We start from the raw sequence: 142,227 nt of genomic DNA on the forward strand, positions 1-142,227 counted from the left end.
TGAAGAAGATACTTAACTCTGTTAGAGGCTCCCACACATTTTTCGGAAGTAGCTCCCGAAGAGCGATTGGCAGAAGTCGTTGCATAAAAACATGGCAGTCATGACTTTTCATTCCATGCATTTTCAGCCCCTTTAGATCAACACATCTAGACAAGTTTGACGCGTACCCGTCTGGAAACTTTATTTTCTGAATCCACTCAAGCAAAACTCGTTTTGAATCCCTATCCAAAGCATACATTGCCTTTGGAAATCTCCCAGTTGCCGGATCTTTAGCTAACCCTGGCCGATCACAGATGTCGTTCAACTCTTCACGAGATTTTGCATGGTCTTTTGTTTTCCCGGGGACATTGAGAACGGTATTAAAAATGTTATCGAAGACATTTTTCTCAATGTGCATGACATCGAGATTGTGACGTATTACATTCGTTCTCCAATAAGGCAAATCCCAAAAGATACTTTTTTTATTCCACCCATGATCTTTTGACAGTAATGCATTAGTAACTTTCGCACCAGGCTCAAATGCCTTCTTAAACCCCAGTCGATCAATCTCTGCTAACAGTTCATCTCCAGTTCTCACCCCTGCAAACCTTTTCCCGACCTCTCGTTTCCCTTTACGGAAATCAGTAACATTTCGACGGAATTGGTGATTCGGAGGCAAAAACTTGCGATGGCAATCAAACCACGATTGTTTACCGCTTTTATCCAGTGTGAATGCATCGGTGTTTTCCATGCAGTACGAGCATGCTTTTCTACCAGCAGTGCTCCAACCAGACAACATAGAATAAGCGGGAAAGTCATTTATTGTCCACATAAGAGCCGCTTTTAGTTGAAAATTCTGACGCTTATGAACGTCATATGTCTGGACTCCACATTCCCACAGTTGGTTCAACTCTGCAATCAGCGGCTGTAGGAAGATATCCATTAGGTGTTTTGGGTTTCTAGGCCCCAGTACCAAAACCGTTAAAAACATAAACTCATCCTTCATGCACATGCCTGGGGGGAGATTGTACGGCGTCAAAATGACCGGCCACGAGGAATACTGCTGCCCAAAATTGGTAAATGGCTGAAACCCATCGGAGCATAAGCCTAATCTGATATTTCTCCCTTCATCGGCAAACTCAGAATGCAGTTCACTAAAACGTTTCCAAGCCGGAGAGTCGGACGGGTGGCACATCTTATCACCATCCATCTCGTGGTCTGCGTGCCACGTCATATGCCGAGCAGTGGCTTTCGAAGCGTACAACCTCTGTAGCCTCGGAGTTATTGGAAAATAGAACATTTTACTATATGGCACGTTAGCCTTTCTTTTTGTGGATTTTCCGTGGGTCACAGGTTTCCACCGCGCATAATTGCAAACTTTGCAGCGCGTTAGATCCGCGTCCTCCCCCCAATAAATCATACAGTTATAAAAACAACAGTCAATAACCTCAACCGGCAACCCCAAACCTTTCACCAGCTTCTTAATTTTAGCAAAATTCGTTGGCATCTTGTTGTCCTCCGGGAGCAGCTCCTGTATCAATCCGCATACGTCGTCAACTAAAGCTACTGAACCCTTATGTCGACACTTGATCTCCATCACTTTAGCAGATGCAGAAAATGGAGAGTGTCTGCTATTCCCATGCCATATGTCTTCTTCAGCCGCACGCATCATATCATAAAAAATTTGAGCTTCAGCATTCGGGAGCTCATCTTCAGGAAACGTTATTTCTGGACCGGCCGCATCAAGAATCATTCTTTGAGCGGAACTGAACTCACCTGGCCCCTCATCTTCATAGTCGAACTCAACATCCTGCTCCGGTAACTGTGCAAGGGGAGGGGGATTCAAAACGCTCCCCTCGCCATGAAAAACCCATACTTGGTAACCTTTCACGAACCCATTCTTCAATAAATGGAATTCCACCTCATCGACATCCCGATAGCTTGTATTTCGACAACCTCTCTTAGGGCAGGGGCATTTTATCTGTACCCCACTCATACAAGCCGGATGCCGTAATGCAAACCGGACAAACTCCTTCACATGCTCCTTATACCCTGTGGTTAGCAGCCCGTTTGTGTGGCTCCTGTACATCCAACTGCGGTCCGTCTCCATTTCTGTAGCGCGGATAATTAGAGGTGGGGTTTTCACTCGAGATAAGCAAAGTCAATGTAATTGACTGCTGAAAAGGTAGGGCCCTATCCCATTCGCAAAACAGGCGCCCCGTAACTCGGCCACGATATATGCCTAGCAACGGAGAAAAATATTCGGCAGCCTTCCGGCGTCGTTCTCCTTTAGTGCGATATTTAGTATATGCGTTGTAACGCTAATTATATATTCCTCGAGGAATAAGCGTTACAAAACATATACTAAACATCCACCCGGAGAACAAACGCTGGAAAACAACCGAATATTTTTCTACCGCTACTAGACATATATGGTTTTTCGTGATCGAGTTACGGAAGCACAAGTTTTGCGAACTGTACAAACTGTACAATCCCGTGTCGTTCAATCTCTTGAACACACGGGACGGGAACTCTACGGCTAGGTTTACGATTTTATTCGGTGGGAATAAAATCGAGGTTTATTTAGGTTGAATATTGTAAATAAAAGCTATTTCAATTAAAATAAATCAAAATAAGCGATAAAACCTACTTGTTGAAGGGCAGAACCGCAAATAGAAGGTGAAACGCTCGGATCACTTGGAACTACGGTGCGCGGCTATCAAGGGCTATCAGCAACTGTTAGAGAATGCAAACCTATCATATTAAATAAAAACACGTATTAATAACAAATTTCTACTAAAAATTCGGCAGCACTTCCCCTAAAAATGAGCATCACCCATTTTTCAGGGAAGTCCTACAAGCAAATCACAATAAACAAAACTAACAATACATAAACTATGTTACCACAACTAATTAATTTATTTTAATAATTTTAATCTAATTTAACCTAAACAATTTTAATCTAATTTAACTTAAAAATATTCAAATATAAGTTAAAAATTTAATCTAATTTAACCTAACAAGTAAACAACTATTTAAACAAACATATAATTTAACTAAACAAAAAATCAACATATGTTATTGTAATAATTTAACCTAATTTGAATATAAATTACAAAACATAAAATTAATTAACCACAAAACTAATATATATAAATTAATTTAACCTAAAATAGAAAATTAACCTCAAAACTAATATAATTTACATTAATTTAACAAAAAACTAACCTAAAACAGAAAATTAATCTAATTTAACCTAAATCAGAAAATTAAAATCATTCAATTAACCCTAAAACTGAAAATTAACCATAAACTAATCTAATTTAACCTAAACTAATCTAATTTTCAATAATAATACTATTTATTAAACTAATTAACTAAACTAATAAAATTAATAACAATTATTAATTTGATTAATTAGCTTACCGGAAATAGGGAGGAGAGGAAGCGACGGCGGCGGTAGGAAGCGAGGGCGGCGGTCGGCGGCTGGAGGAGTTGTTGGCCGGCAGAAATAAAGGTGGCAGTAGGAGGACAACCGCTGGCGGCGAGGAGCAGGAGTGGCGAGGAGGCGACGAGGAACAGTTGACGGCGGCTGGCGAGGACGGCGCTGAAGAGGAGATTGGAGGGAGGAGAGTAACGGCGGTCGGCGGCTGAAGAGGGAGAAGAAAGTGAAAATGAAAATGATAGGTTAGTTGTTTCATTTATTACGATAATTAGCGACGGATTGCGAAATCCGTCGCTAATTATTGTAATAAATGAAACGATGCGTTTAGGCATCTAATTTAGCGACGGATACATTTATTCCGTCGCTAAATTAGATGCCTAAACGCATCGTTTTGAATATCAGGTCCATTAGCGACGGATTTAGAAATCCGTCGCTAATTTTGGACTAAATCTTTTGGCGCCTTCAAAGCCCGCCATTTTAGCGACCCATTAGCGACGGAATTTCCGTCGCAAAAATGGCGGGCACGCTCCCGCCAAGAAATTGAAGGTTTTTGCGACGGATTTGAAGTCCGTCGTGGATTCCGTCGCAAAAACAGCAAATTAGCGACGGATCAGACGTCCGTCGCAAATTTCCGTCGCTAATTTGCTGTTTTCTAGTAGTGGTTTAGCATAATTTAGGGTTTAGGGTTTAGCATGATTTAGGGTTTAGGGTTTAAAATTTAAAATATAGGGTTTAGCATGATTTAGGGTTTAGGGTTTGGAGTTTAGGGTTTAGAATTTAGCATGATTTAGGGTTTAGGGTTTAGTATGTTTTAGGGTTTAGTATGTTTTAGGGTGTAGGGTTTAGAGAAATAAGATTTTAAGTGTTAGGTTTAATGTTTTTATTAAATCAAGTGCTAGGTGCAATTTATTTTTTTTTGTAAGTATTGTCCGCAAATAAAAACAAACATAAGTATTTTTGAGATTATTTTAACAAAATCAAGTATTTTTCAACTTTTCCCTAATTTAATTGGTGATAATGTAAAATGGTCCTCTATATTTTTAGGACAATTAAATTGATCCCTATACACTATCCCTATTGCCTCCATCCCCTATCATTTAGGGGAGAAAAAAAGAAAAATCGTCCCAAAAATGGGGACGACTTTTGTCCCTAACTTTGGAGACGATATTTGTCCCCTTACATAAGGACCACTATCGTTCCCATTTAATAGGGACTAATTGCATCCCCATTTAATATGGACGGTTTTCATCCCCATAACTATTTATCGAGGACGACTTTCATCCTCAATTTTATTTTATTAAGACAATTTAATTTTATCTCCTTTCCTATTTATTAAGAACGATTTTAATTCTCATTTTTATTTAACTAGGACGATTCTCGGCCCTATTTTTCATTTGATAATGACTTATTTTCATTTCTATTATCGAAGATATCTAGAAGAGTAATTCCATTCATATTATTTAAAGAAAATACAATAGTACAAACAAATAATAAAGACAAGTATATTATAAGAATCAAAATTAAAAATAAAACTGTAAACATTTAATATATGCTTAATTGCACCAAAAATCACCAACTTTTGCGTGTTTTTGGTATTTAACATAATTTTTTTTTCTTGGCATACAAAATCATCAACTTTCATTGTTTGGTATATTCGTCCTCATAACTGTTTTCTTTGAAAAATTAAGCGCAAAACGACGCCGTTTTAGCACAAAACGGCCCCGTTTAACATTCAAAACGGCGCCGTTTCACATCCTCTGAACAAATATGCGAAAAAATGAAAGTTGCTGATTTTTTATGCCAAGAAAAAAAGATTATGTTAAATACTAAAAACACGCGAAAGTTCGTAATTTTTTATGCAATTAAGCCTTAATAGTATTATACCATCACTATTAAAAAGTTATTGCAGATACAAGTATGTGTACTAAATTATAATGTTCAAAAAATGAAAAGGTACTGATAATATTAACTCCATTAGCAGTCTTCATTAAAATGAACGATAAAATCACATGTCATCCTAAAGAAAAAAAAGCTTAATAATAAAGATTTTTTTCCAAAAAAACTGCCCCATAAAAAACTTATTCCTATTTAGTGTCTTTTGCTTGAATCCGCAAGTCATACTTGCGAATTCAAGCAAAAATCCCCTTAAGACAAAAAAATTTTGACCCCTGACGAGTCAGGGATCAAACTGATTCCCACATGGAAATCAGTTCTAATTCCCATGTGGTAATCAGACCAGACATGCTCCCACATGGGAATCAGACGCCTTTATTAAAGGTGTTCGCAAGTATGACTTGCGGACATCTTTCTTTATATTGGCATCCGGATGTGCATTTTCAGCACAACCGGATGTCATGCCACACAAACATTTTTTTTTCTTACTATGTAATATTTTAGAAAAAAACTATTCCCTTATTTATTTTTTTTGTTTAAATTTACAATTTTATATTTTACAAATATCGGAGCAAGGCGTTGAAATAATAGGGACAGCGTACGATTTGCTTGAGGACTACAAGAGGTTAGTGAATATTTTATTTATTTTAGTTTGAATATAAATTGTTAATTAGATGTTACAAATTAATTTCAATTTAAGTAATGTTAGAAAATTTATTGTAATTGTGAATACTAAAATTAATCAAATATAGATAAAATATTAAATTTTTTAGTATATTATTTTAATATTTAAGAATATTAGAAAACTGTAACTGTGAAAATTATTAATTTATTATATAGTGTCTATAAAATGGTAAGTATTATAATTGTTAAAAATGATATTAAATAAAAATTGCTAATAAAGTGCTAGAATCAGGTATACTTTAAAAAAAAAAAAGAAGTTATAATTCAAAAAGTGTAGCATAGTGGATAATGATAAAAATTAATTGCATTTTAGTAAAATGTTAGGAATTAGTCGATGTATGAGTATTTTTCTATTTTATTTAACTTTAAAAATATTAAGAAATTATAATCGTTAAAAGTGAAATTAATTTTATATTTTTAGTAAAATATTAGAAATAATTGTTATAATTATTTATTGCTAGTAAAATGTGATTAAATGATGATTTGTATATAAAATCGTTACCATAATTTGTGAACAAATACTAAAAATAGATAATTAACTTTTTGTAAAAAAATGTGTAGTAATGTCGACACTCAATGTATCCTTTCTGATATGGTTCGATGGGCAAATTGTAAACTCCCCCCGTGGAGTAGAATATCACGGTGGTTGTCGAGTGGAGATGTCACTCAGTGAACGAATGAAGTTCGATGAATTGGTTAACATTTGTAAAAGAGCAGTTTGTAGTGGACCGAACTCCACTAACTCAGAAGTGGAGATTACATAAATTTTATTCAGACTGCCTAAATTTGTAAGGGGTGAAGTAGATTCGTACGCACTCTTTTTAGTGCAGGACAATAACCATTTATTTGGAATACTAACCGATCACTGAGATGTCCGAATCTACGAATTATGGAGTTTTACGTTGAGTACCAAATTTTGGCTGGAACTGAAATTTTGCTGGATCAATTGGAGTTAAGCTATTCGAGTGAGTCAGAATGGGACAGTGAGTCAGTAAGGAGCAGTGACGAGGACGAAGACGAACACTTTTACGGGAGCGACGAAGATGATGCAGGAGACATCGACGCCGAGTTAGAAGTGGCCAATTTGGGAGAACAAACTCAGTACCAGTCGCAGCTCCCTGAACACGTTCGTCGTGTAAATGTTGACGATTTTGTAGTTGACTTGAATGAGGGTGAGACCCCAAATTTTACTTGGCAGCCTGGAATGGAGTTTCAAACGGGGATGACCTTCAAAAGCCGCGATGCTGTTCAGACCTATGCAACCGCTTATTCAATGGCTATGAGGAAGGAGCACCAGTTTCATCGGACTACCCCCAAGACAATCGTGTTGGTTTGCCGACACAACGAAAGCTGCGGATGGTGGTTGCGAGCAACTAAGCTACAAGCAAATCATACATGGACCCTGACAAAATATAAAGGGCCACACATGTGCGATCATTTTATGATAGGTCGCGACCATCGAAACTTTAGGTCCAGTCGAATAGTAGAATTTATCAAGGACCAGGTGTTGGAACAACGCGACATACGCATCAAGACGTTCCTAGCTGGTATTTGGGAAAGATTTTCTGTAATGCCTACATATAAAAGAACTTGGTTAGCTAAGGAGAAGGCAATATGCAGCGTTTACGGGAACTGGAATGACTCTTTTGCTGAAGTTTGTAGCTTCATGGCCAATGTGAAGTTCACAAATCCCGAATCATTCTAGCATGCAGAAGGTACGTTTTTAAGCACAATCTGTATTTAATTTTTCCATGCCAAGACAATTAGGTGCCGTCACTAATTATGTTAAAATTCTATTTAACAGGCGATCCAATTCACACAAACCAATCGATAAATCCCCGAGTGAGAATGTTTCGCAGAATGTTTTGGACCTTCTACCCGATGACAGCTGGATTTGCTTTTTTAAAGCCTGTGCTATTCGTCGACGGGACTCATTTGTACGGAAAATACACAATGACCATGTTGATTACGTCGGCAATAGATGGAAACAATCACATAACTCCACTTGCCTTTGCACTTGTCGAATCGGAGAGCGCAGCAAGCTATGAATATTTTTTGAGTCATCTACGGGAGCATGTTATCAAGGAAAGAAAAGTGGCAATTATTTCGGATCGCGCTGGTGGAATAGTAGCTGTTTTGAAGCGTCCGGAGTGGGCCGGTGTTTCTCACATGTTTGATAGGTGCATTTTACACCTATAATTAGGAGTTGTTTTCGCTTGCTTTTAGTATACTTTGAAGCGCTTTTTCCCCGTATTAGTGTACTTATTATGTGTATTAGCGTTTCGGGTAAAATGAAGCAACGTGAAGTGTTTTGAGCTTAAAGAAGGAAGAAATCAAGTATCGGAATAGGAGCGAGTTGAAAGAGCAAAGAAACGAGCGAGAAATGAGACTTTAAAGGAAGGGCTCAATCGAGCCCTTCACTTATGAAGGAAGGCTCGATCGAGCCCTATGAACAAAGTTGTCCAGAAAGTTCCTCAAGGCATAAGGCTCGATCGAGCCCTCCCTCTTAAGTGGATGGCTCGATCGAGCCCCTTAAAAAGAAGCTCAGAATTTGAATTTTGAGACAAGACAAAACTCAAGGGCTCAATTTCCATTTTAGGCCCAACACTCCTTAGAAGGGTGTCCTTTGTTTACCTCATTTGTAACCCATATAAATAGCACCTTATCTTTTTTAGGGTATAGACAAGTTGTAGACATTTTGATTGTTCTCTAGTTTTTACCTCTTTTAGATTTGCTACCATCTTCTTGGAGATTCCTCCATTGTTGGAGCTTGAATGAAAGTTTTGTTTGCTTTGTGAGAACAAGATCTTCATTTTATTACAAGCTTACTTATTGTGAATCTTCATTATCTTTATGGTTGTTTGTTCTACTTATTTAATTAAGGTAATTCTTCTTACTTGATAATGTTCTATTTTTCTTATTTTTCAATTGCTTGTGTTAATTTAAGTATGAGTGGCTAAATCACCTTGTTAGGGGGTTGGTATGAATACCTAGGGTTGTATGATTTGGTTGGCTCTTAGTGGTGTATGTTTATGTTTCACTCCTATTGCTTATTACTTGCTTAGGATTAGCTACCTTAAGCATGTTTAAAGTTCTATTGATACACCGAGAGGTGGTTGATTAGATTGAATAATAGGATTGAAAACCTAGGTTTTAGAGCGCCACGAGAGTGGGTTTGAACCAAGGTGGCTCTAGAGTGGATTGATTAATCGTTACTTAATAATTTGGTTTTGCCTTGTAACACGAGAGTGAGCTTGGTGATGATTAGATGATTAGTTAGCGGTTTTGGCATTCCTTGAGGCTCGAGAGAGCGGGAATGACGTTTTAGACCTCACTCGGCCCTTTGTGACTTCCTCTTTGACCAACCATGAAATGCATAACCTAGGTGGGATTGCCAATCCCTTGACGTTTCCCTTTTATTGAATTAAAATCTTGTTAATTAGTGTTTCTTTATTTCTTAATTGCAATTTCGTGCTTCGTAGAATTCTTAATTAGTAATTGGATACTTGAAACTTCAACCATTTGTGTTTCGCTAAACGAATGGAATCATAACTAAAATTCATTCTCATCAATTGCTCCTAATTCACTCCTTGTAGGTTCGATCTCGTATTTACCGAGTATTACGAGATGGGTTTAACCTAAACAATGTTCTGCATAAGGCATCTGGCGAGTAATTTCAATACTCATTTCAAAGATAAGGATTTGAAAAAACTGGCAGAAAAAGCAGGTAAAATCATTGCGCTTCAATAATCTATGTTCGTATATTGCGATATTATGGACAAATTGAATTTTTTTAACATTTGGGCGATGTACAGGACGTGCTTACCAGAAAAAGAAATTCACACGGTATATGAAAATTATGAAGATCAAATCGCCTGATGGGTATAAATATTTGATGAATAAGGAAGTATTGAAGAAAAATCAGTGGGCAAGGGCGTATAACGTCAACGGACAACGTCAAAATGCAATGACAATAAATTATGTTGAGTCTGTTAATGCGACGCTCAAGAATATTAGAGGGTTGCCTATCACCGTAATGATTGAAGCTATTTTTCATAAGCTTGTCGAAAAATACATTTCCCGTTGGAAATTTTATAAGTCATTGATCGACAATGACATTGAGTACACGCCAATCTGCATCCAATTATTGCGAAAAGCAGGAGACAAGTCTCGTACCCATGTTGTCCAGCCGTATGACATGACCACAATGATGTGTGAAGTGGTGACTAAGAAGAATAATCATAATCAAGCCGGCGGAAATATTCATACAGTAAACCTCCATAAAAAGAAATGCACGTGTGGTAAGTTTCAACAGCTGAAGGTGCCTTGCTCTCATGCTATGGCGGTGTGCTCAAAGGAGAATATGAACCCTCATGACTACATTGGGTCGCACTATCGGAACCAAAACGCAATCCAAGCTTGGAGTCACGTTTTTCATTCATTACGTGATCGTGAGCGTTGGATAAAACCGAACGACCTCCCCTTTGTGCCAAATCCTGAATGGGCTAGAAAGAAGGGACGACCAGTCAATCAACGGTTTAGAAATGAAATGGATCAAACTTATAGAGAGGATCGTAGCCCAAATTTTTGTAGTAAATGTGGTAATAGGGGCCATAATGCCAGAACTTGCACTAATAGGATTATAGATGCCTAAAATGATAATCTGCCATGTAATGTCATTGTTTTCCTTTCATGTAATTTTCTTTTTTTTCCTTCATGTAATTTCATGACTTTCCCATTATGTAATGTCATTAGTTTTTTGTTAATTTAATGTATTTATTTTACTTAATGTAATGTCGTTATTTTCAGTAATCAGATTGTTTAAAATGAAGGTCCCCTTTGTCAAATGTTTATGTTATCAAAGATATTAATTATGTTCATATTTTTTGTAGCAATGGCTGCCCCTGGTGGTCACTATCAGCCTGACTACTTCCAGCCTGGACCTCTAAATGACGAACTTCTGACTCAACAATATAATCACATATCGTCTTACACTTGGGATCACCCTGTAAGTATCACTACTAGAATTCCTGCGATTAGCGACCGAAATTAGCGACGGATGTACAATCCGTCGCTAATTTCGATAATACCGACGGACTTGGCGACAGACATACTGTCCGTCGCCAAGTTCTCAAAATAAATTGGCGGGAGCTTCCCCGCCAATTTTTTCCCCCGGTTTTAGCGACGGATTGTAGTAATCCGTCGCTAATCTCTAGAGGAAAATGAAACGCAGAGTTTCATTGTTACGTTAGCGACGGATTTTCACAATCCGTCGCTAATGTAACAATGAAACTCTGCGTTTCATTTAATGTCTAACATTAGCGACGGATTTAATATCCGTCGCTAATGTTAGGCATTAAACGGGCAGAAGCCCTTTCCTTTCCCCATTATTTTCTTTTCCTTTCATCAGTCCTCCGCCGCCGTTCACCTTCCCCATTTCATCAGTCCTCCGCCGCCGTTCACCTCCATCTTTTCTTCAGTCCACCGTCGTCCGAGCCCGCCGCTCACCACTGCCAGCAGAACCACCGCCGTTCACCTCTTTCTTCCAGACGAAGCCTGCCGTCCTCCACTGCCAGCAGCTTCCTCTCCGCCGTTCGACGCCGGCACCGTTTTCCGCCGTCTTCCACCATCCGCTGCATTAGAGGTAAGGTTTTGTTTATTTATTTATTTGTTTATTATATTTCCAGATTTAATATTAGGTTTAAATTAGGATGTAATTAGATTTAAAATTAGGTTTTTAGATTTTAATTAGGTTTACTGATTTAATAAATTTAGGTTAAAATTAAGTTAAAAGTTAATTAGGCTTTAATAAATTAGGTTAATTGTTAATTAGGGTTTATTAAAATTAGATTAAGTTTTAATTAGATTAATTTTTAATTAAGTTAAATTGAAATTGTTTGCATTAAATTTTGAAATATTTGATATGTTATTATTTTAAATAATAATTAATTATGTTAACTGTTAATTAAATTAGTCAATTTTAGATAATTAAATTATACAATTCAATTTAAGGTTTAGTTAACAATATTTAATTATTTTTTAGTTTGTGGTGTAGTTATTAATTAGGTTATGTAATTAGTAATATTTTATTAATTGATGAAATTCAAGTTAAATATTAGATTATATATGATTAGGTTAATTAAATTGTTAATTTATTGTTTAAATAAATTATAATTTAATTAGATTAAATGTTTTATTAGAGTTAATTGAATTGTTTAATTTGATTACGTAATTTATTCTTAATTTGAAAAATTTTAGATGCAATGGTTTGTTGGTTATGTTGGAATATGTAATGTTTGCTTACAGGACTTCCCTGAAAAATGGGTGATGCTCATTTTACGGGGAAGTTCTGCCGAATTTTCAATAAGTATATGTAACTAATAGTATAACTTTAATTATTTAATTAATAGTGTTCTACAAAACTAATATAAAACTATCGTATTAGGTTTGTATGTGTCTCGCTGACGGTTTCTGATAGCCGCTTATAATAGCCATTGTTGTCTGTTTACATCGCGGCTACCGTATTCATATCTCTTCTCTCTTGCGGTTCTGCTCTTCAACAAGTAAGTGTTACTGCATTTTTGTATTTCATTTTAGTTTGTTAGAGTAAATTGAATAACTGTTAAATTTAATTAACAAAGATTTTATTCCCACCGAATAAAATCTTACCTAGCCGTAGAAACCCGTCCCGTGTGTTCAAGAGATTGAACGACACGGGATTGTACGTGTGTACAGTTCGTAAAACTGCTGTCGTCTGCGTAATTTGATCACGAAAAAACATATATGTATGGATATGGTATAAAAATATTTGGTAGTTTTCTGGCGTATGTTCTCCGGGTGGCTATTTAATATAGGCTGTGTAACGCTTATTCCTTACGGAATATATAATTAGCGTTACACACCCTATATTATATAATGCACCTGGGGAACGACGCCGGAAGGCTGCCGAATATTTTTTCCGTATTCATGCATATATCGTGATCGAATTATGGGGCGCCAGTTTTGCGAATGGGATAGGACCCTACCCTTTTAGCAGTCAATTACATTGACTTTGCTACATTGAGCTTATGAACCAGTACCTAATTGTACGTCCTCCAGAAATGAATCCAGACCGCAGTTGGATGTATACGAGACATGACAGAGGCTTCCTGCCGCCTGATTTTTTCCCTAATCTTGAAGTGTTCGTGAATTTTGCTGTACAACATCCCGAGTGTATGAGTGGGGAAGAGATAAAATGCCCATGTTCTAGGACAAAATGTAGAAATACAAATTTTCGAGATGTCGAAGTTGTGAAACTACATGTCTTGCAGTCTGGGTTTGTTCCAGATTACTATGTCTGGATTCACCACGGTGAGGTGAATGTCCCTCCTGTAGTTCAGCAGCCGGCTAATGAATACGATTACTATAATGAGGGAGGGGGAGATTTAAACTATGGTCAGAGAATGGTTATTGATGCTGCTGGTCCCGAAGTTTTTGAGGAAGAGACCCCGAATGACGAAGCTCGGAAGTTTTTTGATATGATGAGTGCGGCAGAAGAAGAAATATGGCCCGGAAATAGCAAACACTCACCCCTGTCCGCATCTGTTGAAATTTTGGATATTAAGTGTCGACATCAGGGGTCGATATCTTTGATTGATGACACCTGCCGTTTATTACAAGAACTGCTTCCAGAGAACAACAAAATGCCGAAAATTTTTGCTAATATCAAGAAGCTGGTGAAAGGTCTCGGGTTGCCGGTCGAGGTTATTGATTGTTGTTTCCACAACTGTATGATTTACTGGGGGGCGGACGAGGATTTAACCCACTGTAAAGTTTGCACATTTCCTCGGTGGAAACCTGTAACGAAAAGCAATTCGGCCAAAAGAAGGGCTAACGTTCCGTACAAAAAAATGTTTTATTTCCCTTTAACTCCGAGGCTGCAAAGATTGTATGCTTCCAAAGCCACAGCTAAACATATGACATGGCACGCTGAACATGAAATGGAAGACGAGAAGATGTGTCATCCTTCTGACTCTCCGGCTTGGAAACGGTTCAGTGAGTTGCATACAGATTTTGCTGACGAAACAAGAAATATCAGGCTAGGCTTATGTACTGACGGGTTTCAACCATTTGGTAGTTTTGGGAAAAATTATTCTTCCTGGCCAGTTATTGTGACGCCGTATAATCTGCCTCCTGGCATGTGCATGAAGGATGAGTTTATGTTTCTAACAATACTTGTCCCGGGACCCGGTAATCCAAAAAACCATATGGATATTTTCCTGCAGCCGTTAATAGCGGAGTTGAATCAGTTGTGGGAATCTGGAATCCGGACATATGACATTCAAAAACGGCAGAATTTTCAAATGAGGGCGGCGCTTATGTGGACAATTAATGACTTTCCCGCTTATTCAATGTTGTCCGGTTGGAGCACATCAGGAAGATTGGCATGTCCGCATTGTATGGAAAATACTGAGGCTTTCACGTTGCCCGAGAGTGGAAAACAATCGTGGTTTGATTGCCACAGAAAGTTTTTACCTACAGGTCACCATTTCCGTCGGAATGTTACCGAATTCCGAAAAGGCAAACAAGTTAGACATCAATTTGGAGGTGTGAGGACTGGAGATGAAGTGTTAGCAGAGGTGGACGGTTTGGGGTTTAAGAGGGCCTATGAGAATGATGCTAAGGCTACGAATGATGAACTATCTAAAGGCCGTGGTTGGAACCGAAAAAGTATATTTTGGGATTTACCGTATTGGAGGACAAATGTGATCCGGCATAATCTCGATGTCATGCATATTGAGAAAAATGTATTTGACAACGTTTTCAATACCGTGCTCAATGTACCTGGTAAGACGAAAGATACGGCAAAATCTCGGGCAGAGTTGAATAAAATTTATGATCGTCCTGGCCTGGTACAAGATGAGGAAACTGGTAGATATCCAAAGGCTTTGTATGCTTTGGACAGAGATTTAAAAAAGATTTTGTTAGAATGGATTCAAAAGTTAAAGTTTCCGGATGGTTACGTGTCCAACTTGTCTAGGTGCGTTGATTTAAACAGTTTAAAGATGATGGGCATGAAAAGTCATGATTGTCATGTCTTCATGCAACGACTTTTGCCAATTGCTCTTCGGGAGCTTCTTCCGGCAGAAGTGTGGGAGCCTTTAACAGAGTTGAGTATATTCTTCAGAGAGTTAACCGCCACATCGCTGAAAAAGGCAGATCTTCAGAGATTAGAGCTTGATATCCCGAAGATACTGTGCAAGTTGGAACGTATATTTCCGCCGAGTTTTTTTGATTCGATGGAACATCTCCCCGTACACCTTCCATACGAAGCTATGATGGCAGGACCTGTTCAGTATCGTTGGATGTATCCGTTTGAAAGGTGATATATTTAAAGTTCTATTTCGTCAACCGATAATTAGGTAAATTAACTAATTATATGATTATGCAGATACCTGAGAAAACTCAAAAATAAGGTTTCGAATAAAGGCAGAGTGGAAGGAAGCATTAGCAGCGGATATCTACTGGAGGAAACAGCAAAATTTGCATCTTTTTATTTCAAGGATGGTGATCCGATGGTACCATGTCGGATGCAAAGAAATGAAGTTTGCGAAATGGACGTTGATGATGATTTCGACAGATTAAATATTTTCAAACCAAAAGGGCGACCTGTAGGTGCTTGTCGGAACAGATATCTGGATGATGCTGAATATGTTGCTGCCCGAAGCTACATCCTTTTGAATTGCCCTGAAATCGAACCTTACAGAGAGTAAGTCTTAATATACAAATTTAAGTTCAGTATTGAAGAATTTGATACAAATTGTATTAATTCGCTCGTATTCTTGTAAAAAGAGTTTTTGAAGGCGAGTTGTATGAATTCAACCCCGAAATTACACAGACCGAAGTTGTAGTCAAATTGGAGAGGGAATTCGCCTTTTGGTTCGAGCAATATGTAAGTATGAATGTTGTTTTACCGTCGTAGTTGTATATTATATTATCGTGTTGATCCGTATAATAATTGTGCTACAGGTGAAAGACCCAACTGTCAGTACCAATCCCTATATTCTAAGTCTTGCAAAGGGACCGCTTAGATCGGTCAAAACATTCAAGGGGTATTGTGTGAACGGGTTTAAATTCAATACTGAAGAATATATCCGTCGGTAATTGGCTGATTAGCGACGGATATTAGCCAATTAGCGACGGATATTTCCGTCGCTAATTGGCTGATTTCTTGTAGTGGAATTATAATTATATATTATTATTTCTATATTAATTTGGTAATGTGTTAAATAAAGCTCTGACTTTGTATATAATTTTTCTTTCAGGAGGACGTAAGTGTCCTAGGTTCGCGGACTAGTGCAGGTTTGCCCTCCTTTGATGCGATAGATTCACGCATCAAGGAAGGAGTCCTCCGGACAGGGCTCTCTGGTTTCATCAGGATGCGACAGTAGCGGCTCGATATGTCCATTATCACAACACTAGTGGAGAGGTGGAGGCCTAAGACGCATACATTCATGTTTCCAGATGGGGAGTGCACGATCACCTTGCAGGATATAGCGATCCTTACTAGACTCCCCATTGATGGGACGGCTGTGACTGGAGACAGGGTGGACGACTGGCATGATAGGGGTGTTACCCTGTTAGGGAGACCGTTAGAGATCTCTCACTCAGAGGGTTCAGTTTGGGTTGGGTCCAAGTGGCTGTAAGTGAGTTCGGCGATTTTACTAGTTTACCGGCCCATGCTACACCTGAGCATGTTGAATGGGCGGTTAGGGCGTACCTATGGATTGCTCTACAGACTTTGTGCTTCATAGACCTGAACAGTGGTCATTTGGGTTTGAGAATTCTACCCCTTTTAGCAAATTTACATGATTTACGGACTATAAGCTGGGGATCTGCAGTTTTGGCCCACTTATACCACGAGATGTGCATTTCTACGCGGTTGCACAAACGCCGACGTAACATAAGAGGTCCTTTGTGGATTGTACAGCTATGGGCGTTCGAGAGACTGAGGCCACTTCGACCCCAACTGCTGACCCCAGCTATAGCAGAGGATCTACCTTTGGGTGACAGGTACGTACTTACTAGTATTTATTTTTTAAATCAATATATTTATTCGTCAATGTATTTTTTTTAACAGGTGGGGCGGGCGTAGGGATCGTCAGGCAGTCCCGAGGCACAACATCCACGCCGTCAGATTAATTTTGGATGGCATGCGATACGAGGATGTAAGTTTTGTAGTAATTTCAGTTTAACTTTACATAATTAACCACATTTTGACAGTGTATTTAATTTTGTTGTCCAGATCCAGCGGCAGCCATATTTTGATGATATTCTCAGCTCGATCCCTCGAGAGTACCTCGATGGAGCACATATATGGTGTGCGCGAGTTCCACTCATTTACTATAACATCATGGAGTGGCACCAGCCAGACAAGGTGCTTCAGCAGTTCGGGCTAATTCAGCCTATTCTGTTGCCCCCCTTGCAGACTGAGGAGCTTCACAACGTCTGCTACCGGGGTTCCGCGAGCTTCGCATATGAAATGGACTATTGGGTGCAACTTTGGAACAATAGAAACGCGTTTGTAGTTCAAGGCCGGCAGCTTCAGCACCCACCCCATTACCATTCATAGTACATGGAATGGTATAGGCGTCGATGCCGGAGATGGATTACACTTCAGGGTGCAGAGGCTGGCACTAGTGTACGTATTTTGTAAATTAAAAATATTTACATTTCATTTGTTTTCATTAATAATATTAGTGACGGTTTATTGTCTATTGTCACAGCGCGATTTGCAGGAGATAACCCATGTTACGGGGGAGGCCAGTTCGAGTGCCGCTCGCAGGATTAGGTTTGGTGCACGGAGTTCTCAGCTTGCTACCATGGAGGATCGCAGGGACGTCACACTTCCACCTCCTGAGCCAGCCGACCTACCATACCAGCTGCCTCCGCTCCCTCCTTGCCAGGTCGATTTAAGCTCTATTAGAGGACGGAGTCGACAGCCACGCAGAATGCCTCCACAGCCTCGTCCAGAGCATGTGTACCCTATCCCAGAGCCATTACTTTTTCACACGGACGTGGGGGGTACCTCAGACATACCGCAGGCGGACTATTGGGGAAGACAGCATTACGGGTCAACCTCCAGGGCGACACCCCAGGCATCATATCCACAGGTTTGAGACAATTTAATATACTATTTCACTTGATTAACTCGTATTTTATGCTCTTACGCTTAATGCCACCTGATGTTATAGTTTCAGGTCCCGCCTGCGTCGATGCCGTATGTTGACTCATTTTTTGGACATACGACATTTACGACCACTCAGGATCCACCAGGGCCATCTGAGTCACAGGTTTGAGTTACTTTATTATATTTATTAATTTATAATTTACAATTTTAGTTTATAATCTAATAAGTTACGTTGTTCAGGTTCCGCCGGCGCCGATGCCGTATATTGACTCATCTTTTAGACATACGACATTTGCGAACACTCAAGATCCTTCTGCGCCATCTGATTCACAGGTTTGACCAATTTTATTATATTTTTAATTTATAATCTTTTATTTCGGTTTATAAATCTAATCAATACATTGTTCAGGTTCGCCCGCCGTCGATTCTGTCTTTCCATTCATATCTGGGAGAGATGGGATATACTCCAGTAGGTACGCCGGCTCAGCCAGAGTCAAATCAGTCATGGCCTGCACCGCCGACGCATTCAGACGTCCCCTGGCGTACGTCGACAGAGCCGGATTTTATTGAACAGTTGTTCTACTATCCCGCCACACCTATTGTAGGGCAGGCGTCAGCGTCACATCAGGTACCAACTTCAGGGTCGCCTCAGGCTCAAGATCCTTCGCAGATGTATTTCTCGACTACGGAGACGTGGTGCTCCGGTGCAGATCTGTCTGCTGATCCGTTTTCCGGTCATCGGTTTCAGCATTTTACGCCTCCAGGTTTTACCTTATATCCGGACATCACCTCACAGGATCTCCGAGACACTACGCCAGCTCTAGTTATTAAACAGCTGCACCAGCCTACAGACGATGACAGTGACGATCCAGAAGACAACGACGATTCTGATAACAGTGACGAGGGTGACGGTGGCGACTATAACCTATGACTGATACCTCGCGTCACCGACGGACTCAACAGGGTTATGGCATGAGGACCCGAATGCGGCGACCGGTCCGATATCGTGATTAGTTTTAATATTTGTAAACAATTTTAAAATAATTTTGTTTATTTAAATTAGGCCTAATATCTTAAAAAACCCCGACCTTTTAGCCCCTTTTCAATAATACCCTGACGTTGCAAATTTGTCAATTTTACCCTATTTTGCATTTTTGTGTTTCAATTGTACCCTGAAAAATTAAATTAACGTCTTTTGCGTTTGAAAATTTGTTTAAAACATTCTACATGTCTCGCATATATTAATTGTATATTTTTAAAATTTATTTAAATTTAGTTAAATTAATTAAGAATTTAAATTAGTGTTAATTTGATTATGGTTTTTAGTTAGTTTTTAAAAATAAAGGACTTATTTGTACTTTTTTGAATAAAAAAGAATTTAATTTCATGTTTAGACTTAATTAATTGAATGATTTCATCATTTAAGTAAAAAAATTAACAAAAATTAAAATATTGGGGTACAATTGAAAACGGAAAATTCAAAAGTGGGTAAAATTGACAAATTTTCAACGTCGGGGTAGAATTGAAAAAAACGTTTAAAGATGAGGGGTTTTTGAGTGATTAGGCCTTTAAATTATTACAAATGTTATAATTTGTATTTAATTTTATTAACTGTCAATTAATAGGTATTTGTTAAAGTAGATTAATATTTAAATTAGACTTTTTTTTAATGTATTCAGATTAATGATTGGGCATTAAATGCCCAATCATTAATGCCAATCACCAATCATTGGGAGACAAAACTATCTCCCAGTGATTGGTGTCAGCCCTTAATCACTTGATTAAGGGTTAATCACCCTTAATCGGGTGATTAAGGGATTTCAGCATGAATCCGCAAGTCAGACTTGCGGATTCAATCTGGAGGTACTAAATGGGAATATGTTTTCATGGGGCAATTTTTTTTGGAAAAAACCCTTAATAATAACTTCATAACAAATGACACTATTAAATATATGATCCAAAATTGATCAATTATTCACAGACAAATGAATCTATTTACACAACTGACGAAATTAACTTTACTTGAAAATTGAAATTTATTATATATGCCAAGTATTTCTATTTTTTTATAAATTCATTTTTGCATCTGTATCAATGCAGAAGAGAATATAAACTCCAATAGCATGTACAACTTTACCAGGATCCTGTTGCTAAGAAAATCAATTACGGTAAAATGGCACAAAATAAATAAACAAATACAGTTTTCTTAAAATAAACTTACAAATTTATTTAATTTAACATTTTAATTAGTATTAATTAGGATTAATCCGGATTAATCTTTTTAATTAGATAATCTGTTGCTAAGAAAATCAATTACGGTAAAATGGCACAAAATAAATAAACAAATACAGTTTTCTTAAAATAAACTTACAAATTTATTTAATTTAACATTTTAATTAGTATTAATTAGGATTAATCCGGATTAATCTTTTTAATTAGATAATCCACGCTCCTTTTTTGTCAAAAGGGTGAATTTGAGCCGGTTTTGCTAAATTGCTGCTTGAAATGGTTTGGTTTTGCTAAGTTGCGGTTTAAATTGTACCAAAATCGTTCAAAATGACTTATTTAATATTTCGTATCAAGTTGAGGGGGTGAATTGATCATTTGTTCTATTCTAATTGTTTGGGAGATTTAAATGAGTAGTGACGAGAGAATTTTCAAGCTAACAACAGTCTTACAAAGCTTTAGTTTTCGAACTTAATTATTTATTTATTTTCATTTTTTTATAATTATAATTTAAGTGCGCGATAACTTTTTAAATAGTTAAAATTTGCCATTTCCGAGGATGATATTTCATGCTTACCAATTTATGTTGGAATGTAGTTAAAAAAAATTTATATATTACATTTGAATGGGATCGAATCACTTTCGGAGAAAAATACCTTTTCGCCGCATATTCATAACTAGAACTCTAAAATCTCTAATAACACTAGAATAATTACATATGAATCATGGTTTATATGTAATTGTTCGTTTACATTAATCGCCTCACTAATTTTATTCAATGACGGATAAATTCGATATAAATTACAGTTCGATTATACACGTAAATGCACGATTATATTTATATAAAGAAAACATTTAGAGTGAAGCATTGATCTTGGAGCAGGTTGTGTTTTTGCCAAGAAGAGAAGAGCTGAATCCAAGTGTTGAAGAAGCAAGATCAAACTGTAAAAAATTATCCTCTATTTGATGGCCGCCGATGACGACGGAGGTAGTTGCTCTTTCTCCACCATCAATCACGCCCAAACACATAACCCATTTATTCATTTTCACCATAGAATTTCCTCCCCAAATCCTCCAATTTGCAGCACCCAACACAAGATCAATCGCCGGCACGTCGGGTCCGAATCCGTTGTTATCAATCACAATGGAATTAAAGCAGGCTTCAAATGGCCCTAAAGGTGGTGGTTCTACGCGAGGGATAAATTTCTTATCCATCTCCTTGGCAAAAACATTCACAACAGCTTTATAAATAGAACTCTGCAATACCATATAAGGATTCACGGTGCTGATTTTGGTTCCTCCGTTGCCTTCGCTATCGATTGACAGTAGAGTTTTGTTGAATTTGACTTCTTTTCCCGCGATTTTGATGGACTCTACTCCGATAAAGTACTCCACCGATGCTTCGCCCAGGAAAGAAGACCCGGCCGTGCTTACTGGGTTTTTGAGAAGTGGGGTATAAGTAAGAACATTATTCGGAAGAGATGGGTCAATGCCGAAAAATACTGCACCGTCGGGTTTCGTAGAATTACTCAAGCAAACGGAGAATTTCTTCGCGAAGGCGAAATCACCCGAGAATTGAGCAGGAAGAGAAATGTTACTATTTCCCAACCCAGCCAATCCTGTAACTCCATCAGCAAAATTCTCCAACAGGGACGTCGAACTGCAAACAAAAGGAAAATCAGGAACCGAAACGGGCCTGTCGGGTTTTTTACCGTTAAATGACTGAAGAGAAACAACATCCTGACCGATCTGACCACCGGTAGTTTCGCGTATCACAGGGTTATCCGGTGAATGGCCACATGTGTTATTGTGGCAACTGATATGTATCACGTTCATTCATAACCACCATTACAGTAGTGGGTTATGAATTGTCCTTTTAATTAGCCAATATATTAGGCCTTAGTGGGATAAGTTGATTTACTTCCTATAGTTTAGCTTGATTAGTTATTTCTTAATGCATTATATAAAGTCTGTAATATTATTCAATGGGGATTATGCAGTAAAAAGACTTCTAAACTCTCTGAGATCTTCTAATCTTCTTCTACTTCTAAAATTCATCATATCAATTAAGATGTCAATCCATTTGTTGACGAGGATAAACGAGCTACCAAATCATATTCAAATTTTTATCCTTGAGGACAAGAATCTTTAAGGGGGAGGGAATGATATGTATCACGTTCATTCATAACCACCATTACAGTAGTGGGTTATGAATTGTCCTTTTAATTAGCCAATATATTAGGCCTTAGTGGGATAAGTTGATTTACTTCCTATAGTTTAGCTTGATTAGTTATTTCTTAATGCATTATATAAAGTCTGTAATATTATTCAATGGGGATTATGCAGTAAAAAGACTTCTAAACTCTCTGAGATCTTCTAATCTTCTTCTACTTCTAAAATTCATCATATCAATTGGTATCAAAGCCTGAGATCCAACAATGGACACTCGCGGCAAATCTAATGCTGAATTTCGTAATGATGTTAATGAAGCCTTGGCTCGACATGAGTCTAACTTCGATCAAATTAACGCTGCTCTACAATCAGTGTTAACTGAATTACAAGCATTGCGAATCTCTCGAGCTAACCAAATCGCCCAACCTGAGATCAATCCTTTTTCCTCTGGCGAAACATCTCATTCTCCAAACACTATGCGATCCCATATACCCAACGACCACCATCACCGCCTCAAACTTCACTTTCCAAAATTTAATGGAGAGGACCCAACTGGTTGGATTTTTAAAGCAGAACAATACTTTGAATTCCAAAAAGTTGGGCCAGAACAACAAGTGCAATTGGCTTCCTTTCATCTTGAAGGAATAGCTCTTCAATGGCATCGATGGTTGACAAAATTCCGTGGTCCGCTCATTTGGGAAGAGTTCGCAAAGGCTGTACACATACGTTTTGGGCCAACGGATTATGAGGACCCGTCTGAAGCTTTAACTAGGCTCAAACAAACTACATCTGTGGAAGTTTATCAAGAAGCTTTTGAGAAGCTTTCCCATCGCGTTGACGGTCTGCCCGAAACATTCCTCATCGGTTGTTTTATTGCAGGTCTTGATGATGATATTCGCATAGATGTTAAGATCAAACAACCTAGCACTTTGGCAAGTGCGATAGGAGTTGCACGGTTGATTGAAGAACGCAACCAATTGCAGAAAAAGCCACATGATCAACATTGTTCGCAACCCGCAACAACAACGACATCAAAGAATAACTCCACTTCAGCTCCTGGAGTATTAGGTCCTCCACCAGTGCATAGTGGAAGTTCCACTGGCAACGCTAATCCAACTACTTTTCGACGATTAACTAATCAAGAGGCAAGGGAACGTCGAGAGAAAGGAATGTGCTACTATTGTGAGGAAAAGTTCAGTCCGGGTCATCAATGTCAGCGGCCACAATTATTTATGATAGAAGATGTCAATCCATTTGTTGACGAGGATAAACGAGCTACCAAATCATATTCAAATTTTTATCCTTGAGGACAAGAATCTTTAAGGGGGAGGGAATGATATGTATCACGTTCATTCATAACCACCATTACAGTAGTGGGTTATGAATTGTCCTTTTAATTAGCCAATATATTAGGCCTTAGTGGGATAAGTTGATTTACTTCCTATAGTTTAGCTTGATTAGTTATTTCTTAATGCATTATATAAAGTCTGTAATATTATTCAATGGGGATTATGCAGTAAAAAGACTTCTAAACTCTCTGAGATCTTCTAATCTTCTTCTACTTCTAAAATTCATCATATCAGCAACCTGGTTTCGGAGCTGAATGACACTCAGTAAGACAAGACTGTGTATTAGCGAGTGCGCACAGTTCCGAGTCGCAACTCACCGGCTTATAGGAAGAAGAAACATAGCCTTGGTCACAATCCACCCACATGAATCTTGCTCCGAGATCCAACAACAATTTAACCGGCACCGGAGGGGTTCGTTGCTTTAATTCAGCGATGTATTGGTTAGTGCATTTGTCTTTGTAGACGGGAAGAACCAGACCTTTTGGTACAGTTTTAGCTGAAGAAAGAGAGATGGAGAAGAGAACCAGAGAAGAAATGAAAAGAAAATTATTGAGCAAGGAATCCATTGTTGATGTGATTACAATTTGAAATGCTGTATTTATAGATTAATTTCATATCTGTATGATTGGATTATTTAAATGCTTTATTGTATAGACTATAGAGACGTGGCGGTGAATTTTTGGTCAAATATGACGTCTATTATGATTGCCAGCTCTACCAATTCTTAGTTGCCGATGGCCTATTTACCAATTCTTAGTTGCCGATGGCCTATTTAGCTTGGGCTACTGGCCAAGTCCTTTAATGTGGAGTAAATAAAAAAACTAGTCATAAAACTCTCTTATTTTTTAAAGGTTAATCAAAAAAAAATTCTGATTTTTTAAACTCTTTTCACTTGCATCCTGATATTGCAATTTTATCTATATCACCCTAATTCGCATATTTCGTTTCCAGTTACACCCTAAAACCTGAATTAACCCTTTTCATTAGAAAAAAAAAACTAATTTAATCCTTCACTTTTTGTATAAAATGTCAATTTAATCCTTCACTTTTAGTATATTAAATACTTTGCAGAAAATAAATTAAAAATGAAGGATCAAACTGACATTTTTTTCTAGTGAAAAAAGATTAATTTAGTTTTTTAAGGTGTAGTTAGAAATGAAAGGTGCGAATTAGGGTGATATAAATAAAATTGTAACATCAAGATGCAAATAAAAACGGGCTAAAAGATCGGAATTTTTTTATGATTAAGCCTTTTTTAAAATTACCAAGCGGCCTACATTGTATCATCACACGTGAAATTAAAAATAGTTTACAATTTATACTAATCCATTTAAAATGCACCATGTCGCACATATACTTCATCAATATATAGATATTTCAAAGCATTTCCAACAATATGTAAGCCATCACTTTCATTTTTACTTGTAAATCACGCAGCAACTGCATCATAACTTAAGTAGCACGGATAGTTCATTCAATCGACATTTTCCGTTTCGGAAACGTTTCGGACACTTGACGTTTCAGACACGAAACTTCATTTTTTACATAGAAAACTTTAAAATTATACCGTTTCGCCGTGTCCAAGTGTCTCGTTTCCCCGTATCCGTGTCTGTGTCCGTGCTACCTAGATCATAACACATCACCATAAATCTCTATAACAATGCAAAAGGCAATTTCTAAAACTTTAACCCAAAAATAATGAGATTATTCTTAACATCACCACTAGCAAGATTATTAGGATAAGGGTCATAAGGATTATGCGGAAATTATATGGATATGATTGTACCTTATGAGACAATCCAACATGTTCCATTAAAGCATGGACCATCTTGCAAAGCTCGCCACTTCTCTACCACGTGCAATTCCTTTGAGTCCCGCCGCCTCTCTTAAAGCCATTGACTGTCGTCAACCCCTTAAGCGGGATTAAATGGTAAAGGAACTTTTGTTGGATGTTAAATTTTATGAAGTTACTCGGTTTATTCAAAAGGCTTAATCACTCAAACCTCCCAACTTTAAACTTTATTTCAATTGTATCCTGACGTTGGAAAATTCTCTCAAAATCTCCCCACTTTTAGATTCTTTTTCAATTATACTCTAAAATATTAAATTGACCTCTTTTTACATGATTTTTTTTAAATAATATTTTATTTTTAATCTATATTCTAATTAAACACTATTATTATTAATAATATAAAAATTATTTTTTTAAAATTATATCCAATAACTTTTTAAAATCAAAACCATTAAAATTTCCAATTTAGGGTGCAATTAAAAAAAATATAAAACTGGGGGGATTTTGAGAGGATTTTCCTACGTCATGGTGCAATTGGAATGAAATTTAAAGGTGGGAGGGTTTTGAGAGAATTTTCCAACGTCAGGGTGCAATTGAAAAAAAGTTTAAAAGTGGAGGGCTTTTAAGTGATTAAACCTATTCAAAATTATAATAATTTTTAAAAATTAATCTCTTTAAAAACCTTTCACGTTTTAACCCCAATTCGATTATGCTCTAATATTGTGAAATCACCAATTTATCCAAATTCGGTTTCAATTAGTTGACCTATTTTCACTTAAAAAATATTCAAATCAATACTTATATTATAATATATATTTTAAATATTATTTAATATTATATTTAAAATAAAAAAAAATTATTTTAAATATTATAAAACTTAATAATTTACTGAATTCAAATAAATAAAATTTATAAGATTTAGGGGTTAATTACGTATAAAATCATCACCTTTCCATGAAATTGCAAAAATAATACGACCTTTAAAATGTGGCAATTTAGGGTATCACTTTTCATTTCTTTTTAAAAATAACATGGGCACATTTTTAGATAAAATTTTGGCTACTTGGACACCTAATGGGAGTGCCACGTGTCATGTCACGTCAGTAAAAACGTCACTAAAAATGTGCCCTTGTTTTTGAAAAAAAAAATGAAATGTTAGGCCCTGAATTGCCACGTTTTAAAGGTCGTGTTATTTTTGCAATTTCATGTAAAGGTGGCGATTTTATATGTAATTAACCCTAAAATTTAAATGAAATTTTTGATATACCGTTTATAAATAATTAATGATATTTTTTTATTTTCGTTCTGCTATTAAAACGATTACGTCGCCGCTATCTAACCCGGTGAGAAAATATATCATTATACAACGATTACGTCGCCGCCGGAGAACAATCGTTGATGATGAATAGACCCAACTAGGTCTGTAATCCTTAACGATGAACAAACCCAGTATCTAGGCTGTAAGCTTTGCATTAACGCCTCAGATCTGTATTGGGTTATGGAATGTGAACTTTGTAATGTCGCCTCAAATTTTTCCGTTAATTTTAGATCGTGAACTATGTACTTTTAATACCCCGTATTTTCAAACTTATTTTGGTGGTTGGTTGTCCGTTTAAAGTTTGGTATGTAATGGACTTCAGTTGCATTTTCGCTTCGATATGTTCTCGTTGTGATTCCGACTTATTTTCGGATTGATATATGTTCGGATTAGCATATGTGGTACCTTGGTTATGTCATGTTGAGTGACTTATGTGTACCCCTTGAGCTCTTAAGTATTTGATGTTCAATTGATTTATTTTCGGGTTTGTATTGAAACAGTATTTGCATATTATCTAGATCTGTCGTGATGTAGTAAAACGTTCATATCTCTCAATTGAACCGTCTGATCGGGCTGCATTTTCGATATGTTGTACCTAAGAGGATTGTCTTTTATTCGACCGTTCGGATCGTCGATTTAACCCTTTTCGGGTCAAGCGGACCTTTGAACCGGACCTGCTGAGTAAAACAAGTCGTAGGTCCATTCCACTTTATTTTTTGTTGTGGCAGTAGGTCAACCAGACCTAGAACCGGACCTGCTGGGTAGAACCGGTCGTAGGTCCGGTTAGCTTCTTTTTTGCCTATTTAAACTCCGTTTCTGCGATCTAATCAGCCCCTTTCAATTTTACAAACCCTAAATTCATTTTAAACTATTCATATGCGATTTTTCTCTGATTATTGGTGTTCAAAACATTTGGTAATTGTTAATCCTTTCATTTTCATTTTAATTCTTTGGTTTTGTGATCGAATCGATTCGTGGCTTATTTCTTCTTTCGATTTCACTCTTGTAGCATTGAACCCATCTCATTTCTGAGATTTCTTAGTTCTTTGGATTGTTAAGGTAATTAATCAATCTTATTCTTGTTTTAATCAATTCAATCATTGAGATTATTAGGTTGTTGTTTTACCTTTACGTTGTTGGTTGTTATGACTCGGATTTTGTGAGTTTTGTGGCTGTTTCTATATGGTTAGGGCTGATCTAGGATGTATTAATTTCTATCATTGTAATTGGCATGTTGTTGGGTTGAATCCTGATTGTTGTGGTTCGTTTACTAGATGATGGCGACGAATATGATCATGATTCGAGAAAGTTTTGGATAGAATTAGATACCATAAGATGTGAGACATATGAAGAAAGTTGTGAATATATAAAACCTCTTATCTTTTATCCTGAAGCTGGTATTGTGTTGGATGTATAGAGACATGGTAGTCGTGAAATTGTTCGGTATGACCTGAAGAAGAAGACATTAGAAAACTATGAAATTCGCGGTGTTTCGCATGATTGGGAAACTTCAGTCACTTGTTGAGAAAGTCTTGCGTCCCTCAATTAGTCCTAATCAAAATAATGACGCATAGTTTTCTTTTCTTGACATTGTTTTCACTTTTATCTCAAGTTTACCATTTCAATTTAGCGACGGATACCATATCCGTCGGGAACTGAGTATTTAGCGACGGATTTGGTATCCGTCACTCGGTAACCCCGGGAATTGTAGTAGTGACTAGGGTGAAGTTGGGGTCTTTGGTTTAGAGTTCCAGATGGTCTGTCTACTGCTTCTCTGCTAGATCAAGGCTGTTCTTTTGGAGGTTTTGTTGCTGTTGTGGAGGTGCTCCTTGTTGCTGCTGTGGAGGTGCTTCTTGCTGTTGCAACTCTCTTTGCAGATTCTGCTAATGCTATCTTGGAGGTTCGCTACAGATTTATAGATCCTGGTTCCTCTTCATCAGCTTTGTGTTTTCATTTTGGTTCGTTTTTTTAGGTACTCGGATATCTTATTTTCATTTAATTTTTGGCTGTAGCGAGGAAAATGATGCATACGCTATAAGGGGATCAACCTAATTGAGATGTTTAAGTCCAAATTTTACTTAAAAACTACTCTAATTTCCACAAAACTATGAATGATGTCTGGTGGCGGAATTACGAATTTTATTAAGATCATTAAGCCTCTCTGTTTAGTCCAAATTACTCAAGTCAAACTCTTTTATGATATATAGCATATTACTTGAATGATTATACTTTCTCTTATTTTTAGCAACACTAAATATAAAAAGTGTTTACTCTTCATTAAAGTTTCAACTCAACTACTTCCAATTCTTTTTCGTCGTCCGTTGCATGTTTTAGAAGGGCAAATTTGTTTAGGGTTAAGCTAAAGGAATGGCTTTGAGGTTCATTTACTTGGTGTTGCCGATGAATGATCCGACAAAATTTTGGATAGAATTAGGTGTCATAAGACGTGAGATGTATGAAATTACTTGTGAATTTATTAAACCTCTGTTGTTTTATCCTAAAACTGGAACTGTGTTGGATATGATTCTGTGAAAAAACATGGTAGTCGTGACATATATTGACTTGTACAAGATTTCAGTTATGAAATTTGTTCTTGTATGAAAAAGTTATTAAAATATTATAGAAACGTTATCTTTATGAAAATGTTATGGAAGATTATAAATCTGAGATATTTTTTGATAACATAAATGTTTTTTAAAGAAAAATATGTAAAAAAATGTTATATAGTAATATGAGCGGGATTCGGTGGTTTAGAATAGCTCAAATCTCGATTAATTGCTAGGAAATCCATAGTCCGTAAAATTGATAATCGTATGACAAATATCAACCCTTGAGCTTTCATTTTATTGTTTTAAATCCAATTTATTTAATCGTTGTTTAATTGATAATTTAATTAATTTCTTAGTTTATTTGTTCTAAATTGCCATTTGTTGGTTTGATTTAATATTAGTTGATTAATTTAGTTTAAAAATCCAATAAACCTTTGTTATTTGTTAAATAATTGTCGAACAATTGAAATTGGTAATTAAATCCATTGTCCTTGTGGGATCGATACTTGATCTTTCAAGTTTACTACTTACGCGATACCATACACTTGTGGTTTTTGCTAACATAGTTGTTCACGACTTAAAATATTTCATTTAGGGATGTGCGAAACTGAACTAAATTGTGAAACTGAACCAAAACAAAATTCCAAATATGGTTCCAGTATTTGATGAATGCGGTTTGGTTTGGTTTGCAATTTTTAAATTAAATTTCAGAAAAGAAATTATATTTTTTTGGTGTAATCCAGATTTAAAATTCAGTTAAGTTTGGTAATTTGCAAGCTTTGGTTGGTCGGATTCAGCCGATTCCAAATCGAACTGAACCTACCAATGCACATCTTAATTGCATTGGTATAGAAGGATATGGAACTAAACACAAAGCTATTTCCTTGAAGTTGCATTCAAAAAAGTTCATCCAAAGCTATTATTATTACTTTTATATGAAACTTAACCATTTAAGGGGCCATTTGATTTAAGGTTGGTAATCGGAATCGGAATCGGAATCGGAATGAGAAGAAATGGGAATGAAAATGATTGTTTTCATTTTTTGTTTGGTTCAAAATTAGTGTGGGAATGGGAATGGGAATAAGAATGGGTAAAGTTCAATAAAAAATTATTTATTATTTATTATAAATACTTTTTTTTTTATTTTTTTTAAATTTTATATAAAAAAATAAATTTTAAAAAAATATTTTAAAAAAATTTTAAAAATTATTTTAAAAATTTTAAAAATTTATTTTTTAAAATAAATATTAAATTTATTTTTTTATTATTTTAAGTATGTTTTTAAAATAAATATTTAAAAGAGTTTTTTAATAATTATATATTTATTATTTATTATTAAAATATTTCGTTAAATTTTAATTCTCATTCTCAAAAGTCCATTCCCATGGGGTAGGGGGAAATGAGTGATTCGCATTGAAGGGGTAATCACATTCCCATTCCCTAATATAATTTGACAAAATAAACACAAACAATGGGAATCATTTTCATTGCCATTCACATTCCCATTTTTTGTTGCGAACCAAACGCCCTCAAGCTTTTTGTTGCTCTGTTTCAGTCCGATATAGAATGATTTCCAAGTATTTGCTCTTTCATTTCAGTGTAAGTCCACATGGTTGCTATCTTATTGCCCAACCCCTTACTCATTTCAGCTACAATTTACAAAGCTGTGCTGCCTGTGAGTGCTTACACTGCAACAACATAAGATTAATAGCTTTACTATATGAACTTTCTTGAAAGTTTATCTAAAAGAGAATTTACAACTGATTTATTATTTTAATCTAAAACTTAACCATTTCAATGTAAATTAGCACTAATTACCTGCTATCACTTTCCCATATCATAAAAATCAAATCATGCTTATTCACAAACTGGGACTAGTATGATAAATATGGATAACTGTTAATTTCAGTCTCTGGACGAATATTTACTTTTAACGAATATTTACTGCGCACTAAAGATCAAAAAACAATGAAGTTAAAAAGAAAATTAGTACTATAAAACATCAAATATGAAATGTTCACCCCGCTACAGAGACTCACTAGTACAATAGACAAAAAATAGCAAATTTTTGTTTTCTTTCTTTACCATCACCTTTTTTAGTGTTCACCCTTTTAATTTCTTTAAGTTTCACTTCTGTAAACGTAAAATTTCTCCAATGAATTAACGCAAATTTAGGATACCCATTTCACACCTAGTAAAAAGCTTCATAACCAACTACTTGAAAATTTTAGATACTCAAAAATGGAAAAGGTTGAGATTATAGTTGAAAAGAGAGACCAGCTAATGGTATCATCTACCAACTCCAATCCAATCCTTAGAACTGCCTATTTCTTGAATCCTACTCATGCTTCTACTAAGCCTCCAGTACCCAAAACCCCATCTTCTCTGCCTTGTGCTTTTGAGTTTGAAACATGTCCTCTGAATGTCAGCTACAATGGCTGGAAATACCCAACTGAGAAATGGAAATCATGGGTTCATCGTATGGAAGCCATACACAAATCTGTGTGGCAAAGGGCTGGCATTTATGATGCAGTCATGAGCTCTGTTTGCTGCATTAAAAGAGATGATGGTTTACTCATGGGTCTTGCACAAAAATGGTGTCCTGAAACTAACACATTTGTCTTCCCTTGGGCAGAGGCCACTATAACACTCGAAGATGTCATGATTCTGGGCGGTTTCTTTGTTTTAGGTTTGCCTACTTTTCCATGTTCTCTCGAAAACGACGAGCTTGAAGAAATTGAAAAGAAGATGAATGAAGCGAGAACTGAACTCGGGAGAGGTTCGTCTCGTAAAGCATCTACAGCCGGTTGGATGAATATGTTTATGTTTAGTGAGAATGAGATTGAGCATGAAGCTTTTCTTTCGTACTGGTTAGCAGCGTTTGTTTTTCATGATTCTGAACGCATTCTTAAAGCTCAGGTTTTTCCTATTGCTATTCGTTTAGCCAAAGGCGAAATTGTTGCACTTGCTCCGTCAGTTCTTGCTAGCATTTATAGAGATTTGGGTTTGTTAAAAGCAACTCTTTTATCTGTTTCTGAGATTGAAACAACTGAAAATTGTTCTGATGTTTTAGCTCTTACTCTCTGGTCACCTTTCCATTTGGTTCAACTCTGGGCATGGGAGAGATTTCCAGCATTCCGGAAGAACCCGAATTTCGTCAAGAATGGCGAACCGAGATCAGCTCTATGGCACAGTGTCAAATGCAAGAAAGTGGGGAATGTAAGATTAGCTTTGGATTCAGCAGCAAACACGTTTTGTTGGAGACCTTACACAACTCGGTCACAGGGTTCGTATTTGCCTAATATTTATAAGGAAAAAGCGGAATGGAAGGATTTGGATACCAATCCTGAGTTGTTCCAAATAGCTCTGTGCATGAGAAGTTCTGAGCTAGTTGGTTTAAGTTGTGTTGAGCAATATCTTCCTCATAGAGTGGCAAGGCAATTTGGACTGGATCAGGATATTCCAAGTGAAATTGTTAGACCAAACGAATTTCCAGAACTTGCTTGGATTAACTACATTAGACCATTTTGTAGTAATGCCAAATTGTATGTTCCCTCTAAATTTTCAGAGCCTGGTGTTACTGTTAAGTACTTGGAGTGGTGGAATGAAGAAACTGCGTTCGGAGGGGGCGATATGCTTAAGGATGCTATCAGTAGTGTTGTGAGAAAGAAAAGAAGCTTGCGGGGAAGAACAAAATGGGCGTCTCTCAATAGTCGCATAGAAGACTCTGATGAGGTTTTTGAACCAGCAATTGAGGAGATGATGAGATCTTGTGAGATAAATAGTGTTGATAACAAGGTTTTTGGTTGTCTGGAAGAGAAAAGTAATGGTGAAACTGAGATTCCTACCTGCAGTACTCATGACAGTAGGAATAGAGTTGAAGAAGAAAAAGAAATCAGCACCAAAACTTTTGAGATGCCAGGATTAGAACTCGAAGATCGGATTTCCGTACTTGAGAAGGCTATTGCCAAGGTGAAAGCAGAAAGATTTGGAAGCAGTTGATGCTAACAAGGTTCATGATATCTAGCTCATAGCAGCATAATCTTATTTTTCTTGCTTTAGTTTATTTCCTTCAGTGCATATAACATATGAGAAACTTGAATTCTTTAACTTTTTTATTGCTTAATAGTTTGGTTAATTAGCTTAGCTTCTGGTAGGGGTGAGAACAGAATTACACAAGCATAATAAAGCTTGAATGCTGCTGATTTAATTAGGTTAACTATAGACAGATGTAATCATGTAAATTTTGATGCTAATTTTATTTTTTGTGATTTCTCTACCTTCTCTTGTATAGGAGCAGTTTTTGTTGCGTTTGGATATTATTTTGTAGGTTAGTTGACCTGGGACAATTTTGTCAAGTTACAAAATTTTGCTCTTTGCCTAGTAATATCTGCTCTGCAAATAGCTCCACCCTTAATTTATCTATATCAATAAATTGGGTAATTAATCCTAAGAGTCAGTGAACTTCCACTTTTTTCATTTCAGTCATTAAACTTTAATTTTTTTTTTAATTACTGAACTTTTTTTTATGTTGGTTTTCCGACCAAAAATGTCTAAGTGACAGCCGGAATTTGACATGTGGCAACCGGATTTTGCTAGTTTTAATTTGAAAATTTATCATACATGCATAGTTTTATTTTGGAAATAAATTTTTGGACCAAATTATACATACATGGCAAGTGTTTAGATAAAAATAAATAAATTCCGGCTATTATTTAAGCATTTTTGGCGGTAAAAAAATCAAAAAAAAAAGTTCAGTAACTAAAAAAAATTATAATTGAAATGAAACATGTTGAAAGTTTAGTGGCCTTCGGGATTTAAATTGAATAATTTTAATGTAAGTTATACAAATAAGAGAATTTAAAAACTAATGAATATATTTTATTTTAAATTTAAATTTAGTTTAATTTAATTATTTATCAATTTCCTATTTCTAATATGAAATATTATTAAGATGTATCATACATCAAACGATTTTAAACTTTAGAATATTGAAATGCTATTACTTTTTTTAGTAAATGTTGGGTTTATTTATTTTTTGAAAATCGTAAATGTTGGATTTTAAAAATAAGCAAACACATCCAAATATTTTAATTAGATTGATATCTTTTTAACATTTGCATCATATTAATGATGCACAAAATTGTAAGTATACAATATCGTGAGTAAGTAATAAAGAGTAAATAGAGTGTCGAACTCATAAGAAATGAATAAACTACTAAAATAGTTAGCTAAACTATTATTTGAGCAAACGAATAATAGATATTTTTTTGTTTTGAATTAAACTAATGAAAACATAAAATACTAAATAAAAGAAATTAACAATAATAACAAACAACTTAAAATATTGTTTTCGTATGGGTTCTTGATGCCTCATAATTTTAGTTCATACCAATCTTATTTTAATTGTTACATGCAGTAGAGGATAGATTGAAGATACTAGCTCAATATTTCTATGTTATTGCTAGCCTATTAATTATAACTCATAACCTCAAATCATCCTTTCTATCACGGCTTACAGAACGATAGAAGATAAACGGTAATTTATAATCAATGCGTTAACGATTAGTTGTCCACATAGACCACATAATGCAAACATTATGGTCGGACTCATGCTTTATAATTATGCCTTAGTTACCCATTTTCAATTAAATTGCTTAAGTCCCTTCCTCACAATTTATTCCTAGTTCATGTAATTATTGATCAAGTAATCAGAAGCATTATTCTCAATAATGAAGAATTGCATAACAAAGAAAAATATGTACTTTAGTTTTCAGATTTTAAATTATATAATCATATTACTCACAATATTTTAAGTCAAAAAATTTAGCTAGATATGGTAAACGCAGATAAGTAAACAAATAAGAATTGTATAATTAAAGAGAAGGGAGAAGAAATCAAACTTGATTTGACTTGAAAATAATTCACTTCAATAAAATCTTCAAATTCAAATTGTGCTTGGATGATTTTACAAGTTAAACTAAAGAACAACTATTTCAAAAACTAAAACTAGATTAAACTAATAAACTAATAATAGAATATGAATATATTTACATGATGAATTGAATATTTGAATAACCTTGAGCTGAGCTCTATTTGTAAAGGTCTTGAGACTTGAATTTTTTTCTAAGTCAATCTCTTTTTAGGATTAAGATTACGTGTTAAATGTGTAGAGAAATACTCCTAATCCAATTTATACTTTGATCTCTGATGCTCTCAATCTTCTAGAAGTAGAAGATTCCACCATTTATGTTGCAAAATAAGTTTGGTCGAACTAGAATTGATCCCTGATGAATTAGCGCAATCCGAATGAATTTTTTCATGTACAACCGTGATTTCTGTCTAGCAAGCCATTCCTTCCGCGCGGCAGGATTTGGTTACCTCGGCGGGACCACTTTCCAGAAGTGATTTTTGCCGAGGTATTCATTCCTGCCCCCCCGGCAGGAATTATGCGCAACCACCAACTTCGAAAAGTCATAACTCTTTGCATACACATACAAATGACTTGGTTCTTAATTCATTGGAAAGCTTGAGATGTATAGTTTATTTCATATGCAGAACAGAAATTCATCAGAGGTCACTAAGTATTTCGAAATGTCCAATTAAGGAAGAAGAGTCAAATCTGTAAGTAAACTAATGCAACGTGCAGTTTTGTCAATCTTTAAAACTTCATAACCTGAACTAGACAACTCCGAATGATGTAAATTTTGATGTTTGAAAAGATTAGGATGTCTACTACAATTGACCTAAAGAATTCTTTTTCATTTGAGGTTTTGAAGAAGGACAAAACAACAAGTTCATAAACAAGGATCAATTTGATATAATTTCTTCGCTTTTTTGCAAATTCATTCAATTCTCGGCTCATGACTTTATTTCATAAATCACCTACAAAACAACACCTATCCAAGCATAATATCTTCAAAATAATATATAATACACATATTAATCTTAGAAAAAGTAGTATACAAATTAAGCGTATCAACTTCTAAAGATCAAAAATAATATCAATGAAAAGGCTAATAGGCTGAAAAATTACCGACTTTTATTTTTTTAATAGCACCCCGACTTTGTAAAACTGTCCATTTTACCCTATTTTGTATTTTTGACTTTCAATAGCACCCTAAATTAAAAAAATTAAGATGATTTTATTATTATAAGGATGAAAATATTCAAAACAACTAAATATAAGGGTCATATCATACTTTTTTCTACTTTGACAAATTCAAACAACTCATTTGACTTAAAAAAATTCAAATAAATCCTAAATAAAAAAGTTTAATTTGATGATTTAGGGTGCTATTGAAAGTTAAAAATACGAAATAGGATAAAATTGACCGTTTTACAAGGTCGCGGTATTATTAAAAATTAAAAATACATAATAGGGTGAAATTGACCGTTTTATAAGGTCGGGCTGCTATTGAAAAAAATAAAGTTTGATAGTTTTTCAGCCCATTAGTCTTTTCATTTATATTATTTTTGGTCTTTAAAAGTATGATGCAAATGTTAAAAAAATATCAATCTAATTAAAATATTCCGATGTGTTTGCTAATTTTTAAAGTCCAACGTTTACTAAAAAAAAGTATTTGCATTTCAATGTTCTAGAGTTTAAAATCTGTTGTTTGATGTATGATACATTTTAATAATATTTCATATTAGAAATAGGAAATAATTATACATATCAAATTTAATATTGATATTTTTATTTTGCCATTGGAAAAAAAAACTATTTGTGGAAAACATTAAATCCACGACTTAACTGAATATTGTCTAGAACTTTTATCATTTAATTTATAATTCTAATTAGAAAATTAATTTATAAATAAATAACTTTTCGATGTTGGATGTGACGTATATGAAATAAATAAATAATTTAAAATTTCATGTCCAAATCAAAACTTCCATAAAGTCAACTACTAAACACTAAAATAATGTATTTAACAGTATTGAATAGATATTCAATATTACAGACCTTGTTTTTTATATTTTACATTATCGGAAACTTATTGTGGGTGACTGAATATGAAATATGTTGATGTATATATTTCCAATATTATATAAAATAATTTCAATATTGCAGTATCATAGTATTAAGCCTGTGAGTGATTTTATGTGAAAAAACGTTGAGGGGCGATTCAGAGGTTTCGTTTTTATTACAGGTTCATGAAATTTTCAGAACGGATGGACGGCATTCGAAAGGACTCAAAACCAGAATAGACAATTTATTTTTAAATAATTATTTCCTTTACTTTTCTTTTTTTCATAAAAGGACACAAGCGAGTAATGTTGAGAGATAAATTATTTGGAAAATCAGGTCTTATCTTAACATTAGAAATAAATATTTTAAAATGAAAAATAATGTATACGAGAAATTTTAGTGTCTTTTAATTTTAATTTTTCTAATTTATTCCTTTTTTTAATCTTAAGGTTTGAGAATAATTCATAATAATAAGTAGAACTCTAAAGCAATTAATAAATATTACAATTGTTAGGTCATTTGAACTTTCACTTAATTAAAAAATGGGTATTATTCTTTATTTTGTTTCTTTTTTGTTATCGAAGTTATCAATCTTTTTTCCGGAATGTTACCTGCGTGAACGTTATTATTTATTTTTATGTATAAATTCAAAAAGGTCATTGAACTATAAATTTTATTTTATAAAAAATATTAAACTATAAATTTTATCTCAAAAAGGGCAGTAACTTTTAATTGACATAGCATTTAACGTAGAATCTATCAGCAAATTGGCATTAGTTTCTGGGAAGTGACTTTCGGTGAAATAAAATGATAATTTTAATAATTAAAAAGAAACAAAATATAATATAGTATCCATTTTATAGCGTAGTAAAAATTCAGTGACATGCAAAGTTTAATATCCGGATAAAACAATTATAAGAAATGTAAATTTATGCATTTTAAAATTATGTGTAAAATAAGAAGTAACTTGTTAGATTGGAACCAGGGAGTAATTAATTTATGGTGATGATGTCATATCTCCCTAGCTAAGATTAGATTGGCAATTTTCGAACTTGGAATATGAAATAAAAGTGCAGTCCTTTTTCTATTTATTTATTTCAATTTAATATTTCTGGTCTTCATACGAAAGAAAAAAAAAATCAGCGGGAACCTTCCTGAGAAGTGACTAAATGAATTAGTGCTGGACATGTATGGCGTCATCCAGCTTACAATACTTTTTATTTTTAATAATAGTTTTTGAAATTCCACATTATACCTGAAAATTCTTAGCTAGACTCGGTCCATTTTTAAGTCAATTAAGAACAAAATTGGACCATTAGGATACCTGAACTTATTTATATTATCTGATTAAATATAGAAAATATTGTCCTTTGATCAAAATATTTGAAAGTAAATTATTTGACCCTGAGTCACAAGTTGAAAGCCGGTTGCCCGTTGCTCATATCCATATAATCCAGCGAATTAATACCGATTTCCATACAAATATCTCTGCAATTCATATGCAGATAGATCATGAATTAGTCTTGAATTGTAATTTCTCCAGCCATGTCTTTCTTTTTAGAAAAATCACTTCTTCTTTTCTGCCTTGTAATTTGTTTCCATAATTTTCCTTTTGCTTCATCTGCCACTTCTTTACCAGCTATTGAAGAAGCCCTTCTGAATTGGAAAGCCACTCTTGATAATCTAAGCCAATCGTTTCTGCTATCTTGGGATACAAGCAATAATCTTTGCAATTCCTGGGTTGGAATTTACTGTCAGGTTTCAGGAAGGGTCACCAATATAAGCCTGTCAGGTTCAGGTCTGAAGGGTACCCTTCAGAATCTCAACTTCTCGTCGTTTTCCGATCTTAATGATCTTGATCTTAGCAATAATTCATTCCATGGCAGTATTCCTTCTGATATTGGTAAACTTTCAAAACTCGACAATCTTGAATTGTTTCTCAATAGCTTTTCTGGTTTAATTCCTCAAGAAATTGGAACATTAAGAGCCCTCACTTATCTTGATTTATCAAACAATCAACTCAGTGGCGCAATTCCGACTTCTTTAGGGAACTTGTCGAAGCTATCAATTCTTTATCTTCATGGCAATCAACTTTCTTCCCTGCCTCAAGAGCTTGGAAAATTGAGCTCTATCACTCTCCTTGCTCTGTCTCATAACAATTTCAATGGTCCAATCCCTGATGTTATCGGAAACCTGACTACGTTATCGATGCTTTATCTCAATAATAACGAATTCAACGGTTCCATGCCCTCAGCTTTTGGAAAGCTTAGCTCTCTTACCTATCTTGACTTGGCATTTAACAATCTATTTGGTTCAATTTCGCCATTTATCGGAAACTTGACTATGGTGTCAACTATGTTTCTTCAGGATAATCAACTTTCAGGATCCATACCAGTAGAAATTGGATCAATGGCATCCCTTACCGGCCTTGAAATGTCAAACAATCACCTCAGTGGCCAAATTCCAGCTTCTATTGGAAAATTAAAAAATATATTATATCTGTTTCTTTCTAACAATCAACTTTCTGGAACTCTTCCGCCAGAGATGAATAACCTCACTTTCTTACATCAACTTCAGATATATAGCAACAGATTGACAGGTCAACTACCGGATAACGTCTGCCTTGGCGGAAAACTTCAATATTTCGCGGTTCTAGACAACTATTTCACCGGCCTTATTCCAAGAAGCTTGAGAAACTGCAGCAGTTTAGTAAGAGTTTCTCTTAAAGGAAACCAGCTGACGGGAAATATATCGCAGGATTTTGGCATTTATCCTCACATGTACTATTTGGATTTAAGTGCTAACAGATTTTACGGCGAGCTTTCATGGAAATGGGAAGAATTTAGAAATTTGTCAACCTTGAACATCTCGAACAATAATATCACTGGCAATATACCAGTTGAACTCGGAAGTGTGTCTCAATTGCATTCTCTTGACCTCTCATCGAATCAACTTACGGGAGAAATTCCAAAAGAACTTCTCAAGTTAACTCTGTTCGAACTCTCTCTCAACGACAATGAGCTTTCGGGAAATATTTCTGAAGATATTGGAATGTTGTCCGGTCTTTACAATCTTAACTTGGCAGCAAACAATCTAAGTGGAAGAATACCCATACAACTTGGAGATTGCTCAAAATTACTGTTCTTGAATCTTAGCAAGAACATGTTTTCACACAATATTCCTTCAGAATTTCGCAATTTACAGTCTCTTGAAAGTCTTGACCTCAGTTACAATTCCTTAACAAGCCAGATACCGCAACAGATCGGAGAGTTGCAAAGACTGGAGATACTTAATTTCTCCCACAATTTGCTGTCAGGTATTATTCCTACTAGTTTTGATTCTTTATTAAGCTTGACTGTGGTCGACATATCATACAATGAATTAAAAGGCCAAATTCCCAACATTAAAGCCTTTCAAGATGCACCATTCAACTCGCTTCGAAATAACACCAGCCTATGCGGTAATAACACGTTTCTAAAGGCATGTTCTGTTCCTGCAAACAACAAAAACAGCAGAAGGAAATATGGGAAAAGGGTTGTTCCCATTGTGATTCCTGTTTTATGCAGTCTGTTTCTAGTTTTTGTATTCGCCGGAGGTTTCTTAATCCTCAAGCAACGAACTAGTACCAGAGAGGCTAATTCAGGAGAAGATGAGGTAAGTTTCTTATCCTAAATTCATTTTATGTTTTCAATTCAAATACTAATTTTCTCTGTTTGATTTGCTTTTTCGTTGCGTCAGCAGGGCATCATGAAGATACTGAGTAATGATGAAGATCTGCAATATGAAAACATTGTACAAGCTACTGAGGATTTTGATCAAAAGTATTGCATTGGGGTAGGAGGGTATGGAACTGTTTACAAAGCTGTTCTGGCCACGGGCCGAGAGGTTGCTGTGAAGAAACTCCATCAATCACATAATAATCTAAAAGCATTCAGTAATGAGATTCGTGTGTTGATGAATATACGCCATCGGAACATTGTCAAGTTACATGGTTTCTGTTCGCATCCGAAACGCTCATTTCTGATTTACAAGTTGATAGAAAGAGGAAGTTTAAGAAATGTATTGAGCAATGAAGAAGAAGCAATAGAGTTTGATTGGAACAAGAGACTAAATGCGGTTAAAGGAATAGCTAACGCATTATGTTATATGCATAACGACTGTTCTCCTCCGGTTATTCATCGAGACATTTCGAGCAATAATGTTCTTTTGGATTCAGATTTCGAGGCCTATGTCTCTGATTTTGGAACAGCTAGGATCTTGATGCCTGATTCCTCTAATTGGACCTCATTTGCAGGCACGTTTGGGTATACTGCTCCAGGTAACATCACATTCATGTAAACGTGAAAGTTCAGTTGCTAAAATATAACAAATGAAGCGATGACAATCATTCTCTAAAAGCCTATATAATTCAGCAACCGAATAAAATTCTAACCCACATTTTCTTGTAGAGTTAGCATACACGATGGTAGTCAACGAAAAGTGCGACGTCTACAGTTTTGGAGTAGTAACACTCGAAATAATAATGGGAAAGCATCCGGGTGATCTCATCTCATCTCTTTCGTTGCGGTCACCTTCTTCAACTTCATCGTCTTCATCGATTGTTCATGATTCACTATTGAAGGATGTAATCGACCAACGCTTACAAATTCCTCAAAATAAATCAGCTCTAGGTATTGCAAATACCGCACAAGTTGCACTTGCATGCTTGTGCTCCAATTCTGAATTCCGACCAACAATGAGGCAAGTTTGTAATAAGTTGGCTACACGGCATCTATTGACAAAACCATTGTCCGAAACAAAATTTGGAGACTTGTTTGGTACATAAAATTGCCGATGACTAAGCCTTTGTTGGAATATGCCTAAAATTCTAATTCCTATTTGTATTAGGACTCTATTAATGAAGTGTTTGGGAGAAGGATAACTTTGTTATCATTGGCTAACTAGGAAGTATAAATCCAATTAGGATTAATATTCCTAATGACATATAGATTATTTACTCACTATATATAGCCTACCTTATTCACCTTTTAGAAGACACCAAAAACCGAACACACAATGTAGTCATTGATGTGAATAAGGGGAAAAGGGGGTGTATGTGATGTAAGGAATATAAGTTAATTCTTACCCTTTCGGGTTGCTTCTTGTAGAGAGAGAAACACTTTGTGGGTTTTTCTTCTAAGGGCATATTTACTAGAGATGTTCTATATTTGGTGATTCTCCACCAATTTTGTACTCCTTTTGATAATTAGTGGATGGCTCGAATCTTTCGCCCGTGGATGTACGCTTTAAAGCAGAACCACGTAAATCTCTTGTGTTATTTATTATTTTGCTATATTGTTATTTGTTGATCAAATTCATTATTAAATACCTACCAATGGTTTCGATTCCGCTGCGCATACCAATCCGGTCAAGAACCGGTCACGACAATTGGTACCAAAGATTCAACAATCGGTATCAATGTTACAACAGCCTTAAATAAAAACTGTTAAGAGTATGTACAACTTTGTGTTTTTTTTATATCTATATCTATAGTGTATTATAAAAGTTGAACTCCAAATAAACATTTCTATAAGTGGATTGATCACGGATTGTCAAGAGGCAATTTATTTTCTATTCTTTCTATCTTACATTACAAAAAAGATTACTCCTTCCGTCTCATTTTTAAAAGAGAAAATTAGGAAAAACACTCTATTTTTTAAAATAATAGTAAATTATACCTCAATAAAAAAAACATAGAAAAAATACCTCACCTTTTTAGCATTTTTATATTTTTACTCTAAGTCTTTTTTTATTATAATAATACTTATTTCTTATTAATTTTTTACTCTAAGCATTTTATTTTTACTCTCACATGTATTTCTCCCTTTTTTTTCCAGATTTTCTTTTCTCTCTTCTCTTTCTCTCTTTTTTTCTCTTTTTCTTTCTCTGTCTCTCTCTTTCTTTTTCTTCTCCTCCATTTTTTCCACTTCTTTTTCTTCATTTATTTTTTTCTTCTTTATCACGTCGTTGCTCCTCCTTCGCCGATCCGCCATTACTTTGCCGTTGTCCCGCCTTCGTTTCGTCTTCACTCTGCCGTTTTTTCATATTTTAGCAATTTTTTTTAACTCGTTGTGATTATTACGATTTATTTTAACTCTCAGATTTAAAATAACTGTTCTTAATTTTTTTTAGTTTAAGATCTGAAAATCTGCATTAAAAACAATTTTATGATGAAAAAAATGATTTTCTGCTGAAAAAACGATTTTTTTGCAGAAAACAGCGCCTGATTATCATATTGTTATCACTATGACGTTATCATATCATTATCATAACACTGCAGAGAAAAACAATTTTCTATTAAGAAAAATGCTTGATTATCATTTCGGTATCATTAACGTTAGCATAATTGTATCATAACGTTATCATATCAATATCATAATATTACGCGGTTATAATAATAATATGATAAGGATATGATATAGTTATGATAAAGTACGTCATGATAATGTTATGATAATAGTTTTTGATATTGTTATGATAAAGTATATTGTGATAATGTTATGATAATAGTATGATAAGTTTATGATAAAAAGTTACGATATAGTTATGATAAAGTACGTCATGATAATATTATAATAATATTTTATGATAATATTATGATAAAGTATATTATGATAATGTTATGATAATTTTTATAAGAATAGGTTATGATAATAGTATGATAAAGTTAACGATAATAGTATGATAATGTACGAAAAATAATTTTTTACAGAAAAATTATGATACCTAGATGATAATATAACTGCTGCGTTTATAATAATATTATGAAAAAATTATTTTTTTTTAATATGATGTTACTCCACAACTACAAATTAAATTATATTATTTTTTATGAAAATATTATGATCATACTATCATAAAGATATAATATTATTTTGAAAAGTCAAAGAGAAAGAAAAAAAAAGAAATCAAATGCATGTAACAAAAAAAAGGTGTCAGGTGTGTGGCTTGAGCACGTGGAGAGAGAAAGAAAGAGAGAGTTGGTGAGAGTTGTCAGTGTGTGTCATATATATGGAGTAAAATCACAAAATTTTGTTACACGGAGAGTAGAAATATTAAATTCATAAATGTGTGAGGTATTTTCATTAAGTTTTTCGTGTTGAGGTAAAATTCACTAATATTTATTTATTTTAGGTAAATCTATAAATCTCCCTTTTTAAAAGTCTCATTTGATTCTGTATAAAGATTACTGAAGCATTTAGTATAATATTATCCTTTTTCTATTTTATCTTATTAATGACAGTGGAATCTTCTATAAAATTTATTTAACTTTAGAAAAAGGACAAATTACAAAGAAAATTTAATATAAATTATTTTAAAAATAAAAAATGAAACCTAAAATGACATATACAAACTATAGTGAGTTCTAAATTAGCATTTTGACAAGTGGATCATATACCGTAAAAAAAACAAATAGTATGTAGGAGCTTCGGGCACTTTTATACATTTTCATAGTGTGCATAGGCAAAAGAATTTTAGGTATTTATATCTATGACCAAATTGATAAATATACCATAAAAAAAATATGACAATCTGATATGTCTGTTTTGTAATTTGTGATAAATATATTCAATTCTCGTTTTTAATCTATTTGTAAACTTTATTTTTATAGTATATGATTTGATTTTGATCATAGAAATGATCATTTTATACCATTAATCCTTTATTTCAATTTAGAATTGATTATATGGGTTTAATATGAGAATTATATGTGTCCGGAAATAAGTTTAAGATGATGATTGAACATATTTATTGCAAATTACAAAATTGACGGATTAGACTATCACGATACATTTATTATTTTAGTTAATGGTGTATAAATATAAAAGACAAAATGAATATATCTAACCTCAACTTTAGTGTTTTTGCGAGATATATCACGATCTTTAAATATTGTTAGTTTGATCTATCATCTTTCCGATGTTATTTTGCCCAATATATTAATGACTCGTTTTAAGCTAATGTGGTACAATGTTGTTCGTTTGCATGTACAAAATTTATTTTAAGTGACGTATACAACTTCTAGTCATGTCGACTCCAAATGAATCGTGAGTATATTTGGCAAAAATTAATTAAAAGATGGTTGTTGTGGCCTGTTGTGACCGGATTGGTATAAACAACGGAATCGAAACCATTTGTTGGTTATTCAATTATTATTTTAAAAGATGATTCAAAGGATGTAGTCGGGATTTGAACTCGTAATCGTGGTGCTCAGATAGCTGAGCTAGACCACTAAATCAAACTTGTACGAGGTTTTAGTAAACTTGTACTCCCTCTGTCCCAATAGAGTTCCACTTTGAGAATTTTTTTTGTTCCAAAACTTTTGTCCACTTTTAAAAAGTGACTAATTTTTACACTCAATTTTTCTATATTATCCCTATTTAAAATCCACTAATGAAAGTAAATTGTAAATGGACCCTATATAAAATAGGGATATGATAAGAAAAGTAAGGAAAATTTTATAAAAGTCATAAACAATAATTGATTTTCTTAAACTGTGTGATAAAGGCAAAGTGGACAACTCTATTGGAACGGAGGGAGTATTATGTAAGTCTCCAGTAATAATATCGAACAGTTTAATATATTTGAACACACAAGGCAAGGCTAAAACCAAGAGATTGTGCTTGATCCCCTGTTTTTTTATGTCCAGAACAGTGTGTATAGCCGATTGAAGAGAGATGGCAAAACCCATGCGGAGGCTCCTGTACTATACCGGTTTTATTCGAGAGGTCCCTATCTCAAAATTTATCACGTCTGGATCCCTATACTTGTCATAATTCTTATTTTAAGGTCCTTCAATGGACGGAATTCGGCAAATGTCTTACACTTTCCGTTAGTGAGAGTAAAGAAATAAAATGACAGTAATTTAGTTAATAAATAGTGACATGGTAATTAATTTTTTATATGAATAATGATGTGGCAATTTTATATGATGATCCATCTTCTTCTTTCATTGCTTTCTTTCTAAATCCCTAATTCAAAACCCCCACCACCGACGGCCACCGGAGCCACAAGAACAACAAAACCAAGGTAAAAGGTGGTGGCTTTCTGCAATTTTTCCAGTACCCATTATATCCTCACCACTCCACAACCCACACCACCATTCTCTCCGATTACACTCTTCACTCCGATAAATTATTTTTCCTAGCCACCACGAACCGTTCCTTCTCCGCACTCAGACGACCGGTCCTATACCATAATCAACCGCACATGATCCAGAACTTCCCATACCTAACCACTAATCAAATACATGAACACAAATTCCCTCTAAGTAAACAAAACTAAAACTGACGATTCAACCTCTGGCGAAAAAAGAGAGAAGCGAAGTAACCGAAAACAAGAGTGACCACCAGATGATGATCCGCCTGGATAATTACAGAAAATGCGTTCCATTAGAATCTTTTTCTAGGGTTTGTTTTGTCTCTCTAAAATCTCCTCCATAAGTTGCGATTTAAGACTCGGCAGTAACGGCGACCTTGATGGTGATGTGACCGACGGTGACAGTTGTTATATTGATAAAGAAAAATATGTTTAAGATTATGGTTATGGTTTTAGTTTGTTTTTGTTTCAAGCTTTTGTGATATTGAAGTTCTTGAAAATGGATGTTTTGCAAAGATTATAGAGCAATTTTACGTTTTACCAAGCGATGGTTCTGTAGTTGTTGTCAAAGAAAGAAGATGGGTTGGAATCAAAAGTAAATGGGGGTCCACTTATTTAACATATCAAAAAAAGAAAAGGGGTTAATGACGTGGATTATTAAAATAGTAATCCAACTCGGTTAATTAACGGAAAGGGAGAGTGTAACACACTTGTCAAATTTTATCCATTAAAGGATTTTAAAAATAAGAATTATGACAAGTACAGAGATCCAGACGTGACAAACTTTGGAATAGGGACCTCTCGAATAAAACCGTATAGTACAGGGGCTTCCGTATGGGTTTTGCCAAGAGAGATTAATGCTAGAAAGCATGCTAAAATGTTCTTACTTTAATGCTTGATATTTAAAGTTGTTTGCTTTTTTTGTTGTTTGTTTGATATTTTGCATTGTTTCACTTTTATATCAAGCTTACCAATTCAGTGTAAGTTTGCCATAATTTTTTGTTCTAGACTGCTATGTAAAGCTATTATTCTTTCCTTTTTCAAATAAAACACAGTTATTACTTTCACCAAATCATGCTTTATCAGAAAGTTCATACCTTTGTAAAATGTGACTAATATCACATAGTACTATAAACTGATTTTGCAGGTATAGAGTACCCTGAGGTACTGCTTAGTTTTGGTTGTATCCGTACAATACCCAGAAAACAGTAATTTTGTTTTCTTTCTTTGTCATCACCTTTTTAGCATCTACACTCCATGGATTATTTGTGTTTACTATAAGAAAGTTGATACCTTTAGAAACTATTTGATACCCAAAAATGGAAGAGGTTGAGATTATAGTTGAAAAGAATGAACAGATAATAGTATCATCTACCAATTCCAATCCAATCTCAAGAACTGCTTATTTCTTGAATCCTACTCATGCTTCTACTCAACCTCCAATACCCAAAACCCCATCTTCTTTGTCTTGTGCTATTGAGTTTGAAACATGTCCTCTGAAAGTCAGCTACAATGGCTGGAAATACCCAACTGAGAAATGGAAATCATGGGTTCATCGTATGGAAGCCATACACAGATCTGTGTGGAAAAGAGCTGGCATTTATGATGCTGTCATGAGCTCTGTTTGCTGTATTAAAAGAGATGATGGTTTAATGATGGGTCTTGCACAAAAATGGTGTCCTGAAACTAACACATTTGTCTTCCCTTGGGCAGAGGCCACTATTACACTCGAAGATGTCATGATTTTGGGTGGCTTCTTCGTTTTGGGTTCGCCTATTTTTCCATGTTCACTCGAAAGCAATGAGCTTGAAGAAATCGAAAAGAAGCTGAATGAAGCGAGAAATGAACTTGGGAGAGGTTCGTCGCATAAAGCGTCTACAGCCGGTTGGATGAATATGTTTATGTTTAGTGACAATGAGATTGAGCATGAAGCTTTTCTTTCGTATTGGTTAGCAACGTTTGTTTTTTATGATTCTGAACGAATTCTTAATGCTCAGGTTTTTCCTATTGCTATTCGTTTAGCCAAAGGCGAAATTGTTGCACTTGCTCCACCGGTTCTAGCTAGTATTTATAGGGATTTGGGTTTGTTAAAAGCAACTCTTTTATCTGTTTCTGAGATTGAAACAACTGAAAATTGTTCTGATGTTTTGACTCTTACGCTCTGGTCACCTTTCCATTTGGTTCAACTCTGGGCATGGGAAAGATTTCCAGCATTCCGTAAAAACCCGAATTTCGTCAAGAATGGCGAACCGAGATCAGCTCTATGGCACAATGTGAAAATCAAGAAAGTCAGAAATGTAAAGTTAGCTTTGGATTCAGCAGCAAACACTTTTTGGTGGAGGCCTTACACTACTCGGTCAGACAGTTCATATTTGCCTAATATTTATAAGGAAAAAGCTGAATGGAAAGATTTGGAAACTAATCCTGAGTTGTTCCAAATGGCTCTGTGCTTGAGAATTTCTGAGCTAGTTGGTTTAAGTTGTGTTGAGCAATATCTTCCTCATAGAGTGGCAAGGCAATTCGGACTGGATCAGGATATCCCTAGTGAAATTGTTAGACCAAATGAATTTCCAGAACTTGCTTGGATTAACTACATTAGGCCATTTGGTCATAACGCCAAATTGTATGTTCCGTCTAAATTTTCCGAGCCTGGTGTTACTCCTCAGTACTTTGAATGGTGGAACAAACAAGCTGTGTTAGGTGGGCGCGATATGCTTAAGGATGCAATCAGTAGTGTTGTGAGAAAGAAAAGAAGCTCGAGAGGAAGATCAAAATGGGTATCTCTCAACTGTCATATAAGAGACTCTTATGAGGTTTTTAAACCAGCAATTGAGGAGATGATGAGATCTTGTGAGATAAAGAGTGTTGATAACAAGGTTTTTGGTGGTCTGGAAGAGAAAACTAATGGTGAAACCGAGATTCCTACATGCAGTACTCATGACAGTACGAATAGAGTTGAAGAAGAAAAAGAAACCAGCACCAAAACTTTTGAGATACCAGGATTAGAACTCGAAGATCGGATTTCCGTACTTGAGAAAGCTATTGCCAAGCTGAAAGCTGAAAGATTTGGAAGCAATTGTTGCTAACAAGGTTCATGATGTCTAGCTTATAGCAGCATAATCTTGTTTCTATTGCTTATTTTTATTTCCTTTGGTGCATATTACATATGAAAAATCTTGATTTCTTTAACTTTTTTATCGCTGATTTAAGTAGGTTAATTAGCTTAGCTTCTGGTAGGAGTTAGAACAGAATTACAGAAGCAAGAAAAAAACTTGAAGTGCTGCATTACTGTGCTAGGATTAGGAATGTTTCTGTTAATCAAGTTTAATTATACACATATGTAAATTTTGATGCATGAACATATACAAATTGTTTATGTAAGCAATTGAGACTCGATACAAATTTTGTTAGCCTTTGTGATTTCTCTGCCTTTTCTTGTTCCATATTGACAGGATCAGTTCTTATTTTGTTTGTATATTCTTTTGTGGGTTACTTGACCTTAACCTAATTCTGTTAAGTCTAACCTTATCCTCCATGGTTTTCAAAACATTCCATGTCAAGGCAGAAAAACCAAACCGAACTGAACCGACAAACAAAAAAAAAACGACTGGTTTAATTAAGAATCTTATAAACTCAGTTCGGTTTGGTTTAAAAAATAAATAAAATTTTCAGCCTTATATGATGGTATAGCTACCATGGCTGGCTGCACTGAAAGCATAAATTATCCTGTCATTAATGATATTTTAGTACCTAATGACATGCCTTAAGATACAATTATCCAAAATTAATTCTTAAGAAAGAATTTGTAAATAAGTTAGTTAAGAAAAAAATAGAAACTACCTGTCTGTCCATACTAAATTTAGCAAATTTGACCAAGTCTAATTTTGAACATTGTTTCTGGCTCAATGGATTTTGAGAGAGATGAAACAAAAGAAAGACGAAGGGAAGACGAACATTCTTGTGTCTCCTGAAAAACTAGATAATCTCTTCCATGAGGTTAAGGTTTTCAGATGTTCATCTGATCTGTTGTTAATCCACTTCTCTGCTATTTAATGTCTTGGCTTGTTTTTGACTGAATTTTCTCGAGTCCCAAACAGGCCAATAATTATATTTCGTCGAGATTATTGATTCAGGATTTTGATGGTTTGTGAATTCCAAGGGAAAGCAAGATGAACTGCTTTACATGCTGCTTGTCTGAACAGAAACTCAGCAGAAGGTCTTTGAAGAAAAGCATTAAGGAATATCATGACACCAAAACTTTAGCCTCATTTGCTAATATCTCCTTCAAAAGTGGTAAGGTTTTCTTAATTCTCGTGTTAAAATCCTTGAATTTGATTGAAATTTCGATGAAGATAATCATTTTTCTCTTATAATATCATTGTTACGTGTGTTGGAACATTACGTTGTCGCTATGTAGCACGGAAATGAAAAACAATCTGACATAATATATAGTAATGGAATTTTATCGGGAACAAAACACCGAAATGTAGGATTTCAGAAGTTTTCGTGCAACATAATTGCCATAAATGATTGTCTTCTTATCTTGCATCTTTGATCCTTTCTAGATTTGATGGTTGCTTGTGAATGCCTAGCAAGATTTTCGTTTCTCAAAACTGAAGGCTAGCTCTCCTTGTATAAATATAGAGTTTTCGAGTTTTACCAGAAACAAAATGCATAAATATAGAATTCGGAAAGTTTCCGTGCAATATAGTTTTCCATAAATGATTATCCTTATCTTTTTATTTTGATCCTGTATAGATATGTGAATGCCTAGCAAGATTTTCTTTTGTCAAATTGAAGGCTATATAGCTCTTGTATATTTTACCAGAATTCTGATATATAACCTTATATACAATCCTACCCTAAGCTTCTTTAGTCAAATTCTTCCATTGAAGACTAAATCTCAATGGTTAATTTTTTTTCCTGCATGACCAAATTGCACTATGTTTTCCATGTTATTGAAGATTGACAATTTCTGAGATTGCTTGTAATATTTTTTGTTCAAATGTATATTAATGTGAATTTTACTTTACACAGATAGCAGCAGGAGAAAATACATAACTGATGAAATAAAGAAAATTGGAAAAGGAAATATATCTGCTGACATTTTCACATTTCGAGACTTATCGATAGCAACTAAAAACTTCAACCCTGAAAATCTTCTTGGAGAAGGTGGTTTTGGAAGGGTCTATAAAGGAAAGATGGAAAAAACAAATCAAGTACTATACTGCAGTATAACTCTTATTTCTTTCAATTTACAATCTTTTTAAATTAAACGAGAAATACGAGAATTAATGATTCATTGTAATTTGCTTCAGGTTGTCGCTGTGAAGCAACTCGACAGAAACGGATTCCAAGGGAACAGAGAATTTCTTGTAGAAGTTTTGATGTTGAGTCTTCTTCATCACACTAATCTTGTTAATCTTGTTGGATATTGTGCTGATGGTGAACAAAGGATTTTAGTCTATGATTTCATGCCTAATGGCTCTCTTGAAGATCACCTTCTTGGTATGTTCATTTCAGATTCTATTGGTTAAAAAAATTGCAGTTATCAAATTATAGTATTTTTTACGTAGCAAATTTTGTCTTTGCGTGTTTTCATCGACAACATATGTAATTTTTTGCCCAAATCAATTTAGAGACATGTTGGTTAAATTCAAAATTTGGTTACTTAAATGCAAGATTTTGAAAGTCGGTAGAAATTTTAAAAAAAATACTGTAGTTTGGTGACGGCAAAAACACTTAACCCCGGATTCTATTTTTAAGCTCAAGGGCAAGCTTTGTTGCCATTTTAACTCTGCAAATTTTTGTTCTTACATTTTTTTTTTTTGTTAGATTTAGCACCAGGGAGAAAGGCTTTGGATTGGAAAACAAGGATGAAAATAGCAGAAGGAGCAGCAAGAGGACTTGAGTACCTGCATGAAAATGCAAATCCACCAGTAATATACCGCGATTTCAAAGCATCAAACATATTATTAAACGAAAATTTTGACCCAAAGCTGTCAGATTTTGGCCTGGCAAAGCTCGGTCCAACAGGCGACAAGACTCATGTTTCCACAAGAGTGATGGGAACTTATGGCTATTGTGCACCTGAATATGCATTGACAGGACAATTGACAACAAAATCTGATGTCTATAGCTTTGGGGTGGTGTTCTTGGAAATAATCACAGGCAGACGAGTCATCGATAACTCGAGACCAACAGAAGAACAAAATCTAGTTACTTGGGTAAGAAGCACCATGTTACATGCTATTTTCCATACAGAATTATGCTATAAAATTGATGGTATATCTACATATTCATGCAATGCAGGCAACACCATTATTCAAAGACAAAAGGAAGTTTGTATTAATGGCAGATCCATTATTAGAAGGAAGGTACCCATTAAAGGCTCTGTATCAAGCACTTGCAGTTGCAGCAATGTGTCTACAAGAAGAAGCAGCAACTCGGCCGTTAATGAGTGATGTTGTGACTGCTATTGAATATTTGGCAGTAAAAAAAGGAGATATGGATTTTGATGAAATAATTGATGATCATAATAATACATAGTGACTCATGATAGGGGGTAGGAAGAAGAGTGTGAGTTCTTGACAATATTCTTTCATGACATTGTACAAAAAAAAAATCATTTTTTCATTGCTTACAAATATCACTCTTAAAAAATTATGGGTTCTTTTTCCTACCCAAATCTAGTTTTGATGTGCTAAGAAAGAATTTTTCTTGCTCATAAGTTTGATGTGTTAGAAAATGAGCATTGTGTATGAATTGCAGAAGTTTGATGGAGAGTTTCTATTCACATTTGTATGATCTCTGACCAAAAGTTTTTGTTCAAGTCATTGGTTTTTGATATAGAACAGAGGACTATAAATACTATTATCCAAAACTATGGATTATATTCAAATTCTATTTGTCATGACTACAAACCAATTTTTTTACATTAATAAGTAACTCAGTTCTGCAAAAAAATAAAACACTGTAAGTTCAAATAAGCGGATCTGCAGCAAACATATTTCATTGACTATCAGCCACAAGAAAAGAGAAGGAAATTCAAAAATTGCACCAATGTTAATGGGAAGTGATTCTTTTATAAATACTTGTGAAGTTTGCATTCTGAAATCATTTAACACTGCTAATTTTACTTCCATGGAATGAAAATATATTTCGCACCTTGTGTTTTACCGTGTATAAGTACAGTCTGTATGTGATGCAAGCCTTGTGTGTTACATATCAGGCCCCTACTGAAGAAGATATGGAAGAGACACAAGGAAACCAATAGCGGCGTTTTCCATCACTGTGACCATCATCAATCATCGCAAGACCCTCCTGCATAAACAACATGGATTCGTATATTCGACAAACATTTTTGTACAGGATGCAGGAAAAAGGATTGAAGAAAGCAGAACTAACATCTAATAAGGTATCAAGAGCATCAATGGCACGACCAGATGTCCAAGAAAGTCGCCTCTCAACCTCATCAACAGTCACAAAGCCTTGAGCCTGAAAGAACATATTGGTTGAAATGCAATGTAAATACTTATTTCATTGAGGATGACATTTCAACACATAACGATGCGCAAACGAGAAGAACCTGAGCCAGCTCTAAAATTTCATTATGGTCTTTGTTTAATTCAGTTGGAACAGACCGAACAAGCTTTCTTTTTCCAACAGAAATCACCTCAAAACCGCTCCCTAGTATCTGAGAAAGGTTAGTAAGACTTGATTAAAAGAACACCTCATCAACAAAGCACCTTATAGTTACTTCAGTTATCACAAGATTATACTTCATCAATCTGACAAATACCCATAACAACCTTAATTACAAACCTTAAGCTTACTTATGGCACGCAAACAGTCATCCTCAGAAACTGCTTCGCGGTCACTTTTTCGTTTCTGGCGAAGTAGAGTGCAAAGTTCCTGCAGGTTGATCAAACCTCCATTGTGGGGTCTTGTTGCCAAGCATATTTCAACAATTTGTACTCCTGTCCAGCCAAAAAGATTCAAAACATGAGCATTTGACATCACATTCGTAGCAAAAGAGCATCCAAGTCAAATATAATTCCTTGGGAACAGAGCATAGCAGCAAAAAAACAAAAACAAATTTCACTACCAGAAACTTTGCTGCTTTTTAACTAAAAAATAAAATAAAAGAGGATGGCACTGGAAAAATTTGTAATCAATTATGTCATCATTATATTGAAGATATTGAAAAAAATTCAGGCTTCAAACCATTAACGATCTCAGTTCAAAGACCTCCCAACATATGCGGATTTATTGCACATCATAACATCACCAAAACTGCTGGTTAAAAAGCAACCAAATGTTTATTGGCTTTTCCAATGTCTGACTCCATGTCATGTCTTCAAGACTTCTAACAATAGTAAATATCACAAGCATGCTTCAAACCATAATCTCAATAGAAACAGAAAAGTCTATGTCCCTTGTGTTCCACTTCAGTGTAAACATCAAAATACTCATTTCCAACTTCAAAACCAAGTATTATGCATACATTTTAAACATCCGCAGCAAACCTGATTCCTGATAGCTAGTCTATCAAACAAAAAAATTGTAGAAACAATTAAAGCAAGAGAGTTAAAGAAGAAATGCACAAACCAAGTTCATAATAGAAATCGCCAATCCCTAGCAGCTCCGCCCAAAAACCTTTATTAGAGGCCAAAGGATCCACTCCCACTTTAGCACACATGTCATGAAATTGAGCTCTAAAAGTCGGGTTCTTTCGAATATCATTCTGCAGCAAATACATTTTATCAATCTTCAACCATACAATATAGCATAATCCCATTTCAACCATGAATTTTTGCAAATAGGGTATTGATCAAAATACTAATAACATGATAAGCAAAGAAAAAGTAAAAAAGTAGAGTGAGGAACCTTATGTTTACGGGCAAAATCTTGAAGCTGAGAACGAAAAGTGGAGAGCTGTTCTTTCATAAGATCAGTTCTTAACTTGGCTACATTTTCACCTAGTAATCGGTATTGATCCTGAAAACATATCAAATTAAATAATACTAAAAAATGAGCACAAGAATTAAGCTACCAAAGGATATGAAAACAAACCCTAGCAGCAGCGGCGGTTTGTAACCCGCCAATTCCAGGTCTCCTTCTCATTCTCTTACATTAAAGATCGATGCTTTTTACTTTTCTGTTGAAGATGATTTGAATTTATGTTTATTAAAAATCTGAAATTTTTTATTTTACTTTCATTTATTTATTAATGTAATATATGAACATGAAATCGGAGTGGCGCAGCGGAAGCGTGGTGGGCCCATAACCCACAGGTCCCAGGATCGAAACCTGGCTCCGATATATTTTTTAAAAAAAATTTATCTAGCATATTCATTATCTTTTATTTAAACTGTATTTTTCTTTTTTCTAATTTAACTCGCATCAAAATAATTATTTCTTAAAAATTTAAATTAATAAATTTAATTGTATTGAACTCTTATTTTTCTGTTTTCTCTTAAAGTTTCAATTATATCATAATCATTATTTTAAATTTAAATTACACTTAATATTATTCAACTCTTACTTTCTTTTTTCTCTTATTTGTTCAATCATATCAAATAATTATCTTTATTTTAAATTGTCTTTTTCTTTTTGCTTTTTGTTGAACTTTCATTTATATTATAAATAGTCCTAAGTTCGTGCGTTTGCACGGAATCTTATTAATAATTATTTATAAATAATAACTAAAATCTTATATTTCATAATTATAAACTAATAAAAAATATTTCATTCAATTGAAAAACGAATGAGATTACCTATTAATAATGACTTTTAAAAATTAAATAAAGGTTTATTTAAATTTGAAACTCGTGAAAATGCTCATTCGATGTAAGTATGTTATTCAAATTGGAAAACTAATAAAAATTATTTATTAACAACGACTTTTAAAATTTAAATAAGTGTTTTATTTAAATTGAAAATTTATAAAAATGCTCATTTGATCTTCTCAAATATATAAGATATATAAATATATAGATCGCTATTGTTAACTTAAATTAATAATTATTTACTTTTCCAAAGAACTCCATTATATGGTTGAAGATGTCATTTGGTGTTCCTAATACTTAGGTTTGGAATCGATGGAAACATGTTTTATCAAGATCATAAGGGTGAACCGAGTTCTGTGAGGGTATGGCAAATGAAACCTACCTCAGAACTCGCTTAGACATATCCAGGGATACATATTAGCACAGCCGAATCCTTAGAGATTCGCCCGCTTGAGAACATTCTCATATGGACTTTGCTCAAGAAAATATTGGCTGAATCCTCAAGAAACCGACAATACTCAAAAGATCGAACTCTAAAGATATGAATCTCAAATCGAATCTAAGTCAACTATAAATGATATACTTGGCGAAATGACAAATAAGTCCAACTTTACAAAACCGCAAAACCAGATCGATTTCACCCTTCTGACAAAAAAAGAGAGTAAAATTATCTAACAAAAAAATTAATTAATTCTAATTAATCTTAATTAATTTTAATAATCTTTAATTACTTAAAACTCTAATAAAATATTATGGACCTTATTTGTTCTTTTCTTAATTAACCTAATCAAAACCCCCAAAGAAATGTGTGACTGGCATGTAAACCCATTCCGTCAATTTTTCACTAGCGTCGTAAAAAAAAGATGACATGACATTAAAAAAAACATAACAAAAATTATATACACACAATCAGTTTCACATCACCGGACACATCATCAAAAAAATCATAAAAACCCAAAATATTCTCAAAATTAAAAATATTAAAATTAATTAAAAATTATAAAAAATTTACATTCACTGCCGCCACCACCTCTCCAACTACATGCCAAGAAGAAATAGATGAATTTTGTTCAATTTTTGACGACGAACATAAGTGTGTGTTTAATATTATTTTTTAAAGGCCTAATGTCTTAAAAAACCCCGACCTTTTAGCCCCTTTTCAATCATACCCTGACGTTGAAAATTTGTCAATTTTACCCTATTTTGCATTTTTGTGTTTCAATTGTACCCTGAAAAATTAAATTAATGTCTTTTGCGTTTGGAAATTTGTTTAAAACATTCTCCATGTCTAGCATATATTGATTGTATATTTTTAAAATTTATTTAAATTTAGTTAAATTAATTAAGAATTTAAATTAGTGTTAATTTGATTATGGTTTTTAGTTAGTTTTTAAAAATAAAGGACTTATTTGTACTTTTTTGAATAAAAAAGAATTTAATTTCATGTTTAGACTTAATTAATTGAATGATTTCATCATTTAAGTAAAAAAATTAACAAAAATTAAAATATTGGGGTACAATTGAAAACGGAAAATTCAAAAGTGGGTAAAATTGACAAATTTTCAACGTCAGGGTGGAATTGAAAAAAAGTTTAAAGGTGAGGGGTTTTTGAGTGATTAGGCCTTTTTTAAAAGTACCACTTCAGCAATTTTTTATGATGTCAGCCTAAAATAGATGATAAGAAGGGTTACAGGCCAGTTACGCAAAGGGGTTTACCGACTGTTTTTGAATTTTAGAGGGTTCGTTAGGGGCCCTAAAGTCGGGAGTCATGATGAGTGATTATTAGCCCACAATTATATAGTACACCCTCTTATTCTGTACCAAAATCTGGTGGTGCAAAAGTAAATTTGATAAAAAAAACATAGGGATAAGGTAAAAAATGACTCTAATATTTATAAGGCCTAATCACTCAAAAACCCCTCACCTTTAAATTTTTTTTAATTCTACCCTGACGTTGAAAATTTGTCAATTTTACCCACTTTTGAATTTTCCGTTTTCAATTGTACCCCAATATTTTAATTTTTGTTAATTTTTTTACTTAAATGATGAAATCATTCAATTAATTAAGTCTAAACATGAAATTAATTTTTTTTTTATTCAAAAAAGTACAAATAAGTCCTTTATTTTTAAAAACTAACTAAAAACCATAATAAAATTAACACTAATTTAAATTCTTAATTAATTTAAATAAATTTTAAAAATATACAATTAATATATGCGAGACATGTAGAATGTTTTAAACAAATTTCCAAACGCAAAAGACGTTAATTTAATTTTTCAGGGTACAATTGAAACATAAAAATGCAAAATAGGTAAAATTGACAAATTTGCAACGTCAGGGTATGATTGAAAAGTGGCTAAAAGGTCGGGGGTTTTTAAGACATTAGGCCTATTTATAATGTGGCTCATATTTTTTTCTAATATTTTTTAAATCTCAAAAATAACTCTAACCTTATCAAAATGGAACAAATATACCATCTACCGTTAGACGGTGGGTATAGTTGTTCCACTTTGGTAGCGTTAGAGTTATATTTGTTCCACTTTGATAACGTTAGGGTCATTTTTAAAACTCAAAAAGCATTAAGGCAACGGCTAACTGTATGCCACATCAACCGAGTTTACGTTAAAACACGCTACCGTTAGATGTGGGATATATTTGTTCCATTTTGGTAACGTTAGGGTCATTTTTAAGACTCAAAAAACATTAAAGGGAAATGTGAGCCACGGGGTAAACACTAGGGTCATTTTTGCACCTTAACCCAAAAACATGGAGTATTTAAGACAAAGACAAATATTTGCCCCCTAAAAATTGTCCATTAATTCCGTTTTTTATTTTTCACCAAAAACAATACTAATAAATAATAAAAAAACACAAAATAAAAAAACGAAGGGTTTTAGCTTTAGCTTTAGCTTTGTCACTCTAATGGCCAAAATCCTTCTCTGTTCTTCTGCGTCTCTCACAGACCCACTTGCCTTCCCTTCAATAAAATAATCCAACTTTACCCTCAAAAACCCCATTAAATTACTGGGTCTGCTCTCCAAAACCAAAACGGCTCGTCTTCTCCTCTGCACTGGTAGTACTACTACTCCCACTACGAAGCTGGGCAAAAAATTTACAGAGGTGGTTGCCATGGGGTTCTCCACTACCGCTTCACAATTTCACCCTTTTAGACCACTTTACCCCTCTTCTCTTAAACTCTTACACCCTTGCCCTTGCTTCTCTTCTTCTCGCCATCCCCTTCCCAGGTTCACTTCTCTCTCAACTTTATATATACATACACTTTATTTTGTGTTTTATACATCTTGGTTAGTTCATGTTAGTCTAGTATTTATCATATGTGTTACTTGTGAACTGTGGCGGAACCAGAAATTTTATATTTTTATACTGTTTTTATACTGAATGATATGTTGTTTGACTTTTTTTTAGTTTTTGTCAGAGTTGTTTTGGCTGAAATTTGATTATGTTTTGTTAGGTTTTGGGTAGAGCCTTCAGGGTTAGTAGTTAACCTGCCAGGAAGAGATGAGAAGAGGAGATTGACTTCTATAAATTATGCTACTGCCTGCAGTCTAGAGACTGTGCCGAAACTTGTGGGCGGTTCTAAAAGATCGTGGCATCAGGAGGCTCAAAGATTGCACAAAGATAGACCCCAACAAAAGAGTAAGATACTACCGGATTATAACATGGGAAATACTCGAGTTAAGAATGAGATTGCTGAAGATAGTAGTGATTACGTAGTCAGTGGGAATGCTCGAGTTACGAATTCTATTGCTAAAGAAGGCAGTCGTTATACAGTCGTAAATAAATCCAAGATTGCTAACCCGAAAGTTGTCCCTAAGCAAGGAAGTGAAAATGAAAGGCTAGAGAGAGCACGGGCTATAGCTGCAGACTACATGAATAATCAGGCAATTGATAGAGTAATGCTGAATGGTTCCTCTGTGCCTAAAAGTTTGAAACTGGATGCACAAACGGACACCTTATCGACGGTGAAGATATTGGAGAATGAGAAAGGGAGACATTGCAATGAAATTGAAGATGTGGGTGTCAATCAAACTGATCATATGCTGACCAATGGAAAAATTGCTACAATTAGTGATGCCAAAAAATCCTCTAACACCAAGGAGGCAACTAATCCTCCGGATGTTAGGACGAGACTTACTAGTATTTATGGAAACATTCTGGTTGTTAATGATGTTCTTATGGCGGATAAAGTTGTAAGCAAGCTTACAAATGAATATAGGCATCTTGTCCATGCATGCGATACTGAGGTATGCTTTTTGTATTACATTCCTCTTTATTGTTTCTTCTTGGCATGTAGTTGTTCTTGCAATATAGAGATGTGCTAGCGTCTAACCCGGAAATGTTATCAAATTACTTTACTGTTTTATGCATTTCAGAAGTGGTGTATAACTGCTGCTAATTGTTCATTTAGTGCTAGCAAATTGGAACTAAAAGTAAGGATAATTTGTGTATTTATATTTGTAGGAGTGGAGTTTGGGATTGATTTGAGATGATATTGTAGAAAGTAGGATATGGATTTCAAATGACTAAACCTCAATAGAATCTAACTTCTGATTGAGAAAGTTGAAAACCGACATATAAATCATTGGAATTATTTACTAAGATCCAAAATGTAAATAAGCTTACTATCTAATTATATATACACAATATGTATCTTCGGAAGAAAGTAGTTAAAATATCCTTAGGAATATACAATAGGTATCTTAGGAATAAAGTAGTTAAAATATCCTTGATCTCTCCATCCAGTCTGTTTCAAAATAGAACAGCTGTTTTCTTCTACCTTAAGTAAGTATAAGAAGAAGACTATGCTAATTAAACAAGACTTCAGCAGTGGTGGACATTTAACTGAGATTGTAATTTCAATCTGCATTTTAATACTGTCTTATGGTCTTCTTAGAATTGGACTTTCTTAAAAATTAGGAATCTGGATTTAGTTCTTGAACATGTAAGCTGTTACAATGCGAGCCAAATTTGAACCTTTTCTGATCAAATTGGTCTGCTTTCGAATTTGTTCAATATAATCTCTATTTGCTATTCTGTTCAACTGCATTAATGTGTGCAAAATGAGAGCATCAAAAACATTATTTTACATGGATAATAGAGGCATCATGAAGCAGCGGTTAATGGATTTAGTGACCACATGCACAAGATTTTTGCCGACTTTAAACAAAATGTATTTGTGTTTTCTTATGTGATTGCTAACATAGTTGGATGAATTGCTATTGAGGGGGTCACATGAAGTTAAACAAAATTCCAAATTGAAGCTCCTTATTGAACAAAAGACCACATAGTGAATATGTTATGATATGTGAGAGTTATATATACACATTTCCCAAAATGTTGCACATGTCTATATAAACCACTGGAATTCCATCATTGTGGGCATTCAGGCGCAGAAGCGGAAACAAGAAGTGTCATGGCCTGACCCGAATAGACTATCAGTCTTGCATTTGGGACAATCGTGGAGCTTGATCACACGTGCTTAAAGTAACCCTTCTTTTACTAGTATTTGAAGAAGGATCTTCCTTATAAACCATCCATATGTCTCTCATCTATGTAAAACTTGGGCTGTAGTAAGAAGTAGACCAGGATTGATGTGGGCTGAAGTTGTAAAATATGATTTAGTACCAAAACACACCAACAATTTTTGTGTAGGAAAGAAAACAATAAAGAAAAAAAGTGCATGTGTCAAGCCACCGGCATGGTGCTGTGATTTTGTTGAATTAAGCAAGCAACTGTCTAGTTCTTGATAACAACATTTTTACAGGTGGCCAAGATCGATGTGAAACAAGAAACACCCATTGACCATGGAGAGGTAATCTGCTTCAGTATTTATTCTGGACCGGATGCAGATTTTGGAGATGGGAAATCATGTATCTGGGTAGATGTTTTGGATGGTGGTGGCAGGGATCTCTTGGTTAAGTTTAGGCCCTTTTTCGAGAATCCAGAAATCAAAAAGGTTAGTTCTTTATTTCTTTGTTTATTGTTTCTTACATTCTTTCTGATGTGGCACTCTTCATTTTCAAGTGTTCAACCAGTTTTGAGGTGACAACTCATTTTATAGGGTCGTTCCTGTAGGTATATTCCACCTTTCATTCATGTTTGGCATATGATTCAGATACTTGTACTAGTTTTTAATTTGTAAAATGTCCTATAATTAACCTTGTTAAATGTGCTAGATACATTTTTCTCATGGTTTTCCTATCAGATGCATTGACTTATAGTATTCATTGTTTTTACATTTGCTGTTAATGAGCAACTTGATCCACTGTAATGTTTGATGTTATTTGGTCTTTCTTCTCTCAACATGTTTTTTTGTACTCCTTATCTATTATGCTTTGAGTGGACTATAGGATAACTCTGTGCTTGAACTTGCACTGCCATTTCCCTTTCCGACCAAAGACATTTTATATTTATTATAAATTGGAAAATGGTTTTATTTCTGGCACATGAAATTTTTTATATCTTAGCACTCATTCATTCTTTGACAAATCAAAGATGTCTGCTAATTCTTAGATGATATGTCAATCATCTTTGATTTCTCTTGGCAGTAAACTCGAGCAAAAATTTGTCTTAAGCTTTTTATTTTCAGTTTCACTTACTAGGTTTTGTATGTTTGGTCCGCAAACCACTAAGAACACTTAAAATTACCTTGTTGTTCCGCAGGTTTGGCATAACTATAGTTTTGACAAACATGTCATTCAAAACTATGGATTTCCTGTTTGTGGATTTTATGCAGACACCATGCACATGGCACGGTTGTGGAATTCATCACGGCGTACAGAAGGGGGATACTCTCTTGAAGCTCTTACTGGTGACAAAAAAATCATGAGTGAGGTTCGGTCGTGCTTTGCAGAGTTGATAGGTAAAGTATCAATGAAAACTATCTTTGGTAAGAACAAGTTGAAAAAAGATGGATCTGAAGGAAAAATGATCACCATCGCTCCTGTTGAAGAGCTACAAAGAAAAGAACAGAATCTGTGGATTTGTTATTCTGCCTTAGATGCTATAAGCACATGGCAGCTCTACGAGAGCTTGAAACGCAAACTATTCCGCATGCCATGGAAACTTAATGGAAAACAACTTAGTAAATCTATGTTTGACTTCTACATGGAATACTGGAGACCATTTGGTGAGCTCTTAGTCGGAATGGAAACTGAGGGGATACTCGTTGATCGACCATATCTTGCTGAGATTGAGAAGGTTGCCAAAGCTGAACAAAAAAGTGCTGTTAATAGATTTCGAAGTTGGGCATGCAAGTATTGCCCTGATGCCAAGTATATGAATGTAGGAAGCGATACACAACTCCGCCAGTTATTTTTCGGTGGTGTTGCAAACAGGTAATAATTAATGTAATTGTGTTAATACTTTATAACAGACTGCAACATATGCTTAATACCTTTGTCCCTTATTGCACAATACAATCTTTATCATTTAAATAAAATTATATTAGTACCGTGGACCACCAGACATGGACATTGTATGGCTCACTAGTGCTTTATTTCATCATATGGAATTAGTCCTTCATACTATTGATATAAAGATGATAAGTTTTTACGTGATTGTGCCCCAACCGAATAAGGTACAGGAAAAATACTTATTCTTTTTTTTATTGTAGTAAGGACTCTGTAGAAATTCCTCCGATTGAAAAGAAAATTAAAGTTCCCAATGTCGATAACGTGATTGAAGAAGGCAAGAAGGCTCCCAAAAAATTCCGCACTATTTCTTTGTGTAGAATTGGTGAATTTCCTGCTGAGATATATACAGCCTCTGGTTGGCCCTCTGTCAGTGGCAATGCTTTGAAGATCTTAGCAGGAAAGGTTTCTGCTGAGTATGATTTTATGGATGATAGCGTGGAGGATGGCTTTGAGACAATTAACGGTTCAGACACAGAAGTAGTACCTGTTTTCAAAGATGTAGACACATCTGCTTATGGAACAGCTTTGAAGGCATTTCCATCAAAAGAAGAAGGAATTGAGGCTTGCCATGCAATTGCTTCTTTGTGTGAAGTTTGCTCTATTGACTCTTTGATATCTAACTTCATCCTCCCTTTGCAGGTAATATTCCTGTCAAAATTTGCATGACAAACTTGCTTTTTCATTTTTAAAGGAAATGTAGCTGTTAATAAATTTTAATTCCTGCACTTTACTTATGAGGGGTATATCATGATGATTTCAGGGGAGTAATGTATCAGGCAAGGAGGGGCGCGTTCATTGTTCCCTTAATATCAATACTGAAACTGGGCGCTTATCAGCTAGGAGACCCAATTTGCAGGTTTACTACTTTTTTCCAATTTTCTGTGTGTTTTTATGAAGAACTTTCCGATTAAGCACAATCTTCATGTTTCGACAAGTCCTTTTTTTGAACCTATCTGAAATCCAGTCTTGTTGAATATTTAGTTAGGTCTATATGAACAGCATATCGATTGTTTTTTCCTCATAGCCGCATCACTGAGTGAAACATGATTTCATTTGTCAATAGAATATATTTGTCTTTTTATCTAATGTCTGCTGCTATGATCTGCCAAAATTTGGCATGGGATTGCCATTTATTAAATGCTTCTGTTGTATGGATGACATAATGAAGTTAGACCAAAGATGATTCAGTTATGTGCTAGTGGTTACGGTGCTTGGCTATAATTTCAAATCCGCTGTTGTATGTTTGCTCTATTTTGCTCTTTTGATGTTAAAACTTACTGGAGCCTATGGAATAGTCATATTGGATGCGCCATTTGACATTTTTTAATATTTTTGTATGTGAGGAGAAACTTGAATGTTGTTTTTTGTTCAACTTCATGGAGATATAATAATATTAACATCTTGCAAATTTTTTTATTATACAGAACCAGCCTGCCTTGGAGAAGGACAGGTATAAGATTCGTCAGGCGTTTGTTGCTGCACCTGGAAATTCCCTTATCGTTGCTGATTATGGCCAGGTTAGTGGCTTGAGTTATCCATCAAGTTCTCTTGTATTCTTGGTTTGATTGAAATATGTATTCATATTACAGTTGGAACTTAGGATTCTTGCACATCTTGCCAATTGTAAGAGCATGTTGGAAGCCTTCAAAGCTGGTGGAGATTTTCATTCAAGAACAGCAATGAACATGTATCAGCATATTCGAGATGCAGTTGATGAAGGAGAAGTGATTCTTGAGTGGTATCCTCAACCTGGTGAGGAGAAACCTCCAGTTCCTCTATTGAAGGTAAATTTTCTGACATCTTGCCAATTGTAAGAGCATGTTGGAAACCTCAAGTCTTTAATGGAACGAATGCCGGTGTTGAACCCACTATTCCTACCTGCTACTTCTGTGAGATTCATTTTCCAATTTTTTAATTCTTGGGAGGTTGGATGAACCGTATTTTTCTATATTTTTTGTCGATCTAGGGAGGGTGAGGAATGTGAGAATGATTTATATGGTTGGATGATACAAAACCAGTGAAAGCCTTTAAGCAATGAAAAATCAAGTTAATAGTTTGTACTGTTCCAATGGGCATTTAATAGGGTCATAATAGGAATAATTGTCATAGTAGCAACATAACAAATAAATAGAATAGTCTCTTCCATGGCGAAATAAAATAACTTTGGACAGTCGTGGTCATAATAAAATGAAGGCTTATAATATATTGGAAGTAGGAACTAATACTGTGGATATTGTAAATTATATTTCTAAAAACCACGGTTCTTTAGTAATAATCGGATGCTTCTAGGGATTGCCAAGGAGCTGTTCACTAATAATCAGATGGTTCCAACCTTCTCTTTCTCTTATCTTTTGTACTTCGAGAAAGATGTAAAGGAGAAGTGGGCTGTCAGCTTTTACTTCCTGCGTCACAAGGCTAGCACTTGACCATTAGTAGTGTGTTCCAGTGCTATCTTTCGAACCTTGATATTTCTATATGTTTATGCATGAATTGGTGATTAGCATTTGTCTTGTGATGAAATATTTATCAAACTGCCTAAAATTTATTTTTCAGGATGCTTTTGGTGCTGAAAGAAGAAAGGCTAAAATGCTCAACTTTTCTATTGCTTATGGAAAAACACCTATGGGTCTTGCCAGGGATTGGAAGGTAAGAAGCAGGCATTACATTATATGTTTCTCCAGCCTCTGATCGCAATTGAATAAATTTGACGCTGGCTATGCTGTTAATCTTTATTTTTTTAGGTCTCTGTAGAGGAGGCTCAGGAGACTGTTGATCTCTGGTATAAAGAAAGACAAGAAGTGCTTCAATGGCAGGAAACTCGCAAGAGAGAAGCGAGAAAAGATGGACGTGTTCACACATTACTTGGACGGGCTCGTGTCTTTCCTTCACTTGCTAATGCAAGTAATGCTCAAAAAAGACACATTGAACGGGCTGCTATAAACACACCTGTGCAGGTTCGTTCATTTTATTGGCGAACTTAAATTTGATATGCTCTTTTGCTTTCTATCCATGATTTGGTGGGTTGTTACAGGGTAGTGCTGCTGATGTTGCTATGTGTGCCATGTTACAAATATCACGTAATCAACGTCTACAGAAACTTGGATGGAAGCTTCTTTTACAGGTACAAGTTGTTCTTTGTCTGCATTATTTCTGTAGCTCTATCAAAAGGCTTTGTTTCTTCTCATATTAGAATCTCGTCCTGTGATTTGAACCAATTGCTCAGTTGCTATCATTTCTAAAATGGGATTTAATTTCAAAACTACATGCACTGTCTAAATAGATTTATGCTTCATTAGTTATACTCTCAAATTTATTGCATTTACGTAAAAGATACGCATTTAGACCGTAATAAGACGATTATCTCGAACTTATTTTCCTTGAAATATTTATTATGTTAAACAGCTTTGCTTCGAGCTTGACTTCAATTATTGTAAAAAATTCTAGCACCGTGTCTAATATCTCCATCTGGTTGTGTTTTGTCGGTGCTTGAAACAATTTTTTCTTCTCCATATTACTTTTTGTAGGAACCTTTCTATAATCTCTCAATTATTACTCTTGAATTTACATAGTCAATTTTTGTAACTCTTTTCAGCTTTTGTAATTAAGTTTGTTTTGTTTGTATTTTAGTTTGAGTGGTACCTAAAATTGTATAGGGTTGAGCAAAAGCTATCTCGGAGTTGCATCTTTGCTACCATCAATAATTGGGTTAATTCCTAAAAAAATCACGAACTTTACACGAAGTTTCATTTTAATCATGAACTTTAAAAGTTGTCATTTAAAAGCACGAACTTTCATTTTGTTTCAAATCTATCGCCAAAGTAAAATCCGATGTATTTTATCGAACAAAAAATTCCTAATCCTATATACTCTAACTAAAAGATAATAAGATTTAATGTCGATTTATAATTTGGGTCTTTCATTAATAGTTTATTGAAGAATTTAGTTAACAAAAATACACTGAAATGATAGATTTGAAACAAAATGAAAGTTCGTGCCTTTAAATGGCAACTTTTAAAGGTCATGATTAAAATGAAACTTCGTGTAAAGTTCATGATTTTTTTAGGAATTAACCCTCAATAATTTGTATATATATTCTTTTGAAATAGTCCTGGCTATTAAAAAATTTAGCAACAAAAATATCCCAGCTAGGATTGGAAGTGAAAAAAATGTGAAAGGTTGATCCATATCAAATCTTTTGAGAATAAAATACGGTATTGATATTCAAATGTATTTACTTTGGAGACTTGTGCATCATAAACTTTATCTTAGCAGCTTTGGAAAAAATTAACTTTATATGAAAAACAGATTCATGATGAAGTAATCTTGGAAGGACCTTCGGAGTCTGCTGAGGTTGCTAAGGACATCGTTGTCGAGTGCATGTCCAAACCCTTTTTTGATGGAGTGAATTTTCTCAAAGTTGATTTATCTGTTGATGCAAAATGTGCTCAAAACTGGTACTCTGCAAAGTAATATTTCAGTTCCGTTTGAAGATCAACGTTCATTGGAATCAGGTTTCATATTCCTCGGGGCGAAGTTCTGCCATGAAAATATTGCAATGCTGTTTGGTGAATAGTAAGTACTCTTCTTTGAATATAAATGCAAAGCACAATGATCAAGTTTGTTAAGCAGCAGCACAGTTTTGGTCAAGGATAGGATGCAATTACGCATCTCGTGCTGCTCTGGCGGCATTCTTTTGGTAAATTCAAGGAAACCGACTATGAAAATGGAATACAATTATTTTCCTGTAAAATTCCAGGCGGTGGTGAGAAGGATCGTCTTAGATCCCTGTACTATTTTAATCTGTACAATTGTAATGAGCTTTTGACGAGTGAAGGGTATCATTTTTCTGTAAATTCCTTGATCTTGTAACCCCCATGTTAATGTTAATTTTATCCTGTGTTAACTGCCTTTATATTTACATTTATTTTCATAAGATACTATCATTTTGCCGTTTATGATTATAAATTGAAGGTTAAAAGAGGAAATTTTACTTATACATGAAGAAATAAGTTGGAATTAAATTTCAGTGGATCCACAGAACACAGATTGTATATAATCAAATCAATGAGTGTTGTAGCTTTACCATATTGATCAAAAGATTTGTACAACAAAAAAAGGAGAGAGTCTGATGACTACTTGTCTTGTAATTCGATTTCCCAGGCAGATGCTAACTGCATTAGAAGTTGATCAGGTGTAGCACCTTCCCAGTCTTCAGGAAGATCCATTGTTGTAGAAGCTTCATGTAAATTAAATAGAACTTCTTTCTTCAATTCCATTGGAATGCCCAACACATCGGCTCCATTTTCCATCACTAACTCTATCAACTGCGCACACAGTTATATCAAACAAATTAGCATCACAATATCATCAATTTTACATGCAAAATATACCGATAATTTATAGACGGCAACGGCAAGTATAAGAATTATAGACCGAGACCAGAAAGCATGCACCAATAGTAACATAAAATCCACCGACTTCGCCATTAACTGAAATTCAATCCCTAGAACAGTCGACCTACACTTACTACGTTCCCAATTCCCAACCCTTCAAAGCCTATGATAAGTCCAAAATCCAGCCTGATCATATTGCGGTTTACCGTCTTTTAACACTTTCACCAATGACATACTGCATTTTAAAAAAGTCTAATTGTGTTGCTTACATAAAAATGTGCAACTTCTAAAAATCAGTCGTGTAAAAAACCATGGTGTTGTATCTATCAGTATAAGAAAAGGGCGGTGGTCGTAAACCATGGTGTTGTATCCAATATAAATACATTAGGTATACTGTTCATAGAATATTAATAGGTTTCTCTATTAAGATCGGTAAGCATGATCACCACGGTAGACTCCATTTGCATTTATCATATCCAAGGTTGAAAGTATTCTGTTTTAGTGAGCTAACTTAGAGTTTGACCACAGTAAATCTCTCCCTCTCGAATTCTAGAGACACTGGCTTCAAAAATTGTGCAGGAAATGATAACTGCAAAAGTTATTCAGTTAGTATAAATTCAATAGAGAAAAATGCATACCTGATGAATCCAAGACAAACAGATGTCAAACAAGTTCTGTTCCAGCAGAAATTGCACGATGGCATTCAACACTTCGCATGCCGTCTCATTTGAAAGCTGATCAATCACGGGACCTGATCTATCCATGAGCTTTACAAGCAAGAAATCATCCCCAGTAGATACAACTTCAGCATAAGCTGTATCAATATCTCCCACTTTAATGGCATCCATTGCATTGCTCCAAGATGTCCAAATAGGATCCCGCTCAGGCCCACCATTATCATCTCCCATAGCTTCTGCCGTCAACTCAGGGATGGCAACTCTTGCTGTTCGAGATATCCCATTGTCCTCTCCAGCAACCCGAATTGCTTCCAAAGTAGCTTCATCTTTGGAGGCTTGCCAGACACTTCTAGCAGAAGGTCCCTCACCAAGCCTAGCTGGTCCACCCCCTTTATCCCACGCTCTCCTGCTGCCAACCTGGTCACTTTCAGGTTCCGATTTGGGTGATCGTGATCTTCCATCTACAGATCCACCACTAGGAGGTCTCCTTGAGCTAATTTGCCCATTCCTGGATGGGCCATAAGCTGGAAAATCCCAAGCATCAGACATATCAGGTCTCCATTGAGAGCCTCTTCCTCTCATGCCTGAAGCACCAATTTCAGATTGGGTAAATCTATCACCAAAAGGACCCCGTGCATTATACTTTGCACCGGAGTACTCATATTTCCCTAAAGGTCTATTAGATCCCTCAAAACCCATTGGATAATTACTACCTCTTCGTCCGGATGAAATTGACAAATCCCGTGCCATGTCTTCAACAATTCTCTCTAGGCCCCTAACTCGGTTTTCCAAAGTTACCATGCTATCATGAGACCCACCCATGAAATCCTGCAATGTTCATCAGCATCATTAAAACATAAGTATGCATGATGAGGGCAATTTTTTAGTTCAAAAAACTTCCTAATTACCTGCAGCATATTCATGATATGAGATTGTTGTCGCTCCAACTGAAGTAGCTGCCTTTGGATAGCCAACCAATTTCCTTTACTATGAATAAAAGATCCTTCAGATTGGCCATCAGATTTAGAGAAACCCGCACGGCTGCCAGATGATTCCCTAGGATTTACATCAAGCCTGTCATCGTCAAATGCTCTACTTCTTGAATCTTTACCAGCATTTCCTCTTTCAATGTTGCGGTGCTTACTGAAAGATCCATGGAGATCATCTGATTGGCTGTTTCCCATGTGGTTTGACCTTAGCCTTGATTCTGAATCACGTGATTTTGGGTCTTCATCGTTCAAATTTGAGATGTTGATGCATCTACGAGGAACAACAACTTCTACAGGCAGATCATCAGATCCCCTTGTTTCAAGTTTCTGAAAGAATTCTGGGTTCAAGTCTTTTTCCGTCAAGGCAGGTGCCCTCTTTTTCAATATTACAACTGCTTTGTCAGCAATGCTTCCAGCTTTGCTTTTTGCAACAGAATCCGTATTCAAGGAAGAAACCTTGGATGAATCTTTTGCCAAAGGCTCTACTTTCTGGTCACCATTATTTGAAATCTTGCCTGGCAACTCCAAGTTTTCTGGAAGGCTCCCATCTGAACATTAATTACAAAGAAAAACATGCAAAACGCAAGATAAGACATTGGAAGTTTAATTAACATATGTAATTACTTAAATGATGCCCACCACGAGAGGAAGCCTTTTGATCATCCACGGTACTATCTTCAGCTTTTCCTGCAATCTTCTTCCATAGTTGCAATGCCTCTGTCATACTATCTCTGACAGGCTTTATCTGTTAAAACAATTACTAAGTGAATAGGATACGTTGATAATATAACAGTTCCCAGGGAAACATCAAAGGACAATAAATCCATCTATCCTAATCTTTTAAAACACAATACTGAGCCTGAAGTAAGAGCTCACAGTGCTTGAAACTAGCATATTTTTTATAACGCTACAGACCCCGCACAACACCATTATTACATACTCACAACATGAGAAACATACTGATATAAGAGATGAGAGAAGTTAGCAAGTTTTAAATCTATTCCTTAGACCAGTAGATATGTAATACCCAGACAACTAACTGAAATTTGATGATGCCTTTTAGTAGTAAGATTAGGGTAATATCAAATTAAAAGCTTAGTTGGGTTGAGTATGAATCAAATATTTTATTAATAAAGAGACCAAAACATCTTATAAAGAATGAATATGAACAGGTCAATCTATATTGCCCGAGTTATTTTTACTTCATCATACCAAAAAGGTTCATGCTTCCGCTACTGTTACCCATGGTTTAATTATCTTAGACATGAGGAAATTGAAAAGTTATAAGCCTTTTGCTATCTTCATTTAAAAATTATTTTATTTTATCATGTCAGGAAGGTTTAGAGAAAAATTTTAGGAAGGTCTTCAAATAGTTGTTGAATAAATGCCATGCAAATCATCATCAGTGACCAATGACTTCTGCTATCATTTATTGAACAGCATTCTCTCTAGTCTCTAACACTATGAGAAGGTTACTGACAGGGGTCAAGCATAATTACACAAATGAGTGATATAAATAAGCTACCTTGTCAAATCGGCAAGACTCGAGCACCGTGACAGTGGAATTCGCATCTCCGTCTCCAATCAAGCTTCTTGAATGCAATGCTAAGGCAATCAGAGTATCGGATGCAGCCTTACGTGTTGCCCAATCTGTACTTCCAAGACAGTCATAAATACTTTGCAACAATGGATCTAACCCTTGTGGTGCAACTGCTCCAACCTGAAAAGAGTTCACCTCATTTAAATTCCAGAATCCTGTTCTCTTAATGGCAAGGACTACAAAAGACATTTTCAATGAAATTCAGTACTTTCCTTTCACACAGAAAGTTAGTTTTCTATATATGCCAAAAGTTTAAGCACATTCTGTAATGTGAAGCTGAGTAGCTCGAGACCTTAATGCACATTCAATATATCACAAGTAAAGGTAGAAATGTGTCAAAATTAACTGTTTGGGACTCGTGTCAAGAAGCCAACTTCATGGTAATCATTTAGTTGCAATCAAAAACTAAAGCTCTCATTAAGAATCGTGCAGTATGAAATTCCAAAACAAAAATGATTTAAACAGTTGCTTAAACCTGCGACAAACTTGCCACAACACCCAAAATTGCAGTTTTGGCATGAAAGTTCTGCCTAGCCAACAATTTACAAACCCGGGGGGACAGCTGCCTAAATGCTTCCAGAGTTATGCCTTCTTTCACAGTACATTCTACCATCTTAGCCATGCACATAGCTGCACCCAGTTGCACCACTTTGTTCTGCTGTCGCATGGCCTCAAACAACGGCCTAACAAACAAACGTACCCTACCCTTAATCCCTTCTTTTCCCTTCAAATATAAACCTGACAAATCCCCAATAACATCACAACATGCATTTCTGATGCTTGAGTCAGATTCTTTCAACATTTTAACAATGTGAGCCATGATTTTGGTCAAGCGAGGTAATGTTAGGTCATGATGAATTTGGCAGCATAAAGACAGTAAGTGGAGAGAATCCTTTTTTACAGTGGATTTGGAAGTGGGGTCAGACGAGCAACCGTATAGGGAATTTAGGAGCAAGGGAAGAGCATTGGGAGACAAGGAATGGATAATGGAATGGAGATCTTGAAGTGCGACCTCATGGGTGTCACGGTCATCAAGCTTAGACAGAGAAAGTAGGATTCTTTGCTTGAGTGCAACGCTAGCAAAGTGGGAGGAAATAGGGGAGAATATAGAGGAAGGTGGTGATGAAGATAGGTTCAGGCGCTTTGTGGGATTTGGAGAATTGGACGCTTGTGTGTCCATGTCATATGGCTTGCAGAGACAGGGATATTAATTTTTTTAAATGAAGTGAAAGAAATAAAAAATCAGAGCTAAAAGATTGTCAAACTTAGCAAATGAGGCTTCACAAAATGCGGCACTGTAAATAAATGAAATGATTAGATTTGTAATCCAAATTGTCTCTATGTTTCCTATATTTTATCAATAATCAATTTTTTCTTCAAGGAGATAAATGCCACCATATTTCCACAGCCCTAATTAGAAATTTCAGTTCCTCCACATTACCACCCAAATAAACCACACAAGCCAGCTATATTTAGCATATAGGTAATACAACAATATAGTCAAATTTGCTTCATCAAACACAAAATATATCAAAATCCCAAATTCATATTCCTTTCTAAATCATTTGTCTAAATATTATCAAATTTTCTTCACATGTAATATGCAGATGCAGCACAAAAACAATCTACATTCTAAACAAATATAAACCACATGCTAATCGACCAATTGATGAAACTGCATTTCTAAACTTGCCACAAACCAAAATGCTAAAATTTATTATTCAACACAAAAAGCTCAAAATTCAATAATGTATAATCTAAATCTATGTAACACATTGAGTCTCCATATCTTTCCCTACAATTCTTATAGGAACCGAATTAAGAAAATTCTAAATTAAATCACCAAAAACAAAACAACTCATCTTCAAATTATCATAAAACCAAACACAAAAAGATTCAAATCAACCGCATTGATATCAACTTAATAACAATCAAACACATTGCATCCGGCATTAAAGCTACACAAACCTGTGATAAACTCGTGACGACCCCCAACAAAGCAGCTTTAGCAATAAAATTCTGCCCATTCAACAGCTTACAAATCCTCGGACACAATTTCTGGAATGCCCCAATTGGAACACAACCACCACCACCACCATCATTACCCCCTCCTGCCGCGCAATCCACCATTTTTGCCATACAAACTGACGCAGCAGATTGCACACTTTTATTCTGCTCTCCCATGGCCTCAAACAAAGGCCTAACAAATAACCCCACCATGGATCCCCCGCCATCACCACCACCACCGTTACCATTACCCTTCAAATACAACGATGACAAAGCCCCAATAGAATCCCTACAAGCATCTTTAACACTAGAATCCGAATCCTTAAGCCTCTTAACAATGTGGGCAATAATTTTAGTCAAGTGGGGCACAGTTAAATCCCTATGAGACTGGCAAATAAGTGAAAGTAAATGCAAAGACTCCTTCTTTACCGAGGGTTTGGCACTGGAAGAGTCAGACAGTGAGTCATAAACCGAGTTGAGCAACATGGGAAGAGCTTCGGGTGAAATGGAGTGAGTAATGGAGTGAAGATCTTCAATGGCAATCTGGTGGGTGTCACGGTCAGCAAGCTTGGAGATTGAGGTTATGATTCGTTGCTTGAGTTCAACATTGGCTAAGTGGGTTGATAATGAGGAAGATCTTGAGGTGGGTTGGGTTTGATTTGAGGGTTTTGTTGGGGGTTTTGATGATTTGGGTGGTTGTGTACTCATTTTTGCTGATGGGTATTGCAGAAATGGATTGTTTTTGTGCAGAGGAATGGATTTTTGAAGTGAGAAGAAGGCTAAAATAATGGAGTTGAGGTTGTAACGTTTGATTGTTTGTGCGCTCCACCACCAGTAGGTGAGATTGAGATCTGAAGAGGAGGAGGAGTGTGAGAGTGAGGGAAAAGAATAACAAAAGGTGGGTTCTTTTTGTTTTTTTGAAAATCAAATGTGTTTTCTTTTGTTACATGTAAAATATTTAAAATGGATCAAGTATATTTAAATATGAAATAGTAGTAAGAATCACTAGAATATTTAAAGTTAATGAAGTTCATGATATAAGGTTACATGTTTAAAAATGAACACCAAATATTAACAAAAAAATTTAATTGTCAATGGAATTAAAAATAAAATATTAAATTGTTTAATTTTTAAATAGAATATTAAATTGTGAATAATGATATATATATAAGAGCCATGTTAATTTTCTCATCAATTAAATATTAATTCATATATTTTTTATTAATTAATAAAATTTAATCTAACTATGTTATACATAATGTCATAAATAAATGATCCATAATTATTATTGGTGAGTTTAGTTTATATAGATATATTTCTAAACAATGTTGAACTTTAATAGAATTATTTGTAATTCATTTCTTTTATAATTTGGGAAAGTTATGAGAAATTGGACTGGAAAGGCTTTTCTCTTAAGGCCGTGTTTGATTCATGTAATAGGTGCAGAATGAAATAGCTATTCTATATATAATGAAAATTATTTACTTTGGTTCAATAATAGGTATTCTACGAAATTGCTATTCCATGATTTTATAGAATAAATATTTCAAAAATTAAAGAATGGCTATTCCATTTTTTATAGAATATCTATTATATTCCATACTATTTTATTTCATAAATCAAACATGAAAGTGTTTATGTTGTAGGAAAATATTAGTTTTGAAGTTGGGATTAAATCACGACCCTTGATTCAATATCACTTGTGTTGGCTAAAGGCCTTTATCCATAATCCTTAGTTTTGATGATAACTAAAGCCCACTAATTTTGTTTGTCCAAGTGTTGCAAGGCCCATGTTCTAGAAGGTTCATGATTATTCTATCTTGAAATACAAGTAAATAGTTGGAGGGCATTTTTGGAATTAGCTTGAGGTTTACCAGCTCAGCAGACAAGATCAGACTGTGACAGTGTACCTTGTACTACAAAAATCAGGCTGCCAGGTCACTACCAAACAAGTTGTTCCCAACCTGGTCTGATTAGCTCGGCTGGCAAGAGGCTCCTCCATTTGGCATCTTGCACACCTTGCATTTATGGATAAGAATCAAAGCACATGACTCAGCCCTAATTCTGGAAGATTCTTGGAGCCTATATATACCTCTCCATCAACCATTTATCAAGTGTGGAGCATCAAGAGAGAAAATCCATCACCACCAACATTGTGCTTCAAATTGGTCATCCCTCTCAAAGAAACTAGGGTTAGTTTTGAGTGAGAGTATTACACCACCAAATATATATGTAATCACTTGTGAGTTATAGACTAGTTTCTGGGTAGAACTAGGTTTGTAATCTCAAAGGGAAATAGTTTGCTGAAGCTAACAAATCAGCTGAGTTATAGACTAGCTTCTGGGTAGAACTAGGTTTGTAATCTCAAAGGGAAATAGTTTGCTGAAGCTAACAAATCAGCGTGTAAGTTACAGACTAGCTTCTGGGTAGAACTAGGGTTGTACTCTTATTGGCTTTATTTCTAGCCCGCAATAGAGATTGAAGAGTGAAATACTTAGGGATGGGGATCCCTAAGGAGTGGATGTAGGCAGGGTTGCCGAACTACTATAAAAATCCGGTGTCTCAGCTTTATGCTTTCATTTCTGATTTAATTAGCTTTACCATAAACTGTTTTTCAAAAGAGATTTTCTAAAGAACTTTTAAAAGCATTTCTCAAACAAATCTAATTTCTGTTTACTTAGCTTTATCTCTTGTATTGATAAGCTCACAAATCATTCATATTTGATTAGCTTATCTTTACTAATGTGCATCAACTCAAGCTGAGTTAATAGCTTAGAAGTTGATCTTACTTGTCTGTCAAATCCTCAATATTTGAACAGCTTATATTTGCTTGGACTTATCAACTTAAGCTTATTCTATAGCTGTTTAGTTGATCTCTTGGAAGCTATCAAATCTCTCATATTTGATTAGCTTGGTCTGACTAAAACTCTATCTGCTTACCCCCCCCCCCCCTCTTGAGCTACTGCTGGACCCAACAACTTGGTATGCTGCCATGTCCAGATTTTAGAAGGTTGTGAGAGTATAATCTAATCATACGAGTGGGACCTTCTTTCTTACTAAAAAAATGCTTGATAAGTTGGCCAATTCACGGGTATAATTGGAGCGGTTTCTTACATTAATTTTTTTATTAATTTTATACTTCTAATTTTAAATATGTGTTATATCAATTAATTAGTTATATAATGTTATAGTAAACAAAATTAAAATTTATTAAATTTCCTTATTTTTAATAATTATTTTAACTTGAGCCAAGCGAGAGCTTTTATAGTGCGGACATTGTTCAAACTCGAGCATGTGGGCTGAGTTTGATCTTTGTTAGACTTATTGATATTTAAAATTTTGAGATTGGTTCTCCCTTAGTACATTACCAGTTAAGGTTATGGGTGTAAACGGGCTGAGCCGAACCCGAGTTAGGATAAAATCGAGCTCGACCTCAAAACTGTTATACATGCTCGAGCTCGAGCTTGAGCTTAGATGAGCTTATATTTTCAAATTCGAGCTCGACAAATTCTTCGAGGTTCACATCTACATTTTAGAGATACATGCAAATCACACATTACTTGTTGAATGTTTGGATAAGTTTTGTGATAGAACCAAATTAGCATGAAGGACCACATAAGATTCTATGTAATCTTCGGATAAGTATTGTGTAATATCCCGTAAAATTTTACATTTTTTTACATTTAAATTCCGACATTTTTCCCGGTCGTTTTGAAGTAATCTCGATATTAGTGGCTTGGTTCGAGTTGTTTGGTTTGGGTGTGATTTATTGGTTTAACCAAGTATTTTTTTTAAATTAAAAAAAAAAATGAAATTTATTCATTCCCGTTCGGGAATTGGAATTCCCGAACGGGAATCCCCTTTTTTGGGCCTGGTCTCGTTCGAGACCAGGCATTCCCGTACGGGAGTCTTGGGCTGAAAAGCCATTCCCGTACGGGAATCAGAGCAGTTCTTGGACCCTTCCATCCGGCCCTCTTCGCACTCATTTTCGACCCATCTCCTCTCGATATTTAAAGTCGACTTCTAAACAGAAAATCTTCACCACTCATCACTGAAACCCTAGCCGTTTTCCGCTTGTCATTTCGCTGAGTATCGAAGCTGATATCACCTGCCAAAGATCGCTGTCCGGTAAGTTTTCTGATTTCTTGAATTTCCAGATTTTGCCTTTGAACGTCATTGCGTAATTTGGTTCGTTCTCTCTCGTTTCTAGATCGAAATCAGAACCGTTTGATTCCAGACGATCTAGACTCACGTATCTACGTTTCCCTACCTCAATTCCGCTGAACGGTACGCCGCCGATCTCGTTTCAATCGCCGTACGGTTTCCGTTTTAAAGCTTTATAACTTCTGTTTCAGTTTTCTGGTTTCTGCCGTATGCCTTCATCCTCTTTTGGCTTTGTTTTTGCTTCATTCATGTTGAATCCCTTGGCATGATTGGTGGTTAATAGTTTAAGCTTTCGGATTGAGTTTATTCCATAGTTCCGCTCCTCGATTCGTGTTGTCGTTTTTGCATGATGGTTACTGTTAACGTTTTTAATGTTTGGTTATTTGCCTAAGTTGAGTTTCTGGGTTGGTGTTATGCCCTTTGATTATGCTCTAGTTGGTTTATGATCTTAAGTATGTTTGTGATTAAAAGTTATAGGTTCAGTTTTTGCAATTGATTTCCTTAGGCATAGGCGGGCTGCTCCTTATTTGAACAAGGAAGATGATGGCTTAATAGCCACTTTAGCCACCAAGTTATTTTGCTTAAATAAAATCAATCCTTTAAGTTTAACTTTAACTAATAACTTGGGTTTTATTTTGAATATAAATTAAATAGTGGAAATGATAGATAATCATAAATTAAGTTAATATAATTACTCGGGTAATTATATTGGTTTTCAAATGTCGTTTTGTCAAAAGTTGGCTAAATTACAATTTAGCCCCTAAACTTATTTTATAATTTAATTAAATGGATTCTTGGTTGGTTACTTCATATTTTATCTTAATTATAAAACAAGAGCTAATAATCGAGTTTGAATATCAAATTGGCTAAATTACAATTTAGTCCCTAATTGGCAAAAGTACAGTTTAGTCCCTTATTGGTTAAAGTGCAATTTAGTCCCTAAACTTTTATTTGACTTATATGATTAAGTTTTTGTGGTTGTAACTTGGGTTACTTGAAATTGAAGTTATTGAGTTCCGCTTTTAAATTGGATTATTATTTTGTTAAATTATTTTATAAATATACACTTGGGTTTATATTTGATAAACGTTTGGAATCGGGTTAGACTTGGGTCGCCCGACGAGTGAGGCTAGCTTGGTAGTTTTTGATAACTCGGCTAACCCACTATTTGGAAATTATTTATTATTTAAAGTTATTAAATAATATTTATAAATTGGATTTTAAGCGGGAACTCAATAGACTTATATTAATTGGGCTTTATTACCTTTTGGATATATTTGTGTTACGTTGGGTTGTTATTACTACGTGTTAATTGTGCTAGTCTTATGTGGTGTCTAGTACTCTCTAGAGTTAGGGTCTGATTTTAATAATTATTTTATTTGTCTAGACTCGTCTACTGTTCGTGCTTCAGAGGCGAACCAGAGTTAGTGCTTGCCGGTATTTCACGCGGATTAGCAAGCAGTGAGTTTATATTTACTATTTACCGCTTTATTAAGTAAATTGTTATTTTAATATTAAATATATATACTGTACGTATATTTCGAACTGTTTTTATATTATGACTCTTAGTTGGAACGTGCTACCTAATGGGCATCATTAGGACTGCGTGCGCACCGGTATTGATCTGGGTAAGGTATTTATGGAAATGTGGTAACTCGGTGTGAGCATAGCTCTCGGGACCAGGTAGAGTAACTCGGTGTAGCTCAGCTCTCGGGACTCTGGTATAAGTGTGGTCAGTGGTAACTCGGTGTAGCTCAGCTCTCGGGACCAGACCTATTGGATTATGATTATTATTTAGAATTGTGGATTAGGGTTCCAACTATTATCCGTAATATCGTTATTAAATGTTTTAAACGTTTTAAAGGTTTTCCACTTAATAAATGTAGATAGTGGTATGAACTCATCTCAGTATATCTGACCCCGTTGTTTTCCCAATTTTCCCAGGGTTATGATCTGAGAGAGTCGGGTGATCTCCGCATTTACTTTTCCTCGGAGGTTCCATTTATTTTGATAATCTGTCAAACTATTTTATTCTTAGACCGCAGTAGTTGACTAGACGTCTTTACTATTATTACAGTTGTTTTGTCGGATTGGTTCGACTGGTTATATTGCTTTGGCATGTTATATTATTATATCGGTTTATGACAAATCTATTTTTGACTTAGAATTAAATATGTATGTTATATTAATTGTTGATTATTATAACTGCTAGTTTAGGCTGACGTCTCGGTTGCCCCCGAGCATTGGTTTTCTGCAGGTTTATGTGTTTACGCTTTATATGGGAGGCTAGCTACGGGTTTCGGTACTACATTACCCATACCCTAGCGTCGGTCGCGATTCATGAAAATGGGTCGTGACATATTGCCCGGATCATGAAACCCAGAATCCAAGCTGCAAAGTTTAGGCCATCCATAGGGCGTAAACGCTCAATAACACGGTTAACCACAAAAGTAGAGATTCAGATTTCCTGCATCAATCCCATGCTCTAACGACAAAATATGTTTTCTGATGTTACATTACATTGGTACATGCAAATTGTACATTAATTGCCGACAAAAGTATGTGATAAAACCATGTCAGTGTGAAGAACCACATAAAATTCTCTAATACATACGAGACTTCTACCGTGCCATCTGCGTCTGACACAAATTTTCTAACATGATAGAAAGGCCAGCTTGGCCTAAAATATAGAATGTGCACATTATCAACATGGCGATCAGAAGAAAGATTTAACAGTAAGTAGGTTGGCTATTTAAACCATCTTATGGCAAAATTCTAAGACTCTTTTTTATCTCTTATTTTACATTTGTCTTTTTTTTTATTTATCTCTCTTCTTTCTACTACTAAATGGTGACTTGACCATTGGGTAAATGGCTATGAATTCTTTTCGGGGTTCTTTTTATTTTTCATTATCAGTTGACTATGCTGAAGTAGATCTATCTCGAAGGTTTGGTGATTCATCATTAGCCCTATAATTATTTTATAAAAATAAATTTTTGAAAAATAAATTCTATAAAAATTAAAAATTTAGTTGAAGACATTACTGCATAAACCCCAAAAAAAGAAAAGAAGGCCGATAATCATCCAGGCTTCTTGACTTTTAGATCCTCAGTTTTCATAAGTTTCAATTTATTCAATAAATTTCCCGATTTTGTATTTTGAGGCCAATAAATACCCTACTGTCCATTTTAAACTAGCACCGTTAAAACATTGCTGAAATGGCATTTAAAAAAAAAAGCAAGCAATATACACATAATCAACTCCACATCATTTGACACATCATCTAAAAAAACTGGCTAGTAATCACCCGTGACCCTTAACCTTTAGAGCTAAGTGCACAAAACCCCCTGATGTTTAAAAACGGACGCTAAACTCCCTGATTTTTGTATCAGCGCTCACTAAACCTCCTGAAGACAAATACCACTGGCGCCATCTTTTCTGGTCAACTGGCATTCTTAAAAAAAAAAAATTGACGGCGCCACATCATCTGACACGTCATCAAACACTAAAAAAAAATTAAAATACCCAAAATACCCCAACTCAATCCATCCAACTCAATTCAACCCAACTTAATACAACCCGGCTCAATCTAACCTAAACTATTCGGCCAACCTATCAACCACCAACCTGACCACCGTTGCCAGCCGACACCGCCGGAAAATTTTCCGGTCATCTTCCCCAAGTTAACGATGACAAGAAAATTTTCTAGTCATCCAAAAGTGAACAGATCCACCGGATCTGTTCCTCAAGAGAGGAACAAGATGAACATATCCGGCGATCTGTTCCTCAAGAACAGATCCGACGATCTATTCCTTAAGAACAAATCCGTATGGAAGATGACCGGAAAATTTTCGGGTCATCTTCAAACCGGAGAAGATGACCGGAAAATTTTCCGACAGTGGTTGGGTGGCGACGGTGGTCGGATGGGGGTAGTGGTCCGGTCGGTTGTTGGGTTAGTCTTTTGATATAGATTAGAGTGGGTTTTTTTTTTTTGTCTTTTTCTAAATTAAATTAGGGATATTTTGGGTGTTTAGAATTTTTATGATATTTTGCTGACATGGCAGATGATGTGACAGTGTTGGGTTTTTTTTTAAGAATGTCAGTTGACCAGAAAATACGGCGCCAGGGGTACTTTGGTTATATTTAGGGCTTAGGGGGTTTTGTGAGCGGCAACACAAGATCAGGGGGTTTAGCGTCCGTTTTTAAACATTAGGGGGTTTTGTACACTTAGCCCTAAAGGTCAGGGGTCATGGGTGATTATTAGCCAAAAACACTCTTTTTTAAAAAAAAAAAACTAAAATTCCCTCAAAAACTTGAAATTAAAATTTCTAAAATTCTAAATTCGACCACTCCTTCACCTGCCACATTCACCACCCACTTCGGCCGCCACCCTTTCATTTGTTGTCGCTGCCGGCCCACTCTTGCCGCCCCTGATGAGGACGAAATCATGGTGGTTAGAGGATGACCCCGGATCAATGCGGCAGAGGTTGGAGTAGAGTAGGCGACACATGTTGTTTTTTTATTTATTGGCCAAATGTTGTAAAAAGGCCAAACCTTTCATAAAAGTTTCACAAAAGTCCTGACCTTTCAATTTTGTCGATTTTGGCCAAAAATTGATTATTTGGTTTCACAAAAATCCTGACCTTTCAATTTTGTCGATTTTGGCCAAAAATGGATTATTTGGTTTCACAAAAGTTCTGACCTTTCAATATTTGGCAATGGCACATAGGCGTCACATAGGCAAATTGAAATCAAATTGAGAGTTGGCCACAATTGAAACCAAATAATTTGTTTTTGGCCAAAATCGATAAAATTGAAAGGTCAGGACTTTTGTGAAACTTTTATAAAAGGTTGGGCCTTTTTAAGACATTTGGCCTTATTTATTCAATCAAATTTTAGTATTTTTTATTTTTAATTAAATTTTAAAATTTTAATTTTAGCCTTTTAATGATATTTTTAATTTTTTACACTTTTAAAATTTTTTGATGATGTGTCAGATAATGTAGAGTTAATTGTGTGTGTATTATGTTATTTTTTATTTCTTTTAAGTGCCACATTATTAAATTTTAGTTTTAGTTTAAAATGAACAGTAGAGGGTTCACCGACTTCAAAATCAAAATTGTATTGACCGAAATTGAAACTCCGGAATTTATGGACCTAAGGTTCAAAAGTGAGGAATCGTAGATGATTATTGAGCAAATTACTATGACACCCTTCACACTTTTGTTTTTGTCAACGATTTAGTCCTTGCATTTATTTCGGATGTTAGTCAACGAAATCAACGAAACTATATGGTCCCCCACTTTAGTTTTTCTCAACGATTTCATACCTCACTTTTGTTTTGTCAACGATTTCGTTCCTCAAGTTTGAAACTTAATTTATCCCTAAATCCGTTGACTAACACTAGAAATGGATGGAGGGACTAAACCATTGACACAAGCAAAAATGAGAGACCATATAATTTAGTTTCCAAATAAAAGGGATTAAAGTGTAGATTATATCAAATATGAAGGACCTCATAGTAATTTCCTCATGATTATTAGTCAAAAACCAAGCACTGTTACTGTTTGGTTTAACCAGAAATAAACTAACATTAACAGCTCCATTATTCCCGTTAGAGTAGAATTTTGTGAAAGTTGACCGTTCTTTGCAAATAAAGACACAAAACAAAACCACTTTGGAACAAGTGAGATTTTCTTTTTGTTTAAAAATAGATTAGATAATAGATTTTGCTGTCCTTGAAGGCGACATTATCTCTTCACTGCCCGTGCTGATTACCCCATCAAACTTTTTTTAATTCCCAAATATTCCAAAAACTGTTTACTGGGTTTCTTCATTCTCTTGTTTTAGGTCAGATTCATTGCTGTATTCTTCAAAAACTTTAGCTTTCTTGCTCAACATTTTCATTTCAGTGGCTTTCTTGCTTCTGGGTAATGCTCTTCTGCTCACAAATCTATTTTTTTATGTGTATTTGGTTCTTTATTGGCTTCATCACATGTTAGTTCATGAGGTTTTAATGATAAAAAAATGAAATTGATGGTCTTGGTTTAGATTTAATTGTGGTTATTGGGTATGTTTGTAATGATGCTTTTGATGAGACTTTTTACAATTTTCTTGATGACATTTTGGTGATATTAGTGTCTGATTTGTTTGTTACTATTACTGGATTATGGTCTATTTTAGACTTTTTGTTTGATGACTTTGATTTCAAGTGATTTTCCTTTGTGTTTTTGGAGTCAATACAGTCTCTTATGTTTTGATAAATGGTTTGTGCATTTCATGTTAATGCAGCTACTTGGAAATCTATTCCTGTGTGAATGTTTGAGATTTAGGTTGTGGATAATTGTTGGTGTAAAGGAAGCCTCTGACTGGTTGATTGCTATTTGATCAAAGTTTCCAATCTAAGTTGACCGTATAATATGTTGCACGGAAACTTATCAAGTTCTTTGTTTCATCGTTTAGTTTTTGTTTCTAGAAATGATTATTGAAATCTTGAAAGAAATATCATTTTGACATTTTTTATTTCAGCATTTTTCGGTTACGACATTTTTGTTTCCGTGCAATATAAGTAATACTCGAAAATGGTAAGGAATAGATTTCTGCTAGATTGGTAGTCTTGGTCTCACTGCATCTTTATTGAACCTTTTTGTTAGTGAACACACCATTTGTATTTGTAATTGTGAAAAAGAAGATGCTCATCACAATGAGTGCACTTTGTCTGATTACTTTCTTCATTTCTAGAGTCTGTTATATTCATAAACCTTTCTTAATTATTATCCAGCATTAGGATCACATAATTTGGCGTACACGTTTCTGTAAGCTCGTGCTTTGACTTACATGCTTCATTTAAAGTTCATGATGAACTCTACTGTGAAAAATTTACTTTATATTTTGGCTAAAAGGGTGTAATCTACATCTGGTTGCAGGTGGTATTGCATAAAAGGCCTGCAAATTCGTTACTAGATATTAGCCTCTACAAACTTGCAATTCTAAGAACTGTTCTGGTTTAAGAAGAGCTCATACAGACATGGTTCAGAAACTAGAAGCTATGAAGGGCGGTGGCGGATCCATCAGGGTGGGGACCACAGGAAAAATCAGCGCCCTGATGACAAGGGAACTGGAATCCATTAAAACTGCTCCACAGACGTCGCTGTCTCATCAAGATAGACCTAAGACTGTTCCTGTCTCAGTTCCCTGTAGTACGAGCACTCCTAAAAGACAGGCAAGAAAGTCATTAGATGAAGCAAGCAGCAGTGGAAGTAGCAGTACCATGAATCGTAGAAGCCCTGAAACACCCCGAAAAGTGAAAAGCTACGGTAAAACCACCCATCGAATACCAATGCTCCGTTCCGAGAATGTCACATTGGATAGAACCCCTAGTAGGGAAAAAACAAACAAGAAACTTAACATTGTTGAAGTTGTCGATATAAGATGCGGTCACCCGGATAAAGCGTGGGCTAGCCCTATAACAAGCAAACTCAAGAAGCTTAGTTTCTCAAAGCTATCTCAAAGCATTGTCTAACCTTTGCAAGTTCTTGACTTCAGATTTCAGGTTCTTGTAACCGAACCCCGATACCCCAATAGGCCGGTTGTTTTCCGACACTTCCACCATAGAGCAAATGCTTGGTAGAAGCTTGCTGCCTCCTTTCTTTTTCATTTTTGGGTTTGTTATCACCGATCCAAGAGAGGCTTTCAACTGACTGTCCGTTGAAGCCACTCCAGAAGTCCGGAACTCAGGTTTGTGTGAGCTCTCTCGATAGCCAGGGCCTGATTCAATCTGGCTGAAATATCTGATTTCTTGCATTATAAGGGAACCAACGGTGCCTCTAGTGCCGATTTCCACAGGACCCTGTTCCGCCATGTCTTCAGGTAATTTTGTGGCTATTGTGTTGGATTTAGTCATGTTTTGCTGGTTCAGGGGGAGGAATTGGTATAAGATCTTGATTTTTTTTATTGTCATGAGTTCTCTATGTGAACATCATAGCACTAGATTTGTGATGCTTTAATAGACAAGAAGGTGACATGTTTATTGCATTCATGTGCTTGTTGTTAATACATTGAATTGGCTAACCACTATTCTTTTTCTTCTTTTATAACTTCATGGTTCTGATTCACATGATATTGGTGTTATAGATTGTTAATTTGTTTCTTGATAATGTTATAGATTGCTAATTATGTGAGATTATCTGCATAATTACATCAAATTAAGTGTTTTTGACCATAACATCATACCTCACTTCCCAGTTTGTGTCAATTTGATGATGTGAGATTTATAAAGTGGGGCACCTTATTTCTTGTCTAATTTTAGTAGGCTGTTACTCTCTTTTCATTTCTTGAATCTCAAGGGAAGATAAAGGAAATAGTGTATGGTCTTGTTTGGTGCATCAACTTGAGTGCTTTTTAGGCATGGAGGTAGGCACTTGTTTTATTCAGAAAAAGATAATAATAATAATTAGGGATAATGTTAAATAAATTCATAAACGTTTTCTCAATTTAATCACTAACTTTAAAACGTCTCAATTATATACATAAAGTTTCATTTTTTCTCAATTTGTTGTATATGCTGACGTGTCACTCCGTGTGATTTTACTGAGGTTGAGATCATTTTTGATAGCTACGTCATCATATTATGACCTCGTAAATGGAATTAAAAAAATTGAAATTTCCTCCATACAATTGTGATGTTTTAAAATTCGTGATTAAATTGAGAAAACAAGTATAATTTATGATTTTTTTTATAACATTACCCCTAATAATTATGATAAAATTGTTTGTTGTGAAGGATCATGAAAAATGGCAATTTTCAAATTATGGTATTTTTTTGTGACAGTTGATTTGCCTAGCGAAGATGTAAATGTTGAAACTAAAAACGCCAAAATGAAAAGAATCAAATGATATTTTTTATATGATTATATTATATATAGAGAGCTTTTGAGTTTCAGAAGTGTTCATAAAAATTGAAACGAAGCTTCGAAATATAGTACTCGGAATCTTTTGTCGCAATTTCAGCCCTCATTATTTATTGTTAGTATATTTGTTTTATTATTAGTGCGTCACCATTTTTTTATAGAGCCAACATGTGTGGACTAGACGGATTTCTGCTAAGATCGTGTGATTAATTTCTCTCACAAGCGTCAAAATCCCCTCTCCAATAATTTTTTTAAAAAGGTATAAGTTTCTCTCAATTAGGTTGATCATTTAAAGGAATAAATTTCTTTTAAATGCCTCATATGCCATGTCTCCCAGTACTTTTCAATTGGGCAGATCATTTAAAACTGTGTTTATTGTTGATGTTAGATGAGTGTTTAATACTTGTAAGTTGTAACCCATTTGCTGCTAAATTACAACTGTTTCACCTTATAGTTTGAATGTGTCACCTAACTTCATCATAACAAATTTTGACAATGAATTCTGGCAACATAAAAAGCTGTCTGTTAGTATCTCTTAATTCTTCTATGGCATAGAAAATATCCTGTGTTTGTACCTTTTCTTTTACTAATTTTGTTAAATACATCTTATATATATACCAAATTAATTTTATATATTTATAACTTTAACCGATATGTGGAAATAGGAAGTTGACAGTAAGACCGGTTGGTTTTTTGAATTGAAATAATTATATCCAAAACGTATCTTGTCTTGATTCGTCTGTTAGAAACGATAAACTCAGTAGCCTCAATAGAATTAGAGTTTGAATACAATTGTCCGAACTCGCTACATTGACGGATCAAATTGTTTCAATATTATTTTTTGGAACATATTCGTTAAAATTGTCAAAGTTACTACTATGTAAAATCATTTAGGCTATACATATGTGTAATTCTTAATGAATAAAGGATCAATTCACCCCTTCAATTTGGCACAAAATATCAAAAAGGTCATTTTGAACGTTTTTGGATCAAACAGACCCGCAACTTGTGTTTTTCGGTCAAAAAACCCCTCCCCAACTCCCAGTTTAGCAAGTGTGCTACACTCTCTGAAAAAATAATGGAAATTTTTTGAAAAAACCCTCAATATTTTATTTATCTCTTATATTAATCTTTAATTTCTTTTAAATTTCAATTATACCTTTATAATTTCAAAAGTTTTATTTTTTTTATTTTGTAATAAAAACTTAGGGATCTTTTTCCCTTTTTTCTCTTCTTCTTCATCCCTTCCCCCAAATTCCTTCATTTTCTCCCTTCTTCTTCTTCTTCGTTTTCTTTTCCTTTCCCTCCGCCACCGGATGCCTACACCGCCGGCGCCAAATTCTCAGTTTGAGAACAAACCTATTCTCAGACGAGAACAGATCTGTTCTCGTCTGAGAACGATGTGTTTTCAGACGAGAACAGGATGTTCTCGTCTGAGAACAGGATGTTCTCGTCTGAGAACAGCTTGTTCTCAGACGAGAACATGCTATTCTCGTCTGAGAACAGCTCGTTCTCAGACGAGAACAGGTCGTTCTCGTCTGAGAACGCTATTCTCTTCAGAGAACAGATCGTTCTCAGACGAGAACGATCTGTTCTCGTCTGAGAACGAGTTCTCAGACTGAGAACGAGAGTTCTCGTCTGAGAACGATTTCTCAGACTGAGAACGGTGGTTCTCGTGTCCGGGCGGCGGCGAGGGATTCCGACCGCGGCGGGAAGGGTTAGATTAAGTTTAAGTGTTAAATTAGAATAATTAAGTTTAATTTATGTTAATTATAATTTTGATTGTGTTTAATTAGAATTAATTTTCGGATTTAGCAATCTCACTCTCTTTTTAGAGTGTTTTTGCGTCAGAGGGGCTGATTTGAGCGAAAAACGCAAGTTGCGGGTTTGTTTTAGCCAAAAACGTGCAAAATGACTCATTTAATATTTCGAGCCAAGTTGAGGGGGTGAATTGATCCTTTATTCATTTCTTAATACATCAATGTCATATTGTTACTTCCAGCATTTGCTCCAGTAGGATTAAAAGAAAAATTATCTATCAGACTATATATAATTCCCATTTGCAAAAGTAAATTTTTTAAGTGCTACCTTTAGATTTTATTTTATTTTGGCTATCCATTGTTATTATTTAAATTGTCTTTATATTAAAAGTCAAATAATTCCATCTTTTGCATACATTTTTAACCTCAACCTGGTAGTCCTTTCATACTCAAAATATAAGAAGATGAGATAAATAAGAAAAATGATTCCATGCAACCGTTGCTTAGTGTCATTTGTGCAATAAACGAATGATGCATTAGTCATGTGGAAAAATTAATAATAAAGAAATTAAACGATAATTAAAAGATTCTCTATCGTAAATGCTCACAAGCTTATTATAAATATGACATGATATAATCAATGAGTGAGATAAACACTCAATAAATAAACTGTAAATCGGAATAAACAAACCAATTACTTATGTCAGTTTAGTCCACACTTTGGTTCGCCGATACTTATATAATTATTTTATATGTATGTATAGAATTTAATAATGAGTTATTTACATATTAAATTTCAACGTTCCACTTTTATAGCGATTTAATTTTATTTTTTAAAACGTTGCATCGTACATTCCAACCTTTTACGCTTTTACATTGTGTAGCTATATTTATTTTTCGTCAAATATAAAGCTGCAAAATGTGTGAAAAAATACAAACCGTTTTGTATAAAACAAAGTCAGAAAACATAAATGTGCTACATAATATCAAAAATTGAAAGGTCGGCATGTGATAGAATGTTTTAAAAAGTGAAATTAAATCGTTATAAAAGTGGAACATTGAGATTTTAATATGCAAATAATCCTTTAATAATATAGTAACCAATTAATTTTAATCACATCAATTTGGTTTTCTTAATTTATTTTAGTTTGATTTAACTTTTTTTGAAAAATGATTGATTTTCGTACATTTTTGGTTTATGACCGATCCGATTAATGTTCACCTCCAAATTAAAAAACATTTTTTAAAATTAATCCGTTCAGTTAATTTTTAAATTAGTTGGGTTATTTTAATTTGGTTTGCAGTTGGATATTTTATGCTCTAATTCAAATCAAAATAGTTTTTAAATAATATTAAATCAATTGGAATCAAATGTTAATCAATTCATTTTGATTTTTGCAAACTCCTAATTACGACCATTCTAATTGCATGTTGTGTTCACTTTTCAAATAGAACAAAAACCGGTATATTAGTTTTCATTTTTTTTTTGAGACAAGATAAATTTTAACCTCTTTAGATAAGTACCTATAAAAAAATAATATTCTCAAAATACGACCTCAAAGTTTGTTTTTAAAAAATACAATTTGTATTTTTTTTATAAAAATAACTTTTGCTATTCTCAAAAATATTTTTTTTAATCTCAAAAATATAATTTGGTTAACCAACGGTATACTAACAGGTTAATAAGGGATACTAAAAAAATATTTTAATTGCACAATTTAGCGATATACAAAAAATAAATTAACTATAAATTTATTAATGGTTTACTCACGGTTAACTAACGGTGTACTTAAAATAATTTTTTTAAAGTACAATATGTTTAAAATATACAATTCAAGTTTACCAACGATTTATTAACCATATAATAAAAATAAAAATTATTAAAAATTTACCAACGGTTAACCCAACATTTACTAACAGTGTATTACAAACAAAATTATTAGTGTATCATTAGTGGTTAAACAACAAACAAAATCATTACAAAATTTAAACCACCATTTCTGATAAACTAGTTGAAAATTTATTATAAACCTCTCTGCCTTCACCACCGCAACAACAACCATCGTTTTTTTTAAATCTAAAATTATTGGTTAACCATTAGGTAACCATTGGTTAACCAACAACAAATCTGGTCATAAAAATTACAAATACAACACTTCATTACCAAAGTACTTGGCTTGTCCTTTAAAACAAATGTTTAAATCTCTAATTTTCTCATCCAATTGCAGCGATGCTGGAGTTCATCTCTGCTGGCAGCGATGGTGGAAATGTCCACCAGTAGGGTTGTGGCGTTATCTGGTTCCGGTTCCAATCAAATCAGTAACTGCCGGAGGAGGATCGGTTCGTCAACGCCACTATACGATTTACCATCATCATCTCCATGGACTTTCACCTTCGACAGCCATAAGAAATGATGAACACTCCATTTGGGTTTGAATCAGACGAATTTTTAGTTTTGTAATTATATTTTTTTTTTGAAAATTGATTTCGTTAAAATTCATATTTAATGGAATTTTTGATTTTTGATAGAATTTTTAAAAAAATAGGGAAGAAGATAATGACGTGGAGCCTCAAACGTGACGTGGACGATGACATGAAAAAAGGGGGAAGAAGTAATTCAGTGTCCGGTGAGCCACATAGGACAACCTCGCCAGACTTCATTTAGAAACCACCGAAAGTTCAAAAACAATAAGTTCAGTAACGATTTTGGAACAAAAATTGGTTCAGTAACCATTTTAAAACTTTGGAAAAGTACAGTGACTCCCAGAATCAATTACCCAATCAAGGATGAATACAAGCCACAGGATCTGCATACTAAAATAACAAACGATACCCAATCTCAATCAACTAATCAACCAACTACAATTAAAAGCAACACAGTGAATCAATCCCTTTATAAAACACTTGATTACAGTAAACAAAGATAGCGAGTGGATAGGAAAATGAACCAGTAGCATGATTTTTCTTCATCTTGTTTAGACAAACAATTCAAAAGCAACACTGTAATGGCTTCAATACCATTGTCATCTTCTACAACATGCACACTTCTTTCTCAAAAGACTTCAACTTTTGTGCCTAAATTCAGCTCCCAGTTTCTGGGTATTAAGAGTAAGGTCAGTCTGGTAAGAATTGGACCCTCTAATGGGTCAAGAGTTAAGTGTTGGTTCAACTTTCGACAAAATGCTGAAGGTGCTGGCATTTATGGTAGCCAATCCCGTGATGACTTTGATAGAGATGATGTTGAGCAGGTAATCACCTCATTTCTCCTCTAAATTAACCTTTTTTAGTCTCTCTGCAGTGTGTGTAAAGATTCATGCTTTATGTTTGGTTTTTAGATTGGATGTTCTTGTTGATTATTGTAGTTTTGTGATTCAAAATATATGAATAATGTTTTACTTTTAAGTGAGCATCTTTGACAGGAAATTGGCTTATACATTGTGTCATTGTCGGCATAATAAGCATTCTTACTAGTTAATGGTAAATTATTTGTGGACTACTACGTTTCGTTTTCATTTTTATCAATTCTGTAAACACAATGTCCTTTTTCTGTTTCGGCATTTTTTCGTTTGAATATTTCCTTTTTCGTGGAACATAAATGGTAACTCATATCATGGTCTTGCATTTGAGGGTTATTGTTGTTCAATTCCCCTTCCTAGCTACCAATGCTATGTAACACGGGCACGAATACAGGAAATTTAATTGAGGCACTTGGATAAGGATACAACGAGATAATGTTATTTTCAGGTTTCCTCTGTTAAAAATAAAGTTTTATGTCCGACGGATTTCCAAAATGGGTAATGTTGATTGAATGAAGTGTCTGTACTCTGTACTAGTATCAATGGATAGAAAAATAAGAGAGTTGGTCCAACATAACTTGTGTTCTATGCTCTGATCATTGGCTTTCGGCAATTCATTGCTTGCTAAGATAAGTAAAAGTCGGGTTGTCATCAATTTAACCAAGATTAGTACACTTGATCATCGCACACCCTTAGTACACCATTAATGTAAGTGAAGTGAATGTGAATAAATGAGAGAAGGGCATAATCACTCTCTTCATGATCGTATAAAATTAGTTCCGAAATGGCTAGTTCCTTGTGTATGACTGTCACTTTTTTATATATCATCCTAGCCAAATGCTTTCTCTTATACTTCGCAATCAGCCTCTAATAATCTAATATTATCTTCAGAAAAAAACCTATTTCACCTTGTGTTCCAGGAAAAATAAAGAATTCAAGCATTGGACGAAGTGGTTACTGATTTCTTGCAAAAATAAAATGTTTCAGGCATTTGGTAGTTGATAAAATGAGAAGGTGCCCAGATTCTAGTAAAAAGCCTCATGGTTATAAAAATTTCCTTCACTAATAGTAATTGATTCGTCGTGTCTGATTTGAAGCAGCTTGTGTATGCGCGTGTGGGTGTGCGTTTATTTTGTTGTGAAAATGCTGTTATCACTAAAAGACTACTATGAATTTGCAGTACTTTAACTACATGGGGATGCTTGCTGTTGAAGGAACATATGATAAAATGGAGGCTCTTCTAAGTCAAAACATTCATCCAGTGGACATCATATTGATGCTGGCTGCTTCAGAAGGTGACAAGCCGAAACTTGAAGAATTATTAAGAGCCGGAGCAAATTACGATATCAAGGATCCCGATGGCCGGACCGCCCTTGATCGAGCTGATGATGAAACTAGGGAATTCATCCTTCAATTTTCAGCTCAGAAGGCATGATATGTATTTGCCTGGTCTGGAACATTTGATTTGTATGTTTCTTTATAGCTATTGATCCATTAACTACGGTATGTAATTCTACCATTTGATAGGTTGTCTTAATGTATCATGTGAATCTAGCTTAGTATGTGGAAGATTGATTTATCAGGTCATGGCTATCTGATGTGATTAATCTGAATTGATTCTGAAATGGATGAGCTTACATATTAACCTATAGGGAATATGTAACAAATACTCCATTCCTAATTTATTTGTACAAAATACTCCAATTTTGAAACTCAAGTTTTTTTTACTCTTATTTTAATATTTTTATTCGAATTCTCTAAATTTATAAAAATACTATGTTTGATTTACTTTCTAAAAATCATTTGAAACTGTTAGATATATTAAACTGATTTGAAAACTGTTTTTTGGAAACGGTTATAAAGTGTGTATTCTGAAACCATATGAAACTATTTAAAATTGTTAAACACCTTTTTAAAAACTGTTTTTAAAAACACGCTAGAACGAAATTTGGAACATGAAGCTAAAGCGCAAATAAAAAAATAAATTATGGAGCGCGTTGAAGTAGAGTTTTCAAATTTTAGTTTTGAGGTTAGATTTTATAAATATATAATTTTTTTAGGTATTTTTGTAAACATCCCTAAACTATAACATTTATTTATGGGAGGTAGTATATAATGAGATTAGAATCTTGAATTTCAGTCTCCCATGATTGTACATATTTCAAAAAAAAAAAAAGATTTGAGCTCTGTCTTAAGATATAAATGTAATTTTGTTAGTGTCAAATACTTCATATGAAGTACTATAACTTTAAAGTTATTTTAAAAGTAACATTACTTAACATCAATTTATATGTTTAAGGTCACTAAATTTTAATTTTTAATATTAAAAATATTTTTTCGATTTAATTTTACTGATATGGTCATCTAAAATAACAATATTTGCCATGTCAGCAACATACATCACGAGATGTGCATTTCATTAAATACTATTATTTTTTAAAAAATCTTATTTGATGGTGACTGTTTTAATTTGAATATAAATTCTAAGATGTTACAAACTATATATGTTATTCCAAAATGGATATTAATCAGAATGTTGACTTGGCGAATATTATTTGAGTATAGCAACTCAGATGAAACCAGGTCAGTAAAATTAAATCGAGCGGAAAATAGGGTACAATTTTATATTTTTCGAGCGGAAAATAGGCCAATTTTATACTTATGTGTACAATTGAAAATGAAAGATGCATAGTTGGATAAAATTGGCGATTTTATAAGGTGATAATATAATTGAAAATGGCTAAAATGCGAGTGTTTTTTTAAAGATATTTTGCTTTGTAATACCTATATCTAGCTTGTCATTGTTTTTGGATAAATTATTTAGCTTGTCATTAATAAACAGAAATAATGTTTACCTCATTAATGTAAATATTATACGGCTTAATCATTTAAAAGTACCTTATTTTTTGAGTTTTTTTGGTTTATATCCTAAATTTTCAAAATCATTATTTTACCTTGTTAATTTTAAGTTTCAATTATACTCATTTTTTTTTTGAATTTTGAGTTTTCTACTTAAAAAAGATTCAAATATAACCTTCATATTTGACATATAGTCTCAAAGTTTTAAAAATATTAAGGGCTTATTTAGACTATGTGCAAAATATAATTGACATATTTAAAATGTTTACATAGCGATAACTCTAATTTGAAAAAATGGATACAACTGAAACTGAAAATTGGGAAATTGAGTAAACTTGACAATTTTAAAAGTTTTGGATATAAACAAAAAAAATCAAAAAAATGGGGTATTTTTAAATGGTTAGAGCATAATATAGACTAGTTCAACTATAATGACTACTAAAAACTCTCTATAACTGCATAATTTCTTTTTATCTTTATATTTTGGCATTTTGGATGTTTTTTTTTTCAAAAACACTTTTAGTATTGATATTTTATTATTATTTCTATAAGATTATTTGGTAATTAAAATTTGAAAAATTGTTAAGGTATAGTCATTGAATAATTTTAATTGATTATGTCTATATAACTAAATAAAACACTTGCTTTAACTAAATAAGTACAAGTGCACACAAAAACTCTATAACTCAAACCATAACTTATTTTTAAAAGAGCCGAAGCCTGCCTAGCTAAGTTGGTTGAACGCAAGGCTCTTAATCTTGTGGTCATGGGTTCGATCCCCATGGCGGACGCATCAAGTGTTTTTTTAAAATAATAATTACAATTACAGGATGTGTCGATACTCTTACTGAAAATAAAAAGATTATTGCCTAATCAGCAACTAATCAATTGACATCCAACAACATTTTAGAAAATTAAAAATAGATTAAAAAAATAAAAGTATATAAAATGGTCCACGGCTAGAAGCGAGGCCCAATAAAAGCTACCGACAATTAGTAATAAATTGTTTTAGCATTCTCCAATATCTTATAAATTATACAACCATAAGGTTATTTTCTATTAGAGTGATTACTTGCAAGAGAGTCAAGAGTACTTTTTAATTGAAAAGGTTATTGTCACTCTGTAAATAGATTTTAGTATGATATATTATGAATGCATATACCTATTATAGCTGAAAATCATGTTCGGAGCATTTTCTGAAACCACATGCATTAAAAATTATTTCATACTATCATGTAAGTTTCACCTTCAGACTGAAAAGTACTATTACAATTTAATGAGAAAATATAGGATGCTTAAATGAATGATAATCATTAATTATGAATTGCGACAACAATTGTTATATTATAAGTTACGAAAGTTTTGAAGATAATTCGCTAAATATATTTGAAAAAATTATAAAAAGTTCCAAAAGGGGGGGAAATTATTAAAAATTACATACTTCTCAAAAAATTTACATTTTAGACCTAAAAGATTTACAAAAATACAAAATAGATTTTCATTTTTTATATACTGTATCAAAGATGTATTGATAATGTATTGTATTTATATCAAACGTGTACCAAAAATATATTTTTTATAATAACAAAATAAGTAAATTATGTAATTTTTTTGAATTGTTTGGTACACTTGATTTTTTGCTAAGTATGTATTTTTGTAAATTAAGTAATTTTTAGGGTAATTTTATAAGTATCCCTTAGTAATTAAGCTTAATTACCAAAATAACTGAAATTTTACAGATTTTGCCAGTTATATCAAAATCTTTAAAAATTGGTCCATTTAGCCCATTTCAACATATTTGGCACTTTCTGTAGCCAATTATTGTCCAACCCAATTTTTTTGCCAATATGTATGTCACGTCACTGCCAACTCTGCGAATTATTAATGTTGCAACACTCCTAATCCAACCAAGCTACAAAATAATCCAACCAAAATCAAATCCAATTTTTAAATTAAATCAATCGGTTATATTATTATAAAATTCATATGTACAAATATGTTTGTCTTCTTCATAATTAATTAATTATATTATTCTAGCATCTCTTTTCTCGTGTTGGTGTAATCCAGCTGAGCACATGCCAACATTCGACTGACATAGTAATCACATGCAACTTCTTCTCATTACGTTATCCCTATATGTTCCCCAATGTTTGTGTAATACCCCAAAATATTTTAAGGTAATTAAGTCGTGCCACGTGTCGGGATTTCCGATAAATTAAATTAAGGAGAATTTAATTTAATTATATCGGGAATTTAGAATAATTTTTATTAAGTGGATTTACGTGATTTAAGGATATAACTTCGAAAATTAATATAAAATAAATTATAAATCCCATAATGGATTTTATTTCGCCAAAGTCCGCGAAATAATTTATAGTATTTATGGTAAAAGTTTCGAGTCAATCGGAGATCGTTTAAAATTTGGACGCGGATAGGTTTTGGATTAAATTGAAACTTTTGAAAAGTTTCAAGGACCAAAGTGCAAATTGACCAATATATATATATATATATATATATATATATATATATCACCTTCATCAGATGAAGGATCCAGACACTCCATTTCCTTCATTTCTTTCATTTCTCTCGTTTGTCGTTTCATCGTCGGTTCCGTCGCTCGATTCCGTTTCTCGTCCGTTTCCGACGTTCTATAACTCCAAACGATTGTATTTCGACGGGTAATCGCGGTAAGCTTGACGTTTTACCGTTTCGTTGATTATATTTTGAGTTATATCGATTTAAAGTTTTAGGCCACGAAACGAATATATCGTTTTAATCGATATTAGGATTGAATTATAGTGTTTTGGAGTTAGATTAAGCATTTGAGGTGTGATTTAGCGTTTTAGGATCGAAAGCACGTCGGAAAAGCCGAAAATTGGCTTCCGGGGCGAGGTGTGCGGCACGCCCGCATAGCGGGGCGTGCGCCCGCATAGGCGGGCGATGCGCCCGCATACTATGCGGGCGATGCGCCCGCATACTATGCGGGCGATGCGCCCGCATAGACGGGCGACGCGCCCGCATACGCGAGGCGTGCGTCCGCATAGGCGGGCGACGCGCCCGCATATACGGGGCGTGCGTCCGCAGCCCGCGTGAGTCGGCGACTCGCCCGCACCGTAAACTCGCCGATCGACCTAGTTTCGAGAAATTTGATGTACACGCATATCGAGACTTGAGATTTATTAATATTCGATTAATTATCGATTAATTTGAGACGTTAACCTAACGAGGTTAAACGAGAATTGAACTAGAAGTGATATTTTATCCATAAACGAGTCTGATACCGTTATTGGAATAATCACATGAGAAGCACGACGGTTAATAAAAGTTAAGTGTGTCGAGTCTCGAGTCTAGAGTCAATCTTAGAATAGGATTCTAATACAAGTCAAATGTTTTAAAATCTGTTTTAGATCCGGCGAGGCAAGAAGCAGCTGGACCAGTAGTTCGGGAAGCTTGACGTTCTAAAGCCCCGAAGTATTTTTGGATAAGCGTTTTCAGTGAGTTTATACGATTTGCTTTTAAAGTATTTAATTAAGCAATTATTTTATATTGCTTTATATTTGAATTGCATGATTTATATATTAAATCTTTAAGTGAGTTGCACATATGCTTGATTTGAAACCAGTATTGATCCGATGGAACGTGCTACCTATTGAGCGGCAATAGGACTGTGTGATCACCAGTTTTGATTTGATACAGCTGTGAATATGATTAAGTACATGAACTCTGAAGGTAGATGTATGATTGTGATACGAGAGTGAACTCGGTTACAGTGTAACCTGAGCCCCGTATCTAGTGGGTTAGACCCACCACTGGGATTAAGAGAAGTGTCGCGACTGACGTGGTAGAGTGTGAATACTCCCGGGTCGGACTATTGGATAAGTCTTCCTCTGAGTATATACGGTTAACATATTTGAGGATTAGGGTTTCAATCGGATCTTGTACTTGGCTGCATATGATTGATTACGACTTTATGTTTTATTTGAATACTTATCAGTAAATGTATGAACTCACTCAGTATATTCCCATATACTGACCCCTCACAGATTTCCTTTCAGGATAAAGACGCTTTGACGCAACGGACTTCTATCCTACTTCCAGAAGTCTGTATTTTTGAGTATGTAAAGAAACAGTACTTTACTCTTAGAGCTGCAGTAGATAAGTGTTTTGTAAGTCAGCTTGTATGTATAGTTTTCTGTAAATATGACTTTAACGTTCTAAAGTTCTAAACGTTTTACGCTTGCTGCGTTATATATATTGTGACTGCCAGAGGATATGTGTACCTGGCATGTGTGCTTCTGCATGACACGTGATTGCTTATGTCATGCATGACGTTTACATTTCGCGAAAAATTATTTTACGTTTTTAGGCTTGCTACGGGTTTCGGAGCAACCACTCCCATTCCCTAGCGCCGGTCTCGGCTCTGAGATTGGGTCGTGACAAAGTTGGTATCAGAGCATGGTCCAGTTACCATTGCTTATGTCAGAAGAGTGATTGATTTTCCTAGGATTCTACTGCAGCACATAGGACTCAAGTCTTGTCTTTGTTACGTATTCATTTGATTTTCAAACTTTCAGCTTTCCCTCTAGGATGTGAGTCTGTCTTACGTGTGTGTTTGTATGTGGTGAGATGCGCGTTTAGCACGATATGTGTTTGCGATAATATGCGATTATGTGGCTAAGTAACGCTGTTTGTCTTGGTCAGGATGTCTGACCAAAGACAAGAAGTAGAGCGAGTTGCCGCTGCAGCACGAAATGTTATAGAAGGGGCGCATGACGTCCATCCAGAAGCTCAAGATGAGTCTTCTGTTCACGGAGGAGGTGGTGGCCAAGAGGCCCAGGCGCAGGCACCTGGAGTGCAAGCGCAAGCCCAACAACCTAATGTTGTGGGTTTTGATCTGAATCAGTTTCTTACGGGAATTGCGGCTATGCAAGCCAATCAGGCTGAGGTGCAGAATATGCATCGTGAGCAACTACAGCAGCAACAGTTACGTAATGTGGCTTTCACCGATCGAGATATCGTCTTGGCTTATATGCGTCTCAAACCAACTAAGTTTGACAGTACATGCGATGCTCTCGATTTCCTCGAAGAAGTAGAACGTAACGCTCGACGCCTGCAAGCTAATGAGAGGCAGACCATCATTATGGTGGAAATGTCATTGAAAGGACCTGCGAAAGATTGGTTTCAGCAGCATATTCAGCCAACCATGGACACTATGACCTGGGCTGAATTTGCAAACCACTTTAGGGAATACTTTTTACCTTATGCGGTGACAGAGGGTTATCGTAGTCAGTGGTTGACCCTGAGTAGAGGCAATCGATCTGTGCAAGAGTATGTAACGGAGTTTACCAGAGTGAGTAGGTTTGCACCAGACCTGACTACAGACCCTGTTAGAGTAAACTCGAGGTTTGTAGAGGGTCTAGGAGCTGAATTTGTGAGTCTGACGTCTGATATCGGAAGAACCCTAGTGCAATTGATTGATAGCGCTAGGCAAATGGAAGTTTCTCTGATCCGTTTTGGAAGAATTCCTGACCCTTCCAATGTTGCACCTATGAGAGATAATACGTTTCGTAGCGTACAGAGTGCGCCTACTCAGTCATATGTTGGGAATTATTCTCGATATATACAACGTCAGCGAGAACGCAAAAGACCTCGACGCGGAACACGAGTTAGTACCTCAGGCACCGGATTTAGTGCCAGATCGATGAGTGACATGGGAGGTGGAGTTCCTTTATGTTTGAACTGTAATAGGAGGCACTATGGCGCGTGTTACACTGCTAATGGAGCATGTTTTAACTGTGGTCAACGAGGTCACTTTGCTAAAGACTGTCCGAGGCAGATGCCCCAGGGTTCGATGACTATAGTAGTACAGCCTTCTTATCAGCAGCAGAGGACTGCACATCAGGCAGCGTCAGGATATGATCAGACAGGGAGTACCTTCACTGGCCAGAGAGGCCGTGGTTACGCAAATCGAGGAGGCAGAAATGGCGGAGGACGCGGTACTGGTCAGACTTCGCAGGCTGGCGGAAGTCAGGCTAGGGTCTTTGCACTGAATCCTCAGGAGGCTCAGGCTTCCAATGCTGTGGTGCAAGGTACCTTTCCTATCGCTTCTCAAGACACATTAATTTTATTTGATCCGGGCGCTACGCATTCGTTTGTTTCGCCTAGTTTTGCTAGTAAGTTAGGAGTGCAACCAGCGTACCTTAGGAATCCTTTGTTAGTAGCTACCCCAGTCGGAGAAAGTGTGGAAGTTAGTATCGTTTATCCGTCCTGTCCTGTCAAGGTTCAAGGGCGAGACTTATTAGTGGATTTGATTCTACTCGAAGTATTAGCTTTTGATGTCATATTAGGAATGGATTGGCTAGCTCAGCACTACACCAATGTGGATTGTCGGAAGAAGACGGTAACGTTTAACACGCCTGGAATTGAAGCGGTTTCAATTCAGGGTGATAAGATGGAATCTTCTACGAGTATTATCTCAGCTATTAAAGCTTGTAGTATGTTGAAGAAGGGATGTCAAGGATTCTTAGCGATAGTACGAGATGTGGAGAAGAAAGGTGTGAATTTAAGTGATGTATCAGTGGTGTCGGAGTACCCAGACGTTTTTCCAGAGGAATTACCTGGATTACCCCCAGATCGTGAGATTGAATTTTGTATCGAATTGGCTCCTGGCACGAAACCGATATCGATACCTCCTTATCGAATGGCGCCAGCAGAGCTCAAAGAACTTAAGGATCAACTAGAAGAATTGTTTGATCGTGGTTTCATTAAACCAAGTGTATCCCCGTGGGGTGCACCAGTGCTATTCGTGAAAAAGAAGGATGGATCGCTTCGATTATGTATCGATTATCGACAGCTGAATAAGGTGACGATTGTTGGCAAATAATCGCAAGTGTACGATATCGCGCAAGTAATATAACTTGGAAGACCAAGTATCGATCCCACAAGGAACAATGAACTAAACAACTAATTTCTAATATTCTTTAATTGGCTAGTAGGAAAATAAATGGATTTGTGTAAATTAATTATAATCTAAGTGAATTTAACTCAAGTAATTAGACTAAAAATCTGAAATCAAACAAATAAATTGAAGAATAAATAATAATGGTAAAAAGCTCAAGAATTGATAATTCCAAATAAACTAGTAGAAGAATGGATCAAAATTTATCTAGTGATTTTATTGTGAATCGAGCTATTCTAATGCACCGAATCCCGCTCTCTCAATCCTCAAAGATTCAAATAAAATCACAACCTAATTAGCTAATCAATTATTAACTTGCTCTCACAATATTAAAACTGAATTAAATAACTAAATTGTAATTATGAAGCAAACTCAACGACTACCTAAATTCCAACCCGCTCTCACGGTGTTTTCCTCTAAGTTTTTAATTACCTATGTCTATTTAATTAACAATCTCTCAATTAGTTAATTAAACACAAAATCATGAACTAAGTGATCAAATTAATTCAAGCATTAATCTTAGTAATTAAAACACAATTTGACTCACTTAATAAATCCTAATCCAATTCGAAAACTAGTCTAAGTGTTCATATCAATCCCCGAACAAAGGATTTAGTTACACATGCTCAAGCTTAAATTAAACAAAGAAGAAGATGAAGAATTAAACATAATTAGAACAATAAATACCGGAGTTGTCAATTTCGGGAGAATCGTCTAGATTAAACTTGAAATCTTCACAATCGTTCTTTGCAGAAACTAATAATAAACTACTTATAAACTATTGAGAAATAGAAGCTAAAACGCTATTTTAAGAGAATGAAAATAAAACTAATGTAGTCTAAATTATTCTACGTATTAAATTGAGTCTAGTACAAGGTCTTTATATAGTAGGAGGAGTTCCGGAGTCTTCTAATTCGTATTGCAAATTGATTTGTAATAGGAGTTGGAATTGTGAGTTGAAGAAGAATTTCAGTCCAAATCAAATCCTGAAGCACGCGTGTTTTACTCTTGTTCCGTTCGGGAAGCCCTTGGTTCCGTTCGTGACATGCCTAATTTTCCTCTTTTCCGAACGGAACAACCCTTTCACGTTCGAAAAACTCGTTGGCCGAAAGCTTTTGATATCAGATTCCTTCTTGAGTCCCGAACGGGACAAGGCTTTTCCGTTCGGGACTCATGCTTATTCTGCATGTTTTCCGTTCGGAACTCATCTTTTTCGAACGGAACAATCCTCAATCTCGTTCGTAACTTCAATTCCTTCGACCGCAAGCTACGCTTTTCACTCGTACACGCAATCCACCATAATTTTGCCCCAAATAGTCGGTTTTCACCTAATTTCCACTGAAATACTAACAAACACTATTAAACGTAAAAACGCCAAATAATGTATAAAAACAATACTACACATAATACAAACCGACTAAAATCGACCCTAAATATAGGAGTAAAATACTCCTATCAAACCTCCTCACACTTAACCTTTGCTTGTCCTCAAGCAAGAAATAAATCTTACTCTACAAAATATGTTAGAAAACATTAGCATATAACTCAACAATAAATCAATCAAAGAAATCCCCAACCCTATGAATAATATGAAAAACAACCTTCTAAAACCGACAACTAAATAATGATGCAATCGAATAACAATAATAATTTTATGACATAATTCAATATAACAACGGTTACTAACTCATTAGTACAAGGTCAAATTGAATCACGCTTCAAGCTTCACTATCACTTGCGGGACATGGAACATAATCAATTTCTCACTTAGGCAAATCATAGCACAATTCAATAAAAACTAAGCTAATGGCATCAATATTTCAACAAGTAGGGTATATAACAAAGAAAGCTCACAATTGAAAGCATGAATACTCACCATAAGCTTGCTCATAGTCCCGGACTCCGCTACTTGATTCGGTAATCAACAAAAATCATATGGTCTTTTATTGGGTTGTAATGTGGCTAAGGTAAAGGGTAGGTAAAAAGGGTTAAACAAAGGCTAATTATCAACTTAATATACTATTTATTACTACTATTAACTTCTAGGTTGATCTAACTCCGGTTTTGCGTTTACGTGAACTTATAACTTTCTTTTCTTTTTGATTTTACGCTCTACTCATTGCTTTTTGCAATCTCAGAATTTTTCTTCTTTTTTTTTTTTCTTTTGAAGCTTTTGCTTGCAAATTTTTATCTTTCTTTTTATTTTCTTTCAATCTTTTTCAAGGCGCAATCTTTATCTTTTAAGCCCAATGTAGTTCACTTTCTCTTTTCACTAATCTCGAGTTATTAATCACCTATATTCATCATGATCATAACAAATAATATATAAAGTCGATAAGGTAAACAAAAGAGGTAAAGCATAGAACGGTAAAATGTGTAAAATATGGTAAAAACAATAAAAAGGTTTAAGGCTCAAATTGGTGTAATCTAAGGGATAAAAGGTAGTCTATTTAAGTGGTCTAAAAGAAAGGTTATACCTAATTGCCATAATCATCTAATTGTTGAAAACTCAATCGTGTAACTTTAAACGGACACCGAGCAAGTTCTAGGAATAAAACATGAACTCAATACTCACAACAAGGAAATTAAGCTCAAAACTCTCAAAAGTGTGTGGTGTTATGCCATAAACTCAATTCCTACTTAAATTATGCTACTCATGCCAAAAGTTTAAAAACGACTATAAAAATAAACAATCGACATGTCATGAATCCGCATCAAATTATTCAATTATGTTTCAACGATTTGAACAAGTCTAAATTTTGAATTCACCCTTATTTCATCGGATTATGTCAACGAATTATTAAGTCATTAAGCAAGCATCGCTTGTCAATTGTCGAATTAAGAAAACGCGTTCATACATTCATTGATTCGGGGAAATCTAAGATTGACAAATTAATTAAGATACACACCAAATCAACTAACACTTTCATATTTAAAAGACAACGATTTAAAACGATACAAGACCTTGAAATAAACTAATTTAACACCTAATACAATCTACGAAAAAGAAAATAACAACTCAATAAAAATAAACTAAAACTGAAAATAAAGATAAATCACCGAAAAATAACCCAAACGAAAAATAAATTTTTCTTCCCCCCTCCTCACACTATTTCTAGCTATGTCCCCAAAGCTAAGAAATAAGAAATAAAAATAGAAAAAATTGGAAAGAGTTTGGGTTTAGAAAAACAAATCTCGCTCTAGTCAAAGGCCGGTGGATCCGGTGATGGTTCCGGTGATGGATAACGCTCTCCGCCGGCGGCATTAAAGTAACCCCGAAGAAAATCCTCTTGCTGATTAAGTCGTGCTCGCATTCGATCTTGCCTCCATTGTAGTTGTGCAAGACCAACATGTTGTTCACGTCGGATGTCTTCAAGTAATTTTTGGTTAGTTTCCCAACCAACCCGGTTTTGCTCCCATCCGATCCGGTTTTGCTCAACCAACTCAGAAAACCGTTGGTCAAACCCGGAAACATGAGCCGCTTCTCCGGCTTGAGAAGTTCCCGCGGGTTCCTCCCCCGCTCTTCTTTCTTCTCCACCTTCTACTTCCCGTGCTACCTCTTCTCGCCGTGTTCGTGCCACCAATCGTACCCTTCTATTATAGGGAATAACTCTTCCCTTCTTCACAAACCCGGCAACATCCAAATGGTTCATATTAAGAGACCGTGCTAGAATGGTCTCAAAAGTCGACAAAGTAGACGCCGTAGGCATACAATTGTATTTTTCCGCCAAAGCACGAATAATGAAACCATAGCCAATCTTGGATAATTCGGATGGAACTTCCCTCAATCGCTTCAAAAGACGATACGCCGTGTTGACTTGGTATGCTTCTATCTCCGGATGCAAAATAGCATTCAAAGCTAAAAGATCACTCTTGGCCACCTTCGTATATTCACCACGCCCGCCAAACGAGTGCCCAAACCACTTCACAAACACCACAATAGCGATGTCTTTGATTTCATTAATTTTGGACCCCCTTGTCCGATAATCATCACGATCCGTCAATTCCCTCCATATCTCCACTTGATCAAAATTTTGATCCCAATCTATCAACCCCGTTCCCCTCATTCCAAACATTTCCACCAAATCTTCAACACTAAGTGTGTGGCTAGTGTTGTTGATGCGGAAAGAAATAGATGAAGGAGAACCGCTAACCGGTTTGAGAGTAGAGAAGAATTCACGAGTAAGTTCATCGTAAGAGTGATGACTAACCTTTGCCAATGCCGATAACCCCAAAATATCCAAATAACGCTCCACCTCATCCTTGATGCCAAGGCTCTCCATATCATCAAAATCGATTTGGAATGGAATTACCATTTCCCTTTCTTTGATACTCAAATATAAATCACCTTCCTCCTCCGTATGGATTTGGAAAGGTGCGTTATAGCGAGTAGTCAATATCGCCGAGGTGTTAACCCGAGATGAGGATGGAGCGGTTGATTTAGTACGTACCCTTCCCACGGCCGGTAAGGGTGGATTCGCCGCTTCTTGATTTCTCGTGCTTGAACGACGGATTGGTTGATTTTCGGCATTCTTGCTTCGCACCATGATTGCGGAATGAGAGTATTTCTAATAAATTTGGAGAATAAGAAAAGAAGAATATTAGAAGAAGAATATGTGTGAAATAGAAAGTAGAAAAATGCAAGGTATTTATAGGAAAAATAAATCAAATCTCAAGAGTTCCCTCCACTAATTTCAAACTCTCCATTTAATAACTTGAAATTGATTTAACGGTTTAGATCGAAGCCATGTAATCAATCCAAGTGAAATTGAAACACTAATGAATGGTTCGGATTTGCCAAATCATCAATTCAAGTGAAAAATTCAAATTTTTACAAAGCACAAATCTCAAAGAAACACAAGTTTCAAAAGAAACACAAATCTCAAAAGAAACACAAGTCCCAAGAAATCTACTCCACTTTAATTCAAAATTCAAAATTCAAATTTTTCAAAATTTTTGATGTTTCCCGAACGGGAATAATTTAATCCCGAACGGGATTAGGCTTAATTCTTGTCCCGTTCGAAACTTAGGCAAAATTTTCCTTGTTCCCGAACGGAACTATGGTGTCCCGAACGGGACAAAGGCAAATTTTGCCTAGTTCCGAACGGAACTACCCTTCCCGTTCGGAAAAGTGAGAAGCCGAGAGCTCTTTCTCGAACGGGAAGGGTGTGTCCCGTACGGGACAAAGGCAAATTTTGCCTAGTCCCGAACGGAATGACCCTTCTCCGTTCGAAAAAATTGAGGGCTGAGGGCTTTGTCCCGAACGGAAATAGCCTTTCCCGAACGGGACAAAGGCAAAATTTTCCTTTTTTCGAACGGGAAAGGTATTTCACGAACGGAAACCTCCTGAAATCATGTATATACCTGCAAAACCACACAAAAACACACCCCGGAATTAAACGGAAATAAATAAACAGATTAAAATTTAAATACGCATAAAAGGAAAATAAAATAAATAAAACAAAACACGTAACCTCTCGAGATTGCCTCTCGAGTGCGCTTTATTTTTGGTCAAAAGCTAGACCGTGGCCCGGAATTTATGTAGGAGTGGTGAACGTGATTTGTTCCACTACTTGATCCGTCAAAGGTCCAAGATACGGCTTGCACCGTTGTCCATTTACTTTGAAGATTTCACCACTAGAGTTCTCCAATTCCAAAGCTCCATGACTTGCCACCGTTCGAATCTTGAAAGGACCGCTCCACCGAGATTTTAATTTCCCGGGAAATAATTTGAGGCGTGAGTTGTAGAGTAAGACGAAAGAGCCCTCCACAAACGTTTTGGGCACGATATGAGCGTCATGCCATCGTTTCGTCTTTTCTTTGTAAAGCTTGGCGTTTTCATAGGCATTTAACCGAAATTCGTCCAACTCATTGAGTTGAAGCATACGTTTCTCCCCCGCCGCTTTAAGGTCAAAATTGAGCTTTTTAATGGCCCAATACGCTCGATGTTCAAGTTCCACCGGAAGATGGCATGCTTTCCCAAAAACAATACGATATGGAGACATACCGAGGGGCGTTTTAAAAGCCGTACGATATGCCCATAATGCATCATCTAGTTTTAGTGACCAATCTTTCCTTGTGTTATTAACCGTTTTCTCTAGAATTCTCTTTAGCTCACGGTTAGAAACTTCAACTTGCCCGCTTGTTTGAGGATGGTACGGAGTAGCGACCCGATGATAGACTTTATATTTCCGCATCAAGGCATCGAATTGCCTATTGCAAAAGTGAGATCCACCGTCGCTTATTATTGCTCTAGGAGTACCGTATCGATTCATCAAACGTTTGAGAAAATCCAACACCACTTTGGCATCGTTAGTGGGTAATGCTTCCGCCTCTACCCATTTTGAAACGTAATCTACGCACACCAATATGTATTGCTTTCCAAACGACATAGGAAAAGGACCCATGAAGTCTATTCCCCATACATCAAAAAGTTCCACCTCTTGAATGTTGGTAAGCGGCATTTCATCTCTCTTCGATATGTTCCCCACTCTTTGGCATCGATCGCAATGACTAACAAAGTCTTTCGCATCACGAAATAGCGTAGGCCAAAAGAATCCGCACTCTAGCACACGAGCGGCGGTCCTTGATGTACCATAATGGCCCGCATAGTCCGAGGAATGGCATTGACTAAGTATAGGCATCATCTCTTGTAGTGGTACACATCTCCTCAAAATCCCATCTCCACACACCTTGAAGAGGTACGGTTCCTCCCATAGAAATCGTTTAGCATCGCTCAAGAACTTCTTCCTTTGGTGGTAAGTCAAATCCGGTGGCATTATTTCGGAAGATAGATAGTTTGCGATATCCGCATACCATGGCGTTTCCACTTCCGAAAGTACCATCAACATCTCATCCGGAAACGTTTCATTAATCTCTACGCCACTTATAATTGGTTCCGGAATCTCTAACCTTGACAAGTGATCGGCGACGACGTTCTCCGTTCCTTTCTTGTCGCGAATTTCGATGTCAAACTCTTGCATAAGGAGCACCCATCGGATTAGTCTCGGTTTAGCATCTTGCTTTGCAAAAAGGTATCGAAGGGCCGCATGGTCCGTATAGATGATAACCTTAGAGCAAAGTAAGTACGACCGAAATTTATCCAATGCGAACACCACCGCAAGCATCTCTTTTTCGGTGGTGGTGTAATTGAGTTGAGCACCCGCCAATGTTCGGCTTGCATAGTATATCACATGAAGCTTTTTCTCCCTCCGTTGCCCCAATACGCACCCGAGTGCTATATCACTTGCATCACACATGAGTTCGAAAGGAAGAGTCCAATCGGGTGATGAAATAATTGGGGCCGAGATAAGGGCTTTCTTCAACCTAGCAAAAGCATCAAGGCAATCATTAGTAAATTCATAAGGAATATCTTTAACAAGTAAATTAGTTAAAGGACGAGCAATGGAAGAGAAATTTTTGATGAATCGTCGATAAAACCCGGCGTGCCCTAAGAAGGCACGAACTCCTTTTACGGTAGTTGGTGGTGGTAGTTTCTCGATGATTTCCGTTTTTGCTCTATCTACTTCAATGCCGTCCTTGGAGATTTTATGTCCCAAGACAATTCCTTCCTCTACCATGAAATGGCACTTCTCCCAATTCAAGACTAGATTGGTCTCCTCACACCGGGCCAACACTCGTTCAAGATTATTTAAGCATATCTCAAAAGAGTCCCCGAATACCGAAAAATCATCCATGAAGACTTCCATAATATCTTCAATCATATCGGCGAAGATGGAAGTCATACATCGTTGAAATGTTGCCGGTGCATTACAAAGACCAAAAGGCATTCTCCGGTAAGCAAACGTTCCATAAGGACATGTGAAAGTTGTTTTCTCTTGGTCATCCGGGAAGATAAGAATTTGATTGTACCCGGAATAACCATCGAGAAAACAATAATAAGCGTGGCCCGCTACCCGCTCCAACATTTGATCGATAAATGGTAACGGAAAATGGTCCTTCCTCGTCTCCGTATTCAACTTGCGGTAGTCAATACAAACACGCCATCCCGTTACCGTCCTAGTGGAAATTTGCTCACCCTTCTCGTTCTCGATCACCGTCATCCCCCCTTTCTTTGGAACGCATTGAATGGGACTAACCCACGCACTATCGGATATGGGGTATATAATTCCGGCGTCGAGAAGTTTTACTATCTCTTTGTGCACGACCTCCTTCATATTTGGATTCAAACGCCGTTGTCTTTGAGCCGATGCTCTTGACTCGTTTTCTAGGTGGATCTTGTGCATGACCACCGAGGGACTAATTCCTCGGATGTCCGAAATTTGCCAACCGATCGCCAATATATGTTGCTTCACCACTTTGATAACTCTCGCTTCTTGTGTTTCCGACAAGTTGTTTGAGATGATGATGGGAAGAGTCATGTTGTCGCCTAAAAACGCATACCGTAAGTGAGATGGTAACGTTTTAAGCTCAACCTTTGGTGGAGAGATAGAAGAAGGTGGTGTCACGCTCTCTCTTCTAATCAAATTTTCGGCTTTCGGCTCATCTTCTTTGGAATATTCTTCCTCGGAAGTTGCTTGTGTCTCCTCGGAATGGAATATGACTTTTGAAACCGGGAAAAGTTCTTCCACAATTCCATCAACCATATCCAATTTCATGCATTCCACCTCCTCAAAAGTGTTGCGCATAATCCTTTTCATATCAAACTCCACTTTGTCATCATCGATACGCAAAGTGAGTCGTCCGGCGTGCACATCTATCAATGCCCTCCCCGTGTTCATGAAAGGACGCCCAAGAATCATAGGGCATGTTTTATCCGCCGCATAGTCAAGTACGACAAAATCCACCGGAAAGATGAATTTGTCTACTTTGACTAGAACATCTTCTACCACTCCGTATGGCTTTTTTAGGGAGTGGTCCGCCAATTGAAGCATCATTGATGTTTGCTTCAAAGTTTGATCACCAAAAATATCCCTGAAAAGAAACAAAGGCATTAGATTGATACTTGCCCCTAAATCACATAGACAATTAATTGAATTTAAATCGCCTATTTTGCATGGAATTGTAAAACTCCCTGGGTCCTTAAGCTTGGTGGGCAAGTCACTAAGGATGAGTGAGCTACAATTTTCCGTTAGGGAAATTGTGCCTTTGTCGTCCCAACTCCGTTTCTTCGTTATGATTTCTTTGAGGAACTTCGCGTATTGAGGCATCTCACGCAAAGCATCCGCAAAGCCTATATTGATTTGGAGTTTCTTGAAAATTTCCAGAAATTTATGGAATTTTTGGTTATCCGGCGTCTTCTTCAATCGTCCCGGGAAAGGGACTTTTGGCACAAATGGAGGAGGAGGTGGCGGTTTTACATATGGAAGTTCGGTTACTTCCTCCTCATTTGTTCCCGTTGTTAGATCGATCGCTTTCTCTTTACTTGCATGTGGATCATCAAGTTCTTTCCCGCTTCGGAGTTCAATGGCTTTTACTTGCTCCCTTGGATTTGACTCCGTTGTAGACGGTAAACCCCCTTGAGCTCTATTTTGAAGCGAGATGGCAAGTTGAGAAATTTGAGTCTCGAGATGGTGATTGACGGAAGCTTGGTTTTTAAAACCGGTTCTAACTTCCTCAATAAGCTTGTCAATCTTGCTCCCCTCATCTGTATTCCGATTTTGAAAACCGGGTGGGGGTTGTGGTCGGTAGTTGTTGAAGTTGCCTTGGTTTTGTGGACCACGGTTTCCTCCTTGAAAATTTGCTCCTCCCATATTTGGGTTGGCATTGGCTTGACCCGCATTTTCCCTCCACGAAAAATTAGGATGATTCCTCCACCCCGGATTATAGGTGTTGGAATATGGGTCATTGCCTTGCCTTTGCCCATTGACATAGTTGACTTGCTCATTTGAGTTTTGATGTAGGACGGGGCAATCCATTCCCGAATGATCGTGCCCATCACAAGTCTCGCAACCCATTTGAACTACCGCAAGTTGAGCATTCCTTTGATTTGCTTGTTGTTTGTACATCTCGAGTTGTGCTAGAAGTGTCGCATTCTTCGCTTTCATTGCTTCAAATTCTTGGGTTTGCTCGAGGGTCATGATACCCTTTTGAGGTGGTTGCCTCAACCGCTCGGTTGACCAAGAACAACTATTTGTAGCGAGTTCCTCTAGCAAGTTATTGGCCTCATCATAAGTTTTCTTCATAAGTGATCCTCCCGATGCCGCATCAATTGTTGCCCGTGTAGCCTCATTGGTACCATTGTAGAAAATAGAGACAAGATGCTCCCTTCCTAGATGATGATGCGGACAATTTCTTTGAAGCTCTTTGAAACGTTCCCAAGCTTGGTATAGAGATTCACCATGTAATTGGAGAAAATCTATAATTTCCTTGGTCATCCTCGCGGTCTTACCCATAGAGAAATACTTATTGAGAAAAGCTTGTGCCAATTGCTTCCATGTTGTGATTGAGGTGCTTGGAAGTGATTGAATCCAATTCCTCGCCTTATCCCTCAAAGAGAAAGGAAAAAGACGAAGCTTGATTTGATCCTCCGTCACATTATGGATTTTGAATGTGTTGCATACCTCCGTGAATTTTGAAAGATGGGCGTTTGGATCCTCGCGTTCCAACCCATAAAATTGACAACGGCTCTCAAGTAGTTGAATCGTTCCCGGCTTGATTTCAAAATTGTTAGCGAGTATAGGAGGTGCAAAGCATCCATAGTTGGCGTTGTCGACGTTGGGTAAGAAGAATTCACCCAAGGTACGTCTTGCGGGAAGAGGGGCGACCCTCTCGTTTGGCCTATTAAGAGCTAGGCCATCATGTAGTGGTGGTGGAACAATCCCCTCGTGATTCAACGGAGGGTTACGGTCGTCCTCCATTGTTTTGGATTTCCGCGCTGTTTTTCGGATACTTCTTTCGAAGGATGTTAAATCTGACTGAAACGGTTCTAGCGGTTTTCTGGCACGTCGTGTATTAGGCATACACTAACCAAAACTCCTGCGCAAACAAAAACAAGAAAACCAACGTAAAATCCAAGAATCACAAAGTATATATAAAAAAAATAACTAAAATTAAATAAAACTAACTCAATCTAAGAATAAGATACTTTTAATTAATTTAATTGCGATTGCTCCCCGGCAACGGCGCCAAAAACTTGTTGGCAAATAATCGCAAGTGTACGATATCGCGCAAGTAATATAACTTGGAAGACCAAGTATCGATCCCACAAGGAACAATGAACTAAACAACTAATTTCTAATATTCTTTAATTGGCTAGTAGGAAAATAAATGGATTTGTGTAAATTAATTATAATCTAAGTGAATTTAACTCAAGTAATTAGACTAAAAATCTGAAATCAAACAAATAAATTGAAGAATAAACAATAATGGTAAAAAGCTCAAGAATTGATAATTCCAAATAAACTAGTAGAAGAATGGATCAAAATTTATCTAGTGATTTTATTGTGAATCGAGCTATTCTAATGCACCGAATCCCGCTCTCTCAAGCCTCAAAGATTCAAATAAAATCACAACCTAATTAGCTAATCAATTATTAACTTGCTCTCACAATATTAAAACTGAATTAAATAACTAAATTGTAATTATGAAGCAAACTCAACGACTACCTAAATTCCAACCCGCTCTCACGGTGTTTTCCTCTAAGTTTTTAATTACCTATGTCTATTTAATTAACAATCTCTCAATTAGTTAATTAAACACAAAATCATGAACTAAGTGATCAAATTAATTCAAGCATTAATCTTAGTAATTAAAACACAATTTGACTCACTTAATAAATCCTAATCCAATTCGAAAACTAGTCTAAGTGTTCATATCAATCCCCGAACAAAGGATTTAGTTACACATGCTCAAGCTTAAATTAAACAAAGAAGAAGATGAAGAATTAAACATAATTAGAACAATAAATACCGGAGTTGTCAATTTCGGGAGAATCGTCTAGATTAAACTTGAAATCTTCACAATCGTTCTTTGCAGAAACTAATAATAAACTACTTATAAACTATTGAGAAATAGAAGCTAAAACGCTATTTTAAGAGAATGAAAATAAAACTAATGTAGTCTAAATTATTCTACGTATTAAATTGAGTCTAGTACAAGGTCTTTATATAGTAGGAGGAGTTCCGGAGTCTTCTAATTCGTATTGCAAATTGATTTGTAATAGGAGTTGGAATTGTGAGTTGAAGAAGAATTTCAGTCCAAATCAAATCCTGAAGCACGCGTGTTTTACTCTTGTTCCGTTCGGGAAGCCCTTGGTTCCGTTCGTGACATGCCTAATTTTCCTCTTTTCCGAACGGAACAACCCTTTCACGTTCGAAAAACTCGTTGGCCGAAAGCTTTTGATATCAGATTCCTTCTTGAGTCCCGAACGGGACAAGGCTTTTCCGTTCGGGACTCATGCTTATTCTGCATGTTTTCCGTTCGGAACTCATCTTTTTCGAACGGAACAATCCTCAATCTCGTTCGTAACTTCAATTCCTTCGTCCGCAAGCTACGCTTTTCACTCGTACACGCAATCCACCATAATTTTGCCCCAAATAGTCGGTTTTCACCTAATTTCCACTGAAATACTAACAAACACTATTAAACGTAAAAACGCCAAATAATGTATAAAAACAATACTACACATAATACAAACCGACTAAAATCGACCCTAAATATAGGAGTAAAATACTCCTATCAACGATCAAGAATAAGTATCCGTTACCTAGAATCGACGATTTATTCGACCAGTTGCAAGGAGCGAAGTATTTCTCCAAGATTGATCTGAGATCAGGTTATCATCAACTGAAGATTCGCGATGATGATGTTCAGAAGACTGCTTTTCGAACTCGATACGGTCATTACGAATTTCTCGTTATGTCATTCGGATTGACGAACGCCCCAGCAGCCTTCATGGATTTGATGAATAGAATATTCAAACCGTACTTGGATCAGTTCGTGATCGTGTTTATCGACGATATTTTGATTTATTCACGTTCAGAAGAAGAGCACGCTCAACATCTGCGGATAGTACTACAGACGCTAAGAGAGCATCAGCTTTACGCCAAATTCTCTAAATGTGAATTTTGGCTAACGGAAGTGGCTTTCTTAGGTCATGTGGTTTCACAAAGCAGTATTAAGGTTGACCCAAAGAAGATCGAAGCTGTGATAGAATGGAAGCGGCCTGAATCAGTTACGGAAGTTCGAAGTTTCCTTGGTTTAGCGGGATACTATAGACGATTTGTACAAGATTTTTCAAAGATCGCCGTACCTTTGACAAAGTTAACTCAGAAGAACGCGAAGTTCAACTGGACGGACCAGTGTGAACTCAGTTTTCTGAAACTGAAAGAGTGTCTGACGACGGCACCAGTCTTAGCACTACCAGAAGGGACAGAAGAATTCACAGTTTACTGTGATGCCTCAAGAGTTGGACTGGGATGCGTCCTTATGCAACACGGTAGAGTGATTGCATACGCTTCGCGACAGCTTAAGAAGCACGAAACGAACTACCCGACGCATGATCTAGAGCTAGCAGCGGTGATTTTCGCGCTAAAGATCTGGAGACATTATTTATACGGCGCCACGTGCGAGATCTTTACAGATCATAAAAGCTTGAAGTACATTTTCGATCAACGAGAGTTGAACCTCAGACAGCGGAGATGGATGGAGTTATTAAAGGATTACGACTGCACGATACAATACCATCCAGGCAAGGCCAACGTAGTGGCAGATGCCTTAAGCAGGAAGTCGGCAGGAAGTCTCGCGCACGTTACAACGACATGGCGGAGACCATTAATCAACGAGATTCATACGATGTTTAGCCAAGGAGTGGAGTTCGAGATTTCATCTCTCGGAAACCTAATGGCTCAACTAACGATACGATCGACGTTGATAGATCAGATCAAAGAGTTGCAAGCAGGCGACCCTCAATTAAAGCATCTAATTGAGGAAATTCAACAAGGAAAGAGTCAAGATTTCAGTATCGTTAACGGAATGCTGAAATACGGCAGTCGAATATGCGTTCCAGATGTGGAAGACTTAAGACAGAAGATCATGGAAGAGACTCATGGAACGATCTATAGCGTTCATCCTGGTTCCACAAAGATGTACCATGACATCAAATCAACGTATTGGTGGAGCGGAATGAAGAAAGATATCGCAGAGTTCGTGGCGAAATGCCCGACTTGTCAGCAAGTCAAGTTGGAGCATCAGCGACCATACGGTTTTCTTCAGCCCTTACCCATTCCAGAGTGGAAGTGGGAGCAAATTACGATGGATTTCGTAGTCGGACTACCTAAGACGCAGAAAGGATTTGACTCTATTTGGGTAATCGTGGATCGTTTGACGAAGTCAGCGCACTTCATTCCGATCAAGACGACGTATTCTGCAGCAAAGTTGGCAGAGATTTACATCGATAAGATCGTGAGCCTACACGGAGTTCCCGTGTCAATCGTTCTCGACAGAGGTTCCGTATTTACCTCTCATTTCTGGAAGAGCTTACAAGACGCGTTAGGAACACGATTGAATTTCAGCACTGCGTTTCATCCTCAGACAGACGGTCAGTCTGAGCGGACGATTCAAACGTTAGAGGATATGCTTCGACTTTGCGTATTAGACTTCGGAGGTAGTTGGGATACGTACCTACCTCTAGTCGAATTTGCCTACAACAACAGCTATCATTCAAGCATTGAGATGGCTCCTTACGAAGCATTATACGGTCGCAAGTGTCGATCCCCTATCTGTTGGGACGAAGTCGGTGAACGAAAGCTCACTGGAGCAGAGATCATCCAGATTACGTCAGAAAAAGTACCATTGATAAAGCAGCGTTTGACTACTGCTTCCAGTCGACAGAAGAGTTACGCGGACCCCAAGAGGAAGGATATCGAATTTCAGCTCGGAGACTACGTGTTTCTCAAAGTGTCACCGATGAAGGGAGTAATTCGTTTTGGAAAGCAGGGTAAATTGGCTCCGAGATATGTCGGACCATATCAGATCGTGGAGCGTATAGGCTCAGTTGCCTATAAGCTAGACTTGCCACAGGAGATGTCGCAAGTTCATCCTGTCTTTCATATTTCCATGCTTAGGAAATATGTACCAGACCCTTCTCGAATAATTCAACCGCAAGCGGTGGACGTGAGCGAAGAGCTAACGTACGAAGAACGGCCAGTGCGGATTGTCGATACCCAGATACGACAATTGCGAACGAAGAGAATTCCAATGGTGAAAGTTCTTTGGAGAAGTCAATCTGTAGAAGAGTGCACGTGGGAAACAGAAGAGGATATGAGGCAGAGATATCCATATCTGTTTACTCAAGGTACGTGGCTAAAGTTTAAATTCGAGGACGAATTTATTTTAAGGGGGGGTGAATGTAATACCCCAAAATATTTTAAGGTAATTAAGTCGTGCCACGTGTCGGGATTTCCGATAAATTAAATTAAGGAGAATTTAATTTAATTATATCGGGAATTTAGAATAATTTTTATTAAGTGGATTTACGTGATTTAAGGATATAACTTCGAAAATTAATATAAAATAAATTATAAATCCCGTAATGGATTTTATTTCGCCAAAGTCCGCGAAATAATTTATAGTATTTATGGTAAAAGTTTCGAGTCAATCGGAGATCGTTTAAAATTTGGACGCGGATAGGTTTTGGATTAAATTGAAACTTTTGAAAAGTTTCAAGGATCAAAGTGCAAATTGACCAATATATATATATATATATCACCTTCATCAGATGAAGGATCCAGACACTCCATTTCCTTCATTTCTTTCATTTCTCTCGTTTGTCGTTTCATCGTCGGTTCCGTCGCTCGATTCCGTTCCTCGTCCGTTTCCGACGTTCTATAACTCCAAACGATTGTATTTCGACGGGTAATCGCGGTAAGCTTGACGTTTTACCGTTTCGTTGATTATATTTTGAGTTATATCGATTTAAAGTTTTAGGCCACGAAACGAATATATCGTTTTAATCGATATTAGGATTGAATTATAGTGTTTTGGAGTTAGATTAAGCGTTTGAGGTGTGATTTAGCGTTTTAGGATCGAAAGCACGTCGGAAAAGCCGAAAAATTGGCTTCCGGGGCGAGGTGTGCGGCACGCCCGCATAGGCGGGCGATGCGCCCGCATATGCGGGGCGTGCGCCCGCATATGCGGGGCGTGCGCCCGCATATGCGGGGCGTGCGCCCGCATATGCGGGGCGTGCGCCCGCATATGCGGGGCGTGCGCCCGCATACTATGCGGGCGATGCGCCCGCATAGGCGGGCGATGCGCCCGCATATGCGGGGCGTGCGCCCGCATACTATGCGGGCGATGCGCCCGCATACTATGCGGGCGATGCGCCCGCATAGACGGGCGACGCGTGCGTCCGCATAGGCGGGCGACGCGCCCGCATATACGGGGCGTGCGTCCGCAGCCCGCGTGAGTCGGCGACTCGCCCGCACCGTAAACTCGCCGATCGACCTAGTTTCGAGAAATTTGATGTACACGCATATCGAGACTTGAGATTTATTAATATTCGATTAATTATCGATTAATTTGAGACGTTAACCTAACGAGGTTAAACGAGAATTGAACTAGAAGTGATATTTTATCCATAAACGAGTCTGATACCGTTATTGGAATAATCACGTGAGAAGCACGACGGTTAATAAAAGTTAAGTGTGTCGAGTCTCGAGTCTAGAGTCAATCTTAGAATAGGATTCTAATACAAGTCAAATGTTTTAAAATCTGTTTTAGATCCGGCGAGGCAAGAAGCAGCTGGACCAGTAGTTCGGGAAGCTTGACGTTCTAAAGCCCCGAAGTATTTTTGGATAAGCGTTTTCAGTGAGTTTATACGATTTGCTTTTAAAGTATTTAATTAAGCAATTATTTTATATTGCTTTATATTTGAATTGCATGATTTATATATTAAATCTTTAAGTGAGTTGCACATATGCTTGATTTGAAACCAGTATTGATCCGATGGAACGTGCTACCTATTGAGCGGCAATAGGACTGTGTGATCACCAGTTTTGATTTGATACAGCTGTGAATATGATTAAGTACATGAACTCTGAAGGTAGATGTATGATTGTGATACGAGAGTGAACTCGGTTACAGTGTAACCTGAGCCCCGTATCTAGTGGGTTAGACCCACCACTGGGATTAAGAGAAGTGTCGCGACTGACGTGGTAGAGTGTGAATACTCCCGGGTCGGACTATTGGATAAGTCTTCCTCTGAGTATATACGGTTAACATATTTGAGGATTAGGGTTTCAATCGGATCTTGTACTTGGCTGCATATGATTGATTACGACTTTATGTTTTATTTGAATACTTATCAGTAAATGTATGAACTCACTCAGTATATTCCCATATACTGACCCCTCACAGATTTCCTTTCAGGATAAAGACGCTTTGACGCAACGGACTTCTATCCTACTTCCAGAAGTCTGTATTTTTGAGTATGTAAAGAAACAGTACTTTACTCTTAGAGCTGCAGTAGATAAGTGTTTTGTAAGTCAGCTTGTATGTATAGTTTTCTGTAAATATGACTTTAACGTTCTAAAGTTCTAAACGTTTTACGCTTGCTGCGTTATATATATTGTGACTGCCAGAGGATATGTGTACCTGGCATGTGTGCTTCTGCATGACACGTGATTGCTTATGTCATGCATGACGTTTACATTTCGCGAAAAATTATTTTACGTTTTTAGGCTTGCTACGGGTTTCGGAGCAACCACTCCCATTCCCTAGCGCCGGTCTCGGCTCTGAGATTGGGTCGTGACAGTTTGGTCACTCGCATCAAACATCGGGTCAAAAGATAAATCCCAATTTCAACTCGAGATGACCGAGGCAGTAAAAAGTGCTTCTTTTCGCCCAATAAAAAAAGCTAAACATTCATCAGTAAACATAAAAAGCACGCCCTTGACAAGAAAATTAGTTAGAGGACGGGCAATAGAAGAGAAATTCTAAATAAAGTGACGATAGGACCTTGCATGTTTACGAAAGGCACGAACTCCTTTCAGTATGAATGGAGATGGTAGCTTCTCAACCACTTTGGCCTTTACCCGGTTAATTTTTATTTCGTATATGGAGATCTTGTATCCCAAAATAATGCCCTCTTTTCACCATGAAGTGACACTTTTCCCAGTTCAACATCAGATTAGTAAGGCTAATAATCAACCATGGCACCTGAGTTTAGTCATCCCTATCACAAAACCCCTTAAGAAAAAAAAACGTCATTTGACCCCCTAAATTTTGCTAATTGGGCTAATAAACCCCTTTTGCCCCAAAAGTGACCAAATTACCCTAAAATCTATATAAAAAATCAAACCAATCCAATCTAACCAAATCTAAGGTTACCCACCCAACTAAATCAAACAAATCATCCGCCCAAGCAAACCAAACTTAAACCACTAATCGATCCAACTAAACCAAACTCCATTAGACCTAAAATCACCTACCCAACTCCCCTAATCGGCACCCACCCACCCCCGCCTCCGGAAACCTCTGCCACCACCGCCTTAATTTGAAGGACAGGTCTGTCCTTCATCGTCTGTTCTTCAATGAAGGATATACCTAGATGGGTATATCCTTCGTTGTCTGTCCTTCAGAGGCGGTGGTGGCGAAAGTTACTGTTAAAGATAATCCCACATTTTTTAGGAGAACAAATATAAATGATTTTATAAGTGTAAATGTTCAACCACATATCAACTAATTCTAGTTATTAGGTCATGGTTAAAACTAAACACATTTCATATGCATGTGGGTTGTTAGATACTCACCAAATTTATAATCAATTACTCCTACCAATTAATCAAAAACAATATTTCTAATATGGTATTAGAGCGGGTCTGGCCCGGAATCTTAATTACCCAGTTGTCCGTCTGGATATCCAGTCCCAGCTGCCCGGTTCGGTGTTGCCGCTGTGTATTACATTACAATTATAGTTTCGACAGGAGTTTCAGTTTCAAGTGACAACCGGATGTCTAGTGCTGGTTGCACTTGAGGGGGAGTGTTAAAGATAATCTCATATTACTTAGGAGAACAAATATAAATGAGTTTATAAGTGTAAATATTCAACCACCTATCAACTAGTTCTAGTTTTTGGGTTATGGTTGAACCTAAACACATGTCATAAGCATGTGGGTTGTTACATTCTCACCAATTTATAATCAATTACTCCAATCAATTAATCAAAAACAATATTTCTAATAGTTACTGGAGGTGGCAGAGGTTTTTAGCGGCGGTGGGTGCCGGTGATGGGGTTGGGTATGTGGTTTTAGATTTGAATGGATTTGGTTTAGTTGGATCGACTAGTAGTTTAAGTTTGATTTGTTTGGGTGGATGGTTTATGTTTAATTTAGTTGGCTGAGTGACTTTAGATTAAGTTGGTTTGATTGTTTTTATATAGATTTTAGGAGTATTTTGATCCTTTTTGGAGTAAAAGGGGTTTATTGGCTCAATTTACAAAACTTAGGTGATTAGTGACGTATTTTTAAGGAGGTTTTATGATAAAGCGGCTAAACCCATATGTCATGTTTGATTATACATGTTCATGGGTTTGGGTACCCGGCCCGCCCGCCCAAGCCCGTTCTCTTAGGGCCGGGCTTGGACACCAATATTTGGTCTCAAGCCCGGCCCGGGCCCGAGCCCGAAAAAAGTCCGTTTTTTTATGGGCGGGCTTGGACTTTCAATATCATAAAAAATCAACGTAAGCCTGCCCAAGCCCGGTCCGAGCCCGAAAAAATAGTGTATTAGGGCCGGGTTTGGGTAGTATATTAAAAGCCCGAACCGGGCTTGGGCGGGCTTGGGCTTGGCTTTAAAAAAGTCAAGCCCGCCTAAGTCCGGCCCGAGCCCGCCGAAACCCGGCCCATGAACAGGTCTATGTTTGATTAATGTTCGAAATGTAAAGATTTAAAAAGGATAGTAGAAAGTAAATGTTATAAAAACATTATTCATATAAAAATCCCTTATCAAATTGTTTGTGCTGAAAAAGTTCCACATAATGCTCGTGCACTATTAGTCTATGGCCAAATGTTGTAAAAAGGCCAAATCTTTCGCAAAAGTTTTACAAAAGTCCCGACTTTTCAATTTTGTCGATTTTGGCCAAAAACTGATTATTTGGTTTCACAAAAGTCCAGACTTTTCAATTTTGTCGATTTTGGCCAAAAATGGATTATTTGGTTTTAAAAAAATCCCGACCTTTCAATATTTGGCATGCCACATAGGTGCCACATAGGCGTCACATAGGCAAATTGAAATCAAATTGAGAGTTGGCCACAATTGAAACCAAATAATTTGTTTTTGGCCAAAATCGATAAAATTGAAAGTTCAGGACTTTTGTGAAACTTTTATGAAAGGTTTGGTTTTTTTATAACATTTGGCCTTAGTCTATTACTAAAGATTTTGGAGAAGATGAGACAATGGAACGATGAAATCTAAATCATTGAATATTATTTTAGGTAAGTTTCATCTAGCCTTTGGATCTTTTCTCCCATCAAAATGCTCCGACTTTTCATTAAAATTTCACAAAAAATCTACTCATCTAGTTTGTTACTTCTAATTGAAGCTTACATGGTAGTTAAAGCATTAAGCTTATGTAGTAGTTTTTTTTTTCTTCTGAAGATGGTCCTAATCTATGTTAATTGTTAAATATAATCTATTCTATATTAAAACAACCTTAAAACTGACATTGTAGTTAAAACATTATAAAAAGGAGAAAAAGAAAAACAATTCTTTCATTCATTTATCCTTTAAGAAAACATCAAGAATTATACAAAACATGAAAATTTAATAAAACATCAAGGATTTTCTCTTTACAATAAGAAGTTTAGAGACTTTGGTGGGAGATAGTAGAAAAGTTCACGAATTGAAGTTTAAGGACACTAGTAGAAGATAGAAGAAAAGTAGAGGGCTGTGGATGATATTTACCCTTACAATTTCAGATAAATTTTCATAACATATAGCATACGACAATACACAATTTCAATTCTGGTATGAATAAAGCTACACAGCGTCTTCAAAGAGCCAACTTTGTTCATAAAATATTCCAAGTGAGCTCAACTTTTAAGTCAGCATAGCGCCCAGGGGTTGTTCCTTCAACTGCCCGAATACATAAATCATAATATCTTGCCGAATGCCGACTCTGGAAGACCCAAACTGTCCCCTCCGTGACAAACAAACCGAAAGTTCCCTGCAGACACACTGTTTCACTATGAATTCCAGGTCCAGAGGGCAAATGTCCTTAATTTATATCTGAAAAAGTAATTCCAAACATTCTTTAAGTAACTAATCAAATTGTAACTATATCTCGGGCATAATTGGGAGTATTCAAATGCTCAAATAGGATTCAGTTCCCAGGAAAGTAGGGAACCAGAAAAAAAAGTCTTAGAAAAACATGCTATACATCATTCGAAAAATACCTAGGAACTGTATAATTATCGAGTCTATAATTTCTATCCTTTTTTATACAAGCATAGAATTTTCATACTAATCTAGAATAACCATTATCAAACACACGCGATTATGCAACAAACTAATTTTCCTAACCTTACCACCCCACATCATTCAAACTCGAGAAAATAATTATTCAAGATATAGTTAATTTTGGGTAGATCGAAAAACTGAAGCAATACGTGCAGAGAAACAACATAGAGTGGTGAATCTTGAAATCAAGCATTTCTTCTACAAATTCACGTGTAACTGGCAAAAACTACCAACAGAGAAGTGAAAAATGACCCTATCAGACGAAATTACTGACATCACATGTCTTACAACTAAATGACTTTAATCAATAACCTAACCACTTCACCAGCAGCTATTATACTTTAATACATTTGTAAGACGATAACCCCCTTAGGCTTAGGAATAAGCTAATGAATGGCCTCTTATTTCACTATAAGTAAATGGTCTCTCAGCATGCTTTCATCTCTACTACTTTCAGTAAAAATTGTGACACCAGATATTTGCTGTACTTACAAGTTATACAACAAAGAACATGCGCGAGAGTTTCCATCTCTTTACTAATTCTGACGACACCTGAAGATGCATCCTTCATTCATAGTAATTTCTTCAAGAAAGCACATTTCAACTAAATATTCATTCCTTAATAACAAAATCTCCTAAAAGTAGTCAAAGCCCCTTATAAAACATTTAAGAGCCTAGTTTACGACAAATAAACAATGGTAAGCCCCAAATGGCACACATGAGATTTTAAATGGATAAAGAGGTTGCCCCCTGAGAGCTTAAAATAGTTGTGAACATAATTTAAAAATCATATGGATCTAGAACTAGATACCTCAAAAAGAACTGATCACAATCAGTAATAAGAGTAGCACAAGCATATTCAAAGAACACAGTTGAAGCACAGTAAGCTTTTTATTCTGAGTTGACATTAATCTATGATATGAAAGTCTCTTCCATGCACACAAACAGTACATATCAACTATCTAGTTTATTGCATAAAAGTAGAAACAGTTTTAGTCCCTGAAATATAAACAGGCAAAAATAGAATAACACTAAGAAATTAAATTCCATATGAGTTAAGACAGTCAATAGGCATATATCATAAGCTATCAACAGATCATTCCGAAGTACCTATTGAGAGGGAGAACTATGGAGACTGCGCTTTTCATCAATACCCTATGTAGCTGGGATCCCCCGCATACTCTGCAATCTGCTCGAGTTTCACATTCAGAAACTCACGAGTATCAGAATCTTGTACAACCCCAATTCCACGGTCCAAATCCTTCTCCACCAAACTCCCATAAGCCCCTTTATGCTTACCATAAAGTACAAGCACATGACCTCCACGACGAGGCAGTGCAGTCTCAAGAATGTCCTGATCCACACCTTGTACCAGCTCCTTAGTCTCATCTATGGATATATCACATACATTCGGACTAACCACATCCACCACCTTACCTTTCTTCAAATAAAATCTACCCCCTTTCAATTGCTTGCTTATAACCCTAACCCGAATATGATTCCTAAGCCACTGCTTCCTCTCGTCTTTCACTTGACCACTATCTCTCCTCACACTCTCCCTACTATCTTTACTCGATTCCCCAACACGCTTTTGCTTGGAATCTATCTGTAAAGCCTTCAACTTTCTTAAACACTTCTCTTCTTCTCTAGAACCCAAATCAGCAATATCAGAAATAAGCATATCCACCTCGTGTTTATAATCAGCAAACTTCAAAACAACCCAATCCGCATCCAATCTCTTCAAAATTCTACCTTTTAAACCATAAATATCTCTCCCACCCGCAATCACCCTCACATCTTTACCAACAAAAAACCCGTCACCTTCATCACCGCCATTACTCGCATCCCATTCTCTTCCTCTCTTAACATTCTCACTACTACTACTAACACTAACTCTATTACTCTCAATCTGCATAGTGTCTCTAATCTTAACATCACTCTTATTAACACTAGGAGTAGCAACAAAACCTAAACCTTCCTTATCAGTTCTTTTACTATACTGTTTAACTTTAACATCTTCTTTAGCATTCTTACCAATACCTCTCCCTTCATGCCATCCATACCCGGCCAATATCGCCGCGCCAAATCCTTCAACGGGCACATCTTTAAACTCCTCGAAACCCCGATCTTCCGGCAATCTTTCTAAATCATACCTCAGCTTCTCCAACAGCATATTCTCCGTACTTTCGTGCTGCTGCTGCTTTTGATCATCACCGCTAGCTTTGCCTCCATCTTCGTCGCCGCCGCTGCGAATGTTGAGGCCGTAGGATATGCCGGTGTCGTCGCCGGTGTCGTCAACGTTAGCGGCGATTTCGAAATGTAAAGCGGTGCCGGTGGAATCGGAGGATTGGAGAGATGGGAGGAAGGCGAGATTTTTCATTTTTTTGTGGGGACGCCATTCGTTTTCTTTAGGGGGGATTACAAGCTTTGGTTTGGAGTTATTTAGGGTTTTGGATGGGTCGAATTCGGTGACGAATTGCCTAGAGGTTCCGTTGGTTTGGGATTCGGGTCCGGATTCGATTGGGGATGAGAATTTAGGTTTCGAAGATGATTTAGAGGATGATTTTGCTGGGATTGAGAATGAGAGTTTCATAATTTCGTGTTTTGGATTTGTTTGTTTACTTTTGCTGCAACTATACGGACAAAAGGAAGGAGATGGAAAACTAATATTAGTCCGGGTCTTTTTTTTTTTAATAAGAAGGATATTTGCAGAAATTAATTACAGCACAGGAATACTTTTTTTTAGGGATTAATAAATTTTAAGTCTCTAATTTTTTTTAAAAACTAACAATATAATGTCTCAATAAAAATTTATATCAATATGGTGTCAGAATTTGTTAAATAATTACAAGTTAGTTGTTCCAGCCGGTTTTTTCGGTAGCAAGTAAAAACGCGTTTAGTCATTTGTATATTTCAACCACGTCAATGCGTCATACACCATTTCTGACATAAACCGGTTGGAACAATTAACTTGCAATTATTTAACAAGTTCACTAACCGATTTGACATAAATTTTTGTTGAGACTCCATATTATTATTTTTTAAAAAAAGTTTAGACACCAAAAGTTTATTAATCCCTTTTGTTTTATCATTTTAAAGGGTAAGGCTTATAGAAAGAATTGAACGCACAATTTAGTTAGAGTTTTATCATTTATCTTCTTTCCAAACCGTCTATAAACTTTAATTTATATTTTAATTGTTTTTAAATTTTTATTTAATAATTTAAGAGCAAATTACTTAGAGGCCCATGAGGTATAGCATAATTAACAGTTTGGTACCTCTTATTTTAAAAGTCTACTCAATGGTCCTTTAACTTTAATTCTGTTAATTTTGGATTGAGTTTAACAATCCAATTTAACACTCGAAATGGAGCTTGTAAGTTCAAAAATTACCATCAATGGTAACCTTCGATCAACTTAAACCGTTAGCAACTGATCAATATAAAAAATTTAGATTTATTACGGATCTTCATTTATCTGTTCCATGTATTTTTTTTTATCTTTGAGCAAATTGTACTTCTATTTCCCTATTAATTAAACATTCACTATAATCAAAACACTTCAAGATCATAAGTTTCAGAAGAAGATTGCTAGTGCTCAAAAAGAATGATGCCTATGTTGATATATACGCATATACAAAAGCTGAACATAAAGCACACAAGTTCATTTTCTACTTGAAATACAGCTCCAAAAGCTTCTTCAAAGTATCAAACAAACTCGTAAATGGGTCAAATTGAACAGCTCTCTTTAGCTCTAGGTCCGGGAATTGGTTCGTGAGAGCCTGTTCCATCCCGGGCATAGACATCATTGCAGCAAGCTGGGTATTTGACATCGCTTCACAGTCTTGTGGGGTGTCCTTAATTTTGCTTGGATCGTATCCGTAGTTCGCCAAGTACGTTTTGTACTTCTCTATGAATTCAGGACCTGGATTAGGCGTCCTTGAATATATCTGAAACATTTACGACATAACACATCAGAGTTTAGAGCCACAGATTTTAGGCACAATGAACAGAAACATATTATTTCAACATTCCTGAAGCGTTTAAAGGACATCGTCAAATAGCCAATTCACCTAAGAGTTCAAGTTGGTGGATGATAATCCAACAATAGCTTTATTATCTTAACACACTACCGCATACAAATGCTCATGAAACTCCAAGCGTCTACGAAGCTTGAATTTTGCAGTGAAAAAGGAGTTTTAACTTGTCCAAAGGCGATGCCATAGTAACAGCAATCGCAACCGATAAAATGGTCTCATCCAATCAGCAAAAATCTACTTGCTCCTGAATTTTCTGCTTTGCTATCAAATCAGATCTACTCCAAATGACTTGGCACTTGGCAGATATAAGAGATTTGTAGATGAACTTTTTGTTTTTAGCTGAATATCGTTATGCTTTATGATGAATTGTATTAACTTCGCTTGTAAATTACGTTCACATAATATAATGTAGCAATATATTCTCCAAATGTTTGATTACCTGGATAAAACTTTTGTCCTTTGCTCCCGAGACAAGAGCAAAATTGTCATAGTCAGTAGCAATCACATCGTAAGGCTCCTTAGGAATAAATGGCAACTTCGGAAACCGAAGGTAACACTTTTGCTTAATCATTTCTCTTTTTTCCAGATCAGTCTCATTTTTCTCCAAATCCTCTTCTGATAAGCATTGAACTTTTCCCCTTATACCAGTAATATACCCATCAGGGCCTCCATGAACACAAAAGGTGTCTACTTGAATAGCTGGCGTCTGCATATCAAATGTATACACACCCTGCAAGTTACAGATTTTGTTAACTCATGTAATTGAAGGCATAAAAAATGACCAAAGCATGAACTGTCAATACTTGTCAGAATCCAATGTATTTGATACGCACAGAAAGAATGGGACGTTCTCACATAGAAAATCACAGAGGCCGCAAATTCTAAGGCCACAAAAAATAATTTATTCGAAAATTGTGAAGCGAAACAGTTCAAAGGATGAATATCGGTATAGCACAACAAAATACATACAGAAAAAAGAAACATTCTAGCATTTACCTGGGTACAATGGCAGTCTTCTTGGCCTTGTCCAGCGAATCCACGTTTGAGAGACGCTACTTCAAACCACCTTCCAGAATACCTAACCGGGTCAAAATTGTTTGCAGTCATACCTCTCATCATCATTAGCTTATCATCTTTATCGTCAAGCGGAAGAGTTATCTTATCATCAGCAGCACTTGCAAGCTGGCATATATTGTGGGAATGAGATACATTGTCTAATGCAAGAACCTGCCAAGAAAAATTAGGATACTTTGTAAAACAGTTATTATAACTTAAAATCATGATCGAAAATATGCGAATGCGATAGAACACAGCAGCAGAAGAAAAAATAACTGGCTAACCTTATCTGTTTGGGAGAGCAATATTAATGAGGCGGCGAGCCCAGATACCATACGCCTAACCACAACCTTACTTGCCAAAGGGCTGTCAAGTGAGCATTTTAACAAGAATTTTCCAGATGCTGCTCTCCTATGAAACAAAAAACCTGAAAATTTAGGAACTACATAGAGCCAGCCAAACCAGTGAGCTCTAATCTGGAAATATATTTGTACATTTAAATTAAACTAATTGAATCAAAACAGAACTGAATCACGGAAATTATTAAGTGGCATCAAGAACACATTATTAAAAATTGAACCTGGAGATGATAGGAGGAGGAGAAAATGAGCAGCATTGAAGAATCAACGGTGGAGATGATGAAGAAGAAACAAAATGATTGACTGCATTTAACATTTTCATCTTCTCTTTCAGTGCCTTTAACTATAGCTCACATCTACTACATCATTTTCAGTCGACTGATTCGTTAGCTAGTCTGCACTGAAATATCTCATTAATACGACGCCGCTTTCACTTCTTTTTTTACTTATTTATTCTTCTTTTGATTATGTGGACAAAAATTTGATTGTTTAGACTGGTGTTTTAAAAGTTTAACCGGTGGCCGAATTGATGTGGCTACCAGTTAAATAAAATTAATTTTAAAAAGTAAAAATTTGGACATAGCTTGTATGCTTCTTTTGGTCCAATCCAGCGTTTTGCGCTATCTAAAATCGCTTGGTGGTTTTTCATTTAGAAGTTTATCAGAACAAGCGTGTCGTTAAAATTTAGATTTTTTTGTATTTCCGTTTCTAAAATTACTTTATAAATTTAATTTTTATAGCTTGAATTATACTCTTATTGTATTTTTTTAGATTTATAAATTTTATGTTATTTAACTAGATTTGTTTTTAGACCTAGATTTGTGATGTTCTTGAGAAAATTAGGAAAAATACTCTCTTTTTGAAAATAATATGATTTCCTACCTCAACAAAGAAAATATAGAGAAAATACCTCACCATTTTAAATTTTTATTTTTTTACTCTAACATTTATTTATATTATAATTATACCTACCTTTTATTATTATTTTACTCTAACCATATTTGACAACTGTCATTCATTTTTTTCTCTCTCTCCTTTTCTCTTTCTTCTCCATTCATTTTGTTGTCCTTCTCTGTTCTTTTTTCCGCCATTATTTTTCTTCATTTTCTTCTTCTTCTTCATTCCTTCTTCATTTTTATTTCTTCTTCATCAATAATTCATCATTCCGTCATCGCTCCGCCATCATTCTGCCGCTGCTAAGCCGTTTTTCATATTCAATTTTAGCATTTTTTCTTGACTCGTGGCGAATAATACGATTTGTTTAACTTTCAGAACTAAATAATTAATCTTGAATTTTTTTTAATTTTAGATCTACAAATCTGCATTAAAGACGTTTTTATACACAAAAAATGATTTTCTGGAAAAAAACTGCTTCTGATTATCATATGAGTATCATCACTGCATTATCATGCAAGTATCATAACACTGCAGAAAAAATCAATTTTTTTATTAAAAAACAGCGTCTGATTATCATGTTATTATCATGTCGCATGACATTAATTATATGATTATGATTATGATAATACAAATGTACGATAATGATAATAGTATGATAATGTTTTTATGATAATATAATTATAAGCTTATAACAGTATGATAATATGATATTTACATGAAAAATATTTTACAGAAATAGTGTCATATGATAACGAGATGATAATATTTATGGTACATATATGATGATATATATGATAATGTATGATAAAATAGTGTCTGATTATCATGTCGTTATCATAACACTGGAGTATGATAATGAATTATGATAATGTTATGATAACTGGATGATAACGTACGTGAAAATAGAATTACAAAAAGATTCATGACACCAGTATGATAACCAGATGATAATAAAATAATAAAATTATGATAATATGTAAAAAAATTATAGAAAATTATGATAATGAGATGATAATGTAAAGATAATATGATACCTGTATGAAAAAAATAATTACAAAAAAATTATGATAACGAGATGATAATGTGAAGATAATAGTATAATTATATGATACATGCATGAAAAAAACAATTACAAAAAAATTATGATAATAAGATGATAAAGTGAAGATTATAGTATGATAATATGACCTTATTATACTTCATTATCATACTATTTTCTTCACATTATCATCTCGTTATCATAATTTTTATGTAATTATTTTCATATAGGTATCATATTATCATACTGTTATCATAATTTTATTATTATGTCGTTGTCATAACATTATTATTTAGGTACAATAATAGATTATCATCTCGGTATCATATGATTATATTATGATAACGAGATGATTATACAGTGATAACAACATGATAATCATTTTTTTTTTGAAAATCTTTCTTTATACAGTGTTATGATAACAACATGATAATATAGTGATACTCATATGATAATGTAATACTTTGATAATCATATGATAATATGATACTCTGATTTTGTCTAATATTATCCAGCAGTATCATCACATTATCATATAATAATCTGCTACGTATTGTACTGATAATGACATGATAATAAGATGCAATGCAATATGATACACTGATAATTGATACAGTGATAATCATATGATAATATGATACAGTGATAATCATATGATAAAGTGATAATGTGATTTTGTCTTACATTATGCAGCAGTATCATCACATTATCATATAATGATCAGTTATATACGATTTTGAATAATGACATGATAATAAGATGACAATGCAATATCACAAACTGATAATTACATGCTAAGATGAAGCTGTGATAATCATATGATAATGTGATACTGTGATTTTTTATTTAGTTCATATAGTTTTTGAATATGCTATTAATATAATAAAATATTTAAATATTAGCATATATTTTTAAATTAGAAAATATTTGATACTAAAATAAATGAATTTTTTTTAATTTATTTAATAATGTGTAATCTGCAATTTTATTAATTTAATCAATGAAGAAAAAAAAAAGAAAAAGAAATGAATCACAAAAAAGAAATAAACAAAAGGAAGTTTAAACCTGTGAATAATTTGTAATGAGCATAAATAAGGTATGTCACTCTCATACGAGAGAGAGAGAGAAAGAGAGGAGGGGGGACCACGTGGAGAGAGAAAAAAAGAAAAAAAAAAGAGAAAGAGGTCCACGTGGAGAGAGAAAAAGAAAAAAGAAGAAAGAAAGGGGGACCACTGGAGAGAGATAGAGAGCATGTGCAATGTGTGATATGTGTCAGAGTAAAATTATAAACAATTAAATAAGGAGAGTAAAATCATAAAAATGTTAAAACAGTGAGGTATTTATACTAACTTTTTCTTATTGAGGTATAAAGTCCTATTATTTTTATTTTTTAGGTAAATTCCTAAATCTCTCTTCTTTTTAACTGACATATTTAGTTTCAAATAGTTTGATATGTTCTAATTATCTAGCCCGTTTTTGTCGCTATAACTGAAATTCCTACAATTGATTTATTATAAACCATCTTTTGAAAAAAAAAAAATTAATTCAATTTAGCTAGATTATATTTTTAGTTCTTTCAATTAATTTGCATTGACAAGTGACCGATTTTCAGTTCAATCAGCATTGTTTAGTCTGATTTTTTAATCACTAGTTTAGGTATGTGAAAATACATCAAAAATAGTTTTAATTTAATAAAAATATTTTTCAGCACCAAAAATTTTGTAAGTTCATAGTTATATTTTAAAATTAATAATTTTAGTTATATTTTTGCTGAATTTTTTAATATCAATTAGTATCTAGTTCAGTTCATTGTATCATTTTCTTTTATTATTTTATCACAATAAAATTGATTTGTATATATAATCCCTAAAATTTCACATGATATCTTTATCAATACTATCATTATTGATAGACATCACAGAGTGTTTTAAAAATCAAACCAATGAACGAACCTATAAAGCTGCCAATTTTTTATTCAATCGGTTGAGTAAATTACCTCTAAAATAAATAAATATTAAGCGTGAGGTCAGGTCTAACCGGTAGAACCAACAATTTAACCGGATCAATTAATAGTTCAACCGAGGGTTCAGTTCCAGTCAATCGGTTCAATCAAATACTTTAGGATAAATCCTGATAGTTGGTCGATTTTCAGTAAAATAGGACCGTCTGGTCTAATTTTTAATCATTGAACGTGACTGTGGACAAAGTCCGATCGAATTCAATCTAAAATCAATTTTGGGCTACTTTTATCATTCAAATTCGACCTCATAAAATTGAGTTATGTGGATTGATATAGGACTTTTTCAAATCCAAAGATAACTTTAGTCAAAATTAAAAATCTAAACACATATGCGAAAAACGGGTTTAATGCAAACTCGAATTCAAACCTAATTTAGTTTCAGAACCAAGGGACTAACCCACCTAAATTGAGCAGACTTGAGCTCGAACCTAGACCCATGCACATGTTTAATTATCAACCTAACCCTAGGAAAACAACTATAGCATTTTTTTATCTAGACATGGGGATGTGATGCATTTTCTATATATTACATTATAAGTTAGAAGTGAGAGTTGTATGATTAGTGTATAATATGAGTATTGTGCGACTTTAACGAAATGCATGATTTTTTTAGCAATTTCAAAATGTTATAAATATATACCTTACCGGAGATATCTATATTAAAAAAATGCATTAACTTGAAAGATTTATCTAAATGTGTATATAATAGTCTTTTGTTGGTTGTTGAAGAATGCTAAGATATTGGATGAAGTTAAAATCAATTTCATTTATTTTGTATTTATATTATATCCATGGGTTTTACTGCAAAAATCATGAAAATATAACATCTTATTAAAATATTAAAAAGAATTGTCACTCATTTTCTTACATTTAGAGCATCAAAATTCGACATTCTTTTTCAAAAAGGTAGGAAGAACACCATCCAACTCTTCTACGATGCGCATCTACACCATTTTTGATAATTAAGCATTAGTGAATTGAAAGTATTCATTTGCAATCTTGTAACTCTTACATTACGAATAAAATGTAACATTATGAACTTTCTACTTTTCATGAGTACCATCAAAATATCAAGCGTTTGCTTTGATTTTTTTTCCTCATTTACTTAAATAATTTTATATTGAATTTATATGTGTTTTTTAATAAAACACATTTCAATGAGTATGCTTATATTTTAGGCCTAATGATAAAAAAAAACCCAAATCTTTACAACTTTTTACAATTTTCTTCAAATCTTTTAATTTTTATAATAATATCCAAATTATATTTTTTTGTTGCAATAATATCCAAATTGCATTTTTGTTGTTGTAATAATAGACAAATTGATGGCTAAACTTGTTGTTTTCAATTAAGATATTAGACTATTATTACTTTTTGATGTATAATAATATAGTAAAAATCCTAAGAAATGGCAAAAACTTAAATAAAAATCACATAAAAAGTACAATTTGGATATTATTGCAACAAAATAATGCAATTTGGATATTATTGTAAAAATTAAAAGATTTGGATAATATTGCAACAAGTTGTAAAGGTTTGGATTTTTTTTGCTATTAAGCCTATTTTTTATTTAAGTGTTCCACAATATCAATTCTAATAACTATTATTTTATCAAAAATTAAAAAAATTTGTGCCCGTTTCTAAACATAAGGGGATTTTGTGTCCGTAACCCTTAAGATTAGGGGCCATGGGTGATTATTAACGGTCAGTTCTTTTATGATAAATTTTGGACTAATAATCACCCATGGCACCTCAACTTTAGGGGTACGGGCGCTAAACCCCCTGATGTTTAAAAACGGGCACTAAACCCCCTAAGCTTTGTGTCAGCGCTCACTAAACCCCTTTTGGACGAAATATGACCAAAATACCCCTGGCGCCGTTTTTCCTGGTCAACTGACTTTTTTCCAAAAAAATAAATAAATAAATAGTGGCGCCACGTCAGCTGCCACGTCACCAAACTACCCTAAAAAATTAAAACACCTAAAATACCCATAAAACACCCAACCCAATCAAATCAAACCCAATGACATCCAACCAAACCACTTTCACCCGAACCGCCACCACCACCGCCGCCGCCGCGAAATTTTCCGGTCATCTTCTCCGATTCGAAGATGACCGGAAAATTTCCGGTCATCACCACCAGATCTGTTCCTGAGGAACAGATAAAGATGACCGGAAAATTTCCGGTCATCTTCAAAATGGAGAAGATGACCGGAAAATTTTCCGGCGGTGGTCGGATGGCGGGTCGGTTGGTGGGGTGGTGGTTGAGTCGGTTTTTGGGTTGACAGATTGGTTTATATTAAATTGGGTTGGTTTGATTTTTTTTCTAAATTAAATTAGGGGTATTTTGGGTGTTTAAATTTTTTAAGATATATTTCTGACGTGTCAGATGATATGACAGTGTCAGAATTTTTTTTAAAAATGTCAGTTGACTGAAAAAACGGCGCCAGGGGTATTTTGGTCATATTTCGTCCAAAAGGGGTTTTGTGAGCGCCGACACAAAGCTTAAGGGGTTTAGCGCCCGTTTTTAAACATCAGGGGGTTTAGCGTCCGTACCCCTAAAGTTGAGGTGCCATGGGTGATTATTAGGCTAAATTTTGACATTCTCATATTTGTATTATTATAAACAATTATTTTATTTGATTATTTGATTATTTAATATATTAATAATATATGAAATGAAACAAATATTAATATAGAAAATACAGTTTAATTGTGCTAACTAAATGAAGAATCAATTGTGGAGATGATGAAGACAAAATACAATGATGATTAATGTAGTTGTAAAATTGATAGCGTTCTACATTTTCATCTCTTCTTCTTCTTTTTTCTTCCTTCTCTTTTTCTGTATTTTTTTGTTCTGTTTCAATGCCTTCACTTTGACGACATGATTTTCAGTTCAGTGATTTATTAGATAGTCACTTGAGTTACATTAAAATTTTCTCATTAATATAAAACCGTTTTAACCTTTTATTTTATTTATTTATTTGTTCTTTTGATAACGTGGAAAAATATTGTATGATACACCAAAAATAGTTTCAATTTTGAAAAGAATAGTTTTTTAGCACAAAAATATTTATAAATAAATATTACATGTGAGGATAATAATTTGTTATTTTAACAATGTTATTATAATATTTGTTTGTTGAATTCATTTAATATCATTAGTATTTATTTGGTTCTTTGTTAGAATTATGTTAATTATTTTCTTACAGTAAAACGAGTTGATCTATAATTTTCATATTTAAACATTAAATGTTTATCGTTAAGAAGTGGTTGTGGATCAAGATCGATTGAATTTGAATATGCAAAATGTAAATTTATGTTCAGTCGGAAATCGATTAGAAGTTTTATTTATATTATTCAAGCTCTACCAGTAAATTTGATTTTCAAGGATTCAGATCGAACTTTTTTGAGTTTATATGAAATTTTAGTTTAAAATTAACTCCCAAAATATATTCAATAGAGAGAGTACACAAAATGGTGGATTAAAGTATTATTTAAAGTAGTAATACTTGGATTTATTTCTGTTCGGATATCAGAGCACCTCTTAATCCGGGTGTTGATTTTGGCATAAATTTATGTTGTACGTTAGCTAAGTAGTTACATAATTTGTCTTTTATTTTTGTAAGACGATCTGCAAACTCTGCTGCTCATGCTCTTGCACAAGCACCTCGTTTCTTGTCAGATCCGCAGGTTTGATTTGATAACTTTCCTGCATTTCTTACGGATGTAACCGCTCTTGATTGATCTAATGCCATATTTTTCCCTCAAAAAAATAAAAAAAAATAAAAAAATATATGAAATTAATTTTAACTTCATCCAATATCTTAGCATTGCGACTATTTATAAATGGATAGTTTACACATTTAAATAAATCTGTTTCAATAATATATTTCTCTAACGTAGAATTCCCTTATGAAGTATAGATTTATACACAATTAATCATACAACTTTCACCTCAAACTTATAATACATAGAAAATGCATGACATCTTCATGTATAGATAGAAAATGCAATAGTTGTTTTCTTAAGTTAGGTTAATGATCAGACATGTGCATAAGTTCGGTTATATGTTTAAAGTCTACTCAATTTAGGCAGGTTTGGTCACTTCATTTTGATCCGAGACCCACTTCGAGTCGGAGCTTTTTTTTAATAGATTTAATAACCAAAAACTCCCCCCTCCATCTTTTAGGCTCTTTTTAAATGCATCCCGACGTTGCAATTTTGTAAGCTGCACTCAAATTCGCACCTTTAAATTTCAATTTCACCCTCAAATACTAAATTGATCTTTTCTTCATATGAAAAAAAATTAAAATAAGTCATTCATTTTTAACTTTTTGTGTGAAAAAGAGTTCAAACGAGTACTTTATAAGGGTTTTTATGAATTTTCCCCAAGTGAAAAAAACTCCAATTTGATTTTGAGGGTGGAGTTGAAAGCCAAAAGTGCAAATTTGGGTGCAGCTGACAAAATTGCAACGTCAGAGTATAACTGAAATGGGGCTAAAAGATGGGGGAATTTTTTTGGTGATTAAACCTTAACGTATATATAAGCATACATTGGGTGCCATGAATATGTATAATTTTTCAATAAGTTACCATTTTTCATGAAATTGTAATTTTTCATTAAAAGTTGCAACATGCAAAACCATATAGATTGGGTTCAATCCATCATGGACGACCCGACTCATATAACAGCACAAAACTTTGACAACCAAACAAATTTTCTTTTTCCCTTTCTTATCTGATAAACAGGAAAATCATGGCAAATCAATTAGATAAACCTGAAAAATAAGCCTCTAGTTCTTACTATTTATAACCAAATGAAAATCATTCCCTAATTGTTGTAACCATTGTACTGACTGGTTCAAACTATCACACCTGACCGGATCTATGAGAATGTCTGTGAGATCGAAAAATAAAGATAAGCTCATTAATGGGACTATCAAACCTCCATAGAAAAATGATGATTTGTACTATGTTTATGATAGATGAAACGTAATGGTGCAATCTTAATATTTATAACTCTTTTTAAGGCAATTGATGTCTGAAATGATTTTAAGTAGAGATTTTTTCAAGGAGATGTACACAAAGTTGCTGAACTGCAAGGAGAGATTTTTGCTCTTAAATAAAAAAACACTTATGTTAATTGTTTTTTTAGTTATTAAATTTTATTTTATTTTCAGATGAGTTTTTTTGGCCAAAAATGCTTAGGTGGCAGCCGGATTTTGACATGTGACAGCCGAATTTTGCTAGTTTTACCTTGAAAACTTATCACAAATATATAATTTCATTTTGGCATGGAATTTTAAGGTCAAATTATGTATACATGTCAAATTTTCAGATAAAAGTAAACAAATTCTAGCTGCCAGCTAAGCTTTTTTTGCCGGCAAAACTTAAAGTGGAAAAAATTTGAAGTTCAGTGCAAAAAAATGAAAATTTAATAACTGAAATGAAAAATATGAAAATTTAGTAATTGAAATGGGAAAAAAAGTTTGGTAGCTCTCGTAATCAATTATTCATATATTATATGTGAAAGTTGTATGATTAATCTAGTGTGCGAATGATTAAGGTGTGATTTTAACAAATACATTAATGCATGATTATGTAATATAAATTAGTACTTCATAGTAAAATTATATAATTAAAAAAATGTATAAAATTGAAAGAGATTATTTTAAATGTATAAAATACTCATCGAAAAATCCTAAGATATTGGATGGAGCTAAAATTATTTTCATAGTCTGTTTGTTTAAGGATCCAACGATCATTAATTCTTATTTGATTATTTGAGGAATTAATGGGTCATCTCTGCTAGCATCAAACCGTAGCATCCAACGGAGGGTGTCCATCCAAATTGTATGGAATGGAACACAGAAGAAAATTAAATTGAAACTAAACATCATTAAACAAAAAAATTTATTTCTATTTAGCTGACTCCAATATATATAAAATAGGCTTATCCTTTGAAAAGCTCCCCACCTTCAAACCCTTTTATTTGCACCCTTATATTTTAAAATTGTCAATTTTATTCAAATTATCGCCTTTCACTTTCAATTGCACCCTAAAAATATTAAATTGATCTCTTTTCACTAAAAAAAATTCATATCAATATTTTATAATTTAAATAGTTCTTTTTTTTTTGAGAAGAAAGATTGACCTTTATTAATTAAGAAGAATTAACAAGTTCATTGACCGGAAAAGGAACTTCGCCGTCAATAACACAGTCTTTATTAATAAAAACGCCCCATTTAGCTAAAGCATGTGCAACTTGGTTGCAATGTCTTCGGACGTGCTGAAACTGAATCCTCCGAGACGCCGTCTCCGTCAAGCAATCATCGATAACTACTTGAATAGGATCTATAGCACTTTCAGGGTGAATAAGCCTGTTTATAACGTTAAGTGCATCACATTCCACAATAATGCCTTCGCTGGGAATCTCAGAAGCAAGCTGGAGACCGAACAAAACCGCCTTTGCTTCGGCAACTTCTACATCAGTAATACCGCGCAGAACTGACACTCCCCAACGCAGGACGACACCGGAGGCATCTCGACAAACACCGCTGACCACTGATAAGTTGTTTCGAACAGAGATAGCTGCGTCTGTGTTAATTTTAACCATATGCAGCGGAGGTGGAGTCCATTTTGGGGTTGCAGCAGGTCTGAGACTAGTCGAGACCCTATCAGATGAGGCCTTCCTGCATGGCATTGAATTAACGTGTTGGAATAGAAGTGAGGAGGGCAATCTGCTGTTTCCAAAGACTATGTTGTTCCTGTCGTTCCAAATCGTCCACATGCTGAGAATGAATGTACTGAGGTCCTCCGTTTTCAACGAACTGAACATTTGTGAAAGCCATTCAGTCATCGACCTGCAATTGTAAAGATCTACACGCAGGTTGAGAGGAGATAATAACCACAAACCACGCACGCCATCACACTCTTTAAGAGCATGCAGCTGATTTTCCTCTTCTAATCCGCACCTCGGGCATAATCTGTCGGTATCAGTTATCCTGATAGCAAGATTCACGTTGCAAGGCAGCGAATTGTGGGCTGTTCTCCAAAGGAAATGTCTCACCTTAGGAGGAACTGGACTCCTCCAAATCTTACCCCAAATGTCCACGTCTGTTGTAGTCGAAGAAGGGGAGGCTTGGTGCCTGTTCAGCAGCTTACATGCTTGATAGTATCCGGATTTCACAGAATAGTATCCGTTCTTGTTAGGAAACCAGAATAACTTATCTGGAGGTAGCCTTCTGCTGAGAGGGATCTTGATGATATTAGCCACATCAAAAGGAGTGAACGAGTTAGCAAGCTTCACTTCATCCCAGCGACCATTATCAATAAAATGACTCACCAAACAATCCATAGGAACCGACAGACTACCGACGGGTTTCATGTATGCTGCGGACGTGATCCAGTTATCCTTCAAAGCTTTCACAGATTCGCCATTCCCAACTCTCCAAGCTAACCCAGAATCAAGAACCCTTTTACCCTCCATGATACTATGCCATATGAAACTGGCTCGACGACGCAACCCCGCTTGAGCAAAATCCATGGTCGGATGGTATTTTGCCTTAAAGACTCTAGCACACAAAGAGTTAGGATTTTGTAACAACTTCCACGCTTGCTTAGCTAACATGGCTAGATTGAAAGCTCGCAAATTACGGAAACCAAGGCCACCCTGTTTCTTAGGTTTGCAAATAGAATTCCAGCTCACCCACGGAATTTTTTTCTTATCGTCAGACCCGCTCCACCAATATTTCGAAATAATGCTTCTCATTTCATTACAAAACGAGATCGGAAGGGCGAAACAACTCATGATATAGGTTGGGATGGATTGGGCGATCGACTTAATAAGGACTTCTCTTCCTGCCTTAGATAAAAATCTTTCTTTCCAACCCAAAATTCTTTTATGAAGCCGATCACGAAGGAAGGCAAATATGGGTTTTTTAGAGCGACCGACCATCGTTGGCATACCAAGGTACCTCTTGAATGAATTAACCATACGAAAACCCAATATTTCTTCCAAGGCAGCCTTGCTCTCCAGCCCGACTCCTGCACTAAAGAACATTTCTGATTTGTCAGTGTTGACAATCTGCCCAGACGCCCGTTCATAAGCTAGGATTATACGCTTCAAAGCTCGACCTTCACGCACAGATGCTTTAATGAACAGAACGCTATCATCGGCAAAAAATAGATGGTTGATTCTGGGGCCACCTCTGCAAACTCTACCCCCTGAGATCTCCTTATCCCGAACACCTCTACGCAAGATAGCCGAAAAGCCTTCCGAACAAAGGAGAAACAAATACGGCGAGAGGGGATCACCTTGACGGAGACCACGCTGCGGAATCAACAAACCAAACGGGGAGCCATTAGCCAAAAACGTAAAGGAGACAGTCGAGATACAAACCATAATCAGTTTAATAAAATGACTAGGGAAACCGATTTTTTCCATAACCAATTTTAGAAAACTCCATTCAACCCTATCATATGCTTTGCTCATATCCAACTTCAGCGCTACAGAACCCGCTTTTCCTTGCGAACGCTTAGCCATTGAATGAAACATCTCAAAAGCGATCATAGCGTTGTCTGTAATTAATCTGCCTGGCACAAACGCGCTTTGAGACTCGTCAATAATATCTGATAGCACGCCCTTCAATCTGTTTGCAATGACTTTGGCCATAATTTTATAAATAACGTTGCAGAGACTAATAGGACGGAGATCCTTCATTGACTCGGGAGCTGCCGTCTTCGGAATCAACGTGAGGAACGTGTGGTTCACTCTGCTTGGCATCACACCCGTACGCAGAAAATCAAGGACACACCTCGTAACATCTCGACCAATCACATGCCAATACGAATTATAAAACAGAACAGG

At 35.4% G+C, this 142,227-nt stretch overlaps 16 protein-coding genes and 3 non-coding genes across 25 annotated transcripts in view; 12 read left to right on the forward strand and 7 right to left on the reverse strand.

Moving 5' to 3' along the window:
• Positions 1 to 2,089, reverse strand: part of LOC130015090 (uncharacterized) — a 3,593-nt gene extending 1,504 nt beyond the window's left edge. Inside the window, exon 1 of the mRNA XM_056104618.1 lies at positions 1 to 2,089. This exon is cut by the window's left edge and continues 196 nt beyond it. Within this exon, the coding sequence (XP_055960593.1) occupies positions 1 to 2,089 (2,089 nt within the window).
• Positions 1 to 2,699, reverse strand: part of LOC130015089 (uncharacterized) — an 8,931-nt gene extending 6,232 nt beyond the window's left edge. The window contains exon 1 of the mRNA XM_056104617.1: positions 2,630 to 2,699. The gene's annotated coding sequence lies outside the window, so the exon portion shown is untranslated. The remainder of the gene's footprint in view (positions 1 to 2,629) is intronic.
• A 6,947-nt stretch (positions 2,700 to 9,646) lies between these two features.
• Positions 9,647 to 10,663, forward strand: LOC130015091 (uncharacterized). Its single transcript, XM_056104619.1, has 2 exons — positions 9,647 to 9,728; positions 9,817 to 10,663. The coding sequence occupies exons 1-2, from the start codon at positions 9,647 to 9,649 to the stop codon at positions 10,653 to 10,655; spliced, it is 921 nt and encodes a 306-aa protein (XP_055960594.1). The 3' UTR covers positions 10,656 to 10,663.
• Positions 10,664 to 15,002: 4,339 nt separating this feature from the next.
• LOC126670420 (uncharacterized) lies at positions 15,003 to 16,090 on the forward strand. The gene is made up of 3 exons (XM_050364140.1): positions 15,003 to 15,362; positions 15,432 to 15,932; positions 16,010 to 16,090. Exons 1-2 carry the CDS (start codon positions 15,046 to 15,048, stop codon positions 15,751 to 15,753), a joined length of 639 nt encoding a protein of 212 aa, XP_050220097.1. The 5' UTR covers positions 15,003 to 15,045; the 3' UTR covers positions 15,754 to 15,932; positions 16,010 to 16,090.
• Positions 16,091 to 21,143: 5,053 nt separating this feature from the next.
• On the reverse strand, positions 21,144 to 22,232 carry LOC126668137 (probable aspartic proteinase GIP2). The gene has a single exon (XM_050361353.1). It carries the CDS (start codon positions 22,230 to 22,232, stop codon positions 21,252 to 21,254), a length of 981 nt encoding a protein of 326 aa, XP_050217310.1. The 3' UTR covers positions 21,144 to 21,251.
• Positions 22,233 to 31,686: 9,454 nt separating this feature from the next.
• Positions 31,687 to 33,730, forward strand: LOC126668138 (protein MAIN-LIKE 2-like). Its single transcript, XM_050361354.2, has one exon. It carries the CDS (start codon positions 31,818 to 31,820, stop codon positions 33,576 to 33,578), a length of 1,761 nt encoding a protein of 586 aa, XP_050217311.2. The 5' UTR covers positions 31,687 to 31,817; the 3' UTR covers positions 33,579 to 33,730.
• Positions 33,731 to 39,047: 5,317 nt separating this feature from the next.
• Positions 39,048 to 42,397, forward strand: LOC126667998 (MDIS1-interacting receptor like kinase 2-like). 2 transcript variants are annotated; one of them, XM_050361183.2, is made up of 3 exons: positions 39,048 to 41,205; positions 41,290 to 41,869; positions 42,000 to 42,397. In XM_050361183.2, exons 1-3 carry the CDS (start codon positions 39,097 to 39,099, stop codon positions 42,374 to 42,376), a joined length of 3,066 nt encoding a protein of 1,021 aa, XP_050217140.1. In that variant the 5' UTR covers positions 39,048 to 39,096; the 3' UTR covers positions 42,377 to 42,397. The 2 variants fall into 2 exon arrangements, with proteins under 2 accessions (XP_050217140.1, XP_050217141.1); XM_050361184.2 differs by having other exon boundaries at positions 41,293 to 41,869.
• Positions 42,398 to 47,407: 5,010 nt separating this feature from the next.
• On the forward strand, positions 47,408 to 50,211 carry LOC126668000 (protein MAIN-LIKE 2-like). The gene has a single exon (XM_050361187.1). The coding sequence runs from the start codon at positions 48,009 to 48,011 to the stop codon at positions 49,773 to 49,775; it is 1,767 nt and encodes a 588-aa protein (XP_050217144.1). The 5' UTR covers positions 47,408 to 48,008; the 3' UTR covers positions 49,776 to 50,211.
• A 399-nt stretch (positions 50,212 to 50,610) lies between these two features.
• Positions 50,611 to 53,595, forward strand: LOC126668001 (probable serine/threonine-protein kinase PBL23). Of its 2 annotated transcripts, none has more exons than XM_050361189.2 (5): positions 50,611 to 50,982; positions 51,727 to 51,908; positions 52,008 to 52,197; positions 52,531 to 52,916; positions 53,002 to 53,595. In XM_050361189.2, the coding sequence occupies exons 1-5, from the start codon at positions 50,859 to 50,861 to the stop codon at positions 53,236 to 53,238; spliced, it is 1,119 nt and encodes a 372-aa protein (XP_050217146.1). In that variant the 5' UTR covers positions 50,611 to 50,858; the 3' UTR covers positions 53,239 to 53,595. The 2 variants fall into 2 exon arrangements, with proteins under 2 accessions (XP_050217146.1, XP_050217145.1); XM_050361188.2 differs by having other exon boundaries at positions 50,612 to 50,982; positions 52,525 to 52,916.
• LOC126668002 (vacuolar protein sorting-associated protein 22 homolog 1) lies at positions 52,506 to 55,873 on the reverse strand. 5 transcript variants are annotated; one of them, XR_007638325.2, is made up of 8 exons: positions 55,765 to 55,873; positions 55,579 to 55,689; positions 55,300 to 55,435; positions 54,514 to 54,668; positions 54,278 to 54,385; positions 54,097 to 54,186; positions 53,857 to 54,012; positions 52,506 to 52,604 (listed from the first exon to the last, which is right to left on the reverse strand). XR_007638325.2 is itself a non-coding variant. In XM_050361190.2 (7 exons), the coding sequence occupies exons 1-7, from the start codon at positions 55,813 to 55,815 to the stop codon at positions 53,917 to 53,919; spliced, it is 747 nt and encodes a 248-aa protein (XP_050217147.1). In that variant the 5' UTR covers positions 55,816 to 55,873; the 3' UTR covers positions 53,755 to 53,916. The 5 variants fall into 5 exon arrangements, 1 of the variants encoding a protein (XP_050217147.1); XR_007638324.2 differs by lacking the exon at positions 52,506 to 52,604 and adding an exon at positions 52,893 to 53,115; XR_007638326.2 differs by lacking the exon at positions 52,506 to 52,604 and adding an exon at positions 53,563 to 53,644.
• A 68-nt stretch (positions 55,874 to 55,941) lies between these two features.
• Positions 55,942 to 56,013, forward strand: TRNAM-CAU (transfer RNA methionine (anticodon CAU)). Its single transcript has one exon. It is a non-coding gene; the product is annotated as a tRNA-Met (tRNA).
• A 3,324-nt stretch (positions 56,014 to 59,337) lies between these two features.
• Positions 59,338 to 68,829, forward strand: LOC126667997 (DNA polymerase I A, chloroplastic/mitochondrial). Its single transcript, XM_050361182.2, has 12 exons — positions 59,338 to 59,726; positions 59,954 to 60,746; positions 62,267 to 62,458; positions 63,166 to 63,839; positions 64,118 to 64,556; positions 64,678 to 64,773; positions 65,342 to 65,434; positions 65,507 to 65,701; positions 66,471 to 66,563; positions 66,659 to 66,871; positions 66,949 to 67,038; positions 68,223 to 68,829. Exons 1-12 carry the CDS (start codon positions 59,611 to 59,613, stop codon positions 68,385 to 68,387), a joined length of 3,159 nt encoding a protein of 1,052 aa, XP_050217139.1. The 5' UTR covers positions 59,338 to 59,610; the 3' UTR covers positions 68,388 to 68,829.
• Positions 68,830 to 68,915: 86 nt separating this feature from the next.
• LOC126667999 (microtubule-associated protein TORTIFOLIA1) lies at positions 68,916 to 75,514 on the reverse strand. Its single transcript, XM_050361186.2, has 6 exons — positions 74,545 to 75,514; positions 72,502 to 72,696; positions 71,616 to 71,721; positions 70,896 to 71,524; positions 69,949 to 70,815; positions 68,916 to 69,241 (listed from the first exon to the last, which is right to left on the reverse strand). The coding sequence occupies exons 1-6, from the start codon at positions 75,289 to 75,291 to the stop codon at positions 69,050 to 69,052; spliced, it is 2,736 nt and encodes a 911-aa protein (XP_050217143.1). The 5' UTR covers positions 75,292 to 75,514; the 3' UTR covers positions 68,916 to 69,049.
• An 8,894-nt stretch (positions 75,515 to 84,408) lies between these two features.
• LOC126668878 (uncharacterized) lies at positions 84,409 to 86,817 on the forward strand. The gene is made up of 2 exons (XM_050362094.2): positions 84,409 to 84,677; positions 85,674 to 86,817. Exon 2 carries the CDS (start codon positions 85,775 to 85,777, stop codon positions 86,267 to 86,269), a length of 495 nt encoding a protein of 164 aa, XP_050218051.1. The 5' UTR covers positions 84,409 to 84,677; positions 85,674 to 85,774; the 3' UTR covers positions 86,270 to 86,817.
• Positions 86,818 to 92,320: 5,503 nt separating this feature from the next.
• Positions 92,321 to 94,337, forward strand: LOC126668877 (protein LHCP TRANSLOCATION DEFECT). Its single transcript, XM_050362093.2, has 2 exons — positions 92,321 to 92,664; positions 93,893 to 94,337. Exons 1-2 carry the CDS (start codon positions 92,422 to 92,424, stop codon positions 94,145 to 94,147), a joined length of 498 nt encoding a protein of 165 aa, XP_050218050.1. The 5' UTR covers positions 92,321 to 92,421; the 3' UTR covers positions 94,148 to 94,337.
• A 1,952-nt stretch (positions 94,338 to 96,289) lies between these two features.
• On the forward strand, positions 96,290 to 96,362 carry TRNAK-CUU (transfer RNA lysine (anticodon CUU)). Its single transcript has one exon. It is a non-coding gene; the product is annotated as a tRNA-Lys (tRNA).
• Positions 96,363 to 112,762: 16,400 nt separating this feature from the next.
• LOC126670894 (small nucleolar RNA R71) lies at positions 112,763 to 112,869 on the forward strand. The gene has a single exon (XR_007638883.1). It is a non-coding gene; the product is annotated as a small nucleolar RNA R71 (small nucleolar RNA).
• Positions 112,870 to 123,228: 10,359 nt separating this feature from the next.
• On the reverse strand, positions 123,229 to 126,622 carry LOC126669884 (protein MOS2). Its single transcript, XM_050363520.2, has 2 exons — positions 125,054 to 126,622; positions 123,229 to 123,712 (listed from the first exon to the last, which is right to left on the reverse strand). Exon 1 carries the CDS (start codon positions 126,534 to 126,536, stop codon positions 125,091 to 125,093), a length of 1,446 nt encoding a protein of 481 aa, XP_050219477.1. The 5' UTR covers positions 126,537 to 126,622; the 3' UTR covers positions 123,229 to 123,712; positions 125,054 to 125,090.
• Positions 126,623 to 127,516: 894 nt separating this feature from the next.
• Positions 127,517 to 129,814, reverse strand: LOC126670734 (chloroplastic lipocalin). Its single transcript, XM_050364552.2, has 5 exons — positions 129,618 to 129,814; positions 129,322 to 129,448; positions 128,978 to 129,208; positions 128,421 to 128,711; positions 127,517 to 127,891 (listed from the first exon to the last, which is right to left on the reverse strand). Exons 1-5 carry the CDS (start codon positions 129,716 to 129,718, stop codon positions 127,613 to 127,615), a joined length of 1,029 nt encoding a protein of 342 aa, XP_050220509.1. The 5' UTR covers positions 129,719 to 129,814; the 3' UTR covers positions 127,517 to 127,612.
• Between the last annotated feature and the right edge of the window lie 12,413 nt (positions 129,815 to 142,227).

This window comes from Mercurialis annua, linkage group LG2 (assembly GCF_937616625.2).
Source record: "Mercurialis annua linkage group LG2, ddMerAnnu1.2, whole genome shotgun sequence".
Taxonomy (NCBI): Eukaryota; Viridiplantae; Streptophyta; class Magnoliopsida; order Malpighiales; family Euphorbiaceae; genus Mercurialis; species Mercurialis annua.

What these genes read in the sequence shown, in the direction of transcription:
- LOC130015091 (XM_056104619.1), top strand. Translation starts at nt 9,647, where the DNA reads ATGTTCTGCATAAGGCATCTGGCGAGTAATTTCAATACTCATTTCAAA. An exon ending in AAAACTGGCAGAAAAAGCAG is followed by an intron (nt 9,729 to 9,816) that starts GTAAAATCATTG and finishes GGCGATGTACAG; the next exon opens with GACGTGCTTACCAGAAAAAG.
- LOC126670420 (XM_050364140.1), top strand. Translation starts at nt 15,046, where the DNA reads ATGATGGGCATGAAAAGTCATGATTGTCATGTCTTCATGCAACGACTT. An exon ending in TGGATGTATCCGTTTGAAAG is followed by an intron (nt 15,363 to 15,431) that starts GTGATATATTTA and finishes ATGATTATGCAG; the next exon opens with ATACCTGAGAAAACTCAAAA.
- LOC126668137 (XM_050361353.1), bottom strand. Translation starts at nt 22,232, where the DNA reads ATGAACGTGATACATATCAGTTGCCACAATAACACATGTGGCCATTCA.
- LOC126668138 (XM_050361354.2), top strand. Translation starts at nt 31,818, where the DNA reads ATGGAAAAGGTTGAGATTATAGTTGAAAAGAGAGACCAGCTAATGGTA.
- LOC126667998 (XM_050361183.2), top strand. Translation starts at nt 39,097, where the DNA reads ATGTCTTTCTTTTTAGAAAAATCACTTCTTCTTTTCTGCCTTGTAATT. An exon ending in CTAATTCAGGAGAAGATGAG is followed by an intron (nt 41,206 to 41,289) that starts GTAAGTTTCTTA and finishes TCGTTGCGTCAG; the next exon opens with CAGGGCATCATGAAGATACT. An exon ending in GTTTGGGTATACTGCTCCAG is followed by an intron (nt 41,870 to 41,999) that starts GTAACATCACAT and finishes ATTTTCTTGTAG; the next exon opens with AGTTAGCATACACGATGGTA.
- LOC126668000 (XM_050361187.1), top strand. Translation starts at nt 48,009, where the DNA reads ATGGAAGAGGTTGAGATTATAGTTGAAAAGAATGAACAGATAATAGTA.
- LOC126668001 (XM_050361188.2), top strand. Translation starts at nt 50,859, where the DNA reads ATGAACTGCTTTACATGCTGCTTGTCTGAACAGAAACTCAGCAGAAGG. An exon ending in TCTTGAAGATCACCTTCTTG is followed by an intron (nt 52,198 to 52,524) that starts GTATGTTCATTT and finishes TTTTTTTGTTAG; the next exon opens with ATTTAGCACCAGGGAGAAAG. An exon ending in AACAAAATCTAGTTACTTGG is followed by an intron (nt 52,917 to 53,001) that starts GTAAGAAGCACC and finishes CATGCAATGCAG; the next exon opens with GCAACACCATTATTCAAAGA.
- LOC126668002 (XM_050361190.2), bottom strand. Translation starts at nt 55,815, where the DNA reads ATGAGAAGGAGACCTGGAATTGGCGGGTTACAAACCGCCGCTGCTGCT. An exon ending in CGATTTCTATTATGAACTTG is followed by an intron (nt 54,669 to 55,299) that starts GTTTGTGCATTT and finishes TTGGCTGGACAG; the next exon opens with GAGTACAAATTGTTGAAATA. An exon ending in GTGCCATAAGTAAGCTTAAG is followed by an intron (nt 54,386 to 54,513) that starts GTTTGTAATTAA and finishes AACCTTTCTCAG; the next exon opens with ATACTAGGGAGCGGTTTTGA.
- LOC126667997 (XM_050361182.2), top strand. Translation starts at nt 59,611, where the DNA reads ATGGGGTTCTCCACTACCGCTTCACAATTTCACCCTTTTAGACCACTT. An exon ending in TCCATGCATGCGATACTGAG is followed by an intron (nt 60,747 to 62,266) that starts GTATGCTTTTTG and finishes ACATTTTTACAG; the next exon opens with GTGGCCAAGATCGATGTGAA. An exon ending in AGAATCCAGAAATCAAAAAG is followed by an intron (nt 62,459 to 63,165) that starts GTTAGTTCTTTA and finishes GTTGTTCCGCAG; the next exon opens with GTTTGGCATAACTATAGTTT.
- LOC126667999 (XM_050361186.2), bottom strand. Translation starts at nt 75,291, where the DNA reads ATGAGTACACAACCACCCAAATCATCAAAACCCCCAACAAAACCCTCA. An exon ending in TCGTCACGAGTTTATCACAG is followed by an intron (nt 72,697 to 74,544) that starts GTTTGTGTAGCT and finishes AACTCTTTTCAG; the next exon opens with GTTGGAGCAGTTGCACCACA. An exon ending in GTTTGTCTTGGATTCATCAG is followed by an intron (nt 69,242 to 69,948) that starts GTATGCATTTTT and finishes CTGTGTGCGCAG; the next exon opens with TTGATAGAGTTAGTGATGGA.
- LOC126668878 (XM_050362094.2), top strand. Translation starts at nt 85,775, where the DNA reads ATGGTTCAGAAACTAGAAGCTATGAAGGGCGGTGGCGGATCCATCAGG.
- LOC126668877 (XM_050362093.2), top strand. Translation starts at nt 92,422, where the DNA reads ATGGCTTCAATACCATTGTCATCTTCTACAACATGCACACTTCTTTCT. An exon ending in ATAGAGATGATGTTGAGCAG is followed by an intron (nt 92,665 to 93,892) that starts GTAATCACCTCA and finishes ATGAATTTGCAG; the next exon opens with TACTTTAACTACATGGGGAT.
- LOC126669884 (XM_050363520.2), bottom strand. Translation starts at nt 126,536, where the DNA reads ATGAAACTCTCATTCTCAATCCCAGCAAAATCATCCTCTAAATCATCT.
- LOC126670734 (XM_050364552.2), bottom strand. Translation starts at nt 129,718, where the DNA reads ATGAAAATGTTAAATGCAGTCAATCATTTTGTTTCTTCTTCATCATCT. An exon ending in CCTCCTCCTATCATCTCCAG is followed by an intron (nt 129,449 to 129,617) that starts GTTCAATTTTTA and finishes TTTGTTTCATAG; the next exon opens with GAGAGCAGCATCTGGAAAAT. An exon ending in AGGACAAAAGTTTTATCCAG is followed by an intron (nt 127,892 to 128,420) that starts GTAATCAAACAT and finishes TAAATGTTTCAG; the next exon opens with ATATATTCAAGGACGCCTAA.